Source organism: Gossypium arboreum, chromosome 11, assembly GCF_025698485.1.
Source record: "Gossypium arboreum isolate Shixiya-1 chromosome 11, ASM2569848v2, whole genome shotgun sequence".
Classification (NCBI taxonomy): Eukaryota; Viridiplantae; Streptophyta; class Magnoliopsida; order Malvales; family Malvaceae; genus Gossypium; species Gossypium arboreum.
The window spans coordinates 72638236-72782414 of NC_069080.1; the positions used below are offsets into that span (position 1 = coordinate 72638236).

The 144179-nt window shown below is 37.4% G+C and overlaps 1 non-coding gene across 1 annotated transcript; it reads left to right on the top strand.

The window, feature by feature from the left end:
• Positions 1–13164: 13164 nt before the first annotated feature.
• On the top strand, positions 13165–13270 carry LOC128284532 (small nucleolar RNA R71). Its single transcript, XR_008274956.1, has one exon. It is a non-coding gene; the product is annotated as a small nucleolar RNA R71 (small nucleolar RNA).
• The last annotated feature ends 130909 nt before the right edge of the window (positions 13271–144179 follow it).

Here is a 144179-nt window from a genome sequence, read left to right on the forward strand (position 1 = left end):
GACTCAAAGAGACTTAAATCTGCGACAAAGACGTTGGCTCGAGCTGTTAAAAGATTATGAGCTTGTCATTAACTATCACCCGGGAAAGGCTAATGTGGTTGCGGATGCCTTAAGTCGTAAATCACTGTTCGCTTTACGAGCGATGAATGTACACTTGTCTGTTCTACCCGACAATGTGTTAGTAGCTGAATTAAAAGCCAAACCATTATTGATTCATCAAATTCGTGAGGCTCAGAAAGTCGTTGATGAATTGGTTGCAAAATGGGCTGAATGTGTTCCGAATGTGGAATCAGAGTTTCAAGTTGATGATGACGATTGTTTGAGGTTCAGAAATCGTTTGTGTATTCCAAGAAATTCAGAACTTATTTCGATAATTTTGAACGAAGCTCATTGTAGCCGAATGTCAGTCCACCCGGGGAGTACGAAAATGTACAACGACCTAAGACGTCAGTTTTGGTGGTATGGTATGAAACGAGACATTTCTGATTTTGTTTCGAAGTGTTTAATATGTCAGCAAGTGAAGGCAGAACATCAATTGCTACGGGTTTACTCCAACCGATCATGATACCTGAATGGAAATGGGATCGAGTAACGATGGATTTTGTATCTGGGTTGCCAGTGTCGGCAAGTAAGAAAGATGCGATATGGGTCGTTGTTGATAGATTGACTAAGTCGGCTCACTTTATCCCCGTACGCATGGATTTTTCAATGGATAAACTAGCTGAATTGTATGTTTCTCAGATTGTGAGATTACACGGGGTACCTATTTCTATCATGTCGGATAGAGATCCAAGATTCACCTCACGATTTTGGAAGAAATTGCAAGAAGCTTTGGGTACCAAGTTGCATTTCAAAGACCGCCTTTCACCCCAAATCGATGGTCAATCCGGCGGATAATTCGGATATTTGAGGATATGTTGAGATGTTGCATCCTCGAGTTTAGTGGTTCATGGGAACGGTATTTACCTTTGATTGAATTCGCTTACAACAATAGTTTTCAATCAAGTATTAAGATGGCACCTTACGAGGCTTTGTACGGGCGTAAATGCCGTCGTCATTGTTTTGGACCGAGCTCGGTGAGAGTAAAATTTTCGAGTGAATTTGATTAAAGATGTGAGAGCAGTAAGAATAATTCGTGAAAGTCTGAAGGCGACATCGGATCGTCGAAGTCATATGCGGATTTAAAACGAAGAGATATTGAGTATCAGGTGGGAGACAAAGTGTTTCTTAAGGTCTCACCTTGGAAAAAGATACTCAGATTTGGCCGTAAGGGCAAACTGAGTCCGAGGTTCATCGGGCCATATGAGATATCCGAACGAGTCGGTCCAGTTGCGTATAGATTGATTTTGCCCCCTGAACCTGAAAGGATTCACTACGTCTTTCATGTTTCGATGCTTCGACGTTATATATCCGATCCGTCACACGTGATTAATCCATCAGAGGTTGAAATTCAACCCGATATTAGTTATGAAGAAGAACCGATTCGCATCCTAGCTCGTGAAGTGAAGGAGTTGCGAAACAAAAGGGTTCCGTTAGTAAAAGTGTTATGGCTCAAACATGGAATCCAAGAAGCTACTTGGGAACCCGAGAACTCTATGAAAGAGCGATACCCAAAACTATTTACCGGTAAGATTTTCGGGGACGAAAATTTCTTAAGTGGCGGAGAGTTGTGACAGCCCTAAAGTGACCCCAGTCGGAAAGCGGTTTCGGGACCGCTAAACCGAGTCACCAAATTATTTGAATGTGATATTTATGGTCTAAAATATGTGAATATGAATGTGCGAAAATTTTAAGCTTCGATTTAGTAAATTGCATGTGAATTTAGTCAAAAGGACTTGTGTGACACTTTTGAAATGTGATAGACTAATCTACAAGGATCTAATAGTGCATGTAATCAAAAGGGAGGACTTGCATGTCAATTTTTCCCCCCTAATATGTAGTGGCCGGCCATGAGCATGGGTGGACAAGGTGTTATGGCTAAAAAGAAACATGTCATAGACATGTTGGCTTAATGCATTATGTAAGGAAAAATAAAATAATGAGCATGGTAATTGAATAATGAAAGGGAGGAGTGATGAAAAAAAAATGGTCTCAACCATGCCCCCATTGCCGTGAGTTGAAGGAGAGAAAAACAAAAAAAAAAAAAACAAGTGTTCATCCTTTGGTTCATCCTTGGCCGAATAGAGGAAAGAAAGGAAGGGGAAGAGCTTGAGAAAATCGGCTATGGTGATTTGCTAGACTAAGGTATGTTTGATGTTGTCCATGAGATGCATGCATGTTTTAGTTGTTAGCTTGAGTTCTACCTAGCCCATGGTCTAAATCTTGCTATGTGATGAAGATGATACTCAGCCTTGGGTGTTGTTTTCTTGGTTGGTGTTTGATGTTATGGTGGTTCACTAGATTAAGGGATGTGTTATGTTGCTTGAGGTGTTAGATAAATTTGAACTCATCAGCAAGCTCTTTAAGCAACCCAAGTTAAAAGTTTTGATATTGAGGTATCTTGAGCATTCGACCATGGTAGGAAATAGAAGAGAAATAAGGTTGTTGTTAGATGAAGTAGAGTCTAACAAATGAGCTCATATGTGCATTAGTTGCTAGATGGAGAAGAATCGGCTAGCAAGTTATGTGCTAAGGCCGAATATAATTTTGTATATTATGGGTAATGCATGTGTTGAATTAATGGAAAGGGAGAGGATGCTTTAATAGTGTATATATGTGTATTAGCCAAGTTTTGAACTTGAAACAAATGGTGTTTAGTCAATACAAGTGACCATACTTGTAGAATGTATTAAGTGTTGCAATCGGCCTTAGCATAGATGTGTATGTTCGGCCACATGAATGAGTACATGAGTTGACGTGTATGTTTGGCCATAGGTAGCCTATTGATGGCTTTAGCTTGACTTAGAAAATTCGGCTAAGGGGAAATATTAGCTAGTATGTTGAATTCGATTCGTGATTTCGTACATATGTGACTCTAATGTCTAATGTATATATGGGCTAAGTACCTTGAGCTTCTCTTTTGATGTTCGAATGAATTGTATTAAATTGCTTGATGTGATTAAAAATGCGTATGATCATTGTGTATTTGAGCTAAAAGCTGGCCATATGACCTATCAAACTCCTTGTCATATTCGGCCATAAGCTAGCAAAATGAGACTTTAATAAGTTAAATTTGTTTGAATTAGATCAAGAGCTTAGAGGACCACAGTTGGATAAGGGAAAGGAAAAAGTGATTGAATAGCCGTTGAAGCCGTTCGACAACATCCGAGGTAAGTTTTCGAGTAATGGAACTTAGATTATGATTTGATTAGATCACGTTTTAAGCAAATCAAAATCATGCTCTTTGTGTGTGGCTATTGAGCCGAAATTGCAAGTGTGATAAGTGCCTTGTGTTAGAGTTTTGCTAACGAAAATGAAATACGAATGTGTCATGATTTATTGATAAATGTGCATGGTTATTCAAATGATGTCCGGGCTAAGTCCCGAAGGCTTTGTGCTAAGTGACTAAATCCGGACTAAGATCCGAAGGCTAATTCTGGGCTAAGCCCGAAGGCATGGTGCGAGTTATTAAATCCGGGTTAAGTCCCGAAGGCATTTGTGCGAGTTACTATAACCGGGCCATGTCCCGAAGGCATTTGAACGAGTAGCTATATCCGGTTAAACTCAAGGTACGTGATTCGGGAATGAATGATCTTGCTGTAAAAATTTCAGTTAATACGCTTGTGAAATCCCAACAATGAGGTATGTTTCAGATGTGCTTTGAATTAGTCGAGCCCTTACAAATAAGTATTCGCTCGGTTGATAAATGAGCTACCGCCTTTGGCTAAGTTGATCTTTGTGTATGAATATAAGGGTTGGTAATGTGAAGTAAGTATGATATTGAGAATTTGTGCATATGAAATTATCTGTTTAGCTACATGAATGCTATACTTTGGTTGTGTCTAAATTCATGACTCAAACTTACTAAGCATTAAATGCTTACTCCGTTTCTTTGATTCTCTGTTTTATAGATTTTGGCTCTTCAGCTATCGGACTCGGGATTTTTGAAGTCGAAGTCGCCCACAATATCAAAGCTCCTTTTGGTATATTTTTGGTTGAACTTTGAAATGGCATGTATAGGATTACCCTTTTGTTGTAGGTCATGTACCTTTCGGTTTTGTGTAAATTTGGATAGCCATACGAAAATGGCTTAAGTATACTTTGGGCATGGTATTATAATCATTGTATGTTGTTCATTAAGAGGCATGGAAATGTTTGAAAACGATTAGCCATTGGGATGGTTAATCATGATCATATTTTGTGCTATTTATGTTAAAGGGCTAGTTGAATCATGGAAACTATGAAATAGGTAAAGCCTACCTTAAAGACAGATGCTGACAGCTGCAGTGACGTGGATGTTAAAAATCACTAAAAATAGTAGAAATGGAATTAAATAGTAAATAAATTATGTAAACGAACCTTGACGAGTCTATTTTCATTGGAAAATAACGAAAATATCATATGAACAGTATGTTAAGAGATATTTAAGTTTTCGTGAGACAGGGCCAGAACGGTTTCTGGAGTCCCTGTTCCGACTTTGGAAATTCATTATAAATTGACCAGAGATAATTAGAAGTCATGCAATATATTTACAGATTTCTTTTCGAGTCTAATTTCTGTAGAAACAAACGGCATCAGTATTGAAGCCCTGTACAGGGAGATATCCAAGTCGTAATGCGCAAAGGTCAGTGTAGTCAATCCCTGTAACATGGGGGACTTTAACTAATAAACTGTACTAATTGGCCTGACCAAAAATTCTAGAAAAAAATTTGTAGATGCATATATGAGTCTAGTTTCAGGGAAAAATCACGAAACTGATTTTCGAGTTGTGGAACTCAAGATATGATTTTTAAGGTGACAGTGACACAGTTAGCCGGCTGTCTGGAAATTTTTAAAATAAACTGTGCAAGTAAGTGGATTAAGCCCGTTAACCCCTCGTGTCCGAATCTGGCAATGGTCTCGGGTACGGGGTGTTACACACCCCCCATAGTTGCCTCAAATAGGTTGATTCCCTTCGCCTTTTATGAGTCAAACTTATCTTAAGTTGGAGAACATGATCCCTTTTTTATTTCATGTCTCACTCCATTGCAAGAACCTCTCTTCTTGTGTAGTTGTTGTGATTTAATGAACTTGGTCACAGCTGATGAAGCTTAGCACTTCTATTGTCGTCCCTACCTCCTTCATTGTCCCATATTCCCATTTTTTTCATTCCTTTCACCTCTATTTTCTCTCAACTTGAAAAAAAAAGGAACAACCACCCTTTTTCTTTAGTCTTTGCTTTTCCTCCACCACAACCAACTCTTGTACCACCATCAACACACATTTTATCCACTATAAGCACTGCCCCTCCTCGCTCTTCTTCCCTTTTACTGTTGACCGCCGCTGCGAGTCACTACCAATCCTTCTCCTCATTCACCTTATTTTCTTTTCTTACTCATTTCCCCCTCAGTTTTTTGTCAAAATGCCATAGCCCTGCATTGTCGACTCTACCATCGTCAGACCTTCGCCGAGCTACCACAGTCGACGCTGTTGATGACTAAGTTTCTTCTTTTTTCTTTCTCTTTCATTTGTCGACTCTTTAATTGATTAAAATTACATTTTCTCTTCACTCTATCAATTATATCACTCAAATCATCGATCTCATTCCTTCCTCGATTCATCGGCCATTTTGTATTGAATCAAGTGTAAGTGTGGTTATTTGGATCATAAAATCCTTTAGTTAGAGGTTTCATCTCTTGGAAAACCGGTATAGTGCCATAGTGTTAACATAATATTTATTATTATTTAATTATTATACAATTCCATATCAAATTTGAAGAGTCAAAAGATATTCATAGGGGAGACCCCTAACTTTGTAATTAGAAATCCTCCTTTCGAGAGTCTTAAATTATGGGTTAAATGTTGATGAGACTTTTAATAATCGATATTTTAGGTGAAAAAAATATTATCGAAAGATCCTAATTAATAAATGTTACTTATGTTATATTGTCTTGCAAGATAGATCGAGTGAAACCATTGAAAGGGATTGTGGTAATCGGATCTACAATATAAGGTGTGGGATTTAAACCTTTAATTTGTGCGTAATATGTTCACTTTCATTTAAATAATATGATATTAAATATTTAATTTGAGAGTACATTAAGTATTCAAAGAGGAGTTGAAAAACTTATCAAGAAGAAACCCAAGTAAGTGATCTTAACCTATTAGTTTCATGAAAGCATGCTTTTTGATGTGTTGATATATGTGATGATGACATGTGTGGAAATCTCATCTCTATGTTATGTGGTAAATGGCTTATCTTATATGTTGATGATTTAAATGTGTGATATACGTGTATAAGATGAGATCCATGATTTAATATGAAAAGTATATTAAAGTATGCTTAAGTGAATAAAAGTGAATATTATGTGATATACGAAAATGTGGGCATGTTTACATGCATATGTGTAAAATTGAGAAATATGTGTTATGTGAGATTATGAGCATTATTACATGAAAAATGTGAATAGTGAATTATATGTGTTAAATTTGACAAATGACCGTATCAAATGCATCGGGTGGGTTTCATGGAAGTTATGTGGAAGTTTATCTGCGATTATGTGGTTGTTATTGGTAATTACGTAGTGGCTTGTCCACAATGTGTTATGTGGCCGTTTATAAAAAATTATGTGGTGGCTTATCCACAAATGGTGTGTTATTGGATGGACGGGTTCTGGGGAACTCGATATTGGTGTGTAATGGAGATGGGTAGGAAATTCTTCAAAATGTGTATTGTTACATAAGCATGCCTTAATATTTTCATGTACGTGTATCTGTGATGATCTGATATTTCTACAAATATGATTACATATTGAAATGAATATGTTTAATTGATGTGTTGTTATGTATGTTACAATATTTTGATGATCTCACACTGGGCTTGTAAGCTCACCCATCTTATGTGTATGTTCCAGGTAATCTTTGTAATTAAGACTCAAATGTGGATTTTTAGTGATGCTCTTGGATCTGAACTTTTTAATAAATTATGGACTTTATATCATTTTATGGATTTTTATGAACTTTGATTTGGGTTTGTTTAAATATTTTTTTTGGAAGTTGATTTTAGATTGTGGATTGTGGCATGAGCATTTTCTTTTTTGATTTTTTTTTGTAATTTTTTGTTGGATTGCTTATGTTGGATTTCAGTTTTAAATGATCATTAAACATTTTTTAAGAATTAGTATTCGCTGCACATGTATTTTCAAAACTAAGTTATAACACGATTATTTTAATAAAAAGGAAAAAATAAATTTTATTAAAAAGAACTTGATATTTTGAAAATGACATGTTTGAAATACAAATGGACTTTTCTTACGAAAATGTTGTGGCCATCTTCATGGCCCATGTAATTTCTTAAATTGGGTTGTAACATCTAGGCCCAGTTTGAAGGGGTACATTTTAATGGTATTAGAGCCTGGTTCAAAACTTAGACCATTAGAAAAATGTTTTCAAATTAGAAAAATGTTTTCAAAAAACTTCATGCATTATAAAAAGGGTATTTTGAGAAAAACATGTTAGATATTATAAAATCTGAGACTCCCGAAGTCGTTCCGAGGTAAGTTCTTTAGATGTAAAAATATAAACTGTGAAAACTATAGGCAACTATGGATTGAGGCAAACTCTAGATCGTGGAAAACAATAAAAAGTGAGATTCGTATAAACTAATAAAATGACACTTCGATTGAAAATGTTCAAGTGACAACGATAAAAACTTTTGTCTATTGAAAACATACATAAAATTTAAAATGAGTACCCGCGGAGTTAGGATTAGAAGAATGAGAGATCGCGAAGGGGTGGGTCAGGGAACCCAAGTCGACTCATACGCATCCCAAGTGCGAACCACTAAGCGAGTCACAAAAAATATGGAACGTGCACCGACTATTGAGGAGAGTTAGCAAGAGCGTACGAATGAGGCTGTACCACAAGCCATGTTACGAGTATTGGAACGAGTGGTGGGTGCCCAAACTAAAGCTAATAATCATGACACTATTACTAAGAGGCTCCATTTAGTAGGGTTGAGTTGTTTAGTGGCATTGTTGGGAAGACCCCCATTATAGTTGAGTATTGATTAGAGGCTACAGAGTGAACCCTTGATGATATGGAGTGCACCCCAGAGCAGAAACTTAATGGGATTGTGTTAGTATTGTGTGATGAGCCTATCGCTGGTGGCAGGCCATTGTGAGAGGCACGCAAGCTAATCGATTGATGTGGGAATATTTTCTAGAGGCCTTTCAGAAGAAATATGTGGGTGTAAGTTAAGTAAAGGCCAGAAGACTAGAATTTATTGAGCTCGGATAGGGTGACATGTTCGTGGCTGATTATGAGGCTAAGTTTCTAAGGTTCAGCCATTATGCTTCGTGTATAATAGAAGATGAGTAGGATAAATGCGCCCAATTTGAGTTTAGGCTAAGATCTGAATTGATGATGCAGGTAGCTTCGCTTCAAGAGAGGGCCTTCAAAGCTTTTGGTGGAGAAGACTAAGATTTGTGAAGAGGCCAGACGCAATGAGCGCGAACGAAAGAAGCAAGCAAGAGTTCCTGTAAAGAGAGATTCTGTCCCTAGTGGGCAGACTCAACACCTAGTTAAACAGGCTAGAGATGATTGACCCCGCTAGAACTTTGTTGGAACGGGGGACAGAAACTCAAATTATGCCACTTATGGCAAAAGACATCGAGGTGAGTGTTGGCGAGGCATGGGTGCATGCTTAAAATGCGAGTAACTGAATCATAAGATCTGAAAATGTCCCCAACTAAATGAGAAAACGCAAGCACTAGGTCAGAATCGTGCTCCAAATCAGAGAGCTATTCAACAACCATCAATGAGCTTAGGGCTAGAACAGAGGTGGTAATGTATGGTAGAGACAATGAGCACAGGTCAAGGTGCTAACTGACTAGATGCTAGGCAACCAGTGCTTGTGTATGCAGCTAGACATCAAAAGGATCATGGTACAACTAATGTGATAGTAGGTACCTTTCTTGTTAATGCTATTCCTTACCTTGCATAGATAGATAATGGCTCTATCCATTCATATGTATCTTGTGTGATGGCTAAAAAACTAGGTATTCGGGTAGAGGAAACTATTATTGATGTGACGATTCTTATCCCCATAGGACAATATGTACATGTGAATAAGATCTATAAGCGATGTTCATTGCAAGTCCAAGGTGAAGTATTTCTTGTCGACTGATGTAACTACCCTTTGGAGAGTTTGATCTCATTTTGGGAATGGATTGGTTGAGTGAACATTAGGCTATCCTTGATTGTGACTCTAAACAAGTTACTCTGAGGACTTCTATTGGGAATGAGATAATCATGGTTGGGGAATGTCGAAATTATCTATCTAATGTGACCTCTACCTTGGTAGCAATGAAATTGGTTCGTAAAGGGTGTGACGCATATCTCAAGTACATTTTGTATATGAATGTAGATAGTGTTGTAAAACCCCTCACCTATATCCAACTCCGAGATAGGATTCGAGGCGTTACCGGACTTAAACATTCACAAACATACAAAACTAAGTTACCAAATTTCGCCCAAAATTAAAACTTTTCAAACACATGCATATTGTCCCTTATACAGGCCTTCGAAGCCTATAACATACATCGGGGTGGTTCGGGACTAAACCGAGAACTTTCAAAAGTCTTTGGGCAACTTAACAATTTTTCAGCTTTAGAGAGTTACACGCCCGTGTGGGTTGGGCAGTGTGGTCGCACAAGTCCGTGTAGGTTGGGAGACGTCCGTGTCCTCAGCCCGTGTAACTCTCTGTTTATGACGTTAGCAAAAATTTAGGGGCACACGGCCAAGGTACACACCCGTGGCCAGAGGTCGTGTCATCTACACGACTGAGACACACGGCCATGTCTCTACCCGTGTGATCAAGACTTAGGCTAATTTCCAAGCCTTTTTATCATCTTTACATACACACACATTCACGATTTCAATGGCATTCATCATGTACATATGCCATATACTTCTCATGCATAGTGAACAAGCACAATCACATAACCGCATCACAAGACATTAACACATATCATGGATAAATAGGCTTACAAGCCAAAATCATTATAAGCCATATCTCATGGCTATAAGCAAAAAATAAATATAAACCAATACCTTTGGCTAATCACAACAATAGTCATCATAGAAAAACTAAGTCCCTATACATGCCACTCATTTGAAAACATTTAAAATACACATATCAATACTCCACGGATAATGGCTCTATAGTGTGATGCTGCCTTCGACGATCTCCAATCTCGAGCTAACCTGACAAAACTAAAAGAAATAGAAAGGAGGGAGTAAGGTTTACGCTTAGTAAGCTCGCATCAAAATAATAAGCAATGCAATAACATGCTATTTTCATTTTTTTTCTATTTATCCAAATTCCAGCTAAGCTATTTTCTCGAGTCACAGTCATTAAATTATTTATATCTGGATCTACGAAACTCCAAATTAAGATCCATTAATTTTCCCAAAAACTACACTCATATCTCTTCTTATCATAAAATTTTCAAAATTTTTGGTCTAGCCAATAAGTATCTTTTGTTATTCAGAGTATCCCTTGTTTTGCTATTTGATAGCTTCGACCTTTCTTTAGTTAAATTTATTTATCTCATAGTATGAGCCTAGGATAATGTTCCCATCTCTTTCCCCTAAAATTATACTCATTAAGGATTTCAGTCATATAAAATTTAACTCATAATTATTGTTTTACAATTTCTAGTGATTTTCCAAAGTTGACACAGGGGAGTCTGGAATCACTCTAACTCTATCTCACAAGAATTCAAACATATCATGATACAGAATTCTTTTGCTTTCACCGTTTCCTTTATGTGAAACTAGACTCATCAAGATTTAATTTAATATTTTATTAAGCTTCTAACTAAATTTCCACTATTTTTAGAGGATTTTCAAAGTCGGACCAATGCTGTTGTCCAAATCTATTTTTTGTACAATATAATGATCACCATCATAAGATTATTTCCAACTATCATGAACTTACCATTTCATGGATCCCTTACTCATTTTTTCACAATGGAGCTCAATATAAAAGTTATTATTTCTCATGGGCATAGTTAGTCATACATTCCAAGTATAGGATAATTCTCTATCACATGCACTCAAACATCCAATTAGTCTCATGACAATGCACCATGTAAATTTGTCTTAGAAGAGCTCATCGTTTATCATTTCATTGATATACATCATATTAATCCCGTTGAGTTTCTAGGAAATTCTAATGGATTATCCATTTACCATCAATTCATAAGAATGATCATTTCATGTATGCACTCCCGCAAACCTCACATCTTACGGCGGGATTACCAGTCCAGGCTAAATCCCTTATTCCGACAAACACCCTTGCTGAGTTCGGATCTAAATTGCCAGTCCAGGCTAAATTTAGACCCTAATTGGATTACCCATCTGGGCTAAATCCAATCCACATATAGTCTTTGGGAGGCTCGATCATCCAAAGGAACACCCGTCCGGGCTAGATCCTTTTCATAATTGAGAATCAACGACTTACCCATCCCGACTAATTCCTTTCTGCAACACAAGCATGATCTCATTTTCACATGTAGACATGGTTCATCCATCAAATTCCCTTTTTAACCTCAACAGAGACAATTTTTCAACACATCATTATTAAGAATACATTTCATGAAATCTTATGCCATCACTAAATGCAATCATCATTCATTCACAATTCATATAATTATGCATATTAGGAGTTTACTTTAAGTTATCCAAACTTACTTGTCAAAATCTCGTCAAATACAACCGTTTAGCAATTCATACAACCTAGGTAATAGTAATTTAACACTCAATTCATGTAACAATAATTAGCCATTCAATTTCACATGACACAACAAGCATTACATTTTTCCATATCATACACACCATCCATAAACTTCTCTTAAACATATTAAATCATACAATTTATGTCATATCAATAGAGAATTACAATTCATGCATGGTATTGCATTATTATTAACACACGAAATTACCTCGATCTAGAAACGACAATTTACCATTTTAGTCCATAACCTTGTATTTTCCCGATTTAAGGTCGAATCTCAATTTACTTGATCTATAATATCACATTTAGCCTACTAATTAGTCACATTATTCATACGGGTCCAAAAATCATATTTTTACAAATTTGCATTTTGACCGCTAAACTTTTACATATTTGCACTTTTCCCCAAGGCTCGAAAATTTAAATTCATCCTATTTTCTTATGTTTTATGACATGCTGATCATTTTTATCTTCTATGGAAACATCAAATTCTCACTCTAACGTGTACTTATGAACATTAGGTATTTTTGCCGATTGTGTCATTTTACTCGTTTTCATGTAAAATCGCTCAGTAAAAGTTGTTTAACACAATTTCAAGCTTCATATTCTACCATTAAACATAAAAAAAATACATATCATTCGTGGGTAAATTTTTAAACACAAACCCTAGCTCAAATAAATGGTAGAAATAGCTAGAACATGTTACCAGGACTTCTAAAATGTAAACAACATTAAAAACGGGGCTCGGGATTACTTACAAATGAGCTTGTTGATAGGGTGGTTGCTGAAGGCCCGGAGGATGTTGTGGTCTTTGATTTCCTTGACCGCCCCATGAGAAATTGGGGTGGTTCCTCCAACCTGCATTGTAAGTGTTACTATTTGGGTTATTTTGGGATCGAGAGTTATTGTTACCCATATATTGGACTTGTTCCTCCTTGATGCTAGGGTTGAAAGGTTGATACTCTGTGCATGCTCCTCCTCTATTCGTCTCGCACCTCATTACTGGATGTACCTAAGTAGAACCAAGTAAACCATCAATCTTTTTATTTAGAAGTCCTACCTGGTTTGACAGCATAGTAACCGAATCGACGTTTTAAATGCCTACTATTTTAGTTGGCTCAGCCCTCATGAGTTGCCACTGATAGTTATTCAGTGACATCTCCTCTACAAACTCATAGGCATCTTTAGGTGTTTTATTATTGATGGTTCCAGCAGTTGTGTCAACCATTTGCCGCGTCGAAGGATTCAGGCCATTATGGAACGTTTGAACTTGAAGCCAAAGTGGCAACCCATGGTGAGGTCACCTTCTCAGTAAGTCTTTGTATCTCTCCCATGCATCGTAAAGGGTTCTAAGTCCATCTGCACAAACGAAGAGATATCATTACGTAATTTAGCCGTTTTAGCCTGCAGAAAACATTTTAATAGAAATTTTTCGGTCATTTGTTCCCAAGTAGTGGTTGACCCTCGTGGTAATGAGTTCAACCACTGTTTAGCTTTGTTTCACAGTAAAAAAGGAAATAACTGAAGACGAATGGCATCATCAGAAACACCATTAATTTTAAATGTATCGCATAGTTCTAAGAAGTTTGCTAAGTGAGCGTTGGGATCCTCATCCTGCAAGCCATAAAACTGAACAAATTGCTATATCATTTGAATAGTGTTAGGTTTTAGTTCAAAAGTATTTGCAGCTACAGCAGGTCTAACTATGCTTGATTCAGTTCCTATTAAAAAAGGTTTAAAATAATCATACATAGTGCGTGGAGCAGGATTTTGATTAACCGGAATTGCAGGAGGTAGCTGATTGTCTTTGTTTTCAGCCATCTCTTTGGTTGGGGGTTGAGTATCGTCCTCTTGCTCGTTCTCTGTGTATCTTCAACTTCGCCTTATTTCTCTTTGATGTCTGCGAACTGTGCAATCGATTTCTTTGTCAAAAAGTAGTGGTCCTGACAGGTTTCTTCTAGTCATAAACTATAAAAACCTGCCAAGAGAAAGAAAAAAGTAAATTAATAAATAAGAATAATAAAAAATTAAATTAAATTAAATTGCAAGAAAAATAAATGGCTAAAGTAATAAAAATTGAGTGTTCGTAATATCTTAGTTCCCCGGCAGCGGCGTCAAAAACTTGATCGCATGATTTCGTGATAGGTTTTAAATATTTATAATTAATCGTTCTTGAAACTAAGTATTATCGTGATGTAGGCAAGCGTACCTATCGAACAGTAGTATAGTTTTAGCAAGACCGGATTGTTGAACCCAAATGAACTAAAAGTACTAGTAATGACTGTCTTTTTATTATCTAGCCTAAGAATAAAGAGGTTTTGTTTTAACTAACTAATTATCTAAACTAAGAATTCATAGCGAACGGAATTGGGGAATTGCTTTTGGGAAAATCGATTGAATTAAGACAATACCTAAGGAAAAATCCACCTAGATGTACTTGTTATTCTGGCTCCGAATCGGACGATTTCTTCATTTAACTTATTCCGTAGAGATCCCTAGGTTATGTTATTATACCTATTCAAGACTAATAACGTCTAATCTCTAGATTGAATAATTGCGACATTTCTCTAATTAACACCCCAGGGTTGCATTAACTCGGTCTATGGATCCCCTTATTAGGTTTCACCCTAATCCGGAAAAATCTTGTCACCCTATGTCTAGGCCCGCAAACAACTCCACTTAATTATGAAAAATGTACTCTTAGACAGGGTCTATTCCTCCTCTGAATAAGATCTTATCTTGAATCAGTATCTTGGGATATCAAAACAAGAATTAAGAACACATAATTAAGAACAAGTTAAATATTTATCATACAATTCAGAAAAAAATAACAAGATTCATCTTAGGTTTCATTCCAATTAGGTATTTAAGGGTTTTAATTCATAACTAAATAAGAAAACATCTTAGAATAATAAAGACTACAAAACATAAAGAAAACCCAAAACTCCTGAAGAGGAAATTGAGGAGAGATCTTCAATCTTGATGGTGAATCCGGCTTCTGAGATGGATCGATCGGCTTTCTTGGAGTAATTCCTTACTCCCTATTCTGTGTGTCCCCTTTTCTTCCTCCTCTAGGGTGTATTTATAGGCTTTGGAATGCCTAAGAGCCTTCAAAATTAGCCTTTTCCAAATTGGACTCAACTTGGGCTCGGCAGGGGTACGCTCATGTGACACGCCCCGTGTGCGATTACTTCAGGTCGTGCTCGAGCTTGCCAAATTGACACGGCCGTGTGGTCTACCCGTGTGAAGAGGTCCAGGCCGTGGTGATTTCGTACTTTGGCCCATTTTCTCCATTTTTGGCCTGTTTCTCGTTCAATTCGCTCTCTTATGCTCTCCTAAGTATAAAACATGAAATTAAAGCATTAGGAGTATCGAATTCACCAATTCTAATAGGAAATCATCCATAAAATGCATTAAACATGGGGAAAAATATGTATAAATTACGGTTTATCAAGTTGCAATCCTCGAGAAACCTTTCACGAATCTTCTGGAATAACCAGCGAGTCCCAAAAAACTACGGACTTCAGATACATTCCTCGGAGGTTTCCTAATCAGAATAGCTAAAATTTTGTTCGGATCAACCCGGATACCAGAGGCTGATACAATATGACCCAAGAAACAAACTTCTTGCAACCAGAATTCACATTTACTAAACTTTGCATACAATTGTTTATCAGATTCATCATGTGAATAAATCAATATATCATCAATGAATACAACAACAAATTGATCTAGATACAGTCCGAAAATTCCATTCATTAAATCCATAAATACAGCAGGTGCATTCGTTAATCCAAAAGGCGTAACTAAAAATTCATAATGCCCATACCTCGTTCTGAAGGTAGTTTTTGGAATGTCAGAGTCCTTTACCTGCAACTGATAGTAACTCGATCTCAGATCTATCTTTGAAAATACAGTAGCATCTTTCAACTGATCGAGTAAGTCATCAATTCTGGGCAGAGGATATTTATTCTTTATAGCCACTTTGTTAAGCTGACGGTAATCAATACACATTCTCATTGTGCCATCTTTTTTTTTCACAAACAGAACAGGAGCACCACATGGTGAAAAACTCGGTCTAGCAAACCCTTGATCAGTCAAATCTTGCAATTGAGATTTTAATTCCTTTAACTCGGTCAGAGCCATTCTATACGAAGCTATCAAAATCGGAGTAGTATTAGGTACTAATTCAATGCCAAACTCAGCTTCTCGAATCGGAGGCAAACCTGGTAGTTCTTCAGGAAACACATCAGAAAATTCGTAGACAATGGGCACTGATTCAACTTTCCTATCATCCACTTTCAAGTCTAACACATAAGCTAAGTAGGCTTCACAGCCTTTCTTCACAAATTTCCATGCTTTCATTGCAGATATCACAGCTGTTAGTCCATTCAGATCACTAGAATCAATTTGAATTATCTCATCATTCATATACCTTAGATCAATGACTTTTTGTTTGCAATTCACAATAGCATTGTGCAAAGTTAACCAGTCCATTCCCAAAATTATATCAAATTTGTCAAAAGGCAAAAGCATCAGATCAGCAGGAAAACAGACATCTCGAATCATTAACGGGCAATTCTTGCAGACTTTATCAACCAAGACACTTTTCCCTAAGGGGTTCGATACTCTAATTACGAATTCAGTGACTCTACAGGCAAAGTCTTACTGTGTACTAAATTCATACAGATATAAGAATGCGTTGATCCAAGTTCTATCAATGCAATCATAGAAGTATCATAAAGAGTAAAAGTACCAGTAATCATGTCTGGAGACGAGGCTTCCTCACGAGCTCAGATAGCATAAGCTCTGGCAGATGCTCTGGCCTCAGATTTAACAGCAGTATCCCTAGTAGGTCTTTGACCACCGCTAACATTTCTCGTATTTCTAGAAGGTCTACCTCTAGCTGAGGTGTTGCTCGGTCTCGGATTTTGTACATTCTCTTGCTCAGCAGGTTCAGAACAATCTCTTAGAAAATGGTCCAGAGATCCACATCGAAAACAAGCTCGGTCATTCAATCTACAATTTCCTGGATGTCTTTTACCATAGTGTTTACATTCAGGTCTCTCAGATCAGACATTCCCGACACTTGCAACAGAAATAGCAGGGACTCTGAAGTTTGAATGCGATCTAGCTCGATCTCGATTTGAATGTCCTGTTTTAGCATTTGGACGGCTTTGATCATCTTGGAATTTTTTTGACACTGACTTTAAACAATTAAATCTTTTTCATAATTAAGCACAGAAACAAACAAATTAAATCACAGAAATTTCGCAGATATAAATTTACATATCACAAACACAGAAAATAATATTAAAATATTTTTTGGACTTGAATTTGTGGTCCCGAAACCACTATTCCGACTAAGGTCAAAACCGGACTGTTACATGCATGTACTTAAGAGAACACAAATAAAATGAAATAGTAGATCTACTCAAGATAATACCATGGTCATTAAAAGTAAGAAAAATTCATCCAGTCATTCCAACTTTATGAGATTAGCTCTTTGGTTGGGAATTAATATCCAAAATGTCAACATCATTTAGCAACATCATCCATAGTTTAAAATCAAAGAAATCAATTAATAAAATGAAGGTAGAACTGTAGAAAGCTTTCGCCAGTCCAACATTAACTCCAATGCTACCAAATTGTGTGAGACCAAAGGTTGAATGTGTCATCTCCTTCCTTGTGTGTCTGCTCTCTTCTTAAGTTGTTACCTTCTTCCCTTTTTCTCTGAAATTTCTATGAGATTTTTTCTGAAGAGAAAAAAAATTATTTTCTTCTATTTCTCTTTCTTCTTTTATATGGTAGGTCCTCCCTTTATCAACACACACATTTGCTTCCTCTTTTTCAAGTGAATTTATTAGGTACACGTACAGCTAGCTAAGAGTGACAAAGACTGAGTGTTGTGTCAACATCTTTCTGAAATTGCCATGGCATTTTTGTCGGCAATTTATCCAACCTTTTTCCATAGCAATATTTCACTTCCTTCATTACCTTCATCATTTTTCTCATTCTCTTTGTCCTTCCTACACCTAGTGCATACAACAACCAATTCCTTTCTTCCCAACAATAACAGTAACATATAATGACATTCAAGGCAGAATCCAAGCCTTATTATGAAATATTCTAATAATAACCTAGAAATGCAAATATGTCCACTTAAGTAAAAGCAATTCATCAAGTTTAGAGGCTTGATATATAACTCTTTTCAAGAGTTATTACACCCCCAAACCTGAGTTCTTACTTATCTTCAAGCAGAATATGTATGAATGCATGGATATAATTTTCCAATACAACACATTTACCTCTTGTACTGCTAAATCATACGAAGCAAGTTTTATACCTCCATTCTCAGTAGTCCTCTGTTTAAAAAAATTAGTTCAAATTTTATAGGTTTGTTTAGCATACAAAGTGCAAAAAATGTTACCTAAAAATAAAAGTTCCTAAATATTCATGCAAGTATAACAATAGCAAACACCTCATAATGTACTTAGTTTATCTTTCCTGTAAACTCAGTTTCTCTACTCATAATTATTCTATCATTGCATAATTTATTTACAATTTTTTTCTAGGGAATTCATCTTATCACATGGTTTCTTCACTTAACAATCTCAATGGAGCATACACTAGATTGCCAGGTATTACATCATGCCACAATTTGAATGTAATTCATTTATGAAGCTAAGGCTTTTAACTTAGAAGATGGATGGAGCAACCAACTACCTCCTTAGCTACTCAACCTAGAATTGCAATGGAGTGTCCCTAAATTATTATTATTTTTTTACACTCTCTTGTTTGAACTTACTTTTTTGGTCAATAGTACAATGGAGCAAACAAAATATTACTAACCTAATCAACATTTTCAAACATTGGAGTGTTTAATGGCGTCTCTCGTTATTTATTTATTTAATATTATTCATAGACAATTTACTAAACTTCCATTCAAGAACTTCTAAGTGTATTAAAAGAAACTTACCATAGACTAATTGCAATTATAATTAGGTCATTCTACTTTTAGGGATTAATTTTCACACAACTATCCTAAGGTAGACATACCTAATCAACTATCAAATTTTCTAAGCTTATTGATGAATTATTATCCTCATCAACATCATAAATAACAATATACTTATCATAGTCTAACAATCATTTGGCATTTGCATTTCATGGTAAAATGAGTGAAAAAATTAGCAAATGTTAAGACAATTATATAATGCATACAATATGTACAACACACCCTAAACCTAAGGGATGCAGTGTCCTTAATCCATGATCAGACACAAATTGCAAAATGAAAAAGGAAACATATATATAAATGCAATGAAAACAATTATAAATGCATGAAAAACACATGTTATATAATGAGAAATATGCAAATAAAAATAAAAATAAAAGCTTGGAAAGAATTTGGTGTTACTTTAATTGGGTCGAGTAGATTTCCATTTCTTTTTAGTAAATTGATTGACAAGTTCGTCTTTATTATTTGATTTAGTGAGATCATTAATTAGTTGATTAATCTCACAATCTTGCTTCGATATGGACGTAGTTGATTGACGTGCAGTAGTAGCTTTAGCTGGTGCAGAAGGTTGATTCATTTCGTCTCTATCCTTATCAGATTTAATGTTCATTGATTTTGTCTTCTCTTCATCCCCATTTGATTCTTTTTTCTTTCTGCTCTTCAGTGTTTGTGTGTGGTATGTCCGGTCTCAGCTGCTTCAACTTCATCCTTATCCTCATCCTCTAGATCTAAGAATAGCTCATTGGGAGAGTTGGAGAATGTAGGCATAGGCATGGTAAAAGTTTTCTGTAGAGACTTATTAATAGCAACATCTCACTTTTGTACATAACCCCAAAAGATAGCCATCTCCTCCTATGCCCTACCTAAATTGGTAGCTATTCGTAAATGTTGCTTCTCCATGAAACAAAATTGTTGTTGCAATTTTTTCAAAGCATTGAGCACCTGCTGCTCGAAATCATAATGAAAAATGGATAGGGTGACATGTACCAGTAGGCAGACAGGATGTTGATGTAAAACCGAGATATGCATTGTGGCTTCAAAGAAATGCGATTGATTGTGTAGCAATCTTGTCGAGAAACTATCCATTTTGTTCCTTCTATACAAAGATCCTTAAGAACTTACTGTAGACCCCCTACTGTTATTGTTGCAGCAAACTGAGAATGTTCATCAGGACCCTTAACACTAAAATGCCTCGCACGTAGATAAAATAATTGTTTAGAGAGGTTAAGTGGGCATAAAATTCCTTTACACACTTTGTGAGAATATCGTCAGGATGAAGGCAAAATATTTGCCAGCTACGTTTTTCAACTATAGAAGAAATCACTTTAGTACATCCTATAAAGGTTGTGTATTGAAAAAGAAAACCTTTCTCCATACAGAAGGGTCACTTAAATGTGTTCGTGGTGTACTTCTCTTTAGTAGCTTCATTGAAAAATATTCTCGATGGCACAGAGGGAGTAGCACATCAAGCCATTTAGAGCAAGAAAAAGTAACTATAAACTAAAAATGAGAACTTTACAGTTATGGAATAAACAAGGAAAATGGTGAAGAAGAAGATAATGTTAGTAATCGTGAAAGAAAATGAATTGATTAGGGTAAAAGTGAGAGAAATAGGGCTATGATGTGGGTGATAAGAAGGCTAAAATCATGGCCTAACATGGTAAAATAAGGATTAGGCTGGAAAAGAATAATAATAAAAAAATAAAATGAACAAGAAATTATTAGAAGATACTAAACTAAAAATTTGTAATTGTTTCAAATGGGCTATGCACTAAACTATAAGGCCTGGTCTATAGTAGACCTGCAAAGAAAAAAAAATAACAGATCAAAGAAATTGAAAGCAAATAAAGAAAAGAGACAAATACAGATTTGCACACTACGCAATTCGAAGAATAATGGAATGTTTATCCCGAGTCAAAGGAACACCCCAATAATGCTTCAAACATTAGCCATTGACTTTGAAATTAAGGCCAGTCTTGACATCTTTGACTTCTACAGCTCCATGGGGGTAAATGTGAACTATCTCAAATGGTCTTGACCAGCAAGACTTCAATTTTCCAGGAAACAACTTATGTCTGGAATTCAATAACAACACTTGTTGTCCAAGTATAAATTCCCATGGAAAAATTGTTTTATCTTGCCATTGCTTAGTTTCTTTTTTTGTATAGCCAGGTATTCTCGTAACCCTGAGTTCTAAATTCCTCTATTTCATTCAGTTTAAGTAGTCAGTTATTACCAACAGTAACCTAATCCATGTTCAATTTCTTAATTGCCCAAAATGCTTTATGTTAAAGTTTAACAGGTCCCAAGGCTTCCCATAGGCAAGCTTGAAAGGTGACACTCCCAATGGTGTCTTCAATGCAACACGATATGCCCACAAAGCTTCATCCAATTTGGATGACCAATCTTGTGAGTGGGATTGACTGCTTTCTCCAAAATTTTCTTAATCTCTCTATTAAACATCTCTGCTTGTCTATTTTTCTGGGGACAGTATGCTTTAGCAATCTTATGTTTGACCCCATATTTATTCAAGGCAATAACATCACTAAGAAGGGCACGAGGTGTACCAGACCTAGTCAAAATATTCTTATACAGGAACTTCATCACTTATTTGGCATCATTAGTAGGGAGAGTGACAACTTCAAACTATTTAGAGACATAATCTATAGCCACAAGTATGTATATATTGCCCCAGAAAGGTGGAAATAGACCCACAAAGTTGATTCCCTACACGTCAAACAACTCAACTTTTAAGATTTTTGTAGTGGCATTTCATATCTATTTGATAAGTTCTTAGTTCGCTAACAATGATCACAAGCTTGGTAAAAGTCATGTGCATCTGTACACATGCTTGGCCAATTAAAGCCAAATTGGAGAACTTTTGTAGTAGTTTGCATTCCCTCGAAATGTCCTTCATATGGTGCTGAATGGAAATGGTGTAAAATACTATGAATCTCGTCATCCGGAACACATCTTTGAATTATTTGATCTGCACAATGTTTGAATAGAAACTGCTTATCCCAATAGTATTACTTGGCATGATGGAGAAATTTCCTTTGGCTTTGACTATTAAGCTTAGGTAGCAGCAATCCACTTACTAGGAAATTGACTATATTGGGATACCAAGGTAATGTTGTGGCAACCAATAGTCGCTCATATGCAAAATTCTCCTTAGTGAGTTGAATATTGCCATCTTCATTGCCTACTTCAAGTCTCGACAAGTGATCAGCCACTTGATTCTCTGTGCCTTTCCTATCTCGAATTTCAAGATCAAATTATTGTAGCAGTAATATCCACTGAATTAACCTTGGCTTGGCGACTTTCTTGGTCACTAAATACTTAATTGCAGAATGATCTATATAAATTGTAACTTTGGTGCCAACTAAATAGGATTTGATTTTGTCAAATTCAAATACCATAGCCAATAGTTCCTTCTCATTTGTATTGTAGTTCCATTGCATATCTATCAGTGTCTGGCTTGCATAATAGATAGCATGAAACACTTTATCCTTCTTTTGCTCAAGAATTTCTCCTACACTTGAATTCAACTAAGATCGATCCTATCAATAAACAAATTCAACAGTGTAACCATTATTCTAAAAGTAAATGGGGTTTTCTTAACCAAACGCTTGTAACTATTTTTAATCTTTCTCAAAGATTAATAATGACTAACTCAAAATCTTTCAATAGCTCAAGTCACTTATGCTACCTCAGACTCAGATCTCTATCCATGACATCGGATGATTTAAGCTATCACATTGTCTTATAGCCTCAAAACACATTATAATCCATTTAATGGCACATCATTGAAAAATCAAGAAAGCTGAACTAAATTTAATACCTCAATTAACAACACTTCCAACCATTTAAAACTCTGCTAGCATGTAATAGACCATCTTAATTTCCCATGAAAATGATAACTTTATCAATCAGAACAATTTTAACTCATGTCATGGTCTTCTAAAATATGCATTTTTCATTCAGACTATCCGTCTTTTTTTTTTTCATGAAGAAACGAAATTTTGTTCCCAGATCTGAAAATAGACTCGGAGATAAATATCTCATTTAACCTTTCGAGCAGGTAATCTGCATAGATTGAACAACTGAATCGACCTCAATCATCAATCATTAATAATTCATGAAATCCTTTCATATAATAACAAAATAAATCAAACATACAACCCTTTTATAATTCTTTTATAACACAAATCAAAATCCTTTATGGATTGCTTTTGTTCAACTAGACCATATGGTCTCTTGCTAATCCCAATAGAAATCAAGATTACTAATAAATGAAACCCATTACACATCTGGACTTGAGCTACCACAATCTATACGCTGGTTAATTTCAACCCTTTTTACGAAAACTAGAAAACGTTGCATCAATATCACCGTATTTTCATGATCAGGCTCAAGATATAATCATAATAAACACTTTTAACTCAGACTCAAGAATATCCCATACAATGAGCAATGTTTGATACATATGAACAACAGGAATGACAAACGAGTCAAGACATTTACTTTCAATATATGAAGACAAGCAAAATTTCTGAAATATTAGCTCAGATGAAATAATTAATAAAGATTTTAAAGATCCCCCAGAGAAAAGAAATCCATAAGAGGATACCACACGGACCCACTGGAATCAAATGCAACAATGATAACATCCTGTTTATATATATATGTACCGAAATAGAGTACTAAAATAGAGTACTACTCAGAAGAAACAGAATCATAGCTTTACGCATATTCCCTCATCAACTATTTCTGTCTTTACAGATTCCATATTATTCCTTTTTTTCACTGAACTCTTTGGTTTCACACTCGTGATTTTATTCAGCACAAATCTCATGAAATTCCATTATAAAACACCACTCTGGTAAGGGGGTAAGGTCGTAGGGCCTCCGACTCGACTCTCATATCCATATACATGTAACACAATTTTCATCATCATAGCAACATCATCACAATCATGTCATTCATTTCGGGTAAACTAGCATTCATATTGATTTTACGCCCACTTTCCAGTTATCTCATTCTAACAAGTATACTTATGCATACATTCTATGAATTATGAATAACTTTACTTATACCATTCATTTAATCAATCAAGTCATGTACATAACATCATACGAGGGCCAACAAACATGAATAATTATATTCCAATATATACTTTCATCTTGCACGTCATCATATGCATATCATTACAAATATGTAAATCAATCCAAGCAATTTAACACTTATATTCAGACTATGTGAACTTGCCAACCATATTCATTCAAATAAGTATACATGAACATTCATTCCATCAATATTTTGATAAGTTATCTAAACACATGCTTTCGCCCGAGTAAATTGGCCATAGAATCATCAACTAAACACAAATAAACTCATTACAAAATAGTCCTTTATCTCATTTCAAGGAACCATTGCAATCCATCAAAATTTTAATGTCCAATCGGAACAATGTCATTTTATTCGTAGTATGATATTATGAATCTTGTTCGTACCTTTTCGAGTATCAACTCGTTACCACGGCACTTCATTCAAATACTTTGGTATTACTATCAACATAGTTGGGTGTAGCTCGATTGGAGAGCACTTTTGTTTGAGCAAGATAGATCTCATTCGCATCGGGAGACATCACACTATCATATATCTATGGCATGTATAGCTAGACTCTCATACGTGCTAGGTTAGTCCTAGAATCAACTAAACCATAGCTTTGATACCACTAATTGTAACACCCTTTACCCGTGTCTGATGCTGGGACAAGGTACGAGGCATTACCAGACTTAAACATACACATACATGCAAAAACCAAGCCATAAAATTTCTTTTAATTCAAAAATTTTCAAACACCTGCATGTCATCCCTTATTTGGATCTACGAAGCCCAAAACATACATCGGGATTGATTTGAGACTAAACCGAGAACTTTGAGAAGTTCCAGGGAAAACTTAGAAAATTTTCCCATGAAACAAGGTCACATGCCCATGTGGACATATGGACACGCCCATGTGTCTTTGACATGCCTGCGTCCTCAGGCCGTGTAACTCTCTGTTTATGACGTCAACATGCAATCAAACCACACGGCTGGGCCACATGCCTGTGTCCCTCACATGGTTGAGACACACGGCCGTATCTCAGCCTGTGCGGCCAACACTTAGGAGGCTATTTTCCAAGCCTTCATGTTACGCATAATCCCTTACAGCCTTATGCACATCAAAATCACAAATCATGGCATCATTTTAGTGATTAAACACCCCCTAGTAAGAAACATTCATAACATGACATGTCCTCTTACATGTAATGCACCTACTCATAAAATACCAAGTCTAGATTCATTAACTCACATTCAAAAGACCCATCATTTTGGTGACCACTTTTACCATTATGCTAAGTTACCAACTTACCCCTCGGGCACTAATATTTAACCATCGTCATGTTGTTTTTATAACATACAATTACTACATAACTATGATAACCTCAAATGGTCATAGAGCATACATCCAACACACATGTCATATTACCAACCATGCGTGGCAACCAAACATAATCACATCATAAACATTGGACATCATATGAATAGCTAGAGTTTCCAACCATAATCAATATGAGCCACATCTCATGGCCATATACATATAACTTAATATAAGGCAATACATTTGGATAAAATCATGATAACACATGCCATAAAACTAGATCCCTATACATGCCACTCACTTGAAAATTTCTAACATATGCTTCATTATCCCAAAGGTAGTGACTTGATAGTGTGATGCTGCCTCCGACGATCTGCAACCCCGAGCTAACCTGACAAAGCTAAAAGAAATGGAAAGGAGGGAGTAACTTTCACGCTTAGTAAGTTCATATAAAAATAATAAGCAATTTATCAAAATGCTTCCACCAATTCTTGCAGCATGATCTCAAGGTAATACTCTCATAATTGCCTTTTCACCTATGTTTAGGTCAAGCTATTTTCTCAAGCCATAGTCACTAAATTATTTATTTCAGGAGCTATGGAACCCAAAATAAAGATACACAAATTTTCCCTAAAACAATACTCAGATACCTTCTTACCATAAAATTTTTAGAATTTTTGGTCTAGCCAATAATTACAGTTTATTCTTTAAATTAATCCCTTTCATGATGTTTGATAGTTTTGACCCCTCTTCACTAAAAAATAATTATCTCATAATACAGGATTGGGATGATGTTCTTGTCTATTTCTTTTGAAAATAGACTCAGCAAGGATTCTAAGCATAGAAATTATAACCCTTGATTATTTTTTTACAATTTTAAATGATTTTCTCAAATTAGAATAGGGGAGTTCTAAATCATTCTAACTCTGTCTCACAACAATTTAAATATTTCATAATATGAAATCCTTTGCTTACATTGTTTCATTTATGTGAAACTAGACTCATTAAGCTTTAATTTCGTATTTTATTCAGCCTCTAACTTAATTTCTACAATTTTTGGTGGATTTTCAAAGTCGAACTGCTGCTTCTGTCCAAAACTATTTTAGTGTAAATTAATGATACTAAGTCTATCACACCTTATTAATTCATTTTCACCACATTGGTAAAGGTACATATTTATACATCATAAGTATAGACCTATAATCACAAGGTCATCACAAAATCTTTCTCATAGGAATGAATTACCTATTTACATCTTCACCCAATGTGCATCATAAACCGAAATCATTTCTCATTAGCTTGACATACATACTTGTGTTACTTAACATGCTCATATTCATTCCTTACTAATCATACAACATGAATTGAATTCACATCTCATAAATTTCATGTAAGTACCTGTATCACTCACCACATGGTCACAAGTTCTTCCATTTTGATATAAACCGTAAATCTCTCGTTGAACCATTTGGAATACTACAGGATATTCAATAGCCCCAAACATCGTATAAGATGCCGACGCCATGTCCTAGACATGGTCTTATACTGGCTAGCACATCAAAGTCGATCCCATGTCCCAAACAGGTCTTACAATGACTTTCATATATTGAGGCCGATGCCATGTCCCAGGCAAGTCTTACACTGGCTCTCATCTATAGGTGTCGATGCCATGTCCCAAACAGGTCTTACACTAGCTTTTATATCTCGAGAATGATGCATGTCCTAGATATGTCTTACACTAGCTCTCGTCTCAATGCCGATGGATGTCCCAGACATGTCTTACACTGGCTTGTATATCTTGAGGCCGATGCATGTCCTAGACATGCCTTACACTGGCTCCCGTAATGTCGCTGATGCATGTCCCAGACGTGTCTTACACTAGCACACATATCACCCAATGTCATTGCATGAATATCCAAATCTATTCCTTATGTTCAATCGGAAGTCTTTATTATATAAATTCTCATTCAAAACGCAAATCAACAATTCATACTATACTAATTGTATAATACACGATAACATTAAATTTTGCATTATTTACGTACAACTTTCTTGTTTCAATGGAATGTCATATTCCATCAACATATAATTAAATACAATCAAAGCAAAATAGATTTCAAGTATATTAGCAATAACATGGATAACATGTTTATTTAGTCACATGGACTTACCTCGAATGCAATTTCGGTTAATTACTCCATTTTAGTCCATAACCTCGTACTTTTCTATTTAAGCCCAAATCTCAATTTTCTTGATCTAACATGATGAAATTCACTCATTTAATCATTACATTAATTAAAACATTCTATAATTCACAATTTGGAAAAATGACAGTTTTGCCCTTAAACTTTACAAAAATTATGATTTTTCCCTTAGGCTCGTAAATCTATTTTTATCGAATTTCCTCCTTTACCAAGCCTAGCAGAATTCTTTTTATAACTATAGCAACTCACAATTTTAATTATTTCCCACATTTACAACTTTATAAAATAGCCCTTTTTAAGTGTTTTCATGCAAACTTCTTTTACAAAAGTTGTTTATTACACAACTAAGACCCATTTTCTTCCATAAAAATTCAAAAAACCACATGAATACTCTCATGGGAAAACTCTATACTTTCAAGCATTTTGCAAAATAGTCCCCTCATTAGCTAGATTATGCTACAAGGGTCTCAAAAGTACAAAAATTATCAAGAAAGGCAACCAAAATCACTTACTTGCAAGGGTGAAGACTGGTTGATATTTTTGAGCTTTCCAAACCCCCTCTTTGCTGGTATTTTTGGTGGATGAAGAAGAAAGATAAAAAGATGACAAAATTTTCCTTTTTGTTTTATTTTTATACCAAATAAGCCACCTAATACCCACCAATTTTGACTTTTCAATTTCTTTATCTCTATGGCCGGCCAAGTCTTTTCCTAAGGGTCTATTTGCTCTTAAAAAACCCCTATTTATAGTTCTCTAGCTATTTAACACATTTAGCTTGCAAAACAAAACTTTTTCCCTTCATGCGATTTAGTCCTTTTTCTCAATTAAGCTCAAAATTGCTAAAATTAATTCACCAAAATTTTCATGTACTTATATAATCATGCTATGACACATAAAATAATATTAAAAATAATTTCCATGGCCTCGAAATAGTGGTTCCAAAACCACTGTTTCGACTAGGCCCAAAATCGGGTTGTTACACCCTAATAACAATAACAAAACATACATACAGAATTAACAGATAAATCTTGCTTAACTTGCTTTTATAAATAGACAACAAATAAACAAACATAGGCATGCTCAGAACCATATTTCAGTCTAACAGATAACTTGGTTTTAGGGTTAGATAGCATTTACCGACCCTACGGTACGCTCACAGTCGATTGAGACGACCCGTGCGAGCATACAAAATATTTCAGATAAAGGAGACCACACACCAATGTGGGTTGCCCGTGTGGGCCCACACGCTCGTTTAGCCAATACGCCCAGATTGGCCTTCCCCGTATGGATCACATGGCCAGGCCCAGTTACCACACATCCGTGTGGCGTGCCCTGCCCACACACCCGTGTGGCCCACGCCCTATTTGGCTTCTGTCGTTTGGCTCACATGACCACACACCAGCCATTGCACAGCCGTGTCTTGCATACGGCCTGGCCTTCGTCAATCATACGGCCGTGTCGTCACACACGGCCTACCACATGGCCTACCACATGGCCGTGTGGCATCGATAGTGGGGTTTTTAGCTTTTGTTGAATCTCATTTTTTTGTGTTTTGGTTACACACCTGTTATGGTTTCAATGCGAAAATAGTCTTGAGCCATACAACACCTAAAAACGACATCAACACTCCCAAAGTCAGTTCCAAACTTACTTTAATCGCAACAAAGAAACCGGCAATCAGCGAACTCGAGTGTTATCAACAACACCAAAGATTTCGCAAGAGAAAAGTCCCGCTTCACATGATTGGTTGCTGCCAAAACCCAAATATCAATCTAACATCAAGAAAGAAGATAATTCATAACAATTGCCTCAAGAACGAGAAAAACTCCCTACCTTCACTTACCCCAACACACAAAGAGTCAAAAGAACGAAAATCTGTGACTTGAAAGAATAGATTTCTAACATAATAACAAGAAAGAGAAGAATTTTTTTGAATGGGATGAAGTCATAAAAAGAGACGTCAAAGATTCTTTAGAGGGAGGAAACCAAAATTGTTTTTGAAAAACCACAAATAATATCAGATAACTACCCAAATCCTCCAAACTACTCTCCACTAATCCACTAACATCCAACTTCTCAGAATTTTGGCTCTACTGAAACACTGACGAAAACCCAAGCAAAAATAAATACCTACTGTGACAGCCCAAAATAGACCCTAGCCGGAATGTGGTTTCGGGACCACAAAACCGAGGTATAACAATAATTTAAAATTTATTTCGATGCCTATAATATGTGTGTATTCATGTATGACATTTTTTGATGATTGATTTAGTGTTATAAAGGTGAATTCCACTAGAAAGGACTTAGTAGTGAACTTTGAAAATACGATAGGGAAAGGGTGATGACTAATTAAAGCATGCATGCAAAATAATGGACTTGCATGTCAAATTCCCCTTTTACAAGTAATGGCCGCCATGACAAAGAGATATGGGTTAAACATGTCATGAAACATGTTTTGTTGGGCATTAGGGAGAAATAGTAAACAAATAAGCATGGGTAAGAAAAGAATGAAAAAAAAATGTGTGTGAGAGTGGCATACCCCATTGCCGTGCAACCAAGAAGAGAAAAACAAAAAATTTGTTCATGCTTGCTCTCTCCTTTTTGGCCGAAAATACTAAGAGGAAGAAGGATTTTGCTTCATTTCCTTTGTTTAGAAGAGATCTAGAAGGTGATTTGGCTAAATTTGCATCAAGATTAAGGTATGTATGAGGTTGTGTTGGGAGTTTCATGCATGTTTTGGTTGCTAACTTGATGTGCATGTTAGCCATGGCTCAAATCTTTGGTATGCCATGGAAATGGTATTTGGCCAAAGTTGTTATAGTGATAAAGCCATTGCATGCTAAGTGTGAAGCTTGATGATGATGCATGCAAAGATGGATTGTCTACTCTTGAGTAAGACTATGAGTTTTCTCTTTGTTTTATTATGATTGAAGTTGAAAAGGAGCATGATTGTCATATTCGCCATGATCCATTCTTGAGCATGATTCATGCTTTTGCATGTTAGTTAAAATTTGTGTTTTGGATGGCTATGGACACCTTGAAAATTCGCCATGCTCATATATGCATATATATGATTGCACATTATGTTTGGTTATGAACTAAGTGATGAATATATTGGTTTAAAGAAGAAAATGTGGAAGAATGCTTGTGAAATTGCAAGCACAATTGCCTAGCACACATATAAGTGCTTGATGCTATATTATAAGTTTTGGGCCACAATGTGCAAAGCATTAATTAGTAAATTGCATGCTGTTTTTGTGAGGTATTAAGTGCAAAATTGACCTCAACATGTACATGAATATTCGGCCTTGGGTAGCCTATTGAAGGCCTTAGCATTTCCTTGATGCTCAAATAAATTGTATTGAATTTGCTTGATGTAGTATAAAATGTGCATGACCATTGTGTATTCAAGCTAAAGAGTGGCCATATGACCATTTAAAATCCTTGTCATTTTCGCCATAAGCAAGCACAATGAGGTTTTAATAAATTGAATTTGTTTGAATTAGCTCAAGAGCTAAGAGGGCCACAATTGGACAAGGGAAGGAAAAGGTGATCGAATAGCCGAAAAAGCCGTTCGACAACATCCGAGGTAAGTCCTCAAGAAGTGACCTTACTTGAATTATGTGAGATGAAATATGGATGTGTATGATTATTGATTATGTGTGTATGAGTATTTGAATTCTACCCGGCTAAGTCCCGGCGAATATGCTAATGATTATAATTGTGTTTGAGCCTTAGTAACGAAAATGAAATATGTATGTCCAATGATTATTGATGTATGTGTGCATGAGAAATTGAATGATATCCGGCTAAGCCCAAGGCAATTATGCTGAATTTATATCCGGTTAAGACCAAGGCAATTGTGCTAGTGGCTATATCCGGCTAAGACCAAGGCATTCGTGCGAAGTTATTCTATCCGGCTAAGACCAAGGCATTTGTGCACGTGATTATATCCGGTTATATTCGAAGAATCTTGGGCTGGAGGTGAGTGTTGGTTGCTGTAATGAATTCAATCAGTACACTCGAAAAGCCCAAAGGATAAGGTACGTTATATGTGCATTAGAAAGTCGACATGTTTGAGCAACATTCGCTCAATCGACTAATGAATTTCAGTTATTGAATTGATTGATACTTTGTGAAATTATATAATGATGAAGTGTGAAGTAAGAATGTGTATAAATGAAATGATGCATTTGGCTATGTGAATGAAATGCTGTAATTAGAGTTGATTATATTCCTTGAGACTTACTAAGCATAAAAATGCTTACCCCGTTGCTTTGGCTTTCAGTTTTTTTAGATTTCGTCAAGCAATCGGATTTGGGATCGTTGAAGTCGAAGTCATCCACAATATCAAGCCTCTATTTTGGTATAAATTTTGGTTGAACTTGAGATGGCATGTATAGGACTACCTCATGTTTGTTAAATATGTTGTAATGTAAGTATGTACGGCCATGCGAAAATGGCTCGAAAAGGAAACATGAACTTAGACTAATTGTGGTTTGTATATATATATTTGGTGTCATGATGTGGCTATGGCTTGAAATGGGAATGTTGGTCATATGATCAGCCATTGGCATGGTTAAAATGATCATATATGAACCTATGTATGGCAAGACTAGTTGATTCATGGAGACTACCAAATAGGTAAGCCCTACCTTAAAACAGATGCTGCCAGCTGCAGTGGCGTGAATGTGAAAAATCACCAAAATTCATAGGAATGGAATTAAATAGTGAATAAGCTATGTAAATGAACCTTGATGAGTCTATTTTCTTATGGAAGAAACGAAATGGTCATAGGAGTTACAGGTTAAGAGATATTAAAGCTATTGTGAGACAGGGCCAGAATGGTTTCTGGGTTCCCTGTCACAACTTTAAAAATTCACTATAAATTATCAAAAAATAATTAGGAGACATACCTTATATGTAAAGATTCCATTTTGAGTCTAGTTTCATTAGAAACAAACGGCACCAGCATTAAAGCCCTGTACGGAGAGATATTCAAGTTATACCACGCGAAGGTCAGAGCAGTCGATCCCTGTAACATGGGTGACTTTAACTAATAAACTGTACCAATTGGCCCGACCAAAAATTCTAGAAATAAATCCATGGATGGATATATGAGTCTAAATTCAGGGAAAATTTACAAAACCAGTTTCCGAGTTGTGAAACTCGAGATATGATTTTAAAGGCGACAGTGACGCAGTTTTTTCCAGCCTGACTGAAATGTCCAATGGATGGGCAAAACAAGTGAACTTGGCTTGCTAACCCTCGTGTCCGACACGGCGATGGTCTCGGGTTCGGGTGTTACAATTTTATTGGTATCGAGCCACGGTTTAGTCGATTCTAGGACTACCGTGATGTGTTTGGGGTCTAGCTATACATGCCATTAAATGATGAATCGATAGTGTGGTGATTTCGACAATTTGACTTTGTGTTTGTTTATAGCAATGGATCCCGATCCCAACCGAAGCGATAGCTGATGATGTGGAGAGTGTGGCGCTGCTCCCGCGCAAGGGACAGCGCCGGGACTCTCAACCTATGGCCAGCAATCCTAATGACGAGGCTAGGCAAGCCTTTTATAGTGTGATGAACGAATGGTTTAATCAATACATTTGAACCAACACTACTGTTCCACAACCTCCATTCCCGACAAATGCAACCCCGCCCTACAATACCTCCGTTGGATCGACCAAATAAGGTCAAGTAAGCCCCAATCGATAGGATTCAAAACATGGGGCCACTGAATTTAAGGCTACGGATGATGATGATGCCGAAGCGAGCTGAATTTTGGTTAGATAACACTATCCGGGTGCTTGATGAGCTATCCTGTACACCCGATGAGTGCTTAAAGTGTACCATCTCCTTGCTCGCGAGTCCGCCTACTATTGGTGGAGTACTCGACTTCGTGGTGCCTAGAGAGCAAGTGACTTGGGAATTCTTTCAAACCGAGTTCAAAAAAGTATATCGATCGAGATTCATCGACCAAAAGCGGAGGGAATTTCTTGATCTTAAGCAAGGTTCTATGTCCGTTACCGACTACGAACGAAAGTTTGTGAGGCTTAGCCAGACGCTGCGAGAATGCATTTCGTCCGAAGCTATTATGTGTAAACGCTTGAGGATGGGCTGAATGATGATATAAGGATGTTTGTTGGCATTCTCGAGATACGAGAGTTCGTAGTACTTGTTGAGCGAGCTTGTAAAGTCAAGAGCTTAGAAAGGAGAAACAAAAAGCGATGTGGGAACCGGAGAATTCGAAGAGGTCCTCGGAAAGTCTCTTCAACAAGCATCGAAGAGATTTCGAGATGATGCGAGCCGGTCTAGAGGCGTTTGGGCTTTTCTAGACGAGGACGCGATCGACCCCTGTGACCACACGAGTCACCTCGATCACGGTGGTGGAAATGATCGCCGAGAGAGGGCGAGTGTCCACATTGTGGCAAATGGCATTCGGGAGCTGTTGGTTTCGTGATCGCTCTCGCTATAAGTGTGGATCGGCCGACCACTTTATGAAGGATTGCCCGAGGATGCATGAATGTAATGTAAGTCGAGTGCAAACCCGGTGCTACCATCGCCGAGGTAGGCCACCTAGAAATATGGGCAATGTCGGTGGCGGTCGAGAGGATCTAGAGATGCTACCATCAGATCCGAGGCTCGTGCTCTGCTAGGACTTATGCCATACGCGCACGCCGAGGATGCTTGCCTCTCCGGATGTTATTACCAGTACTTTCACTCTTTTCAATACAAATGTGATTGCTTTGATTGACCCTGGTTCTACTCATTCATATATATGTGAAACCTTAGCATCCAAAGAAGACTTTGCCCATTGAGTCTCTCGAGTTTGTAATTCGGTGTCAAACCCTTGGGTCATTACGTGCTTGTCAACAAAGTGTGCAAGAAAAGTCCCCTAGTGTTCCGAGGTTCTTGTTTTCCGCGGACTTGATGCTTTTGCCGCTTCGATGAGTTCGATGTTATTCTTGGTTTGGATTGGTTGACCATGCACGATGCGGTTGTAAATTGCAAGAGCAAGACTATCGATTTGAGGTGCGCGAATAATGAAATAATTCGGGTTGAGTCCACGGACTTAAAAGGGTTGCCACCGTAATATCGCCGATGTTGGCCCGTAAATATGTAAGAAAAGGGTGCGAAGCGTACCTTGCGTACGTGCTCGATGACAAGGAATCAGAGAAGAAACCCAAATCTGTGCCCGTGGTTTGTGAATACCCGGATGTTTTCCTCGAAGAATTGCCGGGTTTACCACTGCTCGGAAATAGAATTTGGCATCGAATTGGTACCGGTACCACTCCAATTCGATAGCTCCGTATCGTATGGCACCAACGGAATTAAAGGAGTTGAAAGCTCGGTTGCAAGAATTGGTGGATAGAGGTTTTGCTCGCTGAGTTTTTCGCCTTGGGTGCGCCGTGTTGTTCGTGAAGAAGAAGGATGGAACCATGCGATCGTGCAGATCGACTATCGTCGACTTAATAAAGCGACGATAAAGAACAAATATCCGTTGCCACGTATTGACGACTTGTTCGATCAACTGAAAGGAGCCTCGGTGTTCTCGAAAATAGATTTGAGATCGGGCTACTATCAATTGCGAATCGGAGATTCGGACGTGCCTAAGACTGCCTTCAGAACGAGATATGGTCACTATGAGTTCCTAGTGATGCCGTTTGGGCTCACTAATGCCCCTGCGATATTTATGGATTTAATGAATCGGATCTTTAGACCATATTTGGATCGATTCGTAGTCGTGTTCATTGATGACATCTTGGTCTATTCAAGAAATGAGACCGAACATGCTGAACACTGCGGTTAGTCTGCAAATTTTACGGACAAGCAATTATATGCTAAGTTCAAGAAGTGTGAGTTCGGTTAAGAGAGGTTAGCTTCTTGGGTCATGTGGTATCTCAGACGGGTATTCGAGTCGACCGAATAAAATTTCAGCCATACTTAATTGGAAGCCTCAGAAATATTACGAGGTTCTGAGACTTTTGGGGCTTGCTTGGTTATTACCGACGATTTGTAAAGGCTTCTCAACGATAGCCACGCCGATGACGGCTTACTCCAAAAGGACGTTAAGTTCGAATGGACGGAGAAATGCCAAAAAGTTTCGATCAATCGAAAACTTATTTGATGAAGCCCCAATTCTAGTGCAACCCGAGTCCGCAAGGAGTTTGTCATCTATAGCGACGCCTCTCTACTTGGGTTAGGTTAGCGTATTAATGCAAGAAGGTCGAGTTGTGGCCTATCGCGTCGAGGCAATTAAAGCCACATGAGAAAAATTATCCGACTCATGATCTCGAGTTGGCGCCATCGTATTCGCCTTTAAAGATTTGGCGACATTACTTATTTGGTGAAAGGTGCCATGTATACTCGGATCACAAAAGTCTCAAATATTTGATGACCCAAAGAGACTTAAATCTGCGACAAAGACGTTGGCTCGAGCTGTTAAAGGATTATGAGCTGATCATTGACTATCACCCGGAAAGGCGAATGTGGTTGCGGATGCCTTGAGTCGTAAATCGTTATTCACTTTACGAGCGATGAATGTGCACTTGTCCGTCCGATCCGACAAAGGTGTTAGTGGCTGAATTGAAAGCCAAACCATTATTGACACACCAAATTCGAGAAGCTCGAAAAGTCGACGACGAGTTGGTTGCAAAACGGGCTGCGTGTGTTCCGAACAAGGACTCGGAGTTTCAAATCGACGATGACGATTGTTTGAGGTTCAAAAGTCGTCTGTGTGTCCCAAAGAATTCGGAACTCATTTCGATAATTTTGAATAAAGCCCATTGTAGCCGAATGGCAATCCACCCGGGAGTACGAAGATGTACAATGATTTGAAACATCGGTTTTGGTGGCATGGTATGAAGCGAGACATCTCCGACTTTGTTTGAGATGTTTAATATGTCAACAAGTGAAAGCGGAACATCGGTGCCTTCGAGATTACTTCACCAATCACGATACCCGAGTGGAAATGGGATCGAGTCACAATGGACTTTGTATCCGGACCGCCATTGTCGACAAGTAAGAAGGATGCGGTTCGGGCCGTGGTAGATCGATTGACTAAGTCGGCCCACTTTATCCCCGTGACGTCTGATTTTTCAATGGACAAACTAGCCAATTATACGTTTCACAGTTGTGAGACTACACGGGTGCCTATTTCCATCGTGTCGGATAGAGATCCGAGATTTACCTCACGATTTTGGAAAAAGTTGCAAGAAGCTTTGGGTACCAAGTTGCATTTCAAAGACCGCCTTTCACCCCAAACCGATGGTCAATCCGAGCGGATAATTCAGATACTTGAGGATATGTTAAGATGTTGCGTCCTCGAGTTTAGTGGTTCATGGGAACGGTATTTGCCGTTGATTGAATTCGCTTACAACAACAGCTTTCAATCAAGTATTAAGATGGCACCCTACGAGGCCTTGTACGGTCGTAAATGCCGTACACCATTGTTTTGGACTGAGCTCGGTGAAAGCAAGATTTTCGGGGTGGATTTGATTAGGGATGCTGAACAGAAAGTGAAAGTAATCCGTGAAAGTCTGAAGATAGCCTCCGATCGTCAGAAGTCGTACGCGGATCTAAAGCGTAAGGATATCGAGTATCAGGTGGGTGATAAAGTGTTTCTCAAGGTATCGCCTTGGAAAAAGATACTCAGGTTCGGCCGTAAGGGCAAGTTGAGCCCGAGGTTCATTGGGCCATATGAGATATCGAGCGAGTCGGTCGGTGGGCATATCGCTTGATTTTGCCCCGAACTCAAAAGGTTCACGATGTCTTTCACGCTTTGATGCTTGACGCTATAGATCCGATCCATCGCACGTGATTAGTCCATCGAAATTGCAATTCAAGCTAATATGAGTTATGAGGAAGAACCGGTTCATATCCTATCACGAGAAGTGAAAGAGTTATGAAACAAGCGGGTTCCGCTAGTGAAAGTGTTATGGCTCAAGCACGGGATAGAAGAAGCTACTTGGGAGACCGAGAACTCTATGAAAGAGCGATATCCAAACCTATTTACCGTAAGATTTTCGGGACGAAAATTTCTTAAGAGGGGAGAGTTGTGATAGCCCAAAATAGACCCTAGCCGAATGTGGTTTCGGGACCACAAAACCGAGGCATAACAATAATTTAAAATTTATTTCGATGCCTATAATATGTGTGTATTCATGTATGACATTTTTGATGATTGATTTAGTGTTATAAAGGTGAATTCCACTAGAAAGGACTTAGTAGTGAACTTTGAAAATACGATAGGGAAAGGGTGATGACTAATTAAAGCATGCATGCAAAATAATGGACTTGCATGTCAAATTCCCCTTTTACAAGTAATGGCCGGCCATGACAAAGAGATATGGGTTAAACATGTCATGAAACATGTTTTGTTGGGCATTAGGGAGAAATAGTAAACAAATAAGCATGGGTAAGAAAAGAATGAAAAAAAAATGTGTGTGAGAGAGTGGCATACCCCATTGCCGTGCAACCAAGAAGAGAAAAACAAAAAAATTTGTTCATGCTTGCTCTCTCCCTTTTTGGCCGAAAATACTAAGAGGAAGAAGGGATTTTTGCTTCATTTCCTTTGTTTAGAAGAGATCTAGAAGGTGATTTGGCTAAATTTGCATCAAGATTAAGGTATGTATGAGGTTGTGTTGGGAGTTTCATGCATGTTTTGGTTGCTAACTTGATGTGCATGTTAGCCATGGCTCAAATCTTTGGTATGCCATGGAAATGGTATTTGGCCAAAGTTGTTATAGTGATAAAGCCATTGCATGCTAAGTGTGAAGCTTGATGATGATGCATGCAAAGATGGATTGTCTACTCTTGAGTAAGACTATGAGTTTTCTCTTTGTTTTATTATGATTGAAGTTGAAAAGGAGCATGATTGTCATATTCGCCATGATGCATTCTTGAGCATGATTCATGCTTTTGCATGTTAGTTAAAAATTTGTGTTTTGGATGGCTATGGACACCTTGAAAATTCGCCATGCTCATATATGCATATATATGATTGCACATTATGTTTGGTTATGAACTAAGTGATGAAAATATTGGTTTAAAGAAGAAAATGTGGAAGAATGCTTGTGAAATTGCAAGCACAATTCGCCTAGCACACATATAAGTGCTTGATGCTATATTATAAGTTTTAATACAATGTGCAAAGCATTAATTAGTAAATTGCATGCTGTTTTTGTGAGGTATTAAGTGCAAAATTGACCTCAACATGTACATGAATATTCGGCCTTGGGTAGCCTATTGAAGGCCTTAGCATTTCCTTGATGCTCAAATAAATTGTATTGAATTTGCTTGATGTAGTATAAAATGTGCATGACCATTGTGTATTCAAGCTAAAGAGTGGCCATATGACCATTTAAAATCCTTGCCATATTCGCCATAAGCAAGCACAATGAGGTTTTAATAAATTGAATTTGTTTGAATTAGCTCAAGAGCTAAGAGGGCCACAATTGGACAAGGGAAGGAAAAGGTGATCGAATAGCCGAAAAAGCCGTTCGACAACATCCGAGGTAAGTCCTCAAGAAGTGACCTTACTTGAATTATGTGAGATGAAATATGGATGTGTATGATTATTGATTATGTGTGTATGAGTATTTGAATTCTACCCGGGCTAAGTCCCGGCGAATATGCTAATGATTATAATTGTGTTTGAGCCTTAGTAACGAAAATGAAATATGTATGTCCAATGATTATTGATGTATGTGTGCATGAGAAATTGAATGATATCCGGCTAAGCCCCAAGGCAATTATGCTGAATTTATATCCGGTTAAGACCAAGGCAATTGTGCTAGTGGCTATATCCGGCTAAGACCAAGGCATTCGTATGAAGTTATTCTATCCGGGCTAAGACCAAGGCATTTGTGCACGTGATTATATCCGGTTATATTCAAGAATCTTGGGCTGGAGGTGAGTGTTGGTTGCTGTAATGAATTCAATCAGTACACTCGAAAAGCCCAAAGGATAAGGTACGTTATATGTGCATTAGAAAGTCGACATGTTTGAGCAACATTCGCTCAATCGACTAATGAATTTCAGTTATTGAATTGATTGATACTTTGTGAAATTATATAATGATGAAGTGTGAAGTAAGAATGTGTATAAATGAAATGATGCATTTGGCTATGTGAATGAAATGCTGTAATTAGAGTTGATTATATTCCTTGAGACTTACTAAGCATAAAATGCTTACCCGTTGCTTTGGCTTTCAGTTTTTTTAGATTTCGTCAAGCAATCGGATTTGGGATCGTTGAAGTCGAAGTCATCCACAATATCAAGCCTCCATTTTGGTATAAATTTTGGTTGAACTTGAGATGGCATGTATAGGACTACCTCATGTTTGTTAAATATGTTGTAATGTAAGTATGTACGGCCATGCGAAAATGGCTCAAAAGGAAACATGAACTTAGACTAATTGTGGTTTGTATATATATATTTGGTGTCATGATGTGGCTATGGCTTGGAAATGGGAATGTTGGTCATATGATCAGCCATTGGCATGGTTAAAATGATCATATATGAACCTATGTATGGCAAGACTAGTTGATTCATGGAGACTACCAAATAGGTAAGCCCTACCTTAAAACAGATGCTGCCAGCTGCAGTGGCGTGAATGTGAAAAATCACCAAAATTCATAGGAATGGAATTAAATAGTGAATAAGCTATGTAAATGAACCTTGATGAGTCTATTTTCTTATGGAAGAAACGAAATGGTCATAGGAGTTACAGGTTAAGAGATATTAAAGCTATTGTGAGACAGGGCCAGAATGGTTTCTGGGTTCCCTGTCGCAACTTTAAAAATTCACTATAAATTATCCAAAAATAATTAGGAGACATACCTTATATGTACAGATTCCATTTTGAGTCTAGTTTCATTAGAAACAAACGGAACCAGCATTAAAGCCCTGTACAGAGAGATATTCAAGTTATACCACGCGAAGGTCAGAGCAGTCGATCCCTGTAACATGGGTGACTTTAACTAATAAACTGTACCAATTTGCCCGACCAAAAATTCTAGAAATAAATACATGGATGGATATATGAGTCTAAATTCAGGGAAAATTTACGAAACCAGTTTCCGAGTTGTGAAACTGGAGATATGATTTTTAAGGCAACAGTGACGCAGTTTTTTTCCAGCCTGACTGGAAATGTCCAATGGATGGGCAAAACAAGTGAACTTGGCTTGCTAACCCCTCGTGTCCGACACCGGCGATGGTCTCGGGTTCGGGGTGTTACACCTACGATATCATAGGGATTTGAACACAGGACCTCCAACACACCAACACCCTTACCACTCGAACCAGCAGGCTCATTCTGATATAAAATTTCAGGCAGTTAAATGTAAGCCCATTGAACAAAGATAGAGTTTAATTCCCAAAATATAAAATTTTTCTAAAGATAAGGATTGAACTTGGGACCTCTCACACACACCCAGAACACTTAACCACTGAAGCAGATACACATTCTATGTCAAAATTTTACAAAAGCAGGGAGAAAAAGTTGGGGCGTTACAACAATAAGGGAGGTACATTTAAAATTAATTGACAACATCTAAAACATTACTAGGATAGTGACGTTGAGTGAGTTGAAACCTTTTTCAATTTAACATGCCTGTAACAACCCATTTTTTAATGAAATCGGAACAGTGGTTTTGGGACCACAAATCTGACCCAAAAATATAATTTATTTTTATTTCATTATATGGTCCATATTATAATAGGCATGTCATGTGACAATTTTGAAATGAAAATTTTATCGATTAAATGCTTAATTACGAGAAGGACTAAATTGCATAAAATGCGAAAGTTGAACTCTAGTAGCTATAAGGATCAAATAGCTATGAAATTCAAAACTTAAGGTCTCTATATGGTAATTAGACCATTAAGAAAAGTATTTAGATTTTTCTTGGTGACTCATCCATGGAATTATAGAAAAAGGGCAAGGACTAAATTGGAAATACCAAAATACTTAGTTAATTAAAAGATGAAAAGAAATATATCATCTTATTTTAATCATCTTCAACCTAAAAATTTTGTGGAAACCCTAGGAGAGAGAGGGAAAACTTTCAAGGCTTAATTAGGTAAGTTCTTATGTCCAGTTTTTAGTAATTTTGGTATTTTTGAAACCGGGATAGCTTAATCGTTCTATTTGAATGATTAATTTGAAAAGTTATCAAGGTATGAAAATTGGTAGAAATTTATGCTGTAAATTCTCATGTATTATGCTGTAAATTAGAAATTTATGGTAGAAATGAAAGATTATTGATAAATAAACAACTTTTACAAAGTGATTTTTGATGAAAACATGATTTAGGGACTAAAATGAAAAGTTGTAAAATTTGATGAAAAATCATGAAATTTTATAGATACATGTGCTGGAAAATTTGTAATGGGGCTTTGGTTAGTCTTGGAATAAGGAGTAATTTGCACAAGTTTCATTTTCTAGGTCTAGGGACAAAATTAGAATTTATGGAAAAGCTAAGGGCAAAATTGTAATTTTGCCTAGGACGTAAATTGAGTCCATTTAAATATGAAATGGTTGAAATTTATGGTTAATTTCATTTATATAGATCTGGACAACATAAATATGAGGTTAGATCAAGGAAAAGAAAATATTTCAGATTAGTAGACTTTTATGCGAATAAGTGTCGAGGTAAGTTCGTGTAACTTAATCCAGCATGTAAATATGTTTAATTGAATGTTGTTTATATGGAATGTGATTTATATAAATTTACATTAGTTGAATGTTATAATAAGAGACTTAATGCATGCTTAAAATGGTGATAAAGGGTTAAGTCCCGATTAAATGTTGAATTTCGATTATTGTATGCGCTTTCCCAAAACAAATAGGGTCCTACATTTGTTCCAAATGGGATTTAGCTCAAACGAGTAATCCCAATGACCTGGTCATAGAAAGGATTTAACTCGAATGGGTAATCCTGATACATTACCTCTTGAGCATACGTTATGATTAGGGTTTAGCCTAGACTGATAACCCTAATTGAGCTCTTTTGAGCATACGCTATATAAAGGATTTAGCCTTGACTGATAATCCTATTATATGACAAGAAACTTGAGAGTGTGTTCCTTGGTTAAGTAACCTAAAGGGTAAATTCGAAAAGAATCGACGAATTAATAAATCATACACTTCGAATGTACTATTTGAGCCTTCATCGGAATTTCAATGATTCAACGGACATCAAACTCTTAACATGGCATGAAAATCATGAGATGATATAATAATGACTTGAAAGAATATTGCATAATGAGCTCATCTATTCTTACTTGATGTGTATGGAAACTTTGTGACTAACATGTTTGATTGAGTGTATGTAATTAGGTAATTTAGCCAAATGGAAGGAAACATAACATTGTATGCCTAGATTTTAATTAACAAGATTAGTAAGTTTAGTTTTCGTTATACAAACTTACTAAACATGTAATGCTTACCCTATTTTATTTTCCCTTGTTATATAGTGCTCGAAAGCTCGTGAAGGTTGGAAGATCATTAGAGCATCGTCACACTATCAACTAGCATTTTGGGTATACTTAGTAAAATCGTTTTGGTATAATGGCATGTATAGGAAATTTTGGCCAATAATGGCTTGAAAATGTTATTTTGACCTAGCTATTAGAATGGCTAGTAATAGTTCATTTTGGTATGTTTGAGTAGATTATTATGATATACATATACACATTTGTTATGTCATAAATATGTAATCAATGTTGTAGATGCCTAAATTAATCCAAGGTAAGTTTATAAACACTTGTGCTTACAATGATATGTTATGTCAAATGATGAAATTGTCTATTTTGAATGCTTGGATTGGTTGGTATTGGTTGTGTGTTTCAAGTGCAGGTCTTGGGTTAAATTTTGGGTGAGAAATGAAGCTAGAAATGGCTTCACTTTGTCCACACGGGCAGACACATAGGCATGTGTTTAGACCGTGTGTGACACACGACCTGGTAACATGGGCATGTGGTTGGGCTGCCTGTCCCCTGGACCTTAATTTTGAGAAATAGAATGCTCAAAATTGGGCACACTGGCAAAGACACGGGCGTGTCCCTCAGTCGTGTGTAACCCACGGCCTAGAACACAGGCGTGTGTCTTAGCCGTGTGAAACCTACACCTAATTTTGAATTAAATTAATTAACCACACGTCCTAGCACACGGGTGTATGGCATGGCTGCATGTGCAAGTTACAGAGTTACATGGGATCGAACACGGCCTAGCACACAGCCTGGCATACGAGCATGTGAGCCCTGCACCTTGGAAAATTTTTGAAAATTCATGAAAAATTCTTAGAGGTCTCGATTAAGTCCCGATTCAATTCTAATGCTCGTATTCAGCCTTGAAGGCCCAATCAAGGGACGTTATGGTTGATCTAGGTAAATGAATAGAAATTTATGTAGATTAATGGAAAAATGCTCTGAATGTTTTGGTAATACTTCGAAACCCTATTCCAGCAACGAGTACGGGTTAAGGGTGTTACATTTAGTGGTATCAGAGCTATGGTTTAGCAGATTCTTGGATTTGATGTAGCGAACACGAGTTTAGCTATACATGCCATTATATAAATTATGATAGTGTGATGACTCCTGATCATTTTAAATGTGTTTTTCATATAGTAACGTCATCTAGCCGAGCTAGAGCTGAATTCGAGGAAGCTGGGAGCAATGCTTCAGCTTTGGTTCAAAGAGTTGCGTCTGTGTCTGATAGCGAAAAGTGAGGGGCCAAAGCAAGTTTTCTTTCAAATAATGAATGAATAGTTTACCTAATATTTAAGAACAAACCTTACTATACAATGACCTCCCCCACCTGCTCCCCAACTGAATCCTAAGGTGCCACAGGGTGCCAAACTAGTTAGAATTGGTAAGCCTCCAATAGATAAAATCTGTAAACATGGGGCGAAAGATTTTAGAGCTACCGCAGATGATGATCTAGAAAGGGCTGAATTTTGGCTAGAGAACACTATCTGAGTTTTTGATGAATTGTCTTGTACACATGCTGAATGTCTAAAATGTGCGGTATCTCTACTAAAAGATACAGCTTATCATTGGTGGAATACCATAACTTTAGTAGTGTGACAGCCCTAAAGTGACCCTAGTCGGAAAGCGGTTTCGAGACCGCTAAACCGAGTCACCAAATTATTTGAATATGATATCTATTGTCTAAAATATGTGATTATGAATGTGTGAAAGTTTTAAGCTTCGATTTAGTAAATTGCATGTGAAATTAGTCGATAGGACTTATGTGTGACACTTTTGAAATGTAATAGGTAAATCTATAAGGATCTATTAGTGTATGTAATCAAAGGGGTGGACTTGCATGTCAATTTCCCCCTTTTTATTTGCTAGTGGCCGGCCATGACAAAGGATGATGGGCAAAACATGTCATAAAACATGTTGTGACAATGGTGTATGTTAGGAAAAATAAAATAAGGAGTATAGGTAATAAAGAAATGGAAGAAAAAAAAAGAATGGTGTGAGTGTCCCCCCCCCCCATTGCCGTGAGTTGAAGAAAAGAGAAAAAAAAATTGTTCATCCTTTTTCATTTCTTTTGGCCGAAAGTTCTAAGGAAGAAGGAAGGAGTTCTTGCTCATGTTTGGTTTGGAAGATGATTAGGAAGAGGTTTGGCCTTACTTGTATCTAGATTAAGGTATGTTTGAGGTTGTGCCATGAGATTCATGCATGTTTTTAGTTGCTAGCTTGAGTTCTAATTAGCCCATGGTTCAAATCTTTGCTATGTCATGGGGATGATATTCGGCCAAGGTGGATTTTGTGTTAATGCCATTGCATGCTAAATATGAAGCTTGATAATGATACATGTGATGGTAGATTGATGACTCTTGGATTTTCTTTTTAGCATTTTTGAGTGAGACATTAAGTTCTTTGTTTAACCATGACCAAAATTGAAATGGTATGGTGTTGTGATGTATTCGGCCATGGTATATCCATAAGTATGATTTATGCTTATTGCATTGTAGGTAAGATTTGTGTTTTGGATTTATGTTCATGTTTAGTTATAATCAACTTTGAGATTCGGCTCTTGCACATATATATATATATATATATATGTTTGCACATGACGTATTGGTATGACATATACAATATCTCAAGGTATATACTTACATATGATGGTGTTTGGTTATGGAGTACATGATGGATGCGTATTGAGTTATAATATGTAATGCATTAGTTAGTAAAAGGTATGCCATTTGTGTGTGGTATTGAGTATATAATTGGCCTCAACATAGACATGCATAATCGGCCACATGAATGAGTACATAGGTTGATGTGTTGTTCGACCATAGGTAAGCATATTGAAGGCTTTATCTTGACTTAGAAAATTCGCTAAGGAGAGTATTAACTAATGTGTTGAGTTTGATTCATGATTCCGTACATATGTGACTTTAATGTCTAATGAATATATGTGGGCTAAGTACCTTGAGTTCCTCTTTTCGATGCTCAAATGATTAAATCAATTTATTTGTTAAATTAAGCTCAAGAGCAAAGGGGAACTAAATCCGATAAAGGGAAGGAAAAAGTGGTCGAATAGCCATTGGAATCGTTCGACAACATCCGAGGTAAGTTTTCGAGTAATGGAACTTAAATTATGATTCGGTTAGATTATGTCTTAAGCAAATCAAAATCATGCTCTTGTATGTGGCTATTGAGCCGAAATTGTAAATGTGATAAGTGTCTTGTGTTTGAGCTTTGGTAATGAAAATGAAATATGAATGTGTCATGATTTATTGATATATGTGCATGGTTACTCGAATGATATCCGGGCTAGGTCCCAAGGCTTTTGTGCTAGCGACTACATCCGGACTAAGATCCGAAGGCATTTGTGCTAGCGACTATATCCGGCTAAGTCCCAAGGCATTTATGCTAGTGACCATATCTGGCTAAGACTCAAGGCCTTGTGCGAGTGGTTATATCCGCTAAACCTCAAGATGCTTGATTTGGGAATGAGCGATCTTGCTGTAAAAATTTAAATTAATACGCTCGTAAAATCCCAGCTATGAGGTATGTTCGTTTATGCTTTGAATTAGTTGATCCCTTACAAATAAGTATTCGCTCAGTTGATAAATGAGCTACTGGCCTTTGGCTAAGTTGATCTTTTGTGTATGAACATAAGGGTTGGTAATGTGAAGTAAGTATGATATTGAGAATTTGTGCATATGAAATTATCCGTTTAGCTATATGAATGCTATGCTTTTGTGACATCCCTAAAGTGACCCTAGTCGGAAAGCGGTTTCGGGACCACTAAACCGAGTCACTAAATTATTTGAGTATGATAGTTACTGTCTAAATATGTGAAAATGCATGTGTGAATTTTTTTAATTCTTTGATTTAGTTAATTTGAAGGTGAATTGAAAGAAAAGGACTCATGTGAAAGGATTTAATTATATGTGGCTAATTTTAAGAGGTTAATAAAGGAATGAAGTAAAATAAATGGAGTTGCATGTCAAATAACCCATTTGACAAGGTTAGTGGCCGCCATGACAAAATTATGGGCAAGGGAACATGTTTCCAACATGTTATGCTAGTGGTGTATGTAGGAAGCCATAAAATAATAGCTAGCATTAAAGAAATGAACAAAAAATGAGCATGGATGCCCCCATTGTGCCGTAACTAGAGAGAAAAAAAAAAAAAAAGAAGGAAAATGCTCATTCTATTCTCCATTGCCGTGGCTTGAAGGAGGAAGAAGAAGGAATTCTTTTGTGCATGATTTGGCTTGGTTGATGCTTAGGAAGAGGTAAGCACTTTGAAACCCTTGGAAATTTAGATGTAAATGAGGTGATTAGTTCAAGTTCTATTCATTCCATGGATTAAATTTGGTTGTTTGGAGGTTTGGTATTTGGCCAAGTAGTTGAAGCTCTTGGTACATATATTTTTCATGAAAGTTGAAATTGGTTTGTTCATAAGGGAGGGTGCGAATGTGGCCAATGAAAGGCCTTGATGAACTATATATGTGGCTTGGGTTTATGATATTCGGTTAAGGGATATTGTGCTAGCAAGGTTGGTTTTATATATACATGTAAGTTACTTTGTATATGATGTTTAGAAAAAAAAAATAGTGAAGGGCAAAGTTAATGATGTTGGATAAATTTTTAGTAGAGTTGTGCTTAGGCATTCGGTCATTGATGAGCATTGTGGTAACCTAGTTGTAGTTGCAACTCCTAATTTTGAGATGGAATTTGTACACATCGTTAAGTAAATGGTTAGGGCGAATGGGGACTATGTGTTTGAAAGAATAAAATCGATACTATAATTGATAGTATAAGTATTCGCCATTCAATCAAGGGTATAGGTGATGTTAGATCAATTTTAGCACATTCGGCTATTTAGGTATACCCAATCATGATATTGCCTTTGATTGTATAAAATCAACTAAAATGGGTGGTTAGTGAGGGTGGCTATTTAATATACTGAATATGTATATGTGTATGTGTGATTGGATTATTGATAGAATAGTAAATTGCATAAGGCTATTGGTCGAATAGCCAAGAACATAAGGTAACAAGATAAAATTTTACCATGTCGTTCGTATGTTATATGATCATTAGAATGTGGATACCAACATATGTACCAAAGCGATTGAATGAGTTAATTTGTTTGTTTAAGCTCAAGATCCTAAAGGAGAGGCGTCCAACAAGGGAAATCGAAGGTCAATGAGTAGCCGACTTAGAATTATTTGCCCAACACAAGGTAAGTCATTAAGCACATATGTTTGATATTGCTTAAATGATTGTAAAATCTATGCAATTGTGTTTAATGGGATGCTATATATATATAAATGAAATTGTATGTGTATGGAGTGATGACAATTGTTGAATGTAAAAGAAATAGTGAAATGTGTAGAAAGTTTGCTTTCGGCACTAAGTGTCTTGAACAATACGTGTGTACGGTGATGAGATTGGCACTAAGTGTGCGTCTTTGGAAATATATGGCACTAAGTGTGCGTCTTTGAAATATATGGCACTAAGTGTGCATGCTGGAAATATATGGCACTAAGTGTGCGAGCTCGAAGGGTATGGCACTATGTGTGCGGGCTTAAATCGCATGGCACTAAGTGTGCGAAATAATATATATATAAATATCTCCGATCGAACAATTATATGGAGGGTGTGTCTCCATCGAGTTGAGTATGGACAGCGGATCGGGTAAGTACCTTGAGCTCATGACGAATAGGTAATATGTTCATGCTCGGGGTTGAGCTTGGTAAGCTTTAAATCTATGTGATGATTGCAATTGTATGATTGTGGTGAAAATGAGTTGGTGTGTAAAATGCCTCAAATATCTTATTGTATAGAATATGAAATGTGGATGTATGACTTGGTATGAGATTGAACCGAAGGTCCAAGGAACTATGATATAGTTCGATATGGATGGAGTACTTAGCCTCGTTCATTATTTCATGTTGTAATAATTTTGTTAATGGATGGTTGTGGAATGCTTATGGCTTATCGAGTTATAAACTCACTCGGTGTTTTCTTGTCACCCATTTTAGGTCTCTTGGACTCGTCTCTTGTGTACTCGGAACCGTCGTCGAAGTCATCACACCGGCGAACAATCTTTTGGTATTGTCTCCTTAGTCGATCTAGGAGAACATTTGGCATGTATAGGCTATTTTGTTTTGTTGAATTTTGGGTTGTAAACTTTAAGCCATGCGAAAATGGCCTATGTGGTCGGTTGAGTGTGATTCTAAAACCTATAGTCACAAGTATTAGAAGCCTTAATTTTGATAAGGTGGCCATAGCTTGTATTATGTATGATGAATTATAGTTGGCCATGGAAGAATTATGAAATAGTCATTGTTTGCTTTAGTAACAGATCTGCCAAAGAGCAGTGAGGTGAGATTGAAAATCACTAAAAATAGTAGAAGTAGAATTAAATAGTGAATAAATTATGAAATTGAACCTTGATGAATCTACTTTCATATGGAAGAAACGAAACGGTCATATGAGTCAGATTTTAAGAGATATTCAGGTTTTCGTGAAACAGGGCCAGAACGGTTTCTGGATCCCCTGCTCCGACTTTGAAAATTTACCATAAATTATCCAGAAACAATTAGAAGTCATGCCTTATATTCATAGATTCCCCTTTGAGTCTAGTTTCATTAGAAACAAACGTATGAGCATTGGAGCTCTGTACGAGATGATATCCAGGTCGTAATGCGCAAGGTCAGTGTAGTCGAACCACTGAAACAGGGGTGACTTTAACTAATAAACTGTACCAATTGGCCCGACCAAAAATTCTAGAAAAATGTGTAGATGGAATTATGAGTCTAGTTTCAGGAAAATTTACGGAACTGGTTTTCGAGTTTGGGAACTCGAGATATGATTTTAAGGTAACAAGATGATGCGATTAGCTAGCTTTGCTCGAATGTAAATTCATAATTTCCAAGAGAGAAATAAGGAAGTAAGCCCGGTAACACCTCGTGGTCAAATCCAGTGACGGTCACGGGTTTGGGGTGTTACATTTTATTGGTATCAGAGCTAGGTTTAGTCGGTTTTAGGACTACCATAGCGCGTGTAAGTTTAGCTATACATGCCAAATTGTTAGTGCTAAAAAAATGTGATGACTTCTGACGGTTGAAATTTTTGTTTTGATTAGCAAATGGAACCCGGGGTAGAGAGACCCTTCACGGATGACGTTGAAAGTGTAGCAGCTGCTCCCGCGCAAGGGACACCGCCTGTTGAGCCTCAGTCATCCACGAATAATCAAAATGGAGGGGCGAAACAAGCCTTCTTCACCATGATGAATGAGTGGGTCGCGCAATATGCCCGAACCAATCCGGCTGTCCAACCATTCCCGAATTTAAATACTCCGCCCCAAGAGCCCGCAATGCCTCCAGTTACTGATCCTGTGAGGCTAAGCAAACCACCTGTAGACCTGATTAGGAAGCGCAAATTTGAGGAGTTCAAGGCCATAGTTACTGATGATGCCGAAAAGGCCGAGTTCTGGCTTGATAACACCATTAGAGTGTTTGATGAACTGTCATGCACACCCGATGAATGTCTTAAGTGTGCTATATCCTTGTTGCGAGACTCAGCCTACTATTGGTGGAGGACCTTAATTTCCATAGTCCCAAAGGAACAAGTTACTTGGGATTTCTTCCAAACGGAATTTCAGAAGAAATATATTAGTCAACGGTTCATCGATCAAAAGCGTAAGGAATTCTTGGAGCTCAAGCAAGGCCGTATGAATGAAGATCTCAATCTGAACATGAGTTCGTAAGACTTAGTCGGTATGCTCGGGAGTGTGTGGCTGATGAGGTTGCTATGTGCAAAAGATTTGAAGAAGGATTGAATGAAGATTTAAAGCTACTAGTGGGTATTTTGGAGATAAGGGAGTTCGTAACACCGGTCGAACGAGCACAAAGGCGAAGAACTTGGAAAGGAGAAGAAGAAGGCTGAATTTGAAGCAAGAGATTATCGTAAAAGATCGTGAGTAAAGCTCTGTTCTCGGTGTAAAGAAGTTCGGAGGACACTAATAAGTCGAGGCGATCGGGAATTTCCATCGAGCCCGACCATTGACGGACTCCGAGCTACTTGATAGCTAGTGTGGGCAATAATAGTCAAGAGAAACCTGAATGACCCCAATGTGGAAGACGACACCTAGGTGAATGTTGGGGTAAGTCTGTTAATAGGGCCTGTTATGAATGCGGTTCAAAGGACCACTTCATTAGAGATTGCACGGAGCTAGATGAGAAGAATAAGATGCAAGGTGCAAGACCTAGTGGAACGACGGCTAGAGGTAGGCCCCCGAGAATTTCTGGAGGTAGGGGTGGTAATTAGAGAGGAGCCTCTGATACGGTTGTTCGATCCGAGACCCGTGCTCCTACTAGAGCATATGCCATCCGCGCACGAGAGGAGGCATCCTCCCCTGACGTTATCACTGGTACTTTTACTCTCTTTGATACTAGTGTGATTGCATTGATTGACCCCGGTTCTACTCATTCATATGTATGTGAAACCTTAGCATCCAGTAAGACTCTACCTGTTGAGTCTACTGAGTTCGTAATTCGAGTGTCAAACCCTTTGGGTCAATACGTACTCGTTGATAAAGTGTGCAAGAGATGCCCCCTAATAATTCGAGAATCTTGTTTTCCGGCCGATCTGATGCTTCTACCATTTGATGAATTCAATGTTATTCTTGGTATGGATTGGCTGACCGTACATGATGCAATGGTGGATCGCAAAGGAAAACCATTGATTTGAGGAGTGCAAATAACAAGGTAGTCCGAGTCGAGTCTCATCGATTTAAAAGGAGTGCCGATAATATCTTCTATGACCGCTTGAAGATATGTGAAAAGGGTGTGAAACATACCTTGCGTGTGTGCTTGAAAGTAAAGAGACGGAAAGGAGTAGTTGAGGCTAGTGTTGCAAATCTTACGAGATAAGCGATTATACGCAAAGTTCAGTAAATGTGAATTTTGGTTGAGAGAGGTTAGCTTTTTGGGGCACGTGGTGTCCGCACGGTGTCGTGGTGGACCCGAACAAAATTTCGCCATAGTCGATTGGAAACCTCCGAGGAATGTTACCGGTTAGGAGCTTTTGGGGCTTGCCGGATACTATCGACGATTTGTGAAAGGTTTTTCGATGATAGCTGCACCGATGACGAAACTACTCCAAAAAGATGTTAAGTTCGAGTGGTCGAAACGCTGTCAAGAAAGTTTCAATCGACAAAAAAACCTATTTAACCGAGGCCCCTGTTCAGTGCTAGTACAAAGGAGTCCGCAAAGAGTTTGTCATTTATAGTGACGCATCCTTGCTTGGGTTAGGTTGTGTGTTGATGCAAGAAGGTCGAGTTGTGGCTTACGCGTCGAGACAACTAAAGCCGCATGAGAGAAACTATCCGACCCATGACCTTGAACTAGCAGCCATAGTGTTCGCCTTGAAGATATGGCGGCATTACTTGTTTGGAGAAAGGTGTCATATTTATTCGGACCACAAGAGTCTAAAATATTTGATGACTCAGAGAGATTTAAACCCGCGACAAAGACGTTGGCTTGAGTTGTTGAAAGACTATGAACTCATCATTGACTATCACCCGGGAAAGGCCAACGTGGTGGCCGATGCTTTAAGTCGTAAAGCACTATTTGCTTTGAGAGTGATGGATGCTCACCTATCCGTTTCACCCGATGATGTGCTAGTAGTCGAATTAGAGGCCAAACCGTTATTGATTCATCAAGTACTTGAATCTCAGAAGGTCGACGCCGAATTGGTCGCTAAGCGAGCGAATGTGTTTCGGCGAGGAATCGAATTTCAGATTGACGACCATGATTGCTTGACGTTTAAGGGTCGATTATGTATTCCAAGGAATTCGGGACTTGTTTCAATGATTTTGAACGAGGCTCACAAAGAGTCGAATGTCACCACCCGGTAGTACTAAAATGTACAATGATCTGAAACGCCAATTTGGTGGCCCGATATGAAACGAGACATTTCAGAATTTGTTTCAAAATGTTTAATATGTTAACAAGTGAAAGTGCAACATCAAGTGCCATCGGGATTACTTCAGCCAATCATGATACCCGAATGGAAATGGGATCGAGTAACAATGGACTTTGTGTCCGGGTTACTGCTGACTCGAATAAGAAAGACTCGGTGCAGGTCATTGTTGATAGACCGACCAAGTCTCGCTCATTTTATCCTCGTCATACGGATTTTTCGCTGACAAATTGGCGTAATTATACGTCTCCCAAATTGTTCAATTGCATGGGGTACCTATTTCTATCGTGTCGGATAGAGACCCAAGATTTACATCTCGATTTTGGAAGAAATTGCAAGAGGCTTTGGGTACCAAACGCATTTTAGCACTTTTCATCCCTAAACCGATGGTCAATCCGAACGGATAATTCAAATACTCGAGGATATGTTGAGATGTTGTATCCTTGAGTTTAGTGGGTCATGGGAACAGTATTTACCCTTGATTGAATTCGCCACAACAATAGTTTTCAATCAAGCATTAAGATGGTGCCTTACGAGGCTTTATATTGTCGTAAATGTCGTACCCCATTATTTTGACCGAACTTAGTGAAAGTAAAATCTTCGGGTTGATTTGATTAAGGATGCCGAAGCGAAAAGTTCGAGTAATCCGTGAAAGTTTGAAAGCTACTTGGATCGCCAAAAGTCGATGCGGATTTGAGAAGAAAAGACATTGAATATCGTGGGAGACAAGGTATTTCTCAAAGTCTCACCGGAAGAAGGTGTTTAGATTTGGTCGTAAGGGCAAATTGGGTCTAAGGTTCATCGGGCAGTATGAAGTATCCGAACGAGTCGGACCACGAGATACCGATTAATCCCTTTGAGCTCGAAAAGATTCTAACGTTTTCCATGTCTCGATGCTTGACGATATAGATCCGACCGTCGCACGTAATCGCTCCATCCGAGATTGAGATTCACCTAATTTGAGCTATGAAGAGGAGCCAGCCGCATTCGATGCATGAAGTAAAAGAGTTGCGAAATAAGAAAATCCCACTAGTGAAGGTGTTGTGGCATAAACACGAATTGAAGAAGCCACTTGGGAACCCGAGAACTCTATGAAAGAGCGATACCCAAACCTATTTACCGGTAAGATTTTCAGGGACGAAAATTTCTTAAGTGGGGGAGAGTTGTGACATCCCTAAAGTGACCCTAGTCGGAAAGCGATTTGGGACCACTAAACCGAGTCACTAAATTATTTGAGTATGATAGTTCTTGTCTAAATATGTGAAAATGCATGTGTGAATTTTTTAATTCTTTGATTTAGTTAATTTGAAGGTGAATTGAAAGAAAAAGGACTCATGTGAAAGGATTTAATTATATGTGGCTAATTTTAAGAGGTTAATAAAGGAATGAAGTAAAATAAATGGAGTTGCATGTCAAATAACCCATTTGACAAGGTTAGTGGCCGCCATGACAAAATTATGGGCAAGGAACATGTTTCCAACATGTTATGCTAGTGGTGTTTGTAGGAAGCCATAAAATAATAGCTAGCATTAAAGAAATGAACAAAAAATGAGCATGGATGCCCCCATTGTGCCGTAACTAGAGAGAAAAACAAAAAAAAAAGAAGGAAAATGCTCATTCTATTCTCCATTGCCGTGGCTTGAAGGAGGAAGAAGAAGGAATTCTTTTGTGCATGATTTGGCTTGGTTGATGCTTAGGAAGAGGTAAGCACTTTGAAACCCTTGGAAATTTATATGTAAATGAGGTGATTAGTTCAAGTTCTATTCATTCCATGGATTAAATTTGGTTGTTTGGAGGTTTGGTATTTGGCCAAGTAGTTGAAGCTCTTGGTACATATATTTTTCATGAAAGTTGAAATTGGTTTGTTCATAAGGGAGGGTGCGAATGTGGCCAATGAAAGGCCTTGATGAACTATATATGTGGCTTGGGTTTATGATATTCGGTTAAGGATATTGTGCTAGCAAGGTTGGTTTTATATATACATGTAAGTTACTTTGTATATGATGTTTAGAAAAAAAAAATAGTGAAGGGCAAAGTTAATGATGTTGGATAAATTTTTAGTAGAGTTGTGCTTAGGCATTCGGTCATTGATGAGCATTGTGGTAACCTAGTTGTAGTTGCAACTCCTAATTTTGAGATGGAATTTGTACACATCGTTAAGTAAATGGTTAGGGCGAATGGGGACTATGTGTTTGAAAGAATAAAATCGATACTATAATTGATAGTATAAGTATTCGCCATTCAATCAAGGGTATAGGTGATGTTAGATCAATTTTAGCACATTCGCTATTTAGGTATACCCAATCATGATATTGCCTTTGATTGTATAAAATCAACTAAAATGGGTGGTTAGTGAGGGTGGCTATTTAATATACTGAATATGTATATGTGTATGTGTGATTGGATTATTGATAGAATAGTAAATTGCATAAGGCTATTGGTAGAATAGCCAAGAACATAAGGTAGCAAGATAAAATTTTACCATGTCGTTCGTATGTTATATGATCATTAGAATGTGGATACCAACATATGTACCAAAGCGATTGAATGAGTTAATTTGTTTGTTTAAGCTCAAGATCCTAAAGGAGAGGCGTCCAACAAGGGAAATCGAAGGTCAATGAGTAGCCGACTTAGAATTATTTGCCCAACACAAGGTAAGTCATTAAGCACATATGTTTGATATTGCTTAAATGATTGTAAAATCTATGCAATTGTGTTTAATGGGATGCTATATATATATAAATGAAATTGTATGTGTATGGAGTGATGACAATTGTTGAATGTAAAAGAAATAGTGAAATGTGTAGAAAGTTTGCTTTCGGCACTAAGTGTCTTGGCAATACGTGTATGCGGTGATTTAGATTGGCACTAAGTGTGCGTGCTGGAAATATATGGCACTAAGTGTGCGTGCTGGAAATATATGGCACTAAGTGTGCATGCTGGAAATATATGGCACTAAGTGTGCGAGCTCGAAGGGTATGGCACTATGTGTGCGGGCTTAAATCGCATGGCACTAAGTGTGCGAAATCGAGTATTAAGCACTGTGTGTGCGTACTATATATATATATATATATCTCCGATCGAACAATTATATGGAGGGTGTGTCTCCATCGAGTTGAGTATGGACAGCGGATCGGGTAAGTACCTTGAGCTCATGACGAATAGGTAATATGTTCATGCTCGGGTTGAGCTTGGTAAGCTTTAAATCTATGTGATGATTGCAATTGTATGATTGTGGTGAAAATGAGTTGGTGTGTAAAAATGCCTCAAATATCTTATTGTATAGAATATGAAATGTGGATGTATGACTTGGTATGAGATTGAACCGAAAGGTCCAAGGAACTATGATATAGTTCGATATGGATGGAGTACTTAGCCTCGTTCATTATTTCATGTTGTAATAATTTTGTTAATGGATGGTTGTGGAATGCTTATGGCTTACTGAGTTATAAACTCACTCGGTGTTTTCTTGTCACCCATTTTAGGTCTCTTGGACTCGTCTCTTGTGTACTGGAACCGTCGTCAAGTCATCACACCGGCGAACAATCTTTTGGTATTGTCTCCTTAGTCGATCTAGGAGAACATTTGGCATGTATAGGCTATTTTGTTTTGTTGAATTTTGGGTTGTAAACTTTAAGCCATGCGAAAATGGCCTATGTGGTCGGTTGAGTGTGATTCTAAAACCTATAGTCACAAGTATTAGAAGCCTTAATTTTGATAAGGTGGCCATAGCTTGTATTATGTATGATGAATTATAGTTGGCCATGGAAGAATTATGAAATAGTCATTGTTTGCTTTAGTAACAGATGCTGCCAGCAGCAGTGAGGTGAGATTGAAAAATCACTAAAATAGTAGAAGTAGAATTAAATAGTGAATAAATTATGAAATTGAACCTTGATGAATCTACTTTCATATGGAAGAAACGAAACGGTCATATGAGTCAGATTTTAAGAGATATTCAGGTTTTCGTGAAACAGGGCCAGAACGGTTTCTGGATCCCCTGCTCCGACTTTGAAAATTTACCATAAATTATCCAGAAACAATTAGAAGTCATGCCTTATATTCATAGATTCCCCTTTGAGTCTAGTTTCATTAGAAACAAATGTATGAGCATTGGAGCTCTGTACGAGATGATATCCAGGTCGTAATGCACAAAGGTCAGTGTAGTCGAACCCTGAAACAGGGGTGACTTTAACTAATAAACTGTACCAATTGGCCCGACCAAAAATTCTAGAAAAAAATGTGTAGATGGAATTATGAGTCTAGTTTCAGGGAAAATTTACGGAACTGGTTTTTGAGTTTGGGAACTCGAGATATGATTTTTAAGGTAACAGTGATGCAGTTAGCTAGCCTGCCTGGAACAGAAATTCATAATTTCCAAGAGAGAAATAAGGGAAGTAAGCCCGGTAACACCTCGTGGTCAAATCCAGTGACGGTCACGGGTTTGGGGTGTTACAGCTTTTGTTGTGCTGGAATCCCTTGCTCAAAACTTACTAAGCATAAATTGCTTACTCCGTTTCTTTGTTTCTCTGTTTTATAGATTTTGGCTCGTCACCGTTTCGGACTCGGGATTTTGGAAGTCGAAGTCTCCCACACTATCAAAGCCCCTTTGGTACAATTTTGGTTGAACTTTGAAATGGCATGTATAGGACTACCCTTTTTGTTGTTGGTCATGTACCCATGGACTTTGTGTAAATTTGGATAGCCATGCGAAAATGGCTTCTATCGCTTTTAGCATAGTACTATAATCGTTTTGTATGTTGATCACTAAGAGGTATGGAAATGTTTGGAAACGATTAGCCATTGGAATGGTTAATCATGATTATACTTTGTGCTATGTATGCAAAAAGGGCTAATTGAATCATGGAAACTATGAAATAGGTAAAGTCTACCTTAAAGGCGGAATCTTGACAGCAACAGCGATGTGGATGTGAAAAATCACTAAAAATAGTAGGAATGGAATTAAATAGTGAATAAATTATGTAAATGAACCTTGATGAATCTACTTTCATATGGAAGAAACGAAACAGTCATATGAGTTGTATGTTAAGAGATATTTAGGTTTTCGTGAAACAGGGCCAGAACGGTTTCGGATTCCTTTTCCGAATTTGGAAATTCATTATAAATTAACCGAGATAATTAGAAGTCATGCCATATATGTATAGATTCCTATTTGAGTCTAGTTTCTATAGAAGCAAACGGCATCGATATTGAATCCTGCATGGGAGATATCCAATTCTAGAAAAAATTTGTAGATGCATATATGAGTCTAGTTTCAGGAAAAATCACGAACCGATTTTCGAGTTGTGGAACTCAAGATATGATTTTTAAGGTGACAAGACACGCTTAGCCAGCTATCTGGAAATTTGTAAATGGACCGTGAAAATAAATATATTATGTCTGTTAGCACCTCGTGTTCGACTCCGGCCACGGTCTCGGGTACGGGGTGTTACAATTAAATTGGTATCAGAGCTACGGTTTAGTCGATTCTATGACTACCGTAATGCGTTTGGGTCTAGCTATACATGCCATTTTATGTGATTATTTGATAGTGTGGTGATTTCTGACATTTGCAAATGTGCTTATTTATAGTAATGGATCCCGATCCCGACCGAGCGGTAGCTGATGATCTTGAGAGTGTAGCGCCTGCTCCCACACAAGGGACAGCTCCAGCGGACTCTCAACCTATTGCTAGTAATCCGAATGATGAAGCTAGACAAGCTTTCTATAGCGTAATGAATGATTGGTTCAACCAATACATTCGAACTAATACGGCTGTTCCACAACCTCCATTCCCGACTAATACCACCCCCGCACCTACAATACCTCCGGTAACTGACCAAATAAGATCAAATAAGCCCCCAGTTGACAGAATCCGAAAACACGGGGCTACTGAATTTAAAGCTACGGACAGCGATGATGCCGAGCAAGCTGAATTTTGGTTGGACAACACTATCCGGGTACTCGACGAGCTATCTTGCACACCCGATGAGTGCCTAAAGTGTACTATCTCCTTGCTACGTGATTCTGCCTACTATTGGTGGAATACGTTGACTTCACAGTGCCTAGAGAGCAAGTGCTTGGGAGTTTTTCCAAACCGAGTTTCGAAAAAAGTATATCAGTCAGAGATTCATTGACCAAAAACGGAAGGAATTTCTTGAACTCAAACAAGGTTCCATGTCGGTTACTGACTATGAACGAAAATTTGTGAGGCTTAGCCGGTACGCGCGAGAATGCATTTCTTCAGAAGCTGTGATGTGTAAACGCTTCGAAGATGGACTGAATGATGATATAAAGTTGTATGTTGGCATTTTAGAAATCCGAGAATTTGTGGTGCTTGTCGAGCGAGCTTGCAAAGCCGAGGAGCTCGATGGAGAAAAGGAAAGGCGATGTGGGGCAAAGGAGTTTCAGAAGAGATCATCGGGGAAGCCCTTTCAACAGTCATCGAAGAAATTTAGAGATGATCTAGGCCGATCTAGAGACACTTCGGGCTTTTCTAGACACGAGTCACTTCGATCGCTAGTGTTGGAAATGATCGTCGAGACAGAGCGGAGTGCCAGTATTGTGGTAAATGGCATTCGGGGAGTTGTAGATTCCATGACCGCTTCTGTTACAAATGCGGATCAGTTGACCACTTCCTTAAAGATTGCCCGAGGTTGTCTGAACAGAATGGAAATTAGAGTGGGAAACCGGGTGCTACCACTGCTCGAGGTAGACCATCTAGAAATACGGGCAATGCTAGTGGTGGTCAGAGAGGATCTAGAGATGCTACGACCAGATCTGAGGCTTGCGCTCCTGCTAGGGCTTATGCTATACGCGCACGAGAGGATGCTTCCTCGCCAGATGTTATTACCGGTACTTTTACTCTCTTTGATACTAATGTGATTGCTTTGATTGACCCTGGTTCTACTCATTCTTATATATGCGAAACCTTAGCATCCAGTAAGACTTTACCTATTGAGTCTACTGAGTTAGTAATTCGGGTGTCAAGTCCCTTGGGTCGTTACGTGCTTGTCGACAAAGTGTGTAATAAATGTCCCCTAGTAATTCGAGGTTCCTGTTTTCCGGCGGACTTGATGCTTTTGCCGTTTGATGAATTTGATGTTATTCTTGGTTTGGATTGGTTGACCGTGCATGATGCGGTTGTGAATTGCAAAAGCAAGACTATGGATTTGAGGTGCGCAAATAACGAGATGATCCGAGTTGAGTCTACGGACTTAAAGGGTTGCCACCGTAATATCATCAATGTTGGCCCGAAATATATAAGAAAGGGTGCGAAGCATACCTTGCGATGTACTTGATGATAAGGAGTTAGAAATAAAACCGAATCATGCGGTGGTTTGTGAATACCGGATGTTTTTCCCAAGAATTACCGGGTTTGCCACTGTTCGGAGATAGAGTTTGGTATTGAGCTTGTACCGGACTACGCCGATTTCGATAGCTCAGTATCATATGGCACCAACCGAGTTAAAAGAGTTGAAAGCTCGGTTGCAAGAATTGACGGATAGAGGTTTCGCCGACCAAGTTTCTCACCTTAGGGTGCACCAAGATTGTTTGTGAAAAGAAGGACGGAACCATGAGGTTGTGCATTGACTATCATCACCGAATAAAGTGACGATAAAGAATAAATATCCGTTACAGCGTATTGATGATTTGTTTGATCAACTAAAGGGAGCCTCGGTGTTTTCAAAGATAGATTTGAGATCGGGTTATTATCGATTCTTGGATTCGAGATTCGGATGTACCCAAAACCGCTTTAAGCGAGGTACGGTCACTGAGTTCTTAGTGATGCCGTCGGGCTCACTAATGCCCTCAAGTATTTATGGATTTGATGAATCAGACCTTCGACAATATTTGGACCGGTTCGTAGTTGTGTTCATTGATGACATCTTGGTCTATTTAAGAGATGAGATGTAACATCTTGAACACCGAGATTAGTGTTGCAAATTTTACGGGATAAGCGATTATATACTAAGTTCACAAGTGTGAGTTACGGTTAAGAGAGGTTAGCTTCTTGGGTCATGTGGTATCTGCGCCGGGTATTCGAGTCGACAGAGCAAAATTTCAGCCATACTTAACTGGAAGCCTCAGAAATATTCTCGAGGTTCGAGCTTTTTGGGACTTCTTGGTTACTACCGACGGTTTGTAAAAGGTTTCTCGATGATAGCCACACCCATGACAAAGCTAGTTCAAAAGATGTTAAGTTGAATGGACGGAAAATGTCGAAAAAGTTTTGATCAATGAAAACTTATTTGACTAAGCTCAATTTTAGTGCAAACCGAATCGTGCAAAGAGTTTGTCATCTATAGTGACGCCTCCTTACTTGGGTTAGGTTGCGTATTGATGCAAGAAGGTCGAGTTGTGGCCTATCGTCGAGACAATTAAAGCCACATGAGAAAAATTATCCCACCCATGATCTCAAATTAGTCGCCATCGTATTCGCCTTGAAAATATGGCGACATTACTTATTTGGTGAGAAGTGCCATGTATTTTCGGATCACAAAAGTCTCAAATATTTGATGACTCAAAGAGACTTGAATCTGCGACAAAGACGTTGGCTCGAGTTGTTAAAAGATTATGAGCTTGTCATTGATTATCACCCGGGAAAGGCTAATGTGGTTGCGGACGCCTTAAGCGAAAATCACCGCTTGCTTTCTGACGATGAATGTACACTTGTCTATTCTACCCGACAATGTGTTAGTAGCCGAATTAAAGGCCAAACCATTATTGATTCATCAAATTCGTGAAGCTCAGATAGTCGACGATGAGTTGGTTGCAAAACGGGCTGAATGTGTTCCGAATGTGGAATCGGAGTTTCAAATTGATGATGACGATTGTTTGAGGTACAGAAATCGATTGTATGTTCCAAGAAATTCAGAACTCATTTCGATGAATCTGAACGAAGCTCATTGTAGCCGAATGTCAATTCACCCGGGGAGTACGAAAATGTACAACGATCTGAGACGTCAGTTTTGGTGGCATGGTATGAAATGAGACATTTCCGATTTTGTTTCGAAGTGTTTAATATGTCAGCAAGTAAAGGCGGAACATCAAGTGCCTACGGGTTTACTTCAGCCGATCATGATACCTGAATAGAAATGGGAACGAGTCACGATGGATTTTGTATCTGGGTTGCCGTTGTCGGCAAGTAAGAAAGATGCGATTTGGGTCGTTGTTGATAGATCGACTAAGTCGGCTCACTTTATCCCGTGCGCACGGATTTTTCATTGGATAAACTAGCTGAATTGTATGTTTCTCGATTGTGAGATTACATGGGGTACCTATTTCTATTGTGTCGGATAGAGATCCGAGATTCACCTCACGATTTTGGAAGAAATTGCAAGAAGCTTTGGGCACCAAGTTGCATTTTAGCACCGTTTTGCACCCCCAAACCGATGGTCAATCCGAGCGGATAATTCAGATACTTGAGGATATGTTGAGATGTTGCATCCTCGAGTTCAGCGGTTCGTGGGAGCGGTATTTACCTTTGATTGAATTCACTTTCAACAATAGTTTTCAATCAAGTATTAAGATGGCACCTTACGAGGCCTTGTACGGGCGTAAATGTCGTACACCATTGTTTTGGACCGAGCTCGGTGAAAGTAAAATTTTCAGAGTTGATTTGATTAAAGATGCTGAATGGAAAGTAAAAGTAATCCGTGAAAGTCTGAAGGCAGCCACAGATCGCCAGAAGTCGTACGCGGATCTGAAAGGAAAAGACATTGAGTATCAGGTGGGAGACAAAGTGTTTCTTAAAGTTTCACCTTGGAAAAAGATACTCAGATTTGGGCGTAAGGGCAAATTGAGTTCGAGGTTCATTGGACCATATGAAATATCCGAACGAGTCGGTCCAGTTGCGTATCGATTGATTTTGCCCCCTGAACTTGAAAAGATTCACGACGTCTTTCATGTTTCGATGCTTCGACGCTATAGAGCTGATCCATCGCACTTAATTACTCCATCAGAGGTCGAAATTCAAGCTGATATGAGTTATGAAGAAGAACCAATTCGTATCCTAGCTCGTGAAGTGAAAGAGTTACGAAACAAAAAGGTTCCTTTAGTAAAAGTGTTATGGCTCAAACACGGGATAGAAGAAGCTACTTGGGAACTCGAGAACTCTATGAGAGAGCGATACCCAAACCTATTCTGAGTAAGATTTTCGGGACGAAAATTTCTTAAGTGGGGAGAGTTGTGACAGCCCTAAAGTGACCCTAGTCGGAAGCGGTTTCGGGACCGCTAAACCGAAATCACCAAATTATTTGAATATGATATCTACTGTCTAAAATATGTGATTATGAATGTGTGAAAGTTTTAAGCTTGATTTAGTAAATTGCATGTGAAATTAGTCGATAGGACTTATGTGTGACAGCTTTGAAATGTAATAGGTAAATCTATAAGGATCTATTAGTGCATGTAATCAAAGGGTGGACTTGCATGTCAATTTCCCCTTTTTATTTGCTAGTGGCCCCATGACAAAGGATGATGGGCAAAACATGTCATAAAACATGTTGTGACAATGGTGTATGTTAGGAAAAATAAAATAAGGAGTATGGGTAATAAAGAAATGGAAGAAAAAAAAAAGAATGGTGTGAGTGTCCCCCCCCATTGCCGTGAGTTGAAGAAAAGAGAAAAAAAAAATTGTTTATCCTTTTTCATTTCTTTTGGCCGAAAATTCTAAGGAAGAAGGAAGGAGTTCTTGCTGATGTTTGGTTTGGAAGAGGATTAGGAAGAGGTTTGGCCATACTTGTATCTAGATTAAGGTATGTCTGAGGTTGTGCCATGAGATTCATGCATGTTTTTAGTTGCTAGCTTGAGTTCTAATTAGCCCATGGCTCAAATCTTTGCTATGTCATGGGGATGATATTCGACCAAGGTGGATTTTGTGTTAATGTCATTGCATGCTAAATATAAAGCTTGATAATGATACATGTGATGGTGGATTGATGACTCTTGGATTTTCTTTTTAGCATTTTTGAGTGAGACATTAAGTTCTTTGTTTAACCATGGCCAAAATTGAAATGGTATGGTGTTGTGATGTATTCGGCCATGGTATATCCATAAGTATGATTTATGCTTATTGCATGGTAGGTAAGATTTGTGTTTTGGATTTATGTTCATGTTTAGTTATAATCAACTTTGAGATTCGGCTCTTGCACATATATATATATATGTTTGCACATGACGTATTGATATGACATATACAATATCTCAAGGTATATACTTACATATGATGGTGTTTCGGTTATGGAGTACATGATGGATGCGTATTGAGTTATAATATGTAATGCATTAGTTAGTAAAAGGTATGCCATTTGTGTGTGGTATTGAGTATATAATTGGCCTTAACATAGACATGCATAATCGGCCACATGAATGAGTACATAGGTTGATGTGTTGTTCGCCATAGGTAAGCATATTGAAGGCTTTATCTTGACTTAGAAAATTGGCTAAGGAGAGTATTAACTAATGTGTTGAGTTTGATTCATGATTCCATACATATGTGACATTAATGTCTAATGAATATATGTGGGCTAAGTACCTTGAGTTCCTCTTTCGATGCTCAAATGATTAAATCAATTTATTTGTTAAATTAAGCTCAAGAGCAAAGGGAACTAAATCCGATAAAGGAAGGAAAAAGTGGTCGAATAGCCATCGAATCGTTCGACAACATCCGAGGTAAGTTTTCGAGTAATGGAACTTAAATTATGATTCGGTTAGATTATGTCTTAAGTAAATCAAAATCATGCTCTTGTATGTGGCTATTGAGCCGAAATTGTAAATGTGATAAGTGTCTTGTGCTTGAGCTTTGGTAATGAAAATGAAATTGGAATGTGTCATGATTTATTGATATTTGTGCATGGTTACTCGAATGATATCCGGGCTAGGTCCCGAAGGCTTTTGTGCTAAGCGACTACATCCTGACTAAGATCCGAAGGCATTTGTGCTAGCGACTATATCCGAGCTAAGTCCCGAAGGCATTTATGCTAGTGACCATATCCGGTCTAAGACCTGAAGGCCTTGTGCGAGTGGTTATATCCGGCTAAACCCCGAAGATGCTTGATTTGGGAATGATCGATCTTGCTGTAAAAATTTAAATTAATACGCTCGTAAAATCCCAGCTATGAGGTATGTTCGTTTATTCTTTGAATTAGTTGATCCCTTACAAATAAGTATTCGCTCAGTTGATAAATGAGCTACTGGCCTTTGGCTAAGTTGATCTTTTGTGTATGAACATAAGGGTTGGTAATGTGAAGTAAGTATGATATTGAGAATTTGTGCATATGAAATTATCTGTTTAGCTATATGAATGCTATGCTTTTGTTGTGCTGGAATCCCTTGCTCAAAACTTACTAAGCATAAATTGCTTACTCCGTTTCTTTGTTTCTCTGTTTTATAGATTTTGGCTCGTCAGCTATCAGACTCGGGATTTTTGGAAGTCGAAGTCTCCCACACTATCAAAGCCCCCTTTTGGTACAATTTTGGTTGAACTTTGAAATGGCATGCATAGGACTACCTTTTTTGTTGTTGTTCATGTACCCATTGACTTTGTGTAAATTTGGATAGCCATGCGAAAATGGCTTATATACGTTTTTAGCATAGTACTATAATCGTTTTGTATGTTGATCACTAAGAGGTATGGAAATGTTTGGAAACGATTAGCCATTGGAATGGTTAATCATGATTATACTTTGTGCTATGTATGCAAAAAGGGCTAATTGAATCGTGGAAACTATGAAATAGGTAAAGTCTACCTTAAAGGCGGAATCTTGACAGCAAAGCAGCGATGTGGATGTGAAAAATCACTAAAAATAGTAGGAATGGAATTAAATAGTGAATAAATTATGTAAATTAACCTTGATGAATCTACTTTCATATGGAAGAAACTAAACGGTCATATGAGTTGTATGTTAAGAGATATTTAGGTTTTTGTGAAACAGGGCTAGAACGGTTTCTGGATTCCCTGTTCCGACTTTGGAAATTCATTATAAATTAACCAGAGATAATTAGGAGTCATGCTATATATGTATAGATTCCTCTTTGAGTCTAGTTTCTATAGAAACAAACGGTATCAGTATTGAAGCCCTGTACAGGGAGATATCGAAGTCGTAATGCGCAAAGGTCAGTGTAGTCAATCCCTGTAACATGGGAGACTTTAACTAATAAATTATACTAATTGGCCCGACCAAAAATTCTAGAAAAAATTTGTAGATGCATATATGAGTCTAGTTTCAGGGAAAAATCACGAAACTGATTTTCGAGTTGTGTAACTCAAGATATGATTTTAAGGTGACAAGGACACGCTTAGCCACCGTCTGAAATTTTTAAATGGACTGTGAAAATAAATATATTATGTCTGTTAGCACCTCGTGTTCGACTCCGGCCACGGTCTCGGGTACGGGGTGTTAGAAGTAGTATCAAGAAAGAAGGTTATATGAGAATTCTTCCATGCTAAATTTAGGAAGAAGTATGTTAGTTAGAGGTTCATGAACCATAAAAAGAACGAATTTCTAGAGCTCAAACAGGGAAATATAATTGTATCTGAATACGAACTGGAATTTGTTTGACTGAGTGAGTATGCCAGAGAATGGGTTTTAACCGAGGCTGAAACATTGAAACACTTTGAAAAGGGCTTGAATGAAGATATCAAGTTATTGATTGGGATTATTGAAATAAAGGAATTTGAAGTGCTAGCCAATCGAGCACACAAAGCTGAAGAACTGAGTAAAGAAAAGGAACAAGCCAAAAGAGAGGCTCGAGTTTCTGGAAAAAAGACTATAAGTAAGTCACGATCATTTGCTTCTAAGAAATTCAAGAAGTATTATGATCGTGTGACCACCTCTACGGGATATTCTGGAAGAGAGCAGGGCTCTCAACATTCTAACCCAAGGTCTTCATGTCCATCTGTGATCAGTATGGGTAGTGTTGGTAATCCCAAACAGAAATGTAAGCATTGTAACAAATTTCATCATGGGTAATATCGGTCTAGAAGTGGAGATTATTTTGGATATGGTTCACTTGAACATTTTCTCAGGGATTGTCTCAAAAGAGTTGAAAGGAGATAGAACCAGCTCCAAAATCGAGTAATCCTGTCTTGAGGGGCAGACCACCCTTCCATCCCAGCAATGTTGGTGGTAGTCGAGGTACTACCAAGGATATTACAGTTAGATCTAAGGCACGAGCACCTGCAAGGACATATGCTATTCGTGCTAGATAAGATGCCTCTGCACCAGACGTCATTACTAGTACATTTTCTCTACTTGATACTGATATTATTGCTTTGACTGATCTTGGTTCCACACATTCATACAAATGCACAAACTTAGTGATTGTTAAAAATTTACATGTTGAATTTACTGAATTTGTGGTTAAAGTTTCAAACCCCCTGGGCTAGTGTGTTAGGGTGGATAAAGTTTGTAAGAACTGTCTGTTGATGGTAAAATATCATTACTTTCTGGCTAGCTTGATGTTATTGCCATTTGATGAATTTGATGTGATCTTGGGAATGGATTGGTTAACCCAATATGTTGTAGTGGTGAACTGTAAACATAAATATATTTTATTGAAATGTGAGAATGGTGAATTACTTCATGTTGAATTTGATAAATTGGATGGATTACCTAATGTGATTTTAGCAATATCAACAAAGAAATATGTTAGAAGTGGTATAATGCCTATCTTGCGTATGTGATGGATACCAAAGTATCTGAGTTAAAGATTCAGTCAGTGCCGGTAGTATGTGAATTTCCTGATGTATTTCTAGAAGAATTACTTGGTTTACCATCGAAAAGAGAGGTGGAATTCTCTATAGATCTTGTTCCAAGAACAACACTGATATCCATATCACCTTACAGAATGACTCCTACTGAATTGAAAGAGCTGAAAGTATAGTTGGAAGAGTTGATTGACAGAGGTTTTGCTCAACCTAGTTTCTCACCTTGGGGGGCATCGGTTCTATTTGTAAAGAAGAAGGATAGATCGTTGAGGCTGTGCATTAATTACAGACAGATCAACAAAGTTACAATAAAGAACAAGTACCCATTGCCTTGTATTGATGATTTGTTCAACTAGTTAAAATGTGTCACTGCATTTTCGAAGATTGATCTTCGTTCTGCTTACTATCAACTACGAGTAAAAGAATAGGATGTACCAAAGATAGCTTTTAAAACTAGTATGGACACTATGAGTTTCTTGTTATTGAAAGATTATGATCTTGTTATTGACTACCATACGGGAAAAGCCAATGTAGTGGCGAATGCTTTGAACAGAAAATCCTTGTATACTTCGCAAGCAATGAATGCCCAATTATCATTGTCTGATGATGGTTCAATCATAGCTGAGTTAAAAGCTAGACTAATGTTTTTGTAGCAGATCTCTGAAGCTCAGAAAAATGATAGTAAGTTGCAAGCAAGACAGGTACAAAGCGAATCAACTCCTGACACAGAATTTTAGATCTGGGTCGATGGTTGTTTGTTATTTAGAGGCAGTGTATGTGTACAGAAAGATTTAGAACTAGTACAGAAGATCTTAAATGAAGCTTACAATGGTAACATGTCTATACATCCCGGTAGTAATAAAATGAACAATAATTCAAAAAAGATGTACTAGTGGCCGAGAATGAAACGAGATATTTCTTAGTTCATATTTAAGTCTTTGATGTATAAGCAAGTAAAAGTTGAGCATCAGTTGCCTTCTGGACTATTACAGCCGGTTACGATACCGAAATGGAAATAGGAAAGAATTGCGATGGACTTTGTAACGGGATTACCCCTTTCTCCAAAGAAGAAATATGTCATTTGGATAATTATTAATCGGTTGACAATGTTTGCACACTTTATTCCAGTACGTATGGATTATTCCTTAGATAGATTGGCTGAAGTATATGTTTCTGAGATTGTTATATTGCATGGAGTGTGTAACACCTCTCACCCGTATTCACCGCCAGAATAGGGTTATGAAGCATTACCGAACTTACAACACTTTTAAACATACATTTCATATATAATTTATCAATTGTAATACAATTCAATCATAATCAATCACAATGTCCCTTAAACAAGCCTATGAGGCCTCAAACATACATTAGGAGTGGTTCGGGACTAAACTGAAAACTCAGGAAATTTTTCCACACTTAGCAATTTTGTTCTCAAAATAGGGGACACACGCCCACGTGGTCAGGCCTTATGTCTCATACGGCCACGAGACACGCTCGTGTCACAGGCCGTATGGACATTCAAAATGGAACACATGGTTGTGTCTCAGCCAGTGCCCTACCCCATGTCCAAACAAGTGAGCTTACTGACTTGGGTCACATGACCAACTACAGCCCGTGTGTCTAGCCCGTGTGCCAATCCGTGTGCTAGGCCGTGTCAAACTTGTAGGGTATACTGACTTATGCAACACAGCTAGGTCACATGCTCGTGTGCTAGGCCATGTGCAAATTAAGGGGTAAACTTACTTATGTCACATGGCCGATCACACGCCTATGTGTGGGACCGTCTGGAGCGTAATGGCTTCATTTTAATTTCAACACCAAGGGACACACGACCATGCAACATGACCATGTGTCACACACGGTTGAGACACACGACCGTGTCTCTGCTCGTGTGGACAAAAATAGACTATTGCCAAGCCAATTTGCCACCCAAATTTGCATATACCTATACAACCAAAATGGAACCAATTCAAAGTCTAAGTAAACATCCAATTTCGCCACAATCAAGACTAATTCATACCATATCCAATACCAATATTCCAACATGCTTATAACTTCAAATCTTACTCTATCAAAACATACCAAAATACATATACAAATCAACTAGTCAAACCTTTACTTAACATGCATCATTTGCACCAATTCACAACCATGATACCAATTCCACAAACCTCATAATACAAGTCATTCACACATCCATTTATGAACTCAACTATCAACCATATATGCATATATAAGCACATAGCCAAATACACCAAATTAAGCCAAGTTTCATGGCTATATATACAAACCAAAACTTGACCATTCACAAACCATTTCAAATGTCAAAACTCATTACAAAAATACATATAAAAAAAACCATAACCCTATACATGCCATATGACCAAACCATGAGATCAAAAGTACCAAAGTGATGGTTGAATAGTGTGATGTAGTCTCCGACGATCCTCTAATCTGAGCTAGCTGTGAAATCACTATAAAACACGAGAAAAATAAGCAAAGTAAGCTATAAAGCTTAGTAAGCACGTATGAAATATACTCAACAAATCACAACACAAATCATAAATTTGAACTATAAAACATATAATTCATGATAACAGCAAACCTTCCATATGCTTAATCATATGCTTATTGCAAATTCATAGCTTCTTCTATTTGAATCTCATACTTTACATGAACATACTTGTACAATTTTGTAACGAACTTATATCTTTTTGGAATACTATCGAATACTCGATAACTCGTACACTAAGTGCCAATACATAGTTGAAGCTATTATAATCTCGCACACTAAGTGCCATATATAGTCGAAGCTATTTCGAATCGCACACTGAGTGCTATATATAGCCGAAGCTATCTTGAATCGCTCACTAAGTGCCATACATAGCCGAATTGTCAACAAATATGACTATAGTATTGTATACAAAATTTATGCAATATCAAAGCATTTAAAGCATATTTATAACAATGCTTATTACATATGAACTTACCTTGGATGTTAAAACTAAAACATCCCAAATTAGGGTCTAGTCAGAACAGTGCTTTAAGACCATAAATTTGAAATAGAAATAATTATTTTATGATTATTTGAGGGTCCATGACGTGATTTCATATTTGTGTGAAATTTTCATGAAGAAATTCTATGCCTAAGATGTCCAATTTGACTTTAGGGACCAAATTAAATAAGTAGTAAAACTTGTGCTCTAGAAGCTTTAAGCATGAAATTGCATTGGATTATTAATTAGAGATCCTTAAATGGAAATTTGACCAAATTCTAAAATTATGGACAAAAATGGGCATGAATAGCAAAATTTTGAAAGAAAGGCCTTAAGGGCATTTTGGTCATTTGGTTATAAAAAGGGAAAAATCAAGCAAAAATCTTGTCCATCTTCTCCCACCTTAGCCGAAATTTACAAGGACTCTAGCTAGGGTTTTCAACATTTCTAGCTTGACTGTAAGTGCTCCCAAGCCCTGTTTTTAATGTTCTTTACATTTTTGAAATCCTTAAAGCATGATCTATCCATTTTTAGCCATATTTTGAAGTAGGGTTCATGTATGAAATTTAACCCATGTGTGACATGGTTTTATTTTGATGTTTAATGGATGAATATGAATGTTTGATGTGTGATAAACATCTTTTGCTAAGTGATTTTTAATGAAAACACCTAAAAGGACTTGTCTATAAAAAGTGTAAAAATGAGTAGTAGAGATGTGAAATAAAGGAAAATGTGGGCTGATATGAGTTAGAATATGAATCGGCTAGGCTTGGGTAACCAAGAAATTTCATGCATTTCATTTTACTAGCTTAAGGACTAAATTATAAATAAGTGAAAAGTTAGGGGTAAAGAGGTAATTTTACCAAAGTACGTGTTATGGGTCGATATGAATAATGTATATGTTGAACAAGCTAAATTTGGTATTATAGATCAAGAAAAACATGATTCGGGTCTTGATCGAGGGAAAAACAAGGTTTATGAGGATTAGGCTCGTTTCTATCATTTTTGTACCGAGGTAAGTTCATTTGCAGATAATGCAACATATGCCATACTTTAAATGCTTTAATATTGCATGTATGGTAAGTACAGACATATTTAATGTTATGTTGTATCATGTGTTTATTGCTTAAATTTTATCATGAATTATGCTTTGATTATTCCATGAGTATGTGATTGGTACTATGAGTATTAAAATCGACGTTACGAGCAAGTTCAATAGAAATATGGTATCGAAGAATCTCGTTTGAACCTTAGGAATAGTTTAGGATACAAGTGACATGTCACTAGGAATTATGTAATCTGAACTCATTGAGTTGTGGTCTGAGTTCATGATATATGTGACATCCGAACTCATTGAGTTGTGGTCTAAGTTCGTGATATATGTGACACATGTTTTGGCATCCGGGTACTGGTCTCATATATGTTATTGATGGCGAGGCAGTCCGGCATGTGTTGGGGATACCTTGCACCCTGCATGAGCAAACCCGTGAGTAGCTCGTAAATGAGCAACATGTTATCTAAGATATGAAGTAGTATTGGCTAATATAAGGCACTTAGGTGCAAATCTCCTATGTATCCGATAGTATTTTGAGTGTTCAATGTGTAGTTCAAGGAAGTTCTATAAGTAATCATAATGATTGCATCAAAACACAAAAGTAAGTTATAATGTGCAAGTAGGCATAGGTATGTACACTGAACTCATGTGAATGATATGAAATATTATGAGCTCGTGGTAAGAACATGTATTTATATATATATAAGGAATAAGTTTATGATAATTGATAAAATGCAAGATTATGTTCATTATGTTAAATACATATTTAAGCTTGTTTAAGTTGCCTTTTATTTGCATGTGAACTTACTAAGCTTCATGCTTACCCCTTTTCTTTTCCATCTCTTATAGTTTCTCCAAGCTAGCTCGAGGATCGGAGAATGTTAGAGACTCGATCACACTATCAATTGAACATTTGGGTATAGTTAGCTTTATCATTTTGGATATGGCATGTATAAGGACTTGGCCTTTTTGTTATGTGTGATATTGATTAGCCAATATGTTGGCTCACGATGTTATTATGATTATTTTATATATGGCCATGAGAGGTGGCTCATATTGATTATTTTGGGTTTAACCATAGTTATTGATGTATGCATGCCAATGTGATTATGCTTTAATGTGGTTATGGTTGCTTATGGTTAATGAGTGTGATGGATGACATGTATGTTTGGTGGATGAAATATGATTAATGTGTATGAAAATAAAGGTAATGCAACTGTGTAACTTGAAAGTAGGTTAGAGAAGATGATAGAAAAATATGAAATTGGTGTAGAATGCCATATGAAAGCATGATAGTTTGAATAGGTGATATGTTGACATTACCAAGTCATAATTTAACCATGAATGTGAATGCTTGAGTAATCAAATGTACCATGTTGCATGCCATGTAGTGAGTGTAAGTATGTGAGTGTCTAAGGGTGGTAAATGCCTTGGAAAATAGCCTAGGAATTATCCACATGGTTAAACACACAGGCATGTGTCTAGGCTATGTGTGACACACGGTCTGGCCCATGGGTGTATGATCCGATCGTGTGTCCCCTACACCCTAATTATGCAAAACAGAATGCTCAGTAGTTAACACATGGTAGAGACATGACCGTGTGTCTCAGCCATGTGAAGGACATGGGCATATGCCCAGGCCATGTGAAGTCTGCACTTAACTTTTGGAATTTAATTCGCCACACGGCCTAAGCACACGAGCGTGTAACTTGGCCGTGTGACCTTATTTGGTTGATGACGTCATCAATAGAGAGTTACACGAGCTGAGGACAAGGGCGTGTCCCAAGCCACACGAGCGTGTGTGACCACACGGCCTACCCACACGGGCGTGTGACTCTCCAAATCAAGAAAATTTTCTAAGTCTTCCTATTATTTTCATAGTTCTCAGTTTGGTCCCGAACCACCCTCGATGTGTGTTTTGGGCCTCGTAGGCCTATATAAGGGACAGTCTGCACATGTATGAATGAATTTGATTTGAACGAAAATTTTATGGCCCAGTTTTGTATGATTCGTTATGTTTAAGTCCAGTAACGCCTTAAAACCAGTCTCGAATTTGGATACGGGTAAAGGGTGTAACAAAAACGGCGAAATAAGTCGTTTAGTCGATAACTTTCGTTTTTCCCTGATTCTAATCCGAATTCCATTTTTCTTGATCTAAATATATTAAAAATCAACTCATTTAATCAACTATTTATTCAATTCAATCCAAAATATACATTAGGGCTATTTTACACATTTGCCCCTAAACATTCACATTTTTCACAATTTAGTCCTTATTTCATAAAATCACAAATTAATGAAATTCACAATAAACCCATGCTAGTTAAATTACCATAATGCCCCTAGCAGCCCGTATTTTTCATTTATTTCACATTTTAACCACTAACTTTACACATTTCTCAATTTAGCCCCTAATTTGCATTTTCATTAAACATCACTTAACAAAACTTGTTTAACTATCAACAACTATTCAAAATCTATCATCAAACTTTAAAACTCATACCTATTCATCAATGGCATCATTCAAAATCTTTAACAGTTTTGCCAAAAAAAAAAAATAGTCCCTAAGCTAGCTAGTACTAGATGCAACGATCATAAAAACATAGAAATCGTCAAAAACAGAATAAAAACATAGAAGCACCCTAGAAATTTTTTCTTCCCTTCAATTTTAGGTGGAAGAGGATGAATTTAAAAATAATAAACTTGATTTCTTTATTTTTAGTTAACTTAATACATAATTTACTATTTTAACCTTGGTTTAAAACATTAAAATTCACATGTTTTATGTCGATAAATGTCCATTCAAATAAGTAACGGTCTAATTGCAACATAAGGATCTTAAATTCAAGGTTCAATAGCTAATTGGGACCTTTATCTAATAGAACTCCATTTTTACACTTTACGCGATTTAGTCCTTTTTATCAAATTAACCAACCAAACGATAAAATTTCTTAACGAAATTTTTAGACAATCACATTATCATGCTGTAAATATTAAAATATAGTAAAATAAACATTTTAACCTCGATTTATGGTCCCAAAACCACTATTTTGATTTGACTAAAAACGGGTTGTTACAGAGTGCCTATCTCCATTATTTCATATAGAGATCCTCAATTTACATCTCGATTCTGTAACAAATTGCAAGAAGCTCTGGGTACTTAATTACACTTTAGTACAACATTTCATCCCTAGACAGATGGTCAATCTGAACATTTCATACAAATCTTGGAAGATATGCTTTAGTGTTGTATACTTGAGTTTGAAGGTAACTGGGAAAGGTATTTACCTTTGGTTGAATTTGCTTGTAATAACAATTATCAATCTAGTATTAAAATGGCACCGTATGAAGCTTGTATGGACGCAAATGTAGAACTTCATTGTATTGGATAGAACTCAGTGAGAAAAAGTTACACGGAGTTGACTTGGTCTATGAGACCAACGAAAAAGTAAAGGTAATTCGAGACAGCTTGAAAGCAGCCTCTGATCGTCAAAAATCCTACGCTGATTTGAAATGAAAATAAATAGAATTTCATGTTGGTGATAAAGTATTCTTGAAAGCGTCACCTTGGAAGAAAGTTCTCCAATTTGGACGCAAAGGAAAACTCAGTTTACGATTCATTAAACCTTATGAAATTACAGAAAGGATTGGGCCGGTTGCATATCGGTTAGCTTTACCACTAGAGCTTGATCGGATTCATAATGTTTTTCATGTTTCTATGCTACAACGGTATCTATCCAACCCTTCACATGTTATCTCTTCGACAGAGGTAGAGATTCAGCCTGATATGACATACGGTGAAGAACCAATCAAAATCTTAGCTCGGGAAATAAAAAAGTTAAGAAATAAAAAGGTAGCTTTAGTAAAACTTCTTTGGCAACGACACGGTATTGAAAAGACTACCTGGGTGCCGGAGGATACTATGAGGAAGAAATACCCAAATCTTTTTACTAGTAAGATTTTTGAGGAAAAAAATCCCTAAAGGGGGAGAGTTGTAATAGCCCATTTTTCAGTGAAATTGGAACAGTGGTTTCTGGACCACAAATTCGACCCAAAAATATAATTTATTTTTATTTCATTATATGGTCCATATTATAATAGGCATGTCATGCGAAAATTTTGAAATGAAAATTTTATCGATTAAGTGCTTAATTAGGAGAAGGACTAAATCATGTAAAATGTAAAAGTTGAATTCTAGTAGTTATAAGGATCAAATAGCTATGGAATTCAAAACTTAAGGTCCCTATATGGTAATTAGACCATTAATAAAAATTTGTAGATTTTTCTTGGTGACCCATCCATGGAATTATAGAAAAAGGGCAAGGACTAAATTGGAAATACCAAAATAGTTAATTAATTAAAAGATGAAAAGAAATATATCATCTTACTTTCATCATCTTCAACCTAAAAATTTTATGGAAACCCTAGGAGAGAGAGGGGAAACTTTCAAAGCTTAATTCGGTAAGTTCTCATGTCCCGTTTTTAGTAATTTTGGTATTTTTGAAACCAGGATAGCTTAATCTATCTATTTGAGGGATTAATTTGAAAAGTTATCAAGGTATCAAAATGGGTCATGGATGTATTATGTTGGAAATTAAAAATTTATGGTAGAAAATGAAAGATTATTGATAGATAAATAACTTTTACAAAGTGATTTTTGATAAAAATATGATTTAGGGACTAAAATAAAAATTTGTAAAATTTGATGAAAAATCCTAAAATTTTATGGATACATATGTTGGAAAATTTGTAATGGGGCTTTGTTAGGCTTGGAATAGGGAGTAATTTGCACAAGTTTCATTTTCCGAGCCTAGGGACAGAATCAAAATTTATGGAAAAGTTAGGGGTAAAATGGTTATTTTGCCTTGAATGTAAATTGAGTCCATTTAAATATGAAATGTATGAAATTGATGGTTAATGCAACACCCCTTACCCATGTCCGACGACGGGACAGGATAAGAGGCATTACCAAACTTAATCACAATCACACATGCATAACCGGGTCATAAAATTTCATTCAATTTAAAACATTTCATTCACTTGCATATCGTCTCTTATATGAGCTTAAGAGGCCCAAAACATACATCGGGAGTGGTTCGGGACTAAACCGAAAACTTTGGAAGCTTAGAAAATTTTCCCATAATTTAGGGCCACACACCCGTGTGGATAGAGGCAAGCCCGTGTGGGTAGGCCGCGTGGTCACACACGCCCGTGTCCTTAACCCGTGTAACTCCTTGTTCATTAATGTATGAAGAAATGAGGTCACACAGCCAAGACACACGCTCGTGTGCTTAGGCCGTGTGGTGAATTAAATTCTCGAAATTAAATGCAGACTTCACACGGCCAGGGCACACGCCCATGTCCATGGCCGTGTCTCTTGCACGGCCAAGACACACGGTCGTGTCTCAGCCCGTGTTGTCAATTTCAAGGTTATTTTCCAAGCCATTTGTCACCCTCTTATGCCCACATACATACAAACTTCATATGACACCAATTCAAGCATATTCTTACTACCGAACATCCACAATTAAGACATTAACATGTCAACCACATGCCATCGTTTTCATACATACAACATCAAACTTAGTCACTCAACAACATAACCACTTGGACACATTCAACCATCACTCATCAAGCAAATATAAACCACCTCATAAGACATTGACATACACATGAATAATAATAAGATCAACAAAAGCCATCCTTCATGGCTATATATACAAATTAGAATATTAAATCATCATAAGCCAATACATATGGCTAAATAATATAACACATAAACAAAATGACTTATTCCCTATACATGCCATAAGCTTAAGAGGTTTGTATTTACTTTTACCCGACGATGATAATTTGATAGTGTGATAGCATCTCTAGCGATCTCCAACCCGAGCTAGCTTAGTGACCCTATAGGACATAGGAAAAAGAGGTGGTAAGATATATAGCTTAAGTCCGTATGAAAATAATGAACAATTTATTAACATGCTTCTACTAATTCTCACAGTATGATCTCAAGGTAATACAAGCATAATTGCACTTTTTACTTATGTTCATGTCAAGCTATTTTCTCGTTCATAGTCACCAAATTTTTTATAACTGGACCTATGGAATTCCAAATTAAGATCTACAAATTTTCCAAAAACTAGACTCGCATATAATCTTACCATAAAATTTTCAGAATTTTTGGTGTAGCCAATAAGTACAGATTATTCTTCAAAGTCACCCTTGTTTTGTTGTTTGACAGTTTTGACTCCTCTTTACTAAAAATTAATTATCTCCTCATACGGAATTTAGAAGATGTTCCTGTTTGTTGCATTTTAAAATAGACTCATTACAGATTCTAAAAATATGAAGTATAACCTATAATTATTTCTTTACAATTTTTAAGGATTTCCCAAATTCAGAACAGGGGAACCCAAAATCATTCTGGCCTTGTCTCAAAACAATTTAGTTATCTCATAATATGAATTTTTTTTTGCTTACACAGTTTCTTCTATGTGAATCTAGGCTCAATAAACTTTAATTTCATGTTTTATTTACCCAATAATTCGATCTCCACAATTTTTGGTGGATTATCAAAGTTGGACTGCTGCTGCTATCCATGACTGTTTTGGTACACATTAATTTTGTACATTCACATTTCCAAGCATATAGCTTAACATCATCAAATGTCCAAAAACTCTTCTCTATCCATACATTCATAACCATTTTTAATAGGCATTTACGCCGATCCTTTCCTCTTTTCATTATTCATTAAACCACAAAATTAAAGGAATAAACACATAGTATCTCAATTCGATTTGGGTTAAAAGCTTCACACATGATCATCAATTAAATTTACCATATATTTATACCTCATGAACATAGACCCATAACCACAATGTCATCACAAAATCATTCTCATAAGCATGACTTACTTAACTAAATCATTTCTCATGAGTTTTGCATACATACCTGTACTACATCATGACATAATCATTCCTTATCACAACTTTGATATAATCTTTGAATTACCTGTTGAACCACTTGGAATACTGAAGGGCATTCGGAATCATCATGCACCAAATAGAGTGCCAAAGCTATGTCCCAGACACAGTCTTACATGGATCCAAATGTCGATGCCATATCCCGGATATGGTCTTATACAAAATCTCATGTCAGTGCCGATGCCATGTCCCAGACATGGTCTTACACTAGCACACATATCAGCGTCGATGCCATGTCCCAGACATGTTATTACACTGACTTACATATCCATGCCGATGCCATGTCCCAGACATGGTCTTACACTGGCTCACATTTCGACGCCGATGCCATGTCCCAGACATGGTCTTACACTGGCTCACATTTTAACACCGATGCCATATCCCAGATATGGTCTTACACTGGCTCACACATCAATCCCGATGCCATGTCCTAGATATGGTCTTATACGGGGTCTCATATCGATGCCGATGCCATGTCCCAGACATGGTCTTACACGGGACCTTATCTCGAAACTTTGTTGAATATCATCGAATCATCGTGAATCCATACCATAAAGACAAATACATATTCATGTACATTTCATGCAATATTTAAACATTAGACATATAATAATAATAGCATGCTGCATTATTTTCATACAAACTTACCTCCATACCAAAAATAGTGAAAAGGACCTAACCGTCAAATGTGCGTTTTTCCTCCGTTCTTGGTCCAAACCTCATTTTTTTTATCTAAAACATCACATTTAACTTATTTATTAGTCACATTACTCAATGTGATCCAAAAATCACATTATGGAAAATTTACGTTTTTGCTGCTAAACTTTGTCATATTTACACTTTTGTCCCTAGGCTCGTAAAATGATTTTTATTTAGTTTCCTCACTCTTTAAGCCTAGCCGAATCATTTTCATAACTATAGCAGCCCACAATTTCCACTAATCATACTTTTATGACAAATTTTATAACTTTTACAAATAGGCCTTTTTATGCATTTTCACTGAATATAAATTAGTAAAAGTTGTTTCTCTAACATCAAACTTGCATATTCCTCCATTAAACATCGAAATACACACATGTCACACATGGGTAAATTTTTAAACATGAAGCCTAACTCAAAATAAGGCTAGAAATAGGTAGATCATGCTTCAAGGATCTCAAAAACAGGGTAAGAACATATTTACTATTGAGCTTGGAAAGCTTGAACAAAACCCTAGCCATGGCTTCCATGCAAATTTCGGCCAAAGGTTGAAGATGAGCATAAATTTGGCTTTTATTTTCACTTTTTATTATTTTAATTATCAAATGACCAAAATGCCCTTAACTTAAAAATATTCTATTTTACCCATTTCATGTCCATTTTTGTAAAACAAATTAACAAATGGTCTAATTACCATCTAAGGACCTCCAATTTAAAATTTCATAACAATTGGACTCCTCTAGCATGCAGAACTCAACTTTTGCACCTTTTACAATTTAGTCCTTTTGAGTAAATTGAGTGCCCAAACATCAAAATTTTCAAACGAAATTTTCACGAAATCATTTCGTGAAATCGTAGACCATAAAAATATAATAAAAATAAATTTTCTTACATCGTATTTGTGGTCTCAAAACCACTATTCTGACTATACCCTAAATTGGAAAGTTACAACTCTCCCCCTTTAGTGATATTCGTCCCCAAAAATTTTACCAGAAGAAGTTGCTTTCAACTCCTCGTACATCTCTTTCCAACAACCTTTGGACTTTAGCACACAGTGCTGGAACATATGGTCAAGATCTCAGTTACTTTCTGAGGAATTCATATACTCAGTTGTTCTATCAAATAAGAACTCTGTACATACTGAAATGATCATACGGATCTTTTCCAAACAATCAACCACAATCCAAATAACATCTTCCTTTTCGAAGAAAATGACAATCCTGATACGAAATCTATAGTAACTCTATTTCATTATTACTCTCTCACAATTCACTGACTGTATTAGTCCTGAATACACTCGATGTTCAGTTTACTTACTAGCAAATAGATATCTGATCATGATTTCAAATACCATGGTACACACTCATTCACTATCACATTTCTAAGCTTCTCGGTTTCGCAAGGAAAACCCCGCTTTAGCATTTAATATAGCAAAAATTAGTCCGTCAGCAAATAAGGTCAATCAAGTAACCAGTACTCACAAAATAAACAAAGAATTTCCATCCAGGCATCTATAACTATAATTGATTTCTCTGAGATTAAATCAATAACTTACTCGAAATCTTTCATCATCACAAACCATTAACACTGTTTTAAATTTCTGATCTTTCTAGGACATTCGATACGTTAACTTTTTGGACCAGGAAGCATGTGACATTTCCCATTGAACACACGAAGTCATCCAATTCACAACACAGACATAATAGCGGCCATCTCTAACTCACCAATCTAACAGTTCTTTTTAATGTGACATTAATCATTTGAAAATACAAACTATCTCTTTATATTCTTGTATTAAAACACATTCCAATCTATTCAATAGTACATCACAAAAATCACAAATTTTTTACTCAATTCAGCCGATTCTAGAATCATTGATTTGGTTAACAATACCTTTAATTGTTTGGAACTTTACTAACATGAATCCGATTACTCAAACTTTCATAAATACGTTAACCTTTCAAATCCAAACAACTTTAACTCATAATTAAATCATTCTGTTAGAGCAATCCAATAAGTATATCTCTATATCATACTTTCTAGAATATAATTTCTTCATTCAGACTATTCGTCTATATATATACTCATGAATTCACATAATTTATTCCTTAAGCTAAGGACATGCTTAAATACATATTACTCAAACTACATCTCAACAAATCAGCTTATTCTGATAAAAGCAACTGGGTTGATTTCAACTATTAAGTAATTACATATCACTATACACTTTTCATCTGTATTAGCTCTAGGAAACAAATATCCTGATTGAATTCATCAACTTTAATCAAACTTACCAACTCTGGAATTTCCATCATAGAAAAGATAATGCACTTTCTAAATATGCATATTAGAAAAAAATATCATCCAGTAGATACAGAATAATAGTCTCACATAAGTTTTCAACATCAACTTTTATTCTGAACATAATAGAATAGAGTCCCGAAGAGAGAGATAAAATAATACTGATCATAAACCAACTAGAATAATAATGCTTTCGACTAACATTAGAGTTAGCTAACATTACTGCAACATAAAAACTTTATCATAAAATGAACAATCACACATATATCTCTGAGAATAAGGAATATATAGAATATCCAGAAGAGGTCATCATAGTTTATCAAATCATAACTATTACACATAGACACTTTACTATTCAAACATCATTTCTCTGACTAATTTTATTATCATAAACCCCATATTATTCTATTTGCTGATGAAAATCAATTCAGGAGGGACTTCAACAAACACTTACTTTAGACTCCATACCTAATTGAGTCGATTAGCCGAGGCTAACCTCTTCTTTACCTGTGACATTGCATAGTCCGTAATCCTTAAAACAATATGGTATTTCTTCTAAAACTGAGTTTATTTGTCACACTATACTCAACTCTATTTGCATTACTAATTATTGCACTACTGAACTCTTTAGTTTCCTACTTATAAACTTATTCAACATGATTCTCGTGAATTTTCGTCATAAAAGAACACTGGTAAGGGGTGAGGTCGTAAAGTCTCTAATTGACTCTCATAATTACACACATATGACTTAGCATTCATCATTAACTTTATATCATCATAATCACATAGTTCACTTCAAGTAAACTATCACACTTATTCATTTTACAAATGTTTTCTGTCATCCATAGTTTCAAATGGTGAATTTACTTACTTAAGCTCAATATTAATATCTAATTAAATTCCAATACTTAGCTCTAATTTTACTTATCATCATTTGTCAAATTAGAGAACGTATTACAGATGGAGTACGTCGTTTACTTGATGCCATAGTCCAACTATGGTCTTACATGTCATTACGATGCCATAGCCTGGCTATGGTCTTACACGTACTCAAATGTACTGCCATGGTCCAACCATGGTCTTATCCGTCAATTCATCACTGAACGATCATACTCATCTCCTGCGTTCTACTCAATTTGGTCTCCCAGTTCAATTTCCATACCATTATAACATTTAGGGTTCCATAACTAAGTCATAAAACAAAACATTATATATTATCTAATTATTAAACATGAGATTCAACTATATGGACATACTTATTATGCATTATTCAAACAAGTGTACATACACACACATTCCGCTCGTTGGTTAAGTTTACTTATCATATTCACTTAAACAAATAGATTGGGCACGTAACATCATATGCATGCCATACAAACATGGATGGCTTATGACCATATAAATTTTCATTTAATTCCACATTTCTATATTTCTCAACTTATAGTTATCACATTTCGTATATTAACACATACATATCACGAACTTCTATTCATATCTTTCCAAATTTTGACACATCATAGGCACATTTCACTCATCTCAATATCATTTTCAACATTATCAAAAAATTAGCTCAGTTGGAAGTCACCTCTATCTTAACAAAACAATTTCGTTAGAGCCAAGAGATATCACACTATCACGAGTAGTAATATGGCATGTATAGCTAGAATCCCACACGCTAGGTTAGTCTGAGAACCAACTAAACCATAGCTCTGATGCCACTAAATGTAACACCCTCTACTCGTGTCTAATACCGAGACAGGATACGAGGCATTACCGAACTTAATCACAATCACATATGCATAACTGGGCTATAAAATTTCGTTCAATTTAAACCATTTCATTCACATGTATATCATCCCTTATATGGGCTTAAGAGGACTAAAACATACATCGGGACTAGTTTGGGACTAAACCGACAACTTTGGAAGCTTAGGAAATTTTCCCATAATTCAGGGCCACACGCCTATATGGATAGGGGCACGCCTGTGTGGGTAGGCCGTGTGGTCACACACGGGCGTATGCCTTGGCTAGAAACATGTGAAGTGTATGGCTAACCCAATAACGAAAGTTTCGTAAGGGGACTGGAGCAGGCTACCATGAGACAAAAGATCTTCTTTCTAAAGAGATTCGATTCGGAACTATTATATGTCCAAGGTCCAATATTGAAATAATTTCAAAGGTTTTCCCTGACTTTGAATGCTTGGATTGGTTGGTATTGGTTGTGTGTTTCATGTGCAGGTCTTGGGTGAAATTTTAGGTGAGAAATGAAGCTAGAAATGGCTTCATTTTATCCATACGGGCAGACACACGGGTGTGTGTCTAGATCGTGTGTGACACACAACCTGGTAACATGGGCATGTGGTTGGGCTGTTTGTCCCCTGCACCTTAATTTTGAGAAACAGAATGCTCAAAATTGGGCACATGGGAAGAGACACGAACGTGTGTCTCAGCCGTGTGTGCCACACGGCCTAGCACACTGGCGTATGGCATGGCTATGTGTGCAAGTCAGAGAGTTACACGGGGTCGAACAAGACCTAACACATAGCCTGGGACACGGGCATGTGAGCCTTGCACCTTGGAAAAATTTTGAAAAGTCACGAAAAATTCGAAGAGGTCTTGGTTAAGTCCCAATTCGATTCTAACGCTCGTATTGGGCCTTGAGGGCTCGATCAAGGGATGTTATGGTTGATCTTGGTAAAGGAATAGTAATTTACATAGATTAATGGAAAATTGTTTTGAATGTTCTGGTAATGCTTTGAAACCCTATTTCAATGATGGTTATGGGTTAAGGGTGTTACACTTTTATTAAACATAAACAATTAAAGTTAAAATTGCAAACAAAAATAAAAAATAAAAAATTCTTTTGCGCTACTTAGAAAATTTATTCTTGGAAAATTACATTAAATTAATATCCCAAGAAAGGTTGAGGGGTCACAAATGGTCCCGCTTAAGTTCCAATCTCCTTAGAAAAAAATAATTTAATGTGCTAATTCAATAAATATAAGTCTTTCACATTCATTTATGCATAAATCAAGTATACAAAGTCTTAATCATGCATTCAGGACTAAATTGATAACATATAAAAATGTCAGAAACTTATAAAATTTCAACATTTCAAATATCACACGCCTGTGTGAATAGGCCGTGTGGCTCACACGACTAATAGACACGCCCGTGTCTTAGACTGTGTGGAAACAGGGCATACATACTGACTTGTGTCACATGACTAAGGACACGCTCGTATGCCAGACCGTGTGAAAACTGGAGATGATACTGACTTGGGTTACACGGCCAACCATATGCCGTTACTAATTATGTTTGATACAAATGAAGATTACATGTGAATATAGTATGTGTATTCGGCCTTGTAAATAAATAGTATGAATATTGTAGAATTGATTCTTGGATATGTGCATATATGTGATCATGTAAATTCGGCCATATAAGTGGTATATGTACATGACGTTATATTATGGTTCTTGAGCTTATATAAATGCATATGTGTATGTTTGATTATATTAAGACATTTTGGCTTTTAAAGATGAATAATATTAGGTCAAATTGATTAAGTGAGCATTCGGCCAAGGTAGATTTTGTGTATGAAAATGTGTTATTTATCTCATTTGTAGGTTTGAGGTTAAGCTTGATAATGATAATGAACTTTGGATTAGCTTAAAATGAGTTGATTATAACAATGGGGTGTTTATTTGCTTATGACTTACTAAGCTATTATAGATTACTTCGTGTTTTCATGTTCATTCTGTTTTATAGATTTTGGATTCAAGTTACAAGCTCGGGGATCATCAGCAAAGTCTATCACACTATCAACCATCATCGATATTTTATAAGTTACATTTTGGAACTATGGCATGTCTAGGCTGGAATGCATTTTGGAATGTTGTATTTTGGTTTATGTATAAAGGCCATCCAAAAATAGCTTAATCTCTATGCTTGAGTATGTTTTGGTTAAATAATGGTTTGAGTCTATTTTAGATATTATGCCTTATACCTTGGATGATTAGAACTTGTGTTGTGTGTGCGCATATTGAGATTGGTTGATAAATGAAATGGTCATAATACATGTATAAATATGTTTGCTCAACTTGGACGCGATTTTTATAGGAAAATTTATATATGAAATTTGGGTTATTGTAACGCCCCGTACCCGAGACCGTTGCCGGAGTCGAACACTAGGTGTTAACGGACTTAATTCATTTACTTACACAGTTCATTTTAAAATTTCCAGACAAGCTGGCTAACTGCATCACAGTTACTTTAAAAATCATATCTCGAGTTCCAAAACTCGAAAACCGATTCCGTAAATTTTTTCTGAAACTAGACTCATATTTCCATCTACAAATTTTTTTCTAGAATTTTTTGGTTAATCCAATTAGTACAGTTTATTAGTTAAAGTATCCCCGGTTTCAGGGTTCGACTACTCTGTCCATCATGCATTACGACTTAGATATCTCCCGGTACAGAGCTTCAATACTTATGCCGTTTGCTTCTAATGAAACTAGACTCAAAAAGGAATCTCTAAATATAAAGAATGACTTCTAATTGTCTCTGGTTAATTTATGGTAAATTTTCAAAATCAGAACAGGGGATCCAGAAAAAGCTCTGGCCCTATTTCACGAAAACTTAAACATATCATAAAATACGGCTCATATGGTCGTTTCGTTTCTTTCATATGAAAATAGACTCATTAAGATTCGATTACATAATTTATTCACTATTTAATTCCATTCCTACTATTTTTAGTGATTTTTCCAACTTACGTCACTGCTGCTGTCAGCATCTATTTTAAGGTAAAATTTACCTATTTCATAATTTTCCATGAATCAAATAGCAAATTGACATACATTATTATCAAGGGTAATCCCGATTAGCCATGACGTACGAAGCACCAATAGGACCATGATTGGCCATTCCAATGGCTAGTCATTACCAAACATTTCCACACCACTTAATAACCATATCACAAGACCATAATGTTATACTTCGAAATATACGAGCCATTTTCGCATGGCTATATGAATACACATTACCAAAGGGTACTTAATTAACAACAAGGGTCAGCCCTATACATGCCATTTTCAAAATTGAACTAAAAGAGTACCAAAAGTGGCTTAGATAGTGTGGATGATTTCGACTTTGACACTCCGAGTCCGATAGTGACGAACAAAATCTATAAAAGAGAATCAAAGTAATGAGTAAGCATTTTAATGCTTAGTAAGTTCAAGTAATGAAATTACTTACAACTAAAGTACAGCGCTCATATGACTAAATGAATAGTTGCATATACGCATATTCCCAAAATCACACTTACTTCACACCTCAACCAAGATATTCATACAGGGGATCAAACCTAACTAAAGGCCTAAGTTGTTAATCAATAGAGCGATACTATCTAAAAGGAATTAACTTTTCCGATGCATATACGAAACATACCTTATCGTTTGGATTTTATGAGCGTATTAATTGAAATTATTACAGCAAGATCGCTCATTTCCAAACCCAAGTACCTTTGAGATTTAGCGGTCTTAGCCCGGATATAGTCAATAGCACAAAAGCCTTCGGGACTTAGCCCAGATATAGTCACTAGCACAAATGCCTTCGGGACTTAGCCCGGATATAGTCAATAGCACAAATGCCTTCGGGACTTAGCCCGGATATAGTCAATAGCACAAATGCCTTCGTGACTTAGCCCGGATATAGTCACTAGCACAAATGCCTTCGGGACTTAGCCCGGATATAGTCACTAGCACAAATGCCTTCGGGACTTAGCCCGGATATCATTCGAATAATCATGCACATATATCAATAAATCATGACACATCCATATTTCATCTTCATTACTAAAGCTCAAACACAAGACACTTATCAAACCTTACCAATTTCGGCTCAATAGCCACATACAAAGAGCATGATTTTGATTGGCTTTATAACATGATCTCTATGCACATTCGGTTACCCGTCATAGGTATAAACTAATCACCTCAATATATAATTCAAGTAGAATCATTATATCACCGTTTATTTGTTATGCTTATATGTCATGACTTAATCAAATCATAAACTAAGTTTCACTACTTGAAGACTTACCTCGGATATTTGGTACAGTTGTGGAGTTGCTACTCGGTTACTTTCTCTTTTCCCTTATCTGAAATTGCCCCCCTATGCTCTTGAGCTTAAGTTCAACAAATTTTAACTAGTCATTAATCAACTATTCAAGTATTTCTTTCAGAATATAATACATATGGATTCGACTTTCACACATATAGATTATAGTAAGCTTTATAAAAAATCAATAAATAATTCATTAGCAAATTTTCATTAATGTTTACAATATATTTACAATTTCCTATAAGCTGACTTCCGAGCAACAGTCACTAAAGTTTTTATAACTGAGCTACGAAACTCCAAATCAATTGCCGTAAAATTTTCTTGACAGAAGACTCATTTATATATTATCCATAAAATTTTCAAAATTTTTAGTTTATCCCAACAATACCAGATTTTTCTTAAAGTTCACCTTGTTTCACTGTTTGACTAAACTGACTACTCTTCACTACGAATCAAATTTCTCATTGTACAGAATTCAAAATATGTTCTCGTTTATTTCATTTGAAACTAAACTCATTAAGGAGTCTAAGCATATAAATTTAATCTTAGGGCAATTTTTGTACAATTTATACTGATTTTATAAAAACAGAACAGGGAATCTAGTAGTCATTTTGACTCAGCCCCACAATACTTCAAATATCTCAAGATCGATAACTCTTTTGTTTTTATAGTTTCTTTTGTAAGAAACTAGACTCTTCAAGCTTTAATGACATAATTTATTCAGCTTCTAACTCAACTCCTACAAATTATGGCGATTTTCCAAAATCACCTTACTGCTGCTGTCCCCGAGCAGATTATTACCAAATCACTCTCTCACACATTCTTTGTATACATTTTATTTAAGCATGTATATCAACAATCGAATTCATCATATAAATATCTATAAATTCACTCAAACAATCTCAATACAACACACGGTGCTCAAACCATTATTCAAGTTCAAAACTCGGCTAATACACATATATACACTAGCAATCAAATACTAACATTTGCATTTCACCTTAATAGCTAGCTTAGCAAACCTTAATTTAACATATAATTGTTCATAACACAATTAAAGCATCCTCTCCACTCCATCAATTCAAAACACGTACATTACCCAATAATATCCAAAATCATTTTCGGCCTTAGTACACAACTTGTTAGCCGATTTTTTCTCCATTTAGCAACTAATGCACATATGTGCTCATTTGTTAGACTCTACTTCACCTAACTACCATTTTTTTCATCCAAATAACATGAACAACAACCATTTCTTGAACATTTTCTCTTAACCGATTATTCATGTTACCAACAAGATTCAAAATTTGGACATGGGCTAACTAAGGGACTTAGTAACTAGCTTAATACATTCAACAATTTCAAAAGCTACCATGAATTACATACCTTATTCAAGACTAGAAGGAGTGGCCGAATAATTGTTTCCCCTTCCCCTTTCTTCTTAGAATTTTCGGCCAAAGATGTTAAAAGATGAACACTTATTTCCTTTCTTTGTTTTATTCACTTAATTAGTTTAACACCCTTTTTTCTTTTTTTTCATAAATTATGCCATTAATACATTATTTTATTATTATTACCCATCACATATTGCTTATCCTCATTGTCATGGCTTACCACTACTATCAAAGTGGGGAAATTGACATGCAAGTCCACCCTTTTGATTACATGCATTATTGAACCACTTCTAGGATTACCTATCCCATTTCACATTTGTCTCACATAAGTCCTATTAAAAAGATTCACATTCAAATGAATAAATTAAAGATTGAAATTTTCACACATGCATGTTCATGCACAATAAACATAGAAAATAACGGTTCTTTATTTTTATAACTCGGTTTTGTGGTCCCGAAACCACTTTCCGACTAGGGTCAATTTAGGGCTATCACAACTCTCCCCCACTTAAGAAGTTTTCGTCCCCGAAAATCTTACCGATAAATAGGTTTGGGTATCGTTCTTTCATAGAGTTCTCGGTTTCCCAAGTAGCTTCTTCGATCTCGTGTTTGAGCCAAAACACCTTTACTAACGGAACCCTTTTGTTTCGCAACTCTTTCACTTCACGAGCTAGGATACGAATCGGTTCTTCTTCATAGCTCATATCGGCTTGAATTTCAACCTCGGAGGGATTTATTATGTGCGAAGGATCAGATCTATAACGTCAAAGCATCAAAACATGAAAAACGTTGTGAATCTTTTCGAGATCAGGGGGTAAAATCAATCTATATGCCACTAGACCAACTCGTTCGGATATTTCATACGGCCCCATGGACCTCGGACTCAGTTTTCCCTTACGGCCAAATTTGAGTATCTTTTTCCAAGGTGAAACTTTAAGAAACACTTTGTCTCCCACCTGATACTCAATATCTCTTCGTTTTAAATCCGTGTACGACTTCTGACGATCTGATGCTGCCTTCAGACTTTCACGAATTATCTTTACTTTCTGCTCAGCATCTTTAATCAAATCAACTTCGAAAATTTTACTTTCACCGAGCTCGGTCCAAAACAATGGTGTACGGCATTTACGACCGTACAAAGCCTCGTAAAGTGCCATCTTAATGCTTGACTGAAAACTATTGTTGTAAGCGAATTCAATCAAAGGTAAATACCGTTCCCATGAACCACCAAACTCAAGAATGCAACACCTCAACATGTCTTCGAGTATCTGAATTATCCGTTCAGATTGGCCATCAGTCTGAGGATGAAAAGCGGTGCTAAAATGCAACTTGGTACCCAAAACTTCTTGCAATTTCTTCCAAAATCGCGATGTGAATCTCGGATCTCTATCTGACACAATGGAAATAGGTACTCCATGTAACCTTACAATCTGAGATACATACATTTCAGCTAGCTTGTCAAGGGAATAATCTGTACGTACAGGAATAAAATGAGCTGACTTTGTCAGTCTATCAACAACAACCCAAATCGCATCTTTCTTACTTGCCGATGATGGCAACCTAGATACAAAATCCATCGTGACTCGATCCCATTTCCATTCAGGTATCATGATCGGCTGAAGTAAACCTGTAGGCACTTGATGTTTCGCTTTCACTTGTTGACATATTAAACACTTCGAAGCAAAATCGGAAATGTCTCGTTTCATACCATGCCACCAAAACTGACGTCTCAGATCGTTGTACAATTTCGTACTTCTAGGGTGAATTGACATTCGGCTACAATGAGCTTCGTTCAGAATTGTCGAAATAAGTTCTGAATTTCTTGGAACACACAAACGACTTCTGAACCTCAAACAATCATCATCATCAATTTGAAACTCTGATTCCTTATTCAAACACATTCACCCGCTTTTGCAACCAATTCATCATCGACTTTACGAGCTTCACGAATTTGATGAATCAACAATGGTTTGGCCTTTATTTCTGCTACTAACACATTATTGGATAGAACCGACAAATGTACATTCATCGCTCGTAAAGCAAACTGTGATTTACGACTTAAGGCATCCGCAACCACATTAGCCTTTCCCAGGTGATAGTCAATGACAAGCTCATAATCTTTTAACAACTCGAGCCAACGTCTTTGTCGCAGATTCAAATCTCTTAGAGTCATCAAATATTTGAGACTTTTGTGATCCGAAAATACATGGCACTTCTCACCAAATAAGTAGTGTCTCCATATTTTCAAAGCGAATACGATGGCAGCTAATTCGAGATCATGGGTTGGATAATTTTTCTCATGTGGCTTCAATTGCCTCGACGCATACGCTACAACTCGACCTTCTTATATCAATACACAACCCAACCCAAGTAAGGATGCGTCACTGTAAATGACAAACTCCACTGTAAATGACAAAACTCTTTGCCTGATTCAGGCTGCACTAGCACTGGAGCTTCAGTCAAGTAAGTTTTTAGTTGATCGAAACTTTTTTGACATTTTTATGACCATTCGAACTTAACATCTTTCTGAAGTAGCTTCGTCATTGGTGTGGCTATCATTGAGAAACCCTTTACAAACCGTCTGTAGTAACCGCAAGTCCCAAAAGCTCGAACCTCAAGAATATTTCTGGGGCTTCCAGTTAAGTATGGCTGAAATTTTGCTCGGATCAACTCGAATACCCGATCGCAGATACCACATGACCCAAGAAGCTAACCTCTCTTAACCTAACTCACACTTCATCAACTTAGCATATAACCGCTTATCCCGTAAAATCAGTAACACTAATCCTGTGTTTAGCATGATCGGTTTCATTTCTCGAATAAACCAAAAGATCATCGATAAACACAACTACAAACCGATCCAAAAACGGTCTGAAGATCTGATTCATCAAATCCATAAATACCGCAAGGGCATTAGTGACCCAAACGGCATCACTAAGAACTCGTAGTGACCGTATCTCGTTCTGAAAGTAGTTTTGGGTATATCCGAATCCCGAATTAATCGATAATAGCCCGATCTCAAATCTATCTTTGAAAACACCGAGGCTCCCTTTAGTTGATCAAACAAATCATCAATACGCTGAACGGATATTTATTCTTTATTGTCACTTTATTCACCGACGATAGTCGATGCACAACCTCATGGTTCCGTCCTTCTTTTTCACAAACAATACTGGTGCACCCCAAGGTGAGAAACTTGGTCGAGCGAAACCTCTATCCGTCAACTCTTGCAACTGAGCTTTCAATTCCTTTAATTCCGTTGGTGCCATACGATACGGAGCTATCGAAATCGGTGTAGTCCCAGGTACAAGTTCGATGCCAAACTCTACCTCCCGAACAGGTGGTAACCCTAGTAATTCTTCGGGAAAGACATCCGGATATTCACAAACCACTGGTACCGACTCAAGTTTCTTTCCTGATTCTTTATTATCAAGTACGTACGCAAGATACGCTTCACACCCCTTACTCATATATTTTTGAGCTAACATCGAGGATATTATTGTTGGCAATCCATTCAAGACAGTAGACTCAACTCGGATTATCTCATTATTTGCACACCTCAAATCAATAGTCTTACTTTTGCAATTCACAACCGCATCATGTACGGTCAACCAATCCAAACCGAGAATAACATCAGGCAAAGAAGCATCCTCGCATGCATGTATAGCATAAGCTCTAGCAGGAGCACGAGCCTCAGATCTGGTAGTAACATCTCTAGATCCTCTCTGACCGCCACTAGCATTCCCCGCATTTTTAGATGCTCTACCTCGAGCAGTAGTAGCACCCGATTTCCCACTCGATTTACATTCTGCTCGCATAGGTCTGGGCAATTCTTGATAAAGTGGTCACCGCTCGCACTTATAACAGAGCGGTCATGGAATCTACAACTCCCGAATGCCATTTACCATAATATCGCACTCGCCTGCATCGACGATCATTTCCAACACCGCAACCAAGTGACTTGTGTACTCACGGGGTCGATCACGATCTCGTCTAGAAAAGCCCAAGTGTCTTTAGATCGGCCTAAATCATCTCTAAATTTCTTCGATGATGTTGAAAGGGCTTCCCGAAGATCTCTTCTGAAACTCCTTTGCTCCCATATCGCCTTTTCTTTTCTCCTTCTCGAGCTCTTTGGCTTTGCAAGCTCGCCGACAAGTACCACAAATTCTCGATTTCTAAAATGCCAACACACGCTTTATATCTTCGTTCAGTCCATCTTCGAAACGTTTGCACATTACGGCTTCTGAAGAAATGCATTCTCGAGCGTACCGGCTAAGCCTTACAAAGTTTCGTTCATAATCAATAACCGACATGGAACCTTGTTTAAGTTCAAGAAATTCTTTCCGTTTTTGATCAATGAATCTCTGGCTGATATACTTTTTTCGAATCTCGGTTTGGAAAAACTCCCAAGTTACTTGCTCTCTGGGCACGACAGAAATCAACGTATTCCACCAATAATAGGCAGAATCTCGTAGCAAGGAGATAGTACACTTAAGGCATTCATCGGGTGTGCAAGATAGTTCATCAAGTACCCGAATAGTGTTGTCCAACCAAAATTCAGCTTGCTCGGCATCATCGTTGTCTGTAGCCTTAAATTCAGTAGCCTCGTGTTTTCGGATTCATCAACTGGGGCTTATTTAACCTTATCTCGTCGATTCGGAGGTATCGCAGTGCTTGGGTTGTATTGGTCGAATGGGGTTGTGGAACAGTAGTATTAGTTCGAATGTCTTGATTGAACCATTCATTCATTACGCTATAAAAGCCTGTCTAGCTTCATCATTCGATTACTAGCAATAGGTTGAGAGTCCGCCGCCGTCCCTTGCGCGGGAGCAAAGCGCTACACTCTCAACATCATCATTACTATTCGGTTGGGATCGAGATCCATTACTATAAGTAAACACATTTTAATCGTCGAAATCACCACACTATCAATAAACACATAATGGCATGTATAGCTAAACCCGAACGTATTACGGTAGTCCTAGAATCGACTAAACTGTAGCTCTGATACCAATAAAATCGTAACGCCCCGTACCCGAGACCGTTGCCAGAGTCGAACACTAGGTGTTAACGGACTTAATTCATTTACTTACACAGTTCATTTTAAAATTTCCAGACAAGCTAGCTAACTGCATCACAGTTACTTTAAAAATCATATCTCGAGTTCCAAAACTCGAAAACTGATTCTGTAAATTTTTCCTGAAACTAGACTCACATTTCCATCTAAAATTTTTTTCTAGAATTTTTTAGTCGAGCCAATTAGTACAGTTTATTAGTTAAAGTCTCCCCTGTTTCAGGGTTCGACTACTATGACCTTCATGAATTACGACTTAGATATCTCCCGGTACAGAGCTTCAATACTTATTTCACTTGTTTCTAATGAAACTAGACTCCAAAATAAATCTATACATATAAATAATGACTTCTAATTGTCTGTGGTTAATTTATGGTAAATTTTCAAAATCAGAACAGGGGATCCAGAAAACTCTCTGGCCCTATTTCACGAAAACTTAAACATCTCATAAAATACGGCTCATATTGTCATTTCGTTTATTTCATATGAAAATAGACTCGTCAGGATTCGATTACATAATTTATTCACTATTTAATTCCATTCCTACTATTTTTAGTGATTTTTCCAACTTACGTCACTGCTGCTGTCAGCATCTATTTTAAGGTAAATTTTACCTATTTCATAATTTTCCATGAATCAAATAGCAAATTGACATACATTATTATCAAGGGTAATCCCGATTAGCCATGACGTACGTAGCACCAATAGGACCATGATTGGCCATTCCAATGGCTAGTCATTACCAAACATTTCCACACCACTTAATAACCATATCACAAGACCATAATGTTATACTTCGAAATATACGAGCCATTTTCGCATGGCTATATGAATACACATTACCAAAGGGTACTTAATTAACAACAAGGGTCAGCCCTATACATGCCATTTTCAAAATTGAACTAAAAGAGTACCAAAAAGTGGCTTAGATAGTGTGGATGATTTCGACTTTGACACTCCCGAGTCCGATAGCTGACGAACAAAATCTATAAAACAGAGAATCAAAGTAACAGAGTAAGCATTTTAATGCTTAGTAAGTTCAAGTAATGAAATTACTTACAACTAAAGTACAGCGTTCATATGACTAAATGAATAGTTGCATATACGCATATTCCCAAAATCACACTTACTTCACACCTCAACCAAGATATTCATACATTGAGGATCAAACCTAACTAAAGGCCTAAGTTGTTAATCAATAGAGCGCATACTATCTAAAAAGGAATTAACTTTTCCGATGCATATACGAAACATACCTTATCGTTTGGATTTTATGAGTGTATTAATTGAAATTATTACAGCAAGATCGCTCATTTCCAAACCCAAGTACCTTCGAGATTTAGCCGGATATAGCAACTCGCACAAATGCCTTCGGGTCTTAGCCCGGATATAGTCACTAGCACAAAAGCCTTCGGGACTTAGCCCAGATATAGTCACTAGCACAAATGCCTTCGGGACTTAGCCCGGATATAGTCAATAGCACAAATGCCTTCGGGACTTAGCCCGGATATAGTCAATAGCACAAATGCCTTCGGGACTTAGCCCGGATATAGTCACTAGCACAAATGCCTTTGGGACTTAGCCCGGATATCATTCGAATAATCATGCACATGTTGTGACAGCCCTAAATTGACCATAGTCGAAAAGTGGTTTCGGGACCGCTAAACCGAGTCACCGAAGTATTTGAATATGGTATTTATTGTCTAAAATATGTGGATATGAATGTGTGAAAGTTTTAAGCTTCGATTTAGTCGATTGCATGTGAATTTAATTAATAGGACTTATGTGTGACACTTTTAAAAGGTCATAGGTTAATCTATAAGGACCTATTAATGCATGTTATAAAAATGATGGGTTTGCATGTCAAATTGACCAAAATCTAGATGGTGGCCGGCCATGCTATGGGTTAAAGCATATTATAAACATTTTGTGTTAATGTTTTATGTTAGAAATAATAAAATAAAAGGTTAGTAATAAAGTAATGAAAAGGGAGGGGTGATGAAAACAAAGTTGTCTCATCCATGCTCCCCCATTGCCGTGACTTGAGGAAGGAAGAAGAAGAGGATTCTCTTGCTTCATGTTCGGCTGGTTGATGTTTAGGAAGAGGTATGTTTAATGTTATTCCATGAAGTTCATGCATATTTTTAGATGTTAGTTTGAATTCTACCTAGCCCATGGTTTAAATTCTTTTTGCTATTTGATGGAGATGATACTCGGCCATGGGTGTTGTCTTCTTGGTTGGTGTTTGATGTTGTGGTGATGAGGCATGAAGATGATTGAGTTTGAGTGCTTAATAAAAGGATTGGATGTGAGTGTGTGAGAATTTGAAAAGGATGGGTCTTGACAACTTCATGAAGTATTCGGCCATGGTGCTAAAATGTTGTATTGTGTTTAAACTTAGAATTTTTAGTTATATGGATCTGTTAAGTTGCTTGAAATGTTAGATTAATTTGAACTCATCACCAAGTTCTTTAGGCAACCCATGTTAAAAATTTCAGTATTGAGATGCCTAGAACTTTCTACCATAGTAGCTATGGAGAAATAAGGTTTTTGTTTCTTGTTAAATTGGATGTGTCTTGTTGTATGAGTGCTTGAACAAACTATGATTAAATAGATGCATAGATTCAAGGTGGGAAGAATTGGCTATTATGCTTGATACTAATGCCGAATATGAGAATGTTGTACTTGAAAAATGTAGGTGAACATGACAAGTGTATTCGGCTTAGGGCATAAAGGATATGAAAATTTTGGTATTTATTTTTGATTGTGTGTGTGTATGACCATGGATAATTGGCTGCACAAATATTATAAATACATAGTGTATGTTAAATTTATTAAGCTACAAAACATTATACATGTTCGGCCAAGGTAAATTATTTGAGTAAAGTATATCTTGATGGTACATTTCGGCTAGTATAAAATGTATATGGATGTCGTATGACTATGTTTGATTTGGGAAGTAAATTGTTTGAATTAGCTCAAGAGCCTAGAGGATCAAAGTTGGATAAGGGAAAGGAAAAAGTGATCGAATAGCAGTCGAAATCGTTCGACAACATCCGAGGTAAGTTTTCGAGTAATGAAACTTAGTTTATGATTTGATTAAGTCATGACATATAAGCATAACAAATAAACGGTGATATAATGATTCTACTTGAATTGTATATTGAGGTGATTAGTTTATACCTATGACGGGTAGCCGAATGTGTATAGAGATCATGTTATAAAGCAAATCAAAATCATGCTCTTTGTATGTGGCTATTGAGCCGAAAATGGTAATGGTTGATAAGCGTCTTGTGTTTGAATTCTAGTTATGATAATGAAATATGGATGTGTCATGACTTATTGGTATATGTGCTTGATTATTCGGATGATATCCGGCTAAGTCCCAAGGCATTTGTGCAAGTTACTATATCCGGCTAAGTCCCAAGGCATTTGTGCGAGTAGTTGCTATACCCGGGCTAAGTCCCGAAGGCATTTGTGCTAGTGACTATATCCGGGCTAAGTCCCGAAAGCATTTATGCTAGTGACTATATCCGGGCTAAGACCCGAAGGCATTTGTGCGAGTTGCTATATCCGGCTAAATCCCGAAGATAGTTGGGTTTGGAAGCGAGCGATCTTGCTGTAATAATTTCAATTAATACGCTCATAAAATACAAACGATAAGGTATGTTTCATATATGCATCGGAAAGGTTGACTCCTTTCAAATAGTACTCGCTCAATTGATTAACGAGCTTCCGGCCTCTAGTTAGGTTTGATACCCTGTGTATGAATATATTGGTTGAAGCGTGAAGTAATTATGATTTTGAGAATGTGCATATAAGAAATTATTCATTCAGTCATATGAACGCTATACTTTAGTCGTAAATATTTTCATTACTCAAAACTTACTAAGCATTAAATGCTTATTCCGTTTCTTTAATTCTCTGTTTTATAGATTTTGTTCGTTAGCTATCGGACTCGGGATTGTCGAAGTCGAAGTCGTCCACACTATCTAAGCCCTTTTGGTACTCTTTTAGTTAAACGTTGATAATGGCATGTATAGGACTAACCTTTGTTGTTAATCAAGTACCTTTGGTGATGTGTATATATTCGGATAGCCATGCGAAAATGGCTTAAATATTTTGAGCATAGTATTAAAATCATTTTGTATATATATGGTTATTGAGAGGTGTGGAAATGCTTGGCAATGATTAGCCATTGGAATGGTTAATCACGATCATATTTGGTGCTATGTATGTCCAATGGCTAGTTGAATCATGGAAACTATGGAATAGGTGAAATTTCCCTTAAAATGGATGCTGACAGCAGCTGTGATGTGAGTTTGAAAATTCACTAAAAATAGTAGGAATGTAATTAAATAATGAATAAATTATGTAATCGAACCTTGATGAGTCTATTTTCATATGGAAGAAGCGAAACGACCATATGAGCCGTATTTTATGAGATGTTTAAGTTTTCGTGAAACAGGGCCAGAACGGTTACTGGATCCCCTGTTCTGATTTTGAAAATTTACCATAAATTAACCAGAAATAATTAGAAGTCATTTTTTATATGTACAGATTCCCTTTTGAGTCTAGTTTCATTAGAAACAAACGAAATATGTATTGAAGCCCTGTACAGGGAGATATCTAAGTCGTAATGCATGAAGGTCAGAGTAGTCAAACCCTGAAACAGGGGTGACTTTAACTAATAAACTCTACTAATTGGCCCAACCAAAAATTATAGAAAAAAATCTGTAGATGGATATATGAGTCTAGTTTCAGGGAAAATTTATGGAATCAGTTTTCGAGTTTTTCAACTCGAGATATGATTTTTAAGGTGACAGTGATGCAGTTAGCCAGCTTGTCTGGAAATTTTAAAATGAACTGTGTAAATAAATGAATTAAGTTCGTTAACACCTCGTGTTCGACTCTGGCAACGGTCTCGGGTGCGGGGTGTTACAATTTTATTGGTATTAGAGCTACGGTTTAGTCGATTCTAGGACTACCGTACCACGTTCGGGTCGAGCTATACATGCCATTGTGTGTTTATTTGATAGTGTGGCGATTTCTGACAGTTAAAAATGTGTTTATTTATAGTAATGGATCCCGATCCCAACCGGGCGGTAGCTGATGATCTTGAGAGTGTAGCACCTGCTCCCACTCAAGGGACAGGTCTGGGGGACTCTCAACCTATTTCTAGTAATCAGAATGATGAAGCTAGACAGGATTTTTATAGCGTGACGAATGATTGGTTCAACCAATACATTCGAACTAATACTACTGTTCCACAACCCCATTCCCGACTAATACAACCCTCAGACCTCGATACCTCCGAGAATCGACGAGATAAGGTTAAATAAGCCCCAAGTTGATAGAATCCGAAAACACGGGGCTACTGAATTTAAGGCAACAGACAGCGACGATGCCGAGCAAGCTGAATTTTGGTTGGACAACACTATTCGGGTACTTGATGAACTATCTTGCACACCCGATGAATGCCTAAAGTGTACTATCTCTTTGCTACGTGATTCTGCCTACTATTGGTGGAATACGTTGATTTCTATCGTGCCCAGAGAGCAAGTAACTTGGGAGTTTTTCCAAACTGAGTTTCAAAAAAAGTATATCAGCCAGAGATTCATTGATCAAAAACGGAAAGAATTTCTTGAACTTAAACAAGGTTCCATGTCGGTTACTGATTATGAACGAAAGTTTGTATGGCTTAGCTGGTACGCTCGAGAATGCATTTCTTCAGAAGCTGTGATGTGTAAACATTTCGAAGATGGACTGAACGATGATATAAAGCTGTATGTTGGCATTTTAGAAATCAGAGAATTTGTGGTACTTGTCGAGCGAGCTTGCAAAGCCGAAGAGCTCAGTAAGGAGAAAAGAAAAGCTGATATGGGAGCAAAGGAGATTCGTAAGAGATCTTCAGGGAAGCCCTTTCAATAGTCATCGAAGAAATTTAGAGATGATTTAGGCCGATCTAAAGACACTTCGGGCTTTTCTAGACGAGATCGTGATCGACCCCAATGAGTACACGAGTCACTTGGTTGCCGTGTTGGAAATGATCGTCGAGACGAGCAGTGCCGATGTTGTGGTAAATGGCATTTGGGGAGTTGTAGATTCCATGACCGCTCCTGTTATAAGTGCGGATCAGCTAACCACTTTATCAAGGATTTCCCGAGACTGTTCGAACAAAATGTAAACCAGAGTGGGAAACCAGGTACTACTACTGCTCGAGGTAGACCATCTAGAAATACGGGAAATCCTAGTGGCAGTCAGAGAGGATCTAGAGACGCTACAACCAGGTCTGAGGCTTGTGCTCCTGCTAGAACTTATGCTATACGCGCACGCGAGGATGCTTCCTCGCCAGATGTTATTACCGGTACATTCACTCTCTTTGATACTAATGTGGTTGCATTGATTGACCCTGGTTCTACCCATTCTTATATATGTGAGACTTTAGCATCCAGTAAGACTTTACCTGTTGAGTCTACTGAGTTCGTTATTAGAGTGTCGAATCCCTTGGGTCATTGTGTGCTTGTTGATAAGGTGTGTAAGAAATGTCCCCTAGTAATTCGAGGTTCCTGTTTTCCAGCGGACTTGATGCTTTTACCGTTTGATGAATTTGATGTTATTCTCGGTTTGGATTGGTTGACCGTGCTTGATGCGGTTGTGAATTGCAAAAGCAAGACTATTGATTTGAGTGTGCAAATAATGAGATAATCCGAGTTGAGTCTACTGTCTTGAATGGATTGCCAACAATAATATCCTCGATGTTAGCTCAAAAATATGTGAGAAAGGGGTGTGAAGCGTATCTTGCATACGTGCTTGATAATGAAAAATCAGGAAAGAAACTTGAATCGGTACCAGTGGTTTGTGAATATCCGGATGTTTTTCCCGAAGAATTACCGGGGTTACCACCTGTTCGGGAGGTAGAGTTTGGCATCGAACTTGTACCTGGGACTACACCGATTTCGATAGCTCCGTATCATATGGCACCAACGGAATTAAAGGAATTGAAAGCTCAGTTGCAAGAGTTGATGGATAGAGGTTTTGCTCGACCGAGTTTCTCACCTTGGGGTGCACCAGTATTGTTTGTGAAAAAGAAGGACGGAACCATGAGGTTGTGCATCGACTATCGTCAGCTAAATAAAGTGACAATAAAGAATAAATATCTGTTACCGCGTATTGATGATTTGTTTGATCAACTAAAGGGAGCCTCAGTGTTTTCAAAGATGGATTTGAGATCGGGTTATTATCAGTTGCGAATTCGAGATTCAGATATACCCAAAACTACTTTCAGAACGAGATATGGTCACTACGAGTTCTTAGTGATGCCGTTTGGGCTCACTAATGCCCCTGCGGTATTTATGGATTTGATGAATCGGATCTTCAGACCGTATTTGGATCGGCTTGTAGTTGTGTTTATCGATGATATTTTGGTTTATTCGAGAAATGAAACCGATCATGCTGAACACCTGGGATTAGTGTTGCTAATTTTACGGGATAAGCAGTTATATGCTAAGTTCAGTAAGTGTGAGTTCTGGTTAAGAGAGGTTAGCTTCTTGGGTCATGTGGTATCTGCATCGAGTATTCGAGTTGATCCGAGCAAAATTTCTACCATACTTAATCGGAAGCCTCCAGAAATATTATTGAAGTTCGAGCTTTTGGGACTTACCGGTTACTACAGACGGTTTGTAAAGGGTTTCTCGATGATAGCCACACCAATGACGAAACTACTTCAGAAAGATGTTAAGTTTGAATGGACAGAAAAATGTCAGAAAAGTTTCGATCAACTAAAAGCTTATTTGACTGAAGCTCTAGTATTAGTGCAGCCTGAATTAGGCAAAGAGTTTGTCATTTACAGTGATGCATCCTTACTTGGGTTGGGTTGTGTATTGATGCAAGAAGGTCGAGTTGTAGCTTATGCGTCGAGACAATTGAAGCCACATGAGAAAAATTATCCAACCCATGATCTCGAACTAGCTGTCATCGTATTCGCTTTGAAAATATGGCGACATTACTTATTTGGTGAGAAGTGTCATGTATATTTGGATCAAAAAAGTCTCAAATATTTGATGACTCAAAGAGACTTGAATCTGCGACAAAGACGTTGGCTCGAGTTGTTAAAAGATTATGAGCTTGTCATTGACTATCACCCGGGAAAGGCTAATGTGGTTGCGGATGCTTTAAGTCGTAAATCACTGTTTGCTTTTACGACGATGAATGTACACCGTCTGTTTCTATCCGACAATGTGTTAGTAGCGTAATTAAAGGCCAAACCATTGTTGATTCACCAAATTTGTGAAGCTCAGAAAGTCGATGATGAATTGGTTGCAAAACGGGCTGAATGCGTTTCGAATATGGAATCAGAGTTCCAAATTGATGATGGCGATTGTTTGAGGTTCAGAAGTCATTTGTGTGTTCCAAGAAATTCAGAACTTATTTCGATGATTCTGAACGAAGCTCATTGTAGCCGAATGTCAATTCACCCGAGGAGTACAAAAATGTACAACGATCTGAGACGTCAGTTTTGGTGGCATGGTATGAAACGAGACATTTCCGATTTTGTTTCGAGGTGTTTAATATGTCAACAAGTGAAAGCGGAACATCAAGTACCTACAGGTTTACTTCAGCCGATCATGATACCTGAGTGGAAATAGGATCGAGTCACGATGGATTTTGTATCTGGGTTGCCATTGTCGGCAAGTAAGAAAGATGCGATTTGGGTTGTTGTTGATAGACTGACTAAGTCAGCTCACTTTATCCCCGTACGTACGGATTTTTCATTGGATAAACTAGCGGAATTGTATGTTTCTCAGATTGTAAGATTACACGGGGTACCTATTTCTATTGTGTCGGATAGAGATCCGAGGTGCACCTCGCGATTTTGGAAGAAATTGCAAGAAGCTTTGGGTACCAAGTTGCATTTTAGCACCGCTTTTCATCCACAAACTGATGGTCAATTCGAGCGGATAATTCAGATACTTGAGGATATGTTGAGATGTTGCATCCTTGAGTTTAGTGGTTCATGAGAGCGGTATTTACCTTTGATTGAATTCGCTTACAACAATAGTTTTCAATCAAGTACTAAGATGGCGCCTTACGAGGCTTTGTACGGTTGTAAATGTCGTACACCATTGTTTTGGACCGAGCTCGGTGAAAGTAAGGTTTTCGGAGTTGATTTGATTAAAGATGCTGAGCAGAAAGTAAAAATAATTCGTGAAAGTCTGAAGGCAGTATCAGATCGTCAGAAGTCGTACGTGGATTTAAAACGAAGAGATATTGAGTATCAGGTGGGAGACAAAGTGTTTCTTAAAGTTTCACCTTGGAAAAAGATACTCAGATTTGGCCGTAAGGGCAAACTGAGTCTGAGGTTCATAGGGCCGTATGAAATATCCGAACGAGTTGGCCCAGTGGCATATAGATTGATTTTACCCCCTGACCTCGAGAAGATTCACAACGTTTTTCACGTCTCAATGCTTCGACATTACAGATCTGATCCTTCGCACATAATAAATCCCTCCGAGGTTGAAATTCAAGCCGATATGAGTTATGAAGAAGAACTGATTCGCATCCTAGCTCGTGAAGTGAAAGAGTTGCGAAACAAGAGGGTTCCGTTAGTAAAGGTGTAGCTACTTGGGAAACCGAGAACTCTATGAAAGAACGATACCCAAACCTATTTACCGGTAAGATTTTCGGGGACGAAAATTTCTTAAGTGGGGGAGAGTTGTGACAGCCCTAAATTGACCCCAGTCGGAAAGTGGTTTCAGGACCGCTAAACCGAGTCACTGAAGTATTTGAATATGATATTTATTGTCTAAAATATGTGAATATGAATGTGTGAAAGTTTTAAGCTTCGATTTAGTCGATTGCATGTGAATTTAATTAATAGGACTTATGTGTGACACTTTTAAAAGGTGATAGGTTAATCTATAAGGACCTATTAATGCATGTTATAAAAATGATGGGTTTGCATGTCAAATTGACCAAAATCTAGATGGTGGCGGCCATGCTATGGGTTAAAGCATATTATAAACATTTTGTGTTAATGTTTTATGTTAGAAATAATAAAATAAAAGGTTAGTAATAAAGTAATGAAAAGGAGGGTGATGAAAACAAAGTTGTCTCATCCATGCTCCCCATTGCCGTGACTTGAGGAAGGAAGAAGAAGAGGATTCTCTTGCTTCATGTTCGGCTGGTTGATGTTTAGGAAGAGGTATGTTTAATGTTATTCCATGAAGTTCATGCATATTTTTAGATGTTAGTTTGAATTCTACCTAGCCCATGGTTTAAATTCTTTTTGCTATTTGATGGAGATGATACTCGCCATGGGTGTTGTCTTCTTGGTTGGTGTTTGATGTTGTGGTGATGAGGCATGAAGATGATTGAGTTTGAGTGCTTAATAAAAAGGATTGGATGTGAGTGTGTGAGAATTTGAAAAGGATGGGTCTTGACAACTTCATGAAGTATTGCCATGGTGCTAAAATGTTGTATTGTGTTTAAACTTAGAATTTTTAGTTATATGGATCTTAAGTTGCTTGAAATGTTAGATTAATTTGAACTCATCACCAAGTTCTTTAGGCAACCCATGTTAAAAATTTCAGATTGAGATGCCTAGAACTTTCGGCCATAGTAGCTATGGAGAAATAAGGTTTTTGTTTCTTGTTAAATTGGATGTGTCTTGTTGTATGAGTGCTTGAACAAACTATGATTAAATAGATGCATAGATTCAAGGTGGGAAGAATTGGCTATTATGCTTGATACTAATGCGAATATGAGAATGTTGTACTTGAAAATGTAGGTGAACATGACAAGTGTATTCGACTTAGGGCATAAAGGATATGAAAATTTTGGTATTTATTTTTGATTGTGTGTGTGTATGACCATGGATAATTGGCTGCACAAATATTATAAATACATAGTGTATGTTAAATTTATTAAGCTACAAAACATTATACATGTTCGCCAAGGTAAATTATTTGAGTAAAGTATATCTTGATGGTACATTTCGCTAGTATAAAATGTATATGGATGTCGTATGACTATGTTTGATTTGGGAAGTAAATTGTTTGAATTAGCTCAAGAGCCTAGAGGATCAAAGTTGGATAAGGGAAAGGAAAAAGTGATCGAATAGCGATAAATCGTTCGACAACATCCGAGGTAAGTTTTCGAGTAATGAAACTTAGTTTATGATTTGATTAAGTCATGACATATAAGCATAACAAATAAACGGTGATATAATGATTCTACTTGAATTGTATATTGAGGTGATTAGTTTATACCTATGACGGTAGCGAATGTGTATAGAGATCATGTTATAAAGCAAATCAAAATCATGCTCTTTGTATGTGGCTATTGAGCGAAAATGGTAATGGTTGATAAGCGTCTTGTGTTTGAATTCTAGTTATGATAATGAAATATGGATGTGTCATGACTTATTGGTATATGTGCTTGATTATTCGGATGATATCCGGGCTAAGTCCCAAGGCATTTGTGCAAGTTACTATATCCGGCTAAGTCCCAAGGCATTTGTCGAGAGTAGTTGCTATACCCGCTAAGTCCCAAGGCATTTGTGCTAGTGACTATATCCGGCTAAGTCCCAAAGCATTTATGCTAGTGACTATATCCGGCTAAGACCAAGGCATTTGTGCGAGTTGCTATATCCGCTAAATCCGAAGATAGTTGGGTTTGGAAGCGAGCGATCTTGCTGTAATAATTTCAATTAATACGCTCATAAAATACAAACGATAAGGTATGTTTCATATATGCATCGGAAAGGTTGACTCCTTTCAAATAGTACTCGCTCAATTGATTAACGAGCTTCCGGCCTCTAGTTAGGTTTGATACCCTGTGTATGAATATATTGGTTGAAGCGTGAAGTAATTATGATTTTGAGAATGTGCATATAAGAAATTATTCATTCAGTCATATGAACGCTATACTTTAGTCGTAAATATTTTCATTACTCAAAACTTACTAAGCATTAAATGCTTATTCCGTTTCTTTAATTCTCTGTTTTATAGATTTTGTTCGTTAGCTATCGGACTCGGGATTGTCGAAGTCGAAGTCGTCCACACTATCTAAGCCCTTTTGGTACTCTTTTAGTTAAACGTTGATAATGGCATGTATAGGACTAACCTTTGTTGTTAATCAAGTACCTTTGGTGATGTGTATATATTCGGATAGCCATGCGAAAATGGCTTAAATATTTTGAGCATAGTATTAAAATCATTTTGTATATATATGGTTATTGAGAGGTGTGGAAATGCTTGGCAATGATTAGCCATTGGAATGGTTAATCACGATCATATTTGGTGCTATGTATGTCCAATGGCTAGTTGAATCATGGAAACTATGGAATAGGTGAAATTTCCCTTAAAATAGATGCTGACAGCAGCAGTGATGTGAGTTTGAAAATTCACTAAAAATAGTAGGAATGTAATTAAATAATGAATAAATTATTTAATCTAACCTTGATGAGTCTATTTTCATATGAAAGAAGCGAAATGACCATATGAGCCGTATTTTATGAGATGTTTAAGTTTTCGTGAAACAGGGCCAGAAAGGTTACTGGATCCCCTATTTTGACTTTGGAAATTTACCATAAATTAACCAGAAATAATTAGAAGTCATGCTTTATATGTACAGATTCCATTTTGAGTCTAGTTTCATTAGAAACAAACGACATATGTATTGAAGCCCTGTACAGGGAGATATCTAAGTCATAATGTATGAAGGTCAGAGTAGTCGAACCCTGAAACAAGGGAGACTTTAACTAATAAACTGTACTAATTGGCCTGACCAAAAATTCTAGAAAACAATCTGTGGATGGATATATGAGTCTAGTTTTAGGGAAAATTTACAGAATCAGTTTTTGAGTTTTGGAACTCGAGATATGATTTTTAAGGTGACAGTGATGCAGTTAGCCAGCTTGTCTGAAAATTTTAAAATGAACTGTGTAAATAAATGAATTAAGTTCGTTAACACCTCGTGTTCGACTCTGGCAACGGTCTCGGGTGCGGGGCGTTACACATATATCAATAAATCATGACACATCCATATTTCATCTTCATTACTAAAGCTCAAACACAAGACACTTATCAAACCTTACCAATTTCGGCTCAATAGCCACATACAAAGAGCATGATTTTGATTAGCTTTATAACATGATCTCTATGCACATTCGGTTACCCGTCATAGGTATAAACTAATCAGCTCAATATATAATTCAAGTAGAATCATTATATCACCATTTATTTGTTATGCTTATATGTCATGACTTAATCAAATCATAAACTAAGTTTCATTACTCGAAGACTTACCTCGGATATTTGGTACAGCTTATGAGTGGCTACTCGGTTACTTTCTCTTTTCCCTTATCTGAAATTGCCCCCTATGCTCTTGAGCTTAAGTTCAACAAATTTTAACTAGTCATTAATCGACTATTCAAGTATTTCTTTCAGAATATAATACATATGGATTCGACTTTCACACATATAGATTATAGTAAGCTTTATAAAAATCAATAAATAATTCATTAGCAAATTTTCATTAATGTTTACAATATATTTACAATTTCCTATAAGTGACTTCCCGAGCAACAGTCACTAAAGTTTTTATAACTGGAGCTACAAAACTCCAAATCAATTGCCATAAATTTTTCTTGACAGAACACTCATTTATCTATTATCCATAATATGTTCAAAATTTTTAGTTTAGCCCAACAATACCAGATTTTTCTTAAAGTTCACCTTGTTTCATTGTTTGACTAAACTGACTACTCTTCACTACGAATAAAATTTCTAATTGTACATAATTCAAAATATGTTATCATTTATTGCATTTGAAATTAGACTCATTAAGGAATCTAAGCATATAAATTTTATCTTAGGGCCATTTTTGTACAATTTATACTGATTTTATAAAAACAGAACAGGGAATCTAGTAGTCATTTTGACTCAGCCCCACAATACTTCAAATATCTCAAGATCGGTAACTCTTTTGTTTTATAGTTTCTTTTGTAAGAAACTAGACTCTTCAAGCTTTAATGACATAATTTATTCAGCTTCTAACTCAACTCCTACAAATTATGGCAATTTTCCAAAATCACCTTATCTGCTGCTGTCCCCGAAGCGATTATTACCAAATCACTCTCTCACACATTCTTTGTATACATTTTATTTAAGCATGTATATCAACAATCGAATTCATCATATAAATATCTATAAATTCACTCAAACAATCTCAATACAACACATGGTGCTCAAACCATTATTCAAGTTCAAAACTCGGCTAATACACATATATACACTAGCAATCAAATACTAACATTTGCATTTCACCTTAATAGCTAGCTTAGCAAACCTTAATTTAACATATAATTGTTCATAACACAATTAAAGCATCCTCTCCACTCCATCAATTCAAAACACATACATTACCCAATAATATCCAAAATCATTTTCGGCCTTAGTACACAACTTGTTAGCCGATTTTTTCTCCATTTAGCAACTAATGCACATATGTGCTCATTTGTTAGACTCTACTTCACCTAACTACCATTTTTTCATCCAAATAACATGAACAACAACCATTTCTTGAACATTTTCTCTTAACCGATTACTCATGTTACCAACAAGATTCAAAATTTGGACATGGGCTAACTAAGGGACTTAGTAACTAGCTTAATACATTCAACAATTTCAAAAGCTACCATGAATTACATACCTTATTCAAGACTAGGAGTGGCCGAATGTTTGTTTCCCCTTCCCCTTTCTTCTTAGAATTTTCGGCCAAAGATGTTAAAAGATGAACACTTATTTCCTTTCTTTGTTTTATTCACTTAATTAGTTTAACACCCTTTTTTCTTTTTTTTTTCATAAATTATGCCATTAATACATTATTTTATTATTATTACCCATCACATATTGCTTATCCTCATTGTCATGGCCGGCCACTACTATCAAAGTGGGGAAATTGACATGCAAGTCCACCCTTTTGATTACATACATTATTGAACCACTTCTAGGATTACCTATCCCATTTCACATTTGTCTCACATAAGTCCTATTAAAAAGATTCACATTCAAATGAATAAATTAAAGATTGAAATTTTCACACATGCATGTTCATGCACAATAAACATAGAAAATAATGGTTCTTTATTTTTATAACTCGGTTTTGTGGTCCCGAAACCACTTTCCGACTAGGGTCAATTTAGGGCTGTCACAGTTATAATGTTAGGTTAACGTGCTATAAATTAGTTGGTAATAGAGGACATGTTATAATGACCAAATATGAGGGGAAATATATTGTATGTTTCTTTTAAATATGGTTCATGGAAGTTGCGTCTTGAATATACATATGTAACCATAATTGATGATTAAATTATCTTTGAAAAGTATATTTTATATCATGTTTTGGTATTAAAATGTATTCGACTATATATTCATATGACTAGAATTTATTTTGGTATATGTGTATTATTTAATATGCTTGTTTTTGGAGAATGGTATACAAATTTTGGTTAGCATTGAAATGAATGGGACGTTGAGATATATGCTACTTATATGAATATGATGATATGTCACTTTATAGATTTGTAAGTTGACAGATCCATTTATTTATAAACTATTAGTATGCTTTGATCCATTTATTTATAAACTATTAGTATGCTTTGAATGTTGAGTTCACATATTCCATTTGAATATGAAATGAATTGTATCGGGTTATAAGTTAAGCATTAGATCTCTAAATAAATATTTTTGAATTGAGTAATTGTATCGAACTGTGTTATGTTCGGTAATACCTTTAAACCCAATCCGGCTATGGATATGGGTTAGGGGTGTTACATTTTATTGGTATCAGAGCTACGGTTTAGTCTATTCTAGGACTAACGTAGCATGTGTGAGTTTAGCTATACATGCCATAATAATTACTGCGATAGTGTGATAACTACTGACATTTGAAATTGTGCTTTCATATAGTAAATGGATCCCGACAGAGCTGTAGCTAATGATGTCGAGAGTATAGCGCCTACTCCTGCGCAAAGGACAGTGTCGGTTGATTATCGATTGATTTCGAATAGCCATGAGGGGGAGACTAAACAAGCCTCTATCAAATCATGACTGATCGGTGTACTTAATATATCCAGACTAATCCAGTTGAACAACAACCTCCACCCCAATTAATCCATCTTCGATACCTGCTACACCTGTTGATAAAATCAAAAAACACAGGGCTGAAGAATTAGAGGTACTAATGATGATGATACTGAGCGAGCTGAATTCTGGCTTGATAATACTATCTGTGTGTTTGATGAAATATCTTCTACCCTGGATGAGTGTTTAAAATATGTCATATCCTTGTTACGAGACACTGCATATCACTGGTGAAATACACTAGTATCGGTGGTTCCGAAAGAGTGAGTGACCTGGGAATCCTTTCAGACTGTGTTTCGTAAGAAATATATCAGCCAAAGATTCATTGATCAGAAGCGCAAGGAATTTCTCGAACTAAAACAGGGTCGTATGACTATGACAGAATATGAGTAGAAATTTGTGAGACTCAGTCGATATGCCTGTGAGTGTATTTCAACTGAAGCTATCATGTGTAAAAGATTTGAAGACGGTTTGAACGAAGACATTAAATTACTAGTTGGTATACTTGAAATCAAAGAGCTCATGGTACTTGTTGAGCGAGCTTGCAAAGCCAAAGAGCTCAGAAAAGAGAAAAGAAAAGTTGATTTTGAAGCGAGAGATTCCCAAAAAAAATCATCGGGTAAGACTTTTCACTCAGCATCAAAAAGTTCAGAGATGATTCTAGTCGATCTAAGAATACTTCAGACTTTTCTAGACGAGATAGAGACCGACCTCCTGTGAGTTCACGAGCCATTTCGATTACTAGTGTTGGTAATGTTCGACAAATTAGAGTCGAGTGCAAGCATTGTGGTAAATGGCATTCGGGAGATTGCAGATTGCATGATCGATCTTGTTTTAAATGTGGATCGGTAGATCATTTTATCCAAGATTACCCGATGTTAGTCGAGCAAAACACTGTTCAAAATGCGAGACTGAGTAATGTGTCAGTAACAGGCAGACCACCCAGGCATTCGAGTAATGAGAGTGGCAGTCAGAGAGGGACGAAAGATACAGCAGTTCGATCTTAGGCTCGTGCACCTGCCAGAGCCTATGCTATTCATGCATGCGAAGAGGCTTCAGCCCCAAATGTTATTACTGGTACATTCACTCTCTATGATACTAGTGTAATTGCATTGATTGATCATGGTTCAACTTATTCTTATGTGAGTGAGACTTTAGTATTCAGTAAGACTTTGCCTGTTGAGTCTACTGAATTTGTGATTAGAGTATCGAACCCCTTAGGCCGGTGTGTTATGGTTTATAAAGAATATAAGAATTGTCCCCTAATGATTCGAGATTCGTGCTTTCCAGCTGATCTGATGTTGTTTCCATTTGATGAGTTTGACATAATTTTGGGTATGGATTGGTTGGCTTTGCATGATGCTGTTGTAAACTGCAAGAGAAAGACTATTGATTTACGTTGCCAGAATGATGAGATTATTCAGATTGAATCTAATGATCTGAATGGTTTATCGGCAATGATTTCCTCGATGTTAGCTCAGAAATATGTAAGAAAAGGTTGTGAAGCTTAGTTTGCATATGTGCCAGACAGTAAAGTATCTGAAAGAAAGATTGAATCAGTACCTATTGTGTGTGAGTATCCGGATGTGTTTCCTGAAGAATTACCAGGTTTACCACCTATTTAAAAGGTTGATTTTGGTAATGAATTAGTATCGGGGACTACTCTAATATCGATAGCTCTATACAAAATGGCACCTACTGAATTAAAAGAATTGAAAGCTCAGATGCAAGAGTTGACAGATAGAGGTTTCGCGCGACCGAGTTTTTCCTCCTGGGGTGCGCCTGTGTTATTTGTGAAAAAGAAAGACGGAACTATGAGAATGTGCATCGATTATAGACAGCTCAATAAGGTGACCATAAAGAATAAATATCCATTGCCACGGATTGATGATTTGTTTGATCAGCTGAAAGGGGCTACAGTGTTTTCGAAGATAGATTTGAGATCTGGCTATTATCAGTTGCGAGTTAAAGACTTCGATGTACGGAAAATGGCCTTCCGAACGAGGTACGGACATTATGAGTTTTTGGTTATGCCTTTTGGACTTACTGTAACACCCCAAACTCGTCCCTGACGTTATTGCTGAATCTGACGTGTTACATTGAAGTGTTTTAGCAAAAATCGTGTTTTCATTGAAAACCCTTCTTAAAATAAAAGAAACCCTAATTAACTAAAAAAAAACATTTCAGTTATGAAAGCCTTGTTTAAAACATTTGATGAAAACATGTCACTTAAAAATTTAGTTGCGGAAACGTAGAAAAGACATACTATAGATTAAGAAACCATGTTCAACATCTTATAATTACAATGAAAATAATAATAATAATTCCAGTAATAATAACATAATGAAAACCTTATTACAATCTGATCTGAACACACTTAAAAAGAAATAAAAACTTAAATGCTTAAAAAAACCAAGTCTGAATTATCTTGCTAGCCGGCCACCCAAAGTCCCTCCAAACATCGAACCTTCTACTTAACATCACTTGAAAATAAAATAAAAGAGGGGGTGAGTTTTTGCAAACTCGGTGCGTACCACCCTCGATGAAAAACAAATTTAAAGAGAATCATCAAACATGCAATGCAATCCCATCCAAATTATCCATTCGCTACACACCAGCTCTGTCCCCCATCACACAATGTGGGGATATAAATATCAGCCCACCCAGCCCACATACCAAGGGTAGCTCGGTTGTGGAACTACCTTCATTTACATATTGGGCTTTAAAAGCCGTCAGTGGATCCACGATTGTCAGGCAACCATGCGATCCTCATATACTTCCTCCGTACCATAATTCCCAACCCATATGCAACCTAAGTAGAATATCATATGTATGCATATCACATCCACAAAACATACATTCAACACCTAGGGGTATTTTGGTCATTTTAACCCTTAAGGGCATTTCGTTAATGTTCCCTTAATTCTAGTTTTCACTTACCTTGACCCGTTAACAAGTCCCGCGAGCTAAGATGAACGAATACTATGCACCAGGTAGGACTCCAGAGAAGATGAGGTGGGTCATTAAGACCGCTTAAGTACTAAGCTCTCCCTAGATCCAATCCTAGACATGCATATACTCGTTGCCACACATTAACCCTTTGACTTGTCCACGGTCACAATATATTAATTAAGTCTTATGTAGTTATCATATACTAAGCCCAAAACCCCTTACAACGCCAAAACAAATTCACATACCTGTATTTGGCCCATTAAGCCCAATCATATTCATATGGCCCATTAGGCCCAAATCACCTGTATATGGCCCATTAGGCCCAAATCACATTTATATGGCTCGTTAGGCCCAGCCACATTCAAATTCATGCTCACATACAAATTCCTATCATATAGCATCAATATTCAGTTTTTGCCTATTATGGGCCCAACAGCTCATCGGGCCCATTTTGCCCATTCTGGCTCGTATGGCCAAATCACAATCCAAGTCCACGGAATCGTCCGTGGGCCTCAGGTAACCTATCGATTTTCTCTTCATGAGTTTTCGCGCACTCGTGTGACTACCGTACCTCAACTTTTAGCTTTTCGGCTTTTCGGCTTTTGCCGATTCATTGTGTGTGTGGAGTGTATGTACACACCTGGTAAGCAAGCATGATGCGATCTCCTTAGCCCAAACCTACAATCGATATCACTCAAAGATTAATCTTACATACTTATCGAATACTTTACCAAAAGCCAGAATCTCACCTTAACCTTGCCTTGCGCGATAAGTATAACAACACCTTCACTAACCACGATCAACTCCTAGATCTGCACCAATCGTAACTATTAAAACTAGAATAGTAGGTGACTCGTATCCAACACAAGTCCCCTTACCTTACTATGGCTATTCGGCCAACCTTAGCCAATGGATGAGGAATATTTACCAAAATCGCAAACACCTAAAGAGTAATTCGGTAAAGGGCTAAAATTTGAGATCCGATAATAATTCCCTAACAAAGTTGAATGAAAGAGTGAGGGACAATAATCGATACCTAGCAAAGAAAATCGATTGGAAGAGCAGCACATAAACTAGATTCAGTCAAAGAGTATTTAGCCCTTGGGAGATTTGGCTTTTCAGCTTTTCAAACTTAGTATGGTGAATAAGGTATATTTGGTACAGATTAACGAAAAAGAGTAGAAGAAGAAATCGACTAAGTGAAACAAACAAAATTGTGTACAGAAGAATAGAAATCGGCAGGAAGAAAAAAAAGAAAAACAAAAGGGTTTTCGACTTTTTGGATCTTGAAAAGAAAAGGGTTTTTGGCTCTTGGAGAAAGGGGTTTCTAGCAACAAGGTGAAGAAGAGTAGCCTGGCAACCCTGTATTTGCACCCTATTTATAGCCTTTATAGCTGAATTTTCCATACCCAATTCCCAATTCACCTCCATCACTTCTCCCTTCTCATCTCCTCGTTTTTCTCCCTGATAACCCCTTGATCTTTTCTTTAATTTTCTCTTCTGAACACTCCCCTTGGAGTCCATCTTCATGCCACTTCCATCCTTCTAGAAGGCCAAAATTAAACTTCTAAAAATACTAAGCTAGGATTTGAACCTTGGATCTTCTTGCTAGCTACTAACACCACCTCCCTACTCCCTAAGTGGCGTCACTTAGCCACTCCGCCACAAGGCTTTTTTGATGCTATTTTTCCCCTATTTTTATTTAAAAACCCAACTACTTGCCAACCTTGATTTTTTTAATAATTAAACTATAATTTCTTTTATTCCTAGGATCAAACTCAACCCTTAATTAAGACCTACTATAATTATCACATGGCTAGGAACATAAAACACAATTTTTATCAAAACCGAAAACAAAGAATGTTTGGGATTTCAGGATTTTTGAGTTTCAGGATTTTTGAGGCGTTACAAGTCTACCCCCCAAAAGAAATTTCATCCTCGAAATTCCAACTACTAACATAGACTACAACACAACACTCCTGAGCTGACATTCTAGGGCAATTCCTAATGTAACACCCCGAACCCGAGACCATCGCCGGTGTCGGACACGAGGGGTTAACAAACCAAGTTCACTTGTTTTGCCCACCAATTTGACATTTCCAGTCAGACTGGAAAACTGCGTCACCGTCGCCTTAAAAATCATATCTCGAGTTCCAAAACTCGGAAACTGGTTTCGTAAATTTTCCCTGAATTTAGATTCATGTATCCATCCATGGATTTATTTCTAGAATTTTTGGTTAGGCCAATTGGTACAGTTTATTAGTTAAAGTCACCCATGTTACAGGGATCGACTTCTCTGACCTTCGCGCGTTACAACTTGAATATCTCACTGTACAGAACTTTAATACTGGTGCCGTTTGTTTCTAATGAAACTAAACTCAAAATGGAATCTGTACATATAAGGCATGACTCCTAATTCTTTCTGGATAATTTATAGCAAATTTTTAAAGTTGAGACAGGGGACCCAGAAACCGTTCTGGCCCTGTCTCACAATAGCTTTAATATCTCTTAACATGTAACTCCTATGACCATTTCGTTTCTTCCATATGAAAATAGACTCACCAAGGTTCATTTACATAGCTTATTCACTATTTAATACCATTCCTACAAATTTTGGTGATTTTTCACATTCACGTCACTGCAGCTGGCAGCATCTGTTTTTAAGGTAGGTCTTACCTATTTGGTAGTCTCCATGAACCAACTAGTCTTGCCATACATAGGTTCATATATGATCATTTTAACATGCCAATGGCTGATCATGTGACCAACATTCCCATTTCCAATCCATGGTCACATCATGACACCAAATATATACATATACAAACTGCAAATAGTCTAAGTCGATACTTCACTTTTACGAGCCATTTTCGCATGGCCGTACACAAATACATCACAACATATTTAACCAACAAGGGGTAGTCCTATACATGCCATTTCAAAGTTCAACCAAAAATTTATACCAAAATAGAGACGTTGATAGTGTGGATGACTTCGACTTTATTGATCCCAAATCCGATTGCTATCGAGCGAAATCTATAAAACAGAGAGCCAAAGCAACGGGGTAAGCATTTTTATGCTTAGTAAGTCTCAAGGAATATAATCAACTCTAATCACAGCAATACATTCACATAGCCAAATGCATCATTTCATTAATACACATTCTTACTTCACACTTCATCATTATATACTTTCACAAAGTATCAATCAATTCAATAACTGAAATTCATTAGTCGATTGAGCGAATGTTGCTCAAACATGTCGACTTTCCAATGCACATATAAACGTACCTTATTCTTTGGGCTTCTCGAGTGTACTAATTGAATTTATTACAGCAACCAACACTCACCTCCAGCCCAAGATTCTTCGAATATAACCGGATATAACCACGCACAAATGCCTTGGTCTTAGCCCGGATAGAATGTCTCGCACGAATGCCTTCGGTCTTAGCCCGGATGTAGCCACTAGCACAATTGCCTTCGGTCTTAACCGGATATAATTTCCAGCATAATCGTCTTGGGCTTAGCCCGGATATCATTCAATTTCTCATGCACACATACATCAATAATCATTGGACATACATATTTCATTCTCGTTACTAAGGCTCAAACACAATTATAATCACTAGCATAATCGCCGGGACTTAGCCCGGCATTATTCAATACTCATACACACATAATTCAAGTAAGGTCACTTCTTGAGGACTTACCTCGGATGTTGTCGAACGGCTTTTACGGCTATTCGATCACTTTTTCCTTCCCTTGTCCAATTGTGGCCCTCTTAGCTCTTGAGCTAATTCAAACAAATTCAATTTATTAAAACCTCATTGTGCTAGCTTATGGCGAATATGACAAGGAGTTTAAATGGTCATATGGCCACTCTTTAGCTTGAATACACAATGGTCATGCACATTTTATACTACATCAAGCAATTCAATACAATTTATTCGAGCATCAAGGAAAAGCTAAGGCCTTCAATAGGCTACCCAAGGCGAATATTCATGTACATGTTGACGCCAATTATGCACTTAATACCTCACAAAAACAGCATGCATTTTACTAGTTAATGCTTTGCATATTGTAGCTCAAAACTTATAATATAGCATCAAGCACTCATATGTGTGCTAGGCGAATGTGCTTGCAATTTCACAATCATTCTTCAACATCTTCTTCTTTAAACAACCATATTCATCACTTAGTTCATAACCAAAACATCATGTGCAAACATATATATACATATATGAGCATGGCGAATTTCAAGGTGTCCATAGCCATCCAAAACACAAATTTTAACTAACATGCAAGAAGCATGAACCATGCTCATGAATGCATCATGGCGAATATGACAATCATGCCCTTTTTCAACTTCAATCATGATTAAACAAAAAGAAAACTCAAAATCTTACTCAAAAGTAGACAATCCATCATTGCATGCATCATCATCAAGCTTCACACTTAGCATGCAATGGCTTTATTACCATAACAACTTTGGCCAAATACCATTTCCATGGCATAACAAAGATTTGAGCCATGGCTAACATGCACATCAAGTTAGCAACCAAAACATGCATGAAACTCCTAACACAACCTCATACATACCTTAATCTTGATGCAAACTTAGCCAAATCTCCTTCTAGATCTCTTCCAAACCAAGGATGAAGCAAAAATCCTCCTTCTTCCTTAGTTTTGGCTCAAAGAAAGGATGAACAAAATTTTTTCTTTCTTTCTCTACAACTCACTGCAATGGGGGGAATTCCACACTCACACACATTTTTTTTTCATTCTTTTCTTACCCATACACCTTTGTTTATTATTTCTCCCTAATGCACCAACAAAACATGTTTCATGACATGTTTTGCCCATCCTCTCTTGCCATGGCCGGCCACTTCATGTTGGGGGAAATTTGACATGCAAATCCTTTATTTTTGCATGCATGAGCAACTAGTCATCACACATTTCCCATCATACTTTCAAAGTTCACTACTAGGTCCTTTCTAGTGAAATTAGCATTTATAACACTAAATCGAAACATCAAAAATGTCACACACAAATTAACACATATCATAGGCATCAAAATAAATTTTAAATTATTTTTATGCCTCGGTTTTGTGGTCCCAAACCACATCCCGACTAGGGTCAATTTTGGCTGTCACAACTCTCCCCACTTAAGAAATTTTCGTCCCCAAAATCTTACCGTAAATAGGTTTGGATATCGCTCTTTCATAGAGTTCTCGGTCTCCCAAGTAGCTTCTTCTATCCCATGCTTGAGCCATAACACTTTCACCAATGAACCCGTTTGTTTCGCAACTCTTTCACTTCTCGTGATAGGATACGAATCGGTTCTTCCTCATAACTCATATTAGCTTGAATTTCAATTTCGATGGACTAATCACGTGCGATGGATCGGATCTATAGCATCAAGCATCGAAACGTGAAAGACATCGTGAACCTTTTGAGTTCGGGGCAAAATCAAACGATATGCCACCGGACCGACTCGCTCGGATATCTCATATGGCCCAATGAACCTCGGGCTCACTTGCCCTTACGGCCGAATCGAGTATCTTTTTCCAAGGTGATACCTTGAGAAACACTTTATCACCCACCGATACTCGATATCCTTACGCTCAGATCCGCGCATTTACTTCCGACGATCGGAGGCTATCTTCGACTTTCACTTTCTCGCTTAGCATCTCTAATCAAATCCACCGAAAATCTTGCTTTCACCGAGCTCACCCAAAACAATGGTGTACAGATTTACGACCGCACAAGGCCTCGTAGGGTGCCATCTTAATACTTGATTGAAAGTCGTTGTTGTGTTTAATTCAATCAACGGCAAATACCGCTCCCATGAACTACTAAACTCGAGGACGCAACATCTTAACATATCCTCAAGTATCTGAATTATCCGCCGGATTGACCATCGGTTTGGGGTGAAAGGCGGTCTGAAATGCAACTTGGTACCCAAAGCTTCTTGCAACTTTTTCCAAAATCGTGAGGTAAATCTCGGATCTCTATCCGACACGATGGAAATAGGCACCCGTGTAATCTCACAACTGAGAAACGTACAATTCGGCTAATTTGTCCATTGAAAAATCCGTACGTACGGGGACAAAGTGGGCCGACTTAGTCAATCTATCTACCACGACCCAAACCGCATCCTTCTTACTTGCTGACAATGGCAATCCGGATACAAAGTCCATTGTGACTCGATCCCATTTCCACTCGGGTATCGTGATTGGTCAAGTAATCCTCAAGGCACTTGATGTTCCGCTTTCACTTGTTGACATATTAAACATCTCAAACAAAGTCGGAGATGTCTCGCTTCATACCATGCCACCAAAACCGACGTTTCAAATCATTGTACATCTTCGTACTCCCGGGTGGATTGCCATTCAGCTACAATGGGCTTCATTCAAATTATCGAAATGAGTTCAATTCTTTGGAACACACAGACGACTTTTGAACCTCAAACAATCGTCATCGTCGATTTGAAATTCGAGTCCTTGTTCGAACACACTCTCATTTCGCTTTGCGCCAACTCGTCGTCGACTTTTGAGCTTCTCGAATTTGATGTATCAATAGTGGTTTGGCTTTCAATTCAGCTACTAACACACTATCGGATCGAATGACAAGTGCACGCTCATCGCTCAGAAGTTTAATAATGATTTATGACTCAAGGCATCCGCAACCACATTCGCCTTTCCCGGTGATAGTCAATGACCAGCTCATAATCCTTTAACAACCGAGCCAACGCCTTTGTCGCAGATTTAAGTCTCTTTGGGTCATCAAATATTTGAGACTTTTGTGATCCGAGTACACATGGCACCTTTCACCAAATAAGTAATGTCGCCAAATCTTTAAGGCGAATACGATGGCGCCAATTCAAGATCATGGGTCGGATAATTTTTCTCGTGTGGCTTTAATTGCCTCGACGACAGGCCACAACTCGACCTTCTTGCATCAATACACAACCTAACCCAAGTAGGGAGGCGTCGCTATAGATGACAAACTCTTTCTTGGACTCGGGTTGCACTAGAATTGGGGCTTCACCAAATAAGTTTTCATTGATCGAAACTTTTTGGCATTTCTCCGTCCATTCGAACTTAACATCCTTTTGGAGTAAGCTTCATCGGCGTGGCTATCGTTGAGAAGCCTTTACAAATCGTCGGTAATAACCTAAGCCCCAAAAAGCTCGAACCTCGAGAATATTTCTGAGGCTTCCAATTAAGTATGGCTGAAATTTTATTCGGTCGACTCGAATACCGATCAGATACCACATGACCCAAGAAGCTAACCTCTCTTAACCGAACTCACACTTGCTGAACTTAGCATATAATTGCTTATCCCGTAAGATTTGCAAGACTAACCGCAGGTGTTCAAGATGTTCGGTCTCATTTCTTGAATAGACCAAGATGTCATCAATGAACACGACTACTTAATCGATCCAAATATGGTCCGAGATCCGATTCATTAAATCCATAAATACCGCGAGGGCATTAGTGAGCCCAAACGGCATCACTAGGAACTCATAGTGACCATATCTCGCTCAAGGCGCCTTGGGTACGTCCAATCTCGATTCGCAATTGATAATAGCCCGATCTCAAATCTATTTTTGAGAACACCGAGGCTCCTTCAGTTGATCGAACAAGTCATCGATACGTGGTAACGGATATTTTTTCTTTATCGTCGCTTTCTTAAGTCGACGATAGTCGATGCACGTACCGCATGGTTCCATCCTTCTTTTCACAAACAACACCGGCGCACCCAAGGCGAACAACTCGGCGAGCAAAACCTCTATCCACCAATTCTTGCAACCGAGCTTTCAACTCCTTTAATTCCATTGGTGCCATACGATACGGAGCTATCGAAATTGGAGTGGTACCGGTACCAATTCGATGCCAAATTCTATTTCCGAATGTGGTAAACCGGGCAATTCTTGAGTGAAAACATCCGGTATTCACAAACCATCGACACGATTCGGGTTTCTTTTCGATTCTTTGTCATCGAGCACGTACGCAAGGTACGCTTTGCACCCTTTTCTTACATATTTTCGGGCCAACATCGCTGATATTACAAACTGGCAACCCTTTAAGTCCGTAGACTCAACCCGAATTATTTCATTATTCACAGACCTCAAATTGATAGTCTTGCTCTTGCAATTTACAACCGCATCGTACATGGTCAACCAATCCAAACCAAGAATAACGTCGAACTCATCGAACGGCAAAAGCATCAAGTCCGCCGGAAAACAAGAACCTCGGAACACTAGGGGACTTTTCTTGCACACTTTGTTGACAAGCACGTAATGACCCAAGGGGTTTGACACCCAAATTACAAACTCAGTAGACTCAATAGGCAAAGTCTTACTGGATGCTAAGGTTTCACATATATATGAATGAGTAGAACCAGGGTCAATCAAAGCAATCACATTTGTATTGAAAAGAGTGAAAGTACCGGTAATGACATCTGGAGAGGCAAGATCCTCACGCGCGCGCGATGGCATAAGTCCTTGCAGGAGCACGAGCCTCAGATCTGATGGTAGCATCTCTAGATCCTCTCTGACCGCCACTGACATTGCCCATATTTCTAGGTGGCCTACCTCGAGCAGTGGTAGCACCCGGGTTTCCACTCTGACTTACATTCTGTTCATGCATCCTCGGGCAATCCTTCATAAAGTGGTAGGCCGACCCACACTTATAGCGAGAGCGATCACGAAACCAACACTCCCGAATGCCATTTGCCACAATGTGGACACTCGCCTCTCTACGATCATTTCCACCATCAGCGATCAAGTGACTCGTGTGGTCACAGGGTCGATCGCGTCCTCGTCTAGAAAAGCCCAAACGCCTCTAGACCGGCTCGCATCATCTCGAAATCTCTTCGATGCTTGTTGAAGAGACTTTCCGAGGACCTCTTCGAATTCTCCGGTTCCCACATCAGCTTTTTGTTTCTCCTTTCTAAGCTCTTCGCTTTACAAGCTCGCTCAACAAGTACTACGAACTCTCGATCTCGAGAATGCCAACGAACATCCTTATATCATCATTCAGCCCATCCTCAAGCATTTACACATAATGGCTTTGACGAAATGCATTCTCGCAGACGGCTAAGCCTCACAAATTTTCGTTCGTAGTCAGAATCGACATAGAACCTTGCTTAAGGTCAAGGAATTCCCTTCGCTTTTGGTCGATGAATCTCGATCGATATACTTTTTTCGAACTCGGTTTGAAAGAATTCCCAAGTCACTTGCTCTCTAGGTACCACGAAGTCGAGTACTCCACCAATAGTAGGCGGACTCACGTAGCAAGGAGATGGTACACTTTAAGCACTCATCGGTGTACAGGATAGCTCATCGAGCACCGGATAGTGTTATCCAACCAAAATTCAGCTCGCTCGGCATCATCATCATCCGTAGCCTTAAATTCAAGGGCCCCATGTTTTCGAATCTCGTCGATGGGGCTTACTTGACCTTATTTGGTCATCCACCGGAGGTATTGTAGGTGCGGGGTTGCATTTGTCGGAATGGAGGTTGTGGAACAGCCGTGTTAGTTCGAATGTATTGATTAAACCATTCGCTCATCACACTATAAAAGGCTTGCCTAGCCTCGCTATTCGGATTGCTGGCCATAGGTTGAGAGTCTGCCGGCCACTGTCCCTTGCGCTGGAGCAAGTGCCACACTCTCCACATCATCAGCTATCGCCGGTTGGGATCGGGATCCATTATGATAAACAAACACAAAGTCAAATTGTCGTAAATCACCACACTATCGAGTCATCATTTAATGGCATGTATAGCTAGACCCCAAACACATCACGGTAGTCCTAGAATCGACTAAACCGTGGCTCGATACCAATAAAATTGTAACACCCGAACCCGAGACCATCGCCGGTTTCGGACACGAGGGTTAACAAACCAAGTTCACTTGTTTTGCCCACCAATTTGACATTTCCAGTCAGGCTGGAAAACTGCGTCACCGTCGCCTTAAAAATCATATCTCGAGTTTCAAAACTTGGAAACTGGTTTCGTAAATTTTCCCTGAATTTAGATTCATGTATCCATCCATGGATTTATTTCTAGAATTTTTGGTTAGGCCAATTGGTACAGTTTATTAGTTAAAGTCACCCATGTTGCAGGGATCGACTGCTCTGACCTTCGCGCGTTACAACTTGAATATCTCACTGTACAGAACTTTAATACTGGTGACGTTTGTTTCTAATGAAACTAAACTGAAAATGGAATCTGTACATATAAGGCATGACTCCTAATTCTTTCTGGATAATTTATAGAAAATTTTTAAAGTTGGGACAGGGGACCCAGAAACCATTCTGGCCCTGTCTCACAATAGCTTTAATATCTCTTAACATGTAACTCCTATGACCATTTCGTTTCTTCCATATGAAAATAGACTCACCAAGGTTCATTTACATAGCTTATTCACTATTTAATACCATTCCTACAAATTTTGGTGATTTTTCACATTCACGTCACTGCAGCTGGCAGCATCTGTTTTTAAGGTAGGTCTTACCTATTTGGTAGTCTCCATGAACCAACTAGTCTTGCCATACATAGGTTCATATATGATCATTTTAACATGCCAATGGCTGATCATGTGACCAACATTCCCATTTCCAATCCATGGTCACATCATGACACCAAATATATACATATACAAACCGCAAATAGTCTAAGTCGATACTTCACTTTTACGAGCCATTTTCGCATGGCCGTACACAAATACATCACAACATATTTAACCAACAAGGGTAGTCCTATACATGCCATTTCAAAGTTCAACCAAAATTTATACCAAAATAGAGACGTTGATAGTGTGGATGACTTCGACTTTATTGATCCCGAATCCGATTGCTATCGAGCGAAATCTATAAAACAGAGAGCCAAAGCAACGGGTAAGCATTTTATGCTTAGTAAGTCTCAAGGAATATAATCAACTCTAATCACAGCAATACATTCACATAGCCAAATGCATCATTTCATTAATACACATTCTTACTTCACACTTCATCATTATATACTTTCACAAAGTATCAATCAATTCAATAACTGAAATTCATTAGTCGATTGAGCGAATGTTGCTCAAACATGTCGACTTTCCAATGCACATATAAACGCATTCCTTATTCTTTGGGCTTCTCGAGTGTACTAATTGAATTTATTACAGCAACCAACACTCACCTCCAGCCCAAGATTCTTCGAATATAACCGGATATAACCACGCACACAAATGCCTTGGTCTTAGCCCGGATAGAATGTCTCGCATTTAATGCCTTCGGTCTTAGCCCGGATGTAGCCACTAGCACAATTGCCTTCGGTCTTAACCGGATATAATTTCAGCATAATCGTCTTTGGGGCTTAGCCGGATATCATTCAATTTCTCATGCACACATACATCAATAATCATTGGACATACATATTTCATTCTCGTTACTAAGGCTCAAACACAATTATAATCACTAGCATAATCGCCTTCGGGACTTAGCCCGGGCATTATTCGAATACTCATACACACATAATTCAAGTAAGGTCACTTCTTGAGGACTTACCTCGGATGTTGTCGAACGGCTTTTACGGCTATTCGATCACTTTTTCCTTCCCCTTGTCCAATTGTGGCCCTCTTAGCTCTTGAGCTAATTCAAACAAATTCAATTTATTAAAACCTCATTGTGCTAGCTTATGGCCGAATATGACAAGGAGTTTAAATGGTCATATGGCCACTCTTTAGCTTGAATACACAATGGTCATGCACATTTTATACTACATCAAGCAATTCAATACAATTTATTCGAGCATCAAGGAAAAGCTAAGGCCTTCAATAGGCTACCCAAGGTCGAATATTCATGTACATGTTGAGGCCAATTATGCACTTAATACCTCACAAAAACAGCATGCATTTTACTAGTTAATGCTTTGCATATTGTAGCTCAAAACTTATAATATAGCATCAAGCACTCATATGTGTGCTAGGCCGAATGTGCTTGCAATTTCACAATCATTCTTCAACATCTTCTTCTTTAAACAACCATATTCATCACTTAGTTCATAACCAAAACATCATGTGCAAACATATATATACATATATGAGCATGGCGAATTTCAAGGTGTCCATAGCCATCCAAAACACAAATTTTAACTAACATGCAAGAAGCATGAACCATGCTCATGAATGCATCATGGCGAATATGACAATCATGCCCTTTTCAACTTCAATCATGATTAAACAAAAGAAAACTCAAAATCTTACTCAAAAGTAGACAATCCATCATTGCATGCATCATCATCAAGCTTCACACTTAGCATGCAATGGCTTTATTACCATAACAACTTTGGCCAAATACCATTTCCATGGCATAACAAAGATTTGAGCCATGGCTAACATGCACATCAAGTTAGCAACCAAAACATGCATGAAACTCCTAACACAACCTCATACATACCTTAATCTTGATGCAAACTTAGCCAAATCTCATTCTAGATCTCTTCCAAACCAAGCATGAAGCAAAATCCTCCTTCTTCCTTAGTTTTGGCTCAAAGAAAGGATGAACAAAATTTTTTCTTTCTTTCTCTACAACTCACGGCAATGGGGGAATACCACACTCACACACATTTTTTTCATTCTTTTCTTACCCATACACCTTTGTTTATTATTTCTCCCTAATGCACCAACAAAACATGTTTCATGACATGTTTTGCCCATCCTCTCTTGCCATGGCCGGCCACTTCATGTTGGGGGGGGGAATTTGACATGCAAATCCCTTATTTTTGCATGCATGAGCAACTAGTCATCGCACATTTCCCCATCATACTTTCAAAGTTCACTACTAGGTCCTTTCTAGTGAAATTCGCATTTATAACACTAAATCGAAACATCAAAAATGTCACACACAAATTAACACATATCATAGGCATCAAAATAAATTTTAAATTATTTTTATGCCTCGATTTTGTGGTCCCGAAACCACATCCCGACTAGGGTCAATTTTGGGCTGTCACACCTAATCCTATGCTCCATAGATCCTCAAGCTAGACAAGCTCCTGTCCTCTTCCAACACTCGCCTACATGACCTTTCCCACAATCAGCACAAAGTGGCATCCCTAGATTAATAGTAGGGAGCCCTGCTCTATCTAGCCCATTAACTCTGGCCCCAGCTATAGGCATCTATCCAGCACCAGGAGTCTCAGCCTCCCTTTTACTCTTACCCCTTTCTTTTTCTCAATTTAAGTGCTCAGTACGCTTTACCAAATCCGCTATCTTTTCCTTTTCCACCAACTCCGAGAAAACTCGCTCCCTTTGTGGAGCTATCAATACCCTGAGGCTATCTCTAAGTTCATCCTCAAACCTAACGCAACGCTCATACTCCGTTGCCACCATTACTCTTGCATACCTACTAGGGCATAGAAACTTCGCCTCATACTCCGCCACCGATTTGTTTCCTTAGGTCAGGTTCAGGAATTCCTTCCTTCTAGCATCCATATAGCTTGCACCCACATACTTCCCTTGGAAAGCAGCTTTGAAGAACTCCCAATTGACCCGCTCCCGTTGGGTGCCCTCTTTCACTGTCAACCACCACTGGTAGGCTTCTTCCCTTAATAGTGACACAGCTCCATTCAGCTTTTGTTCCAGAGAGTAGTCTAAATCCTCCATTATCCTTTCAGTGGCCTCCAACCAATATTTCGCCACATTAGGAGCCATGCCAGCCACGCCCTTAAAGATCTCAGCCCCGTTCGATCGAAGTCGTTCTGGAATGGACCCCCTATTTCTGTTGCCATTATTGGGCCCAGCAACCCTTTCCAAGATCCTTAACATCGCCTGGGACAATGCATCTTCTCCCTTTGCCCAATCATACTGTCCATTCCTAGCCACAGGTGAGGCTGGAACCTCTTCTACTCCAATATCAGGCATATGGCCCGATGTCGGCGATTCAGCCCTAACACTTCAGCGGCCTCGGCCACAGCCCCTTGCACCTCTTCTATCACTCATCGTTGATTCATGTATTATCTGGATTAAAATTTTTTGAAGTTTTAGTTACTTTAGTAATTAACCCAATGTTTTATGAAAGTAATTAAAGAGAAGACTGTTTTCAGAATTCCTCTACAGTTTCAAGTTCCTGCGGGCTTTGGTTCCATTCTAACAAAATCATCTAAAGTAGCCCCCTAACTATCTACTGTATAACAATTTAAATAAACTTTAGAATAAGAATACTTACTTGGTTCGACATTGGAGACTCAGTGTGCCGCTTAGCAAGACCTCCCTTTTTCCAAAACATTGTGACTCAAAATATTTTTTTTAAGACACAAAAAAAAACCAAGTAAAAAGGCCCAATTCACAGCCCGAGTTTTGCAACCTGGCTCAGATACCACTAAATGTAACACCCCAAAATTGACCCAGATGTTATGACCGAATCTGATGTGTTACATTCAAGTGTTTTAGCGAAAACCATGTTTTCATTGAAAACCCTTCTTAAAATAAAAGAAACCCTAATTAACTAAAAAAAACCTTTCAATTACGAAAGCTTTGTTTAAAACATTTGATGAAAACATGTCACTTAAAAATTTAGTTATGGAAACATAGAAAAGACATACTATAGTTTAAGAAACCATGTTAAACTTCTTATAATTACAATGAAAATAATAATAATAATTCCAGTAATAATAACATAATGAAAACCTTATTACAATCTGATCTAAACACACTTAAAAAGAAATAAAAACTTAAATGCTTAAAAAAACCAAGTCCAAATTATATTGCTAGCCAGCCACCCAGAGTCCCTCCAAACATCGAACCTTCTACTGAGCATAACCTGAAAATAAAATAAAAGACGGGGTGGGTTTTCACAAACTCGGTGTGTACAACCCTCGATGAAAAACAAGTATTCAAAGAGAAATCATCAAACATGCAATGCAATCTCATCCAAATTATCCATCCGCTACACACCAGCTCTGTCCACCATCATACCATGTGGGGATATAAATATCGACCCACCCAGCCCACACACCAAGGGTAGCCCGGTTGCGAAACTACCTTCATTTACATATTGGGCTTTAAAAGCCGCCGGTGGTCCATGATTGTCAGGCAACCATGCGATCCTCATATACTTCCTCTGTATGATAATTTCCAACCCATATGCCACCTAAGCAGAATATCATATGTATGCATGTCATATCCACAAAACTTACATTCAACACCTAGGGGTATTTTAGTCATTTTTGCCCTTAAGGGCATTTCAATAATTTTTCCTTAATTATGGTTTTCACTTACCTTGAACCATTAACAAGTCCCGCGAGCTAAGATGAACGAATATTATGCACCAGGTAGGATTCCAGAGAAGAGGAGGGGTCATTAAGACCGCTTAAGTACCAAGCTCTCCCTAGATCCAATCCTAGACATGCATATACTTGTTGCCACACCTTAACCCTTTGACTTGTCCACAGTCGCAATTTATTAATTAAGTCTTATGTAGTTATCATATACTAGGCCCAAAACTCCTTACAACACCCAAACAAATTCACATACCTATATTTGGCCGACTAAGCCCAATCATATTCATATGGCCCATTAGGCACAAATCACCTGTATATGGCCTATTAGGCCCAAATCACATTTATGTGGCCCGTTAGGCCCAGTCACATTCATATTCATGCTCACATACAAATTCCTATCACATAGCATCAATATTCAGTTTTTGCCTATTATGGGCCCAACAGCCCATCGGGCCCATTTAGCCCATTCTGGCCTGTATGGCCAAATCACAACCCAAGTCCATGGAATCATCCGTAGGCCTCAGGAAACCTATCAATTTTCTCTTCACGAGTGTTCGCGCACTCGTGTGACTATCGTAGCCCAACTTTCGGCTTTTCAGCTTTTGCTGATTCATTGTGTGTGTGCAGTGTATGTACACACCTAGTAAGCAAGCGTGATGCAATCTCCTTAGCCCAAACCTACAATCGATATCACTCAAAGATTAATCTTACATAGTTATCAAATATTTTACCAAAAGCCAGAATCTCACCTTAACCTTACCTTGCGCGATAAGTATAACAACCCCTTCACTAACCACGATCAACTCCTAGATCTCCACCAATCGTAAATATTAAAACCAGAATAATAGGTGATTCATATCCAACACAAGTCCCATTGCCTTACTATGGCTATTTGGCCAACCTTAGCCAATGGATGAGGAGTACTTACCAAAACTGTAAACACCTAAAGAGCAATTTGGCAAAGGGCTAAGATCCGATATTCGATACTAATTCCCTAACAAAGTTGATTGAAAGAGCGAGGGACAATAATCGATACCTAGTAAAGAAAATCGATTGGAAGAGCAACACTTACACTAGATTCAGTCAAAGAGTATTTAGCCCTTGGGAGATTCAGCTTTTTGGCTTTTCAAACTTAGTATGGTGGATAAGGTTTATTTGGTACAGATTAAAAAAGAAGAGTAGAAGAAGAAATCGGCCAAGTGAAACAAACAAAATTGTGTAAAGAAGAATAGAAATCGGCAGGAAGAAAAGAAAGAAAAACAAAAGGGTTTTCAGCTTTTTGGATCTTGAAAAGAAAAAGGGTTTTCGGCTTTTGGAGAAAGGGGTTTCTAGCAACACTGTATTCGGCCCCTATTTATAGCCCTTATAGCTGAATTTTCCATGCCCAATTCCAAATTCGGCTCCATCACTTCTCCCTTCTCATCTCCTCATTTTTCTACCTGATAACCCCTTGATCTATTCCTTAATTTTCTCTTCTAAACACTCCCTTTAAAGTCCATCTTCACGCCACTTCCATCCTTTTAGAAGGCCAAAATATAACTTCTAAAAATACTAAGCTAGGATTTGAACCTTGGATCTCCTTGTTAGCTACTAACGCCACCTCCCTTCTCCCTAAGTGGCGTCACTTAGCCACTCCTCTACAAGGCTTTTTTGATGCTATTTTTCCCCTATTTTTATTTAAAAACCCAACAACTTGCCAACACTGATTCTTTTAATAATTAAACTACAATTTCATTTATTCTTACATTCAAACTCAAACCTTAATTAAGACCTACTATAATTATCACATGTCTAAGAACATAAAACACAATTTTTATCAAAATTGAAAACAAAGAAAGTTCGAGATTTCAAGATTTTTGGATTTCGAGATTTTTGGGGTGTTACACTTACTAATGCACCTGTTGTTTTTATGGGTTTGATGAATCGGATCTTTAAACAGTCTTTGGATCGGTCTGTGGTTGTGTTTATTGATGATATATTGATCTACTCCCGTAATGAAACCGAACATGCCGTGCATTTGAGACTTGTGTTATAGACTGTGAGAAAAATAGTTGTATACGAAGTTTAGTAAATGTGAGTTCTGGTTACACGAAGTTAGCTTTCTGGGACATGATGTTTCAAGATCAAGTATTTGGGTTGGTCCGAGTAAGATTTTAGCAATACTTGACTGGAAACCTCCGAGAAATATTTCTGAAGTTCAAAGTTTTTTGGGACTTGCTGGTTACTATAGACGATTTGTGAAAGGCTTCTCGATGATTGCAACCCCGATGACCAAGCTACTACAAAAAGATGTTAAGTTTGAGTGGTCAGAAAAGTGTTAGAAAAGTTTTGATTAGTTGAAAGCCCTTTTGACCGAAGCTCCAATGCTAGTTCAGCCAGAATTGGGTAAAGAATTTGTTATTTATAGTGACGTGTCTTTAAATGGTTTGGGCTGTGTTTTGATGCTAGAAGGCAAAGTTATAGCTTATGCCTCAAGACAGTTAAAGTCGCATGAAAAGAACTATCCAACACACGATCTAGAGTTGGCAGCTATTGTGTTTGCATTGAAAATATGGCGCCACTATCTGTTCGGTGAAAAATATCATGTTTATCCCGATCATAAAAGTTTGAAGTACTCGATGACTCAGAAGGATCTGAATTTGAGACAGCGTCGATGGTTAGAGTTGCTAAAAGATTACGACCTAGTGACTGGTTATCATTCGGGAAAGGCTAATGTTGTTGTTGATGCTCTAAGTCGAAAATCTTTGTATGCTTTGAGTGCAATGAATGCACATATGGTTATGTCAAATGATGATGATATAATAGTCGAGTTAAAAGTAAGATCGTTATTTATTCAACAGATTTGTGAAGCTCAGAAGGTTTATAATGATTTGATAGTAAAGCGAGCTCAATGTGATTTGAATATTGATACAGAATTTCAAGTGGACGCCGAGGGATGTTTGCAGTTTAGAGACCAAATATGCATTCCAAGAAATACAGAGTTGATTCAGATAATTTTGAACGAAACTCATAACAGTCGACTATCTATTCACCCGGGTAGTACGAAGATGTATAATGATCTTAAACAGTTTTACTAGTGGCATAGTATGAAACAAGACATTTCTAACTATGTTTCAAAATGTTTAGTTTGTTAGAAAGTAAAGGCCAAGCATCAGATACCTTCTGGATTGCTTTAGCCGATCATGATTCCTGAATGGAAATGGGACAGAGTTATAATGGATTTTGTATCTGGTTTACTGTTGACACCGAGCAAGAAAGATGCAATCTGGGTTATTATAGATAGATTAACTAAATCTGCTCACTTTGTTCCAGTTCGTATAGATTACTCGCTTGATAAGCTGGCTGAATTATATGTTTCTCAGATCGTGCGGTTACATGGTTTGCCTATATCTATTGTTTTAGATAGAGATCAGAGATTTACATTGCGGTTTTGAAAGAAACTATAAGATGAACTAGGTACGAAATTACATATCAGCACTGCTTTCCATCCACAAACAGATGGCCAGTCTGATCGAATCATTCAAATACTTGAGAATATATTGAGATGTTGCATTCTCGATTTCAAAGTTATGTGGGAACGAGATATACCTCTGACTGAATCTGCGTATAATAATAGCTTCCAATTGAGTACCAAATTGGTACCTTACAAGGCTTTGTACGGTTGTAAATGTCGTACACCCTTATATTGGACTGAGCTCAGCGAAAACATGATACACGGGGTTGATTTTATCAAAGAAACTAAACTAAAAGTGAAAGTGATCCCTGAAAGTCTAAAAGCAGCATCAGATCGTCAAAAATCATATGCGGACTTGAAGCATAAAGATATAGAGTTTCAGATCAGGGATAGAGTATTTTTGAAAGTCTCACCGTGGAAGAAAATATTTAGATTCGGTCGTAAAAGCAAATTGAGTCTGAGATTTATTGGGCCGTATGAGGTTATAGAGCGGATTGGGCCGGTTGCGTATAGACTGTTGTTGCCACCTGAGCTAGAAAAGATCCACAATGTATTCCATGTTTCAATGCTTCGTAGATATTGATCTTATCCTTCACATGTGATTAGTCCGTCTGAGATTGAAATTAAGTCCGATAAGACGTACGAGGAAGAACCAATTCATATTCTGGCTCGTGAGATTAAAGAGTTGCGAAATAAGAAAATTTCGTTGGTTAAAGAATTGCGGCATAAACACGGAGTTGAAGAAGCCACATGGGAGATAGAAGATACAATGAAAGAGAGTTACCCGAACCTATTCATCGGTAAGATTTTTAGGGACGAAAATCCCTAAGGGGGAAGTGTTGTAACACAGCCTAATTTAGACCCCAGTCGGAACGGTGGTTTCGAGACCACGAATCTAAGTCAGAAAAATTTTTAAAAAATTATTTTCTGCTTTTATTTTGTGTGAATTTATGCCTGTGAAATTTTCGTAATTTAATTTGGACGTTTGACTGTCTAATTAAATAAAAGGACTTAGTCGCGTAAATTGAAAATTTCATGGTTTAATGTGTAAGGGCTAAAATCTGTTTGTCTTTGTAAATGGAGGGATTTATGTGGTAATTAGCCCATGATGACATGCAATGGATGGTAATGGCCTTAATATAACATGATTTTATAATTTAAATCTAAGTTTAATTATGTAAACTAGTTAATATGTTATAATATAATAAAACATAAAAAAAAAACATGCATATGTTCATTTTATTTGACCAAAACTTATAAAATAAAAGAAAAATAGAAAGCAAATGATATTTGGCCATTATTGATTCAAATTCAAGTTAGTTTGGTTTTGGTTTTTGATAATTTTTACGTTTTTAAGATTGTTGCTTCGAATACTATCCGACCCATGCTTGAATTTCTGATTTTGATGAATATTTTGAGTTATTCCATTGATGAGAGCTTGAGATTTTTGCTGTTTGATGATGAAATATGGAAGATATGTTTTAGATTAACATATTTTGTATTGGAGTTTTTGATGATTTCGAGTAATTAGGACTAAATTGTAAAAATAATAAATTGAGGGACTAAAATGTGGAATAAATGAAATATATGGACTAGTATGAATATAAGAAAGATTCGACCTAACTATGTTGTTGTGATATTTTGTGTATTTTGTGTTTTATGTAATTAGGACTAATTTGTAGAAGTATGAAATATCAAGGGTAAAATGGTAATTTGACCATTTATGTGTTGTTGGATTAAATTGAATGAAATTTTGTTTTAATGAGATTAATTTGCAATTGTATAGATCAAGAACAAAAGAAATCGGACTTGAATCGGGGAAAAGCAAAAATAGTCGAATAGTCAATTTACATTGTTCGTCGATATTCGAGGTAAGTCTTTAAGCAATTAAACATCGTAAATTTTGAATGAAAAATTAGTTTAATATGCTGATTTGGAATTCATAGAATTATAGTAGAGTTAGCCGAATATGATTAAGTATGTAAATAATGTATTTGAGTTTAATTCGACTGAGTTATAACATTTGAAAGTCCGTATGAACTATATGGAATATCTGGATTTTTCGATATATGAATTGTTTATGAGACAGCTTTATAATAGTGATATTCGAGCTTTTAGCCTAGCAAGCCTTGGGTTGGTGAATTAGATCGGGCTTATGCCTAGCAGGCTTATTGCCGGTGTATAAAATCAAACTTTGAGTCTAGAAGGCCTTGTGCCGGTGTGAAATACAGGCTTAGGCCTAGTAGGCTTTATGCCGGTGAATATTATAAGTTTATGCCTAAAAGACTTTATGCTGATGTGGTAATTGAACACGTTAAACGAGCTAAATGATCAGGTATGAGTTAGCTTGTTGTTTACTTGAGATAAGGTAAATAAGTAACTTGATATTTGCTACTAATTATGTGTGATACAAATGAAGATTACATGTGAATGTAGTATGTGTATTCGACCTTGTAAATAAATAGTATGAATATTGTAGAATTGATTCTTGGATATGTGCATATATGTGTCCATGTAAATTCAGCCATATAAGTGGTATATGTACATGACGTTATATTATGGTTCTTCAGCTTATATAAATGTGTATGTGTATGTTTGACATTTTGGCTTTGAAAGATGAATAATATTAGGTCAAATTGATTAAGTGAGCATTCGGCTAAGGTAGATTTTGTGTATGAAAATGTTTTATTGATCTTATTTGTAGGTTTGAGGTTTAGCTTGATAATGATAATGAAATTTGGATTAGCTTAAAATGAGTTGATTATAACAATGGGGTGTTTATTTGCTTATGACTTACTAAGCTATTATAGCTTACTTTGCGTTTTCATGTTCATTCTGTTTTATAAATTTTGGATTCAAGTTACAAGCTCGGGGATCGTCAGCAAAGTCTATCACACTATCAACCATCTTCAGTATTTTATAAGTTACATTTTGGAACTATGGCATATATAGGCTGGAATGCATTTTGGAATGCTGTATTTTGGTTTATGTATAAAAGCCATGCGAAAATGGCTTAATCTCTATGCTTGAGTATGTTTTGGTTAAATAATGGTTTGAGTCTATTTTAGATATTATGCCTTATACCTTGGATGATTAGAACTTGTGTTGTGTTGTGCATATTGAGATTGGTTGATAAATGAAATTGTCATAATACATGTATAAATATGTTTGTTCAACTTGGACACGGATTGTATAGGAAAAGTTATATATGAAATTTGGGTTATTATGTTAGGTTAACGTGCTATAAATTAGTTGGTAATAAAGGACATATTATAATGACCAAATATGAAGGGAAATATATTGTATGTTTCTTTTAAATATGATTCATGGAAGTTGTGTCTTGACTATACATATGTATCCATAATCGATGATTAAATTATCTTTGAAAAGTATATTTTATATCATGTTTTGGTATTAAAATGTATTCGACTATATATTCATATGACTAGAATTTGTTTTGGTATATGTGTATTATTTAATATGCTTTTTTTGGAAAATGGTATACAAATTTTGGTTAGTATTGAAAAGAATGGGATGCTGAGATATATGCTACTTATATGAATATGATGATATGTAACTTTATAAATTTGAACGTTGACAGATCCATTTATTTATAAACTACTAGTATGCTTTGAATGTTGAGTTCACATATTCCATTTGAATATGAAATGAATTGTATCGGGTTATGAGTTAAGCGTTAGATCTCTAAATAAATATTTTTGAATTGAGTAATTGTATCGAACTGTGTTGTCTGGTAATACCTTATAACCCCAATCTGACGATGGATACAGGTTAGGGGTGTTATATTTTATTGGTATCAGAGTTACGGTTTAGTCTATTCTAGGACTAAAGTACCATGTGTGAGTCTAGCTATACATGCCATAATAATTACAGCGATAGTTTGATAACTCCTGACATTTGAAAATGTGCTTTCATATAGTAAATGGATCCTGACAAAGCTGTAGCTAATGATGTCGAGAGTATAGCGCCTACTCCAGTGCAAGGGACAGTGCCGGTTGATTCTCGGTCGACTTTGAGTAGCCATGAGGGGGAGGCTAAACAAGCCTTCTATCAAATGATGAAGGATTGGTTTACTCAATATATCCGGACTAATCCGGCTGCACAACAACCTCCACCCCCGATTAATCCATCTTCGATACCTGCTATACCTCAAGTGAGTGATCTGTTGAGATTACCTAAGCCACTTGTTGATAAAATCAGAAAACACGGGGCTGAAGAATTAGAGGTACTAATGATGATGATACTGAGTGATCTAAATTCTGGCTTGATAATACTATCTGTGTGTTTGATGAGTTATCTTGTACCGCGGATGAGTGCTTAAAATGTGTCATATCCTTATTACGAGACACTGCATATCACTGGAGGAATACACTAGTATCGGTGGTTTCGAAAGAGCGAGTGACCTGGAAATTCTTTCAGACTGAGTTCCGTAAGAAATATATCAGCCAGAGATTTATTGATCAGAAGCGCAAGGAATTTCTTGAACTAAAACAGGGTCGTATAACTATGACAGAATATGAGCGGAAATTTGTGAGACTCAGTCGATATGCCCGTGAGTGTGTTTCAACTAAAGCTATCATGTGTAAAAGATTCAAAGACGGTTTGAACGAAGACATTAAATTAATGGTTGGTATACTTGAAATCAAAGAGTTCGTGGTACTTGTTGAGTGAGCTTGCAAAGCTGAAGAGCTCAGAAAAGAGAAAAGAAAAGCTAATTTTGAAGTAAGAGATTCCCGTAAAAAATCATCGGGTAAGACTTTTCACTCAGCATCAAACAAGTTCAGAGATGATTCTAGTTGATCTAAGAATACTTCAGACTTTTGTAGACGAGATAGAGGCTGACCTCCTGTGAGTTCACGGGCCATTTCGATTGCTAGTGTCGGCAATGTTTGACAAATTAGAGTCGAGTGCAAGCATTGTGGTAAATGGCATTCTGGAGATTGCAGATTGCATGATGGATCTTGTTTTAAATATGGATCGATAGATCATTTTATCTGAGATTACCCGATGTTAGTCGAGCAAAACACTGTTCAGAAAGCGAGACTGAGTAATATGTCAGTACGAGGCAGACCACCCAAGCATTCGGGTAATGAGAGTGGCAGTCAAAGAGGGATGAAAGATACAGCAGTTCGATCTTAGGCTCGTGCACCTGCCAGGGCCTATGCTATTCATGCATGCGAGGAGGCTTCAGCCCCAAATGTTATTACTGGTACATTCACTCTCTATGATACTAGTGTAATTGCATTGATTGATCCTGGTTCGACTCATTCTTATGTGTGTGAGACTTTAGTATTCAGTAAGACTTTGCCTGTTGAGTCTACTAAATTTGTGATTAGAGAATCGAACCCCTTAAGTCGGTATGTTAAGGTTTATAAAGTATGTAAGAATTGTCCCCTAATGATTTGAGATTCGCGCTTTCCAGATGATCTGATGTTGTTGCCATTTGATGAGTTTGATATAATTTTGGGTATGGATTGGTTGACTTTGCATGATGCTGTTGTAAACTGCAAGAGAAAAACTATTGATTTACGGTGGCAGAATGATGAGATTATTCGGATTGAATCTAATGATCTGAATGGTTTATCGGCAACGATTTCCTCGATGTTAGCTCAAAAATATGTAAGAAAAGGTTGTGAAGCTTAGTTTGCATATGTGCTTGACAGTAAAGTATCCGAAAGAAAGATTGAATCAGTATTTGTTGTCTGTGAGTATCCGGATGTGTTTCTTGAAGAATTATCGGGTTCACCACCTATTCGAGAGGTTACGTTTGGTATTGAATTAGTACCGGGGACTACTGTGATATCAATAGCTCTGTACAGAATGGCACCTACTGAATTAAAAGAATTGAAAGCTCAGTTGCAAGAGTTGACAGATAGAGGTTTCGAGCGACTGAGTTTCTCCCCCTGGGGTGCACCTGTGTTATTTATGAAAAAGAAAGACAGAACTATGAGAATGTGCATCGATTATAGACAGCTCAATAAGGTGACCATAAAGAATAAATATCTGTTGCCACAGATTGATGATTTTTTTGATCAGCTGAAAGGGGCTACAGTGTTTTCAAAGATAGATTTGAGATCCGGCTACTATCAATTGCGAGTTAAAGACTTCGATGTGCTGAAAACTACCTTCCGAATAAGGTACGAACATTATGAGTTATTGTTTATGCCTTTTGAACTTACTAATGCACCTGTTGTTTTTATGGATTTAATGAATCAAAACTTTAGACAATATTTGGATCGATTTGTGGTCGTGTTTATTGATGATATATTGATCTACTCCCGTAATGAAACCGAACATGCCGAGCATTTAAGACTTGTGTTACAGACATTACGAGAAAAACAGTTGTATGCAAAGTTTAGTAAATGTGAGTTCTGGTTACACAAAGTTAGCTTTCTGGGACATGTTGTTTTAGCATCAAGTATTCGGGTTAGTCCGAGTAAGATTTCAGCAATACTTGACTGGAAACCTCCGAGAAACGTTTCTGAAGTCCGAAGTTTCCTGGGACTTGCTAGTTACTATAGACAATTTTTGAAAGTGTTCTCAATTATTGCAACCCCAAGACCAAGCTACTGCAAAATGATGTTAAGTTTGAGTGGTCAGAAAAGTGCCAAAAAAGTTTTGATTAGTTGAAAGCCATTTTGACCGAAGCTCCAGTGTTAGTTCAGCCAGAATCGGGTAAAGAATTTGTTATTTATAGTGACGCATCTTTAAATGGTTTGGGCTGTGTTTTGATGCAAGAAGGCAAAGTTATAGCTTACGCCTCGAGACAGTTAAAGTCGCATGAAAAGAACTATCCAACGCACGATTAGAGTTGGCAGCTATTGTGTTTGCATTGAAAATTTGGCGCCACTATTTGTTTCAATGAAAAATATCATGTTTATTCCGATCATAAAAGTTTGAAGTACTTGATGACTCTGAAGGATATGAATTTAAGACAGCATCAATGGTTAGAGTTGCTAAAAGATTACGAGCTAGTAATTGACTATCATCCAGGAAAGGCTAATGTTGTTGTTGATGCTCTAAGTTGAAAATCCTTGTATGCTTTGCGTGCAATGAATCCACATATGGTTATGTCAGATGATGGTGCAATAATAGCCGGGTTAAAAGCAATACCATTATTTATTCAATAGATTTTTTGAGCTCAGAAGGTCGATAATGATTTGATAGTAAAGCGGGCTCAATGTGATGCGAATATTGATACAGAATTTCAAGTGGACGCCGAGGGATGTTTGCTATTCAGAGACCGAATATGCATTTCGAGAAATACAGAGTTGATTCGGATGATTTTGAACGAAGCTCATAATAGTCAGCTATCTATTCACCCAGGTAGTACGAAGGTGTGTAATGATCTTAAACAGTTTTACTGGTGGCATAGTATGAAACGAGACATTTCTGACTATGTTTAGAAATGTTTAGTTTGTCAGCAAGTAAAGGCCGAGCATCAGGTACCTTCTGGATTGCTTTAGCGGATCATGATACCTAAACGGAAATGGGACAGAGTTACAATGGATTTTGTATCCGATTTACTATTTACACCGAGCAAGAAAGATGCAATCTGGAAGATTATAGATAGATTAACTAAATCTGCTCACTTTGTTGCAGTTCGTATAGATTACTCGCTTGATAAGCTGGCTGAATTATATGTTTCTCAAATCGTGCGGTTACATGGTTTGCCTATATCTATTATTTCTGATAGAGATCCGAGATTTACATTGCGATTTTGGAAGAAACTATAAGATGCACTAGGTACGAAATTACATTTCAGCACTGCTTTCCATCCACAAACAGATGGTCAGTCTGATCGATTCATTCAAATACTTGAGGATATATTGAGATGTTGCATTCTCGATTTCAAAGTTATGTGGGAACGAGATATACCTCTGACTGAATTTGCGTATAATAATAGCTTCCAATTGAGTACCAAAATGGTACCTTACAAGGCTCTGTATGGTCGTAAATGTCGTACACCCTTATATAGGATTGAGCTCAGTGAAAACATGATACACAGGGTTGATTTGATCAAAGAAACTGAACTAAAAGTGAAAGTGATCCCTAAAAGTCTAAAAGCAGCATCAGATCGTCAGAAATCATATGCGAACTTGAAGTGTAAAGATATAGAGTTTCAGATCGGGGATAGAGTATTTTTGAAAGTCTCACCGTGGAAGAAAATATTTAGATTTGGTCGTAAAAGCAAATTGAGTCTGAGATTTATTGGGCCATATGAGGTTATAGAGCGGATTGGGCCAGTTGCATATAGACTGTTGTTGCCACCTAAATTGATCTTATCCTTCACATGTGATTAGTCCGTCTGAGATTGAAATTAAGTCCGATAAGACGTACGAGGAAGAACCAATTCATATTCTGGCTCGTAAGATTAAAGAGTTGCGAAATAAGAAAATTTCGTTGGTAAAGTACCGTGGCATAAACACGGAGTTGAAGAAACCACCTGGGAGACAGAATATACAATGAAAGAGAGATACCCGATGTAACACCCCGAACCCGACACCATCGCCGGAGTCGAACACGAGGTGTTAACAGACTTCAACCCACTTATTGAGAGTTTCGGACAAAGTCGCCAATCGTGTACTAGTCGCTCCAAAATTCATAACTTGAGTTTTACAACTCGAAAATCAGTTTCGCAATTTTTCCATGAAACTAGACTCATATTTCCATCTATATATTTTTTTCTAGAATTTTTGGTCGAGCCAATTGGTACAGTTTATTAGTTAAAGTCTCCCCTGTTGCAGGGATCGACTACACTGACCTTTGTACGTTTATTAGAGGTGTTTACTCGTACCGCTGTCCATGATTGACTCGGTAAGGCCGCGCACATAGAACATGTACGTTTATTAGAGGATGTGCAATAAGCCCGCACACTTAGTGCTTAATAGTCGAACTCGCACACTTAGTGCTATATAATCAAACTTGCACACTTAGTGCTGTATAATTTAAACCCGCACACTTAGTGCCAATTTGTGATTATAAATGTTTACACCCGCACACTTAGTGCCGAAACCGATCATTCAATACATCTCACCTCTTTTCTTTCAATTCAATATTTTATCACCACATACATACATGTTTATATATATATTCTACCATTCCATTCAGCATCATTACTTGGACATTACGACCCTTTAAATTAGTACAAATAAGTGCTTAATGACTTACCTTATATCGGATGAAATGATTCCCAATCTACTACTCGATTATCTTTGCTTTGCCTTTGCTTAGTTCTCCTCTTTGATGTCTTGATCTAAAATGAATACATTTAGTAGTTTAATCTTCTTGCTGGATTTTTATGTGTATAACTTAATGGTTTTCACCCCATTTCACAACTATCTTTGTTCAAAATATCAAAATCTCAACCAACATTTGTTTAATGCTTCAAGGTCGAATGCATGGTCACCATTAAGCTAATCTAGTCTCAAGTATTTTAATCCTAACATACAACATCATGAATCAACTCAACCTTATAAGCCAATATTACTCCTACAACCGATTGTAAGGAGTTAACAAAGAAAATATATTTTACAAACATATACACCCATATGGCCGATTTTACCAAATCAAATTTAACCTTACTTATCTCAAATTTTCATTTCATACTATCATCCCCATGACATAGCAAGGTTTTGAATCATGGACTAATTAGAACTAAAACTAGCAACTAAGAACATGCATGAATCTCATGGCACCATATTAAACATACCTTAATCTAGCTACAAGGATGGCCAACCTATTCCAAACCAACCATGAGCAAGGACCCTTTCTTCTCCTTGAGATTTTCAGCCAAAAGGATGGAAAAAAAGATGAACAAAGCTTTTTTTTTTTTTGTTTTCTTTCTCACTTGCACGGCAATGGGGAGGGAGGGAAAGCCTTCACACACACACTTTTTTTTTATTACTCATGCACCTTATTTTATTTATTTCAACATAAAACACTCACCCAACATGTTTCATGACATGTCTTGCCCATGCTTCCTTGTCATGGCCGCCACTAGCACTTGGGGGATTTTGACATGCAAGTCCTCCCTTTGACTACATGTACTATTAGGTCCTTATAGATTAGCCTATCATTTTTCAAAAGTGACATACAAGTCCTACTAACTGAATTCACATGCAATCGACTAAACCAAGCTTGAAATTTTTACACATTCGTAAATACATATTCTAGACAATAAATATTACGTTCAAACATTTCGGTGACTCGGTTTAGTGGTCCCAAACCACTTCCGACTAGGGTCAATTTTGGGCTGTCACAACTCTCCCCACTTAAGGAATTTTCGTCCCGAAAATCTTACCGTAAAATGAGTTTGGGTAACGCTCTTTCATAGAATTCTCGGGTTCCCAAGTAGCTTCTTCCATCCCGTGTTTGAGCCATAACACTTTTACTAACGGAACCCTTTTGTTTCGCAACTCCTTCACTTCACGAGCTAGGATACTGAATCGGTTCTTCTTCATAACTCATATCGGCTTGAATTTCAATCTCGGAGGGTTTATTACATGCGAAGGATCGATCGGTAACGTCAAGCATCGAAACATGGAAAACGTTGTGGATCCTTTCGAGTTCGGGGTAAAAGCAACCTATACGCCATCGGGCCGACTCGTTCGGAGATCTCATATGGCCCAATGAATCTCGGACTCAATTTGCCCTTACGGCCAAATCGAGTATCTTTTCGTGGTGATACCTTAAGAAACACTTTGTCTCCCACGATACTCAATATCTCTTCGCTTTTAAATCCGTATACGACTTCGACGATTCAAGCAGCCTTCAAACTTTCACGAATTACTCGAACTTTTGCTCAAGATCTCTAATCAAATCCACCCCAAAATTTTGCTTTCACCGAGCTCACCAAAACAATGGTGTACGGCATTTACGACCATACAAAGCCTCGTAAGGCGCCATCTTAATGCTTGACTGAAAACTATTGTTGTGCGAATTCAATCAAGGGTAAATACCGTTCCCATGAACCATTAAACTCGAGGATGCAACATCTCAACATATCCTCAAGTATCTGAATTATCCGCCGGATTGACCATCGGTTTGGGGATGAAAAGCGGTGCTAAAATGCAGCTTGGTACCCAAAGCTTCTTGCAATTTCTTCCAAAATCGTGAGGTGAATCTCGGATCTCTGTCCGACACAATAGAAATCGGTACCCCGTGTAATCTCACAATCTGAGAAACATACAATTCAGCTAGCTTATCCAATGAAAAATCCGTACGTACGGGGATAAAGTGAGCCGACTTAGTCAATCTATCAACGACGACCCAAATTGCATCTTTCTTGCTTGCCGACACTGGCAAACCAGATACAAAATCCATCGTGACTCGTTCTGTAACACCCCAAACCAGAGACCATTGCCGGTGTCGGACCCGAGGGGTTAACAAGCCAAGTTCACATGTTTTTGCCCACCAATTTGACATTTCCAGTCAGGCTGGAAAACTGCGTCACTGTCGCCTTAAAAATCATATCTCGAGTTTCAAAACTCGGAAACTGGTTTCGTAAATTTTCCCTGAATTTAGACTCATATATCCATCCATGGATTTATTTCTAGGATTTTTGGTCGGGCCAATTGGTACAGTTTATTAGTTAAAGTTACCCATGTTACAGGGATCGACTGCTCTGACCTTCGCGCGGTATAACTTGAATATCTCTCTGTATAGGGATTTAATGCTGGTGTCGTTTGTTTCTAATGAAACTAGGCTCAAAATGGAATCCGTACATATAAGGTATGTCTCCTAATTATTTTTGGATAATTTATAGTGAATTTTTAAAGTTACGACAGGGAACCCAGAAACCATTCTGGCCCTGTCTCACAATAGCTTTAATAACTCTTAACCTGTAACTCTTATGACCATTTCGTTTCTTCCATATGAAAATAGACTCATCAAGGTTCATTTACATAGCTTATTAACTATTTAATTCCATTCCTATGAATTTTGGTGATTTTCACATTCACGCCACTGCAGCTGGCAGCATCTGTTT